We start from the raw sequence: 144,179 nt of genomic DNA, 5'->3' as shown, positions 1-144,179 counted from the left end.
GAACTGCAGAGAATGTTCAGTGAGTGTAAGTTCAGCCACCCAACCCTTTTCATCACACTTTCTCTTTAGCACTGATATTGATGTAATTAATAAAGCATAAAATATTAGCATCATAAAAATGTTAAAAAATGCCAATGCTCTTATTTATCCATTAATCTTTCTGTAGACCAGTTAATTACATTCTATTTTTTAATAGATGATCTCGTCTAAAAGAGAATTTCTCTTTTACTGAAACATTATCCTGTATCTTGTTTGTTCTGTGTAAATATATATTTCAGCAACTGACTTTTTTGTAAGTTAGACTTGCACAAAGAAATAGCAGTGTTCAGATCTGTTCTGTATTTGCATGCTAATTTACACAAGAGCCATGGAAAAGCTCCCATTTGGCCTTGAATCTAATTCATTGGTCAAAGTACATACTTCAGGGGTGTTTTTTTTTGCCATATTTCTTCCTAAACGCATACCTTAAAGTCATCATGATTCCTAATTAGATGAAATATAACAAGACATGTAATTACTTTCTTTGCATCTGTTCATACATACACATTTCCTCATCAGCCGAGATTCCATTTCTTGGCCTTTAAATGTGGAAGTTTTTTAATTAGCAATGAAATGCTCTTTTTACTTCACTTACTTTTAGTTGCTTTTTTTTAAAATATACCACTGTGCCTTTGATTTCTCATATCCATGTCCTTTTGCTTTGATTTTTGAGGCCTGGGATTTTCTGTGGTGTTTTCTAAGATAAATACCCCCTCAGGAAAAGCTGGTAAACACCGAAGCACAGTACAGAAAATGTCAAAAATAGGCAATTCTCTGTGGCTGATCTGTTTGGTTTCCTACTTATAATCAATAAGAAGAGAGTGTGCTCCATTTCCACTGTCAGTGTGAAATAGGGCAGATCCCAGAGCACATTTTCTTTATATTTAACCAAAACCTGACATTTTAATAGAGATGATTCCTAAAGGTTTTATGGACTGTACATGGGTTATTTCACTTTATCTGCCATTCCTGACAGCTTCTTTAACTTCTCTTGAAACAGGCTTAAACAGAAAACTTTCAATGTTTGTGTGTTCTCTTGCCCTTCAAGTTAAAAGAACCATGAAAAACAACAGCATCCATAACTTCTGTGCCAGTTTTGAGTGCACTCTAGCTCAAGCTTGAGTTTAAAAAGCCAGCAAATGCCCTCTTCCTCTTTATTCCTTCAGTGTCCTCTACTAGAGGAGGAAGTTGATTTTCTAGTTTAGGGATTATTATGAAATATAAAAAAGTTACCAGTCCAGAATAAAAATGGAATGTCAATTTTAAACTGAAAAAAAAAATTCTATGGCACAGGCAAAAGAATTCCTGTTTTGATTTTTAAGTATGATTTCAAATTAAGAATTAATTTAATAAACAGAAAAACAACTCAAACAAAAAATTCAAATATATAAATATTTAAAAAAGCAAAATTAGTCTTGTGAGAATTTTAGCCTATAGAAAAAGGTGATGCTTACAGCAAGTGTTTTAGGGTTGTCATGTATATAATTTGTTTGGACTTTTGTAATCCATCTTTTGTGACCTAATATAATTTACAAGGGCATTGTGGCCTATTAAGATATCCAAGTCCCCAGATGCTTTCTTGTAAAATAAAATGGGTTGCAATATCACAGCTCAGCCAGTTTCTCCAACTGAAATTTTAATTGAAAGTACAAATGAAAACACCTAAGTGCTAATCACTGCAAAGCACTGATAGACTCACTCTAAAGTGGTGCAAAGATTTCTGCTCAGGAGCACAAAGATAAATTTTATTACCACAGTGACAAGGGCTTGGATAGCCTTTGAGTCACTTCTCAGTTGGAAGATGAGAAGGAAAAAGAAGCAGCTGAGAGAGGAAAGGACAGAAAAAATAGTAGAAGAACCTGGCTACTTGCTGCAGCAGCTGATGGTGAAAATTCCTTCTGAAAGCGAGGTTTCTGCCATCATCCCCTAACTGTTCAAAGCAGGGCTCCATGCCACACCATCCACCTGCCTCCAAAGCAACATCAGCCACCAATGGACATTCCAGGACCTTGCTGCAGTCCACAGTCATTCTGTTGCTGCCAGCCCTCTCCCTTCTCAGAAAACCACATACCTTATTTCAGAGCTGGCTCTGCTCCCTCTGCTTAGGAATTGGGTGCAGGTAGACAGATAGAAAACATTAATTTCTTTAAAGAAAGCAGCTATTTGCCTCAAAGCATCAGGCTCAGTCACCTTATAAACTCAATGCTGTTGAGAGTTTTAAATGATGCTTGCCCATCCAGCCCTCACCTGCTGAAGCTGATGGCTCCATTGCCAGGATTTCAGTTCTCCATTCCCCAGCAAATGTGCTTGGCTCCACATTTCCATCTTCACTTTTCAGTGTGCATTCATATTTGTTCCCACCTGTGATAGAACTAGATTTCACTGCAAAATTCCACTGCCGTAAAGCAGAAATATTTCTCAATTTAATTCATTATCCTTTCCCTCACAGGCTTTTTCCAGATGGCCTCCAATCTGCAAGTTCATGAAAAAAAAAGCTTTACCTTTCAACCTTAAGTATACTATAGGCAAGCAGGCAGTCTCCTTTCCCTGAAAATATCAAACTCAGATATCTACTTTTCTGGCACTTTTCCTAAGTGTTACACAGGGATACTTGCTTACACTAATGATGTGTGTCAGGCACACAGAGCTGCAAGCTTTAGAGCATTTAATGCAGCAATCCTGAAAGGTTTTGTCTCGCCAACCTCTTATAATTAGATCCTGATTATTACATTTATGTAATAATGATATAAATAAATTAATAATAATCTACATAAATTTATGTAATTTATGCGTTTATGTAAAGAGTACATCACTTCTTCAGTCTTTACCACTTTATTACTAACAATTCTGTCTCTGTTTCCTTCCTGCTGCAGAAATTTATCCGACTCAGCAGAAATTGTCACATTTCTGTGACGCAGGCCATTCTATCTGTTTGGTAGGTGAACATGCTCAGACTTATGGCTCTCTATATTCCTGTGATCTCTATGAGTTGTGACCCTTAGTAAATCACGGTGATGTGCTCAGTGTTCTTGAAGACGGGATAAAAGGGCAGAGTATATCTAATCTAACTGCAGTCTAGAAGCAGGAAGAAAATGGGCACCTCCCACTGATTATATCCTCTGACCATGGCTGCCAAATACACCTATCCTTGTAAATATTTTCTATTTCTAGCACTGTTGCACACTTGGGGGTATTAGAAATAATAAAAGTGTGTGTTGGGTACAGATTCACAGAAAACACTTCAGGCACGTGGACAGTTTAAGGTGATTTCGATTGTGTACCAAAAAAAAAAAAGTCTCTTTTATTAAGAACTATGTCTTTCTGGTACATTTGTTATTCAGTGAACATTCTTGAACATTTAGTTACACACAAAAATACAAAGAGTTTAAAAGAAGCAGAAAACCAAAACACCTTTTTACTACTACTACCCATCAACCAGCTGCTTCTCCATCTGGTGCATTCTGTCTGCCTCATCACAGTCCCATATTTACCTGAGACCTGACTTTTCTGGAGTTCCTGATAACCTGTTTCTCATTGAGGACTTGTGCATGGAATTATCTCTGTATCTCCTTACACTCTACAGCTTCACAGATATGACTTTGAACATACGTGCTTGTTAACTTAAGAGTATATTAGTCTGCTTTTTTTCCTCTTATATAGATCAAACTCTAGTTCTGTGATTAAACAAAAATCCATCTGACACCCAAACCGTCAGAAACATGCAATGAAAATTGCCTTAACCATTTTTATATATGCCTCCATAGAAAAATATGGTTTCATGCAAATATAAAGAATGCATCTTGAAAGTTGCAAGAAACATTTAAAAGGCTGTGCAGTATTAGAGGTGCTGAGATGGAAACGGAGATGGAGAAATGCTTTCAGAATCTTCTGTGGCAGACACCACAGAGAATTTGGCACCTCGGACCCTTGTGACACACAAAAGCAGGACTCTGCTTCCCTACCCACCCTCCAGCACTACAACCAAAATCAGATCTGAAGAAGTGGCAAAGGAATTTTTGGCAGCAGGCTGGCCAACCTGCTGAGGCAAGATTTAAGATGCAGGATTTGAGGGCGCTCTGAATCTGAAATGGTTGCACTGGTGCTACGTTCCAACCAACTGGGGAATGAGCCAGGCCAACCAGAGCAGCAATAAATATTCCTTAGCTGCTTCCCAGGATGAGGAGCAGAAGACAACCACCTCAGGTGGATGTGTACAGTGCACACAGCCTGGGCACCAAACAGGAGGAACGAGCTCTGCACCCACTCAAAGTCACACAGTCACAGGAGCATGGTGGAACATGACAGGAGGATTGGGATGGATGGCTACAGGCTGCAAAGACACAGGGAGGAGGAGCTGGGGTCACTCTCTGTGTTAAGGAGAACTTGATTTCATAACATTCAGCAATGGCAATTCTGGAATTCCTGTTTAATGTCTCTGTATCAAGATCAGAGAGATTGTCTCTCCAAAAAGGATCTTACAGTAGGTACCTTCCACCAGTCTTGAAACCAGGATGATGATAAGGCCAACAAGGCAATATTTGGGTGTCTCAAGCAAGATTCAAGTCAACAGAGCATTGTTCCTACAGGTAACTTAAACTACACAGACTTTTGTTGGAAAAACAATACAGCAACTGTCATGATCCATCAAGTTCCTGGAATGTGGAGAGGACTGCCTCCTCATAGAGATGTCACATGTGCCAACCAGGAATGAGCCACTACTGTATTTGCTACTCACAAGCCAAGGTGCACTGCTATTTTGAACTTCCATGACACACTCACCTCTTTCCATCAAAAAGTTTGCCTCATATCTTCCTATACAAGTGTGTATTTCAGCCCCTCTTTACTCCACATGAGCAGTATCATAAGAGAGGAAACTAACTGGTGAAGTTGAATATTATATATATATTTGCTTCCTAGGACCATGCTAGTTATTCTTATAGCACCCTGACCCCAAAAATTCTCAGGAAGTTAATATAGGAAATATTTCTCAAAAATGAACCCAGAAGTTGTTTCCTTCACACTTATTTGCATCCTACATGGATTCTTTCTAATACCTTTCCAATAACCTTTGTCTATTGCAGGTTTAAATTTACATCATTTTGTATGCATTGTATTTATATTCATACTTCCTTTTCAAAAAACTACCTTATTCTCCAAGGCTTGTTACAATATTTTGAAAAATAAACAAGCTCAGATGAGTAAAATAAACATTTACTTTTGAATGCAATGATTCCAAAATTCTAATATCTGGAAGATGGTAATTTGGTAAATCAGTTCTAAAAAGATCTATTTACGTCATAATTGGTAAAGGGTATGAGAAGTGTATGATGAGTAACTGTAAAAAATAGCTAGTATTTATTTACTTCTGTAGAAGAAAATACATAGAGGCAGGGATTAAAAAAAATTTAAGGATTTAAAGCTTTAGCTTATTTAATTTATTTTTATTTATTTATTTATTTATTTATTTATTTATTTATTGCTTATTTAATTTTGTTTAAATTTTCAAGCCCCAAAGCTTTTCCAAGAGCTGGCTATCTTGTCAGCAGCACTAAAGAAACCAATGGCTTTAGTTGTTTTATGGGTTTACCTCTAACACACATGCCATTTTTTTTGATAGCAACATAAGACAAAAAAATTATCAAACTGCCAGGATTTTTGGGTTAATTGAGGAAATCATAAAAACCTGCTATTTTGACCTTTGCATTAGATTCCAGATTGTGACTCCCTTCCTACCTGACAGTCTATTACTGAATTTTTTATATTTCAGTTAATAAATTTTGTCCCATAGGTAAAAGAATTAATATTAGGCATCAAGATCTAGACAAGTCCCTCTTTCTAAAAAGGTTAAATCCTCACAATATTAAATGTCAAAGTATTTTCTCAAAATGAGCTTGAAAGCTTGGTCTTCAACCATATGAAATCAGAATAAGATCCTTATAATTTGTTTGTGCTCCCATTAAACTGACAGATAATATTGAGATGGGCACAGAGCCAGAGCATGAGGCATCTTTTTCTCTGCTTGGGAAATTGTTTTCTGCACTTTTGCACTGGTGACATCCTCAAAAGGATGCCTTGTAACCCAGCATGCCAAAGTGCAATCCTTCCACCGCAGAATGACAGTCAGGGAGGGTGACGTGTGCTATTCATCAAGGGTCAATACTGAAAATACTCACCCTGGAGGTAACAGAAATTTAGTTTCTGTTACCCAAGAAGTGAGCGATCGTGCCTAACAGCTCTTAGTGTTCTCTACCTGGTCTTATCCTCAGTGTAATTAGTTGGAAACGTTTCTGTCTTGAACAGGACCAGTGCTGGGCCCTGCAATCTCTGAATGAACCTGCTGTAAAAGATTTTCTACTTTCTTTGTCATTAGTGAGGACACACAAATATTAAACCTGAATGTTTCGCCTGAGTGATTTTGTTCAGTTCTGCTACACTGAAAATAGACGGATTACTTATCTGTGCAGTCAATCTAAAACTTGATTAGTTCTGGCCAGCAATTAGTTTTTAAGGTGGAAGAATACCTCATCATACAAATACTTCATCATACAAATACAAAGTTGAACCTTTTAGGGTCACACACTGATGGGAACTACATATCATGGGTTCTTACCCAAGAGTTTTATTCATGTAAGTTTGAAATCCTTAGAATTATTTTTTTTTTATAACTGAGATGTGCATGCATAAAGACGTTTCAAAGACTTAAAAAGAAAAATCAAAACCAAAAAAAAATGCCAAACAAAACCACCACAACAAAAAAACCAAACAAAAAAACAACCCCCCAAAAAACACACCAAAACCAAACCAAACCAAAACAACAACAAAAAAAAAAGGAAAAAAAACCACGAAAAACCAAAAAAAAACCAAAAAACAAACAACAACAACAACAACAACAAAAAAAAAAAAAAAAAAAAAAAAAAAACACACACACACACAAAAAACCAAAAAAACACAACCAAACAAAAAATCAGCAACAAAAAGAGAGTGGATGTAAATTATGTAAATGAACCCGCAGTGAGGGTTTCGTTGCCCAGCATAATACATGTTCTTCTATCAAGGACTTCTTGTAAAATGGCTGCTCCAGGCGTAAACCTGATGCAAAATACAATCCATAATCCAGCTTCCATTAGTTAGATCATTAGCAGATTTTGTAAACACTAGCTGTAAGCATATTTATGAGGTTCTTTATTCCCTTCTATTGCTTAAAAAAATAAAATAAATAAGAAAAAATAAAGATTTTATTAATATATTCCACCAATAAGCATCTTTTTAAATATATGAAATTTCTGTTCTAAAAAAAATGCAAGTATTGCAAAAACTTTTGTTAAGTTAGGCAATAACACCCTATTTACACTGTTTCTTTTTACTGAAAGCCAGGACCAAAATATTTGTGGTCTATACAACTGCTTTCAACATTTTACACTTAGCAAAATGAGGTGAGAATGTAAACAAGCAGATCTAAATTAGTATTGTGAACTTACTAGCTTGTGTATTTTGCTAGTTTGTTTGAATTTGTTGCTTTGAACTAGAATGGCATGATTTATATTGAAGAAACCCCTCAGAAATATTTTTTGTGAAGTGCTTCCAATATGGCAAAAAATACTCCCCTCCCTCTCACCCTTGTCTTAGACACATTACAATATTTTGTACCTTCTCCTCCTAATCCAGCTGATCTATTATCTTCAGGGGGCTGTATTTCTGAAAAGCTGAAAGAAACGTTCATCCATCAGCCATAGATCACAAAGTTCACATTGAATGTACACGAAATGTTTAATTTGGTGCCCTACAAAATATCACAGCTTCCTTATCACCCTGTTCCACCCTTTATCCATCCCTGTTTCTTCTCTCACTGAAATATCTGCACAAGGTTAAAGAGGCAAGGCCAAAAAGGACTAAATGGTAGACAGTCCTCTACCAAAAACTTAGAAAACAATCATTCTTATCCCCAGTTAATTCTGAAATCTGGGCAGGGGGTGAGTCCTGTAAGGGGCCTGATCTGCAGAGTGCAAATCAGTGTCACTTCACACCATCTAAGAACATGCTCTGGGATTTAGTTTGGCTAATGCCAGAGCTAAGAAAAAGCAATCCTTGATTCTTAAAACCAAGGTCGAATCAGGCAAGCAGTAAGTTACTGCTTGCTTTCTTTGTTTATCATTCACAGTGTTGTTATTTTATCTTCTATTAAGAAAGGAAAGATAAGTGCTTTAAGGTGTATCTTTCATTGCTTAAAGCATTTTATAGGTCTGTGTAGACAACAGATGTTATCATCAAAGTCAATAATAAGAAAATGTACTCTGTAAATTGTATTCCATTCTTACAATTTAAGGATTTTAGTATTTTTCTAATACCTGCAGGGATTCACAATGCAGGTATATGAAAATTAGAATTTCTTCCTATTTGGCAAACTTTTTATTATGCATGCTATAGGCAAGCTAGAAAAGATAGGCACAGCAGTGATTAGGAAGGGATATATTATTGCCACATTATAACACACAAACAAGTTTTATGTTTTTCTGCATAGTACTAGGAGCTCAAATTTATTGAGCCATACAACCTTATCATCACTCAGCTTTTAAATTAAGGCAGCATTCATTGATTCAGATCAGACATAAAGAAGTTCCCTTGTCACAACTATTTCTGATACACAGGGAAAAATTCTGATAAAGAACGAGAGTATGCAATAGGATCATTAAGAAATATTTGCATGCGTGTAAAAAGAAAAGCAAAATATGTTCATGTTTACTGCCAACCTCCTCAAAGTGACAGCTTCTTATTATCTCCTATCAGGTACTAAAAAATACTCAACAAATATGATGGAACAATGTTTGACTCCATAGGGTTTACAGATAAAATGTAAATGCAGCATTACCTAGAAGTTAGAAATACATCTATGAGAAAGGGATGCAATAATATCTTTTTTAACATGACAGGGTAAAGAGGATCATGACAGAGAGTACTTCGCTAGCTAAAAAATTCACACACTTGTCTCACTAGTAATAAGTATGTATCTTGTCTTATTTTCTAAAAGAAGCGAAAAAAAATGCCCAGGGATTAAGTTAAAAAATAGGTTAAAATATGTGATTTTAATTAATTTTCACTTTTTTTTTTGAGGCTGCAGGTTGCACATATGGGCATTCTTGTGAGCTCTGTTTGTGAAGAAAGCTTGCAGATCATGGTTACTGTGTAGATGTAGACATTCTTGGTTATACTTTCTATTTACTGGGGTCCTCATATTCAAAAGGGCAGTGAACATTTCCAGAGGTGCTGTATAGGAAAAGTACCATTGTTTGGTCCTACACTTACAATCCTCCTCCAACACCGCCTCCCCCAACCCAAACTAACAACCAAAGCCAAACAATCATTCATTTGAAACTGTTCAGAATGTTTGAAAATACCTCCAAGGTCATCAGGTCCAAGCTTTCACTAAAACCCACCATGCCAACTACACCGTATCACAAAGTGGCAATTGTACACTTGTCCTCTAAACACTTCCAGGGATGGTGACTTCACTCCACTCTCCTGTTTCAATGCTTAACCCCTCTTCCAATGAAGAGATTTTTATTAATATCCAACCTGAACCCCACCATGGCTCAGCTTGAGGCTGTTTCCCTTTGCCCTATTGCAGGTTGTCTGGGAGAAGAGGCTAATTCCCACCTCCAGCCTTGCCACAACCACCTTTCTGCCATTCTAAGTTTCTTAGAACATTCTAATCAAGATTATCAAAAGAGAAATTAGTCCCATTCTTATTCCAGAATTTTATTAAACTAAATGCTTACTTCTGCAAACTAATGTTGATAGGGGAAGTTGAATTTAAAAGCTGATTACTCCTGTTCTTTGATAAGATTATGGAGAAAGCATAGATCAGAATGATCAGAATTTAGAGACAGTGACAATGCTGGAAACATTCTATACTAAGATATTTTACCCAGGCAATGTATTTTAAAAATCACAGCCCACCAATGCTAAGATATTTCCTCATGATAAATAAATGCCTCCTAGAAAAAGAGAGAGCCCACTAAATGCAAATATTCTAGGTTTTGAATAAAAAAAAACAGAGCAATATTTTGATATTGCCTTTGTAAAATTTTGATATGAGGCTTACTGCCATTGTTTCAAATAATTCAGGTACCATATCTGTAAATGTCACATAAAATGGAACTCCAGCCAGTTTCTAAGAGGGGCTGAAATACTCTCTGGTTGAAGAAAATATGTGCATTGGGGATTTTTTTTTGCCTAGTAATTTGATTTGACATTGTGCTGGGTGCTTGCTATTATTCCTTATTTCAGCTGTCCCCAGTTTTGAGGAAGGAATTATCATCTCTGTCATTTAATGCATTGCAATTCCATAAATATGAATGGGGATAATTTAATGAATATTCTGATGCTAGGTGGATCCTAGTGGTGAAACTGAACAGAACAGAATAGGAACTTGATCAATACAACTGCAAACATTAAGAAGAAGGAAATTTCTTGACAATTACAGCACTAAGCTCTTGTAAGTTATATTTTGGTCTTGTAAAACACTCTTCATGCTATTTTAATTAATAAAACTGTTATCTACAATTTCATTAAATGAAATCTGTGTGTCTACTGTGCAACTTGAAAAATGTTCTAAGTCCCATAAATAATGGAACAACTTGAATGGAGTAAGGAAAAAAAAAACACATCAGAACTGCTCAATCTGTAATGATTTTATTAGCTCTTCTATTTCTTTTCAAAGTCAGTTCAGTTAGTTTATCCTGCATGGGAAACAGTATTTAAATTAGCTTTTCTGTCTTTGCATGACAGATGATGTGAGATGATTCTGTGAGCTTTTCAGCTTCCCAGCAGACTGGCAATCACAAAAACCAGCCACATTGCTTCTATCTTAGCAATGACGTATCTATTTCTGTAATCAACAACCATGCATTGCTTCATTTCAAAAGAGCCCTCTTCCTTAGGATTGCCTAGAGATGCCTGGTGAAGGAGTTGGAGATTGGTATTGGTATTAGTATTGGTATTTCAGCTAAAATTATCTTTTAAACTTTTTGGTGGATATAAATTGCCATTTTGCGTGATCTTGACTTAAAAATAAATATATGCCAGTCTTTTATAGAGATTTTCTAACACTAAGACACTTGCATTTCACTTGGACTCAAGCTGAGTTTTGCTGGGTTTTCCTCCAATAATCTGGAAAAAAAAATTCAAAGGGCCTCATGATCAATTATAAAATTCCAGGGCTGAGCCTAAAGCAGAGCTACTGGCAAATGCCATGTGGATTCACCTGACATTAAGGTGAACACATGCAAAAAGATGATGAGAATAAAAACACCACAAGGCTAGGTCCACCCTTTGCTAATAGTGCAGGAATCTGACTGCCTCAGGTAATACACAGCACCTGGATAACGTTATCTAGGGTACAGATTTTTTTCTATTGGACTTGATTTGACTTTTACTCCACCACATTCATTCAAAGACACTAGTGGGAATCACACCCTTGACTTTATAGGTGCCTTCCAATGCTTCTTAATATGTGGTGTTTGTTATTTTGGTGTTAATTGATGGTGTTTGTTATTAATTATGCTGTTTATTAATAATTTAATAATAATGGGGTTTATTATTTTCAACTAAACCACTGCTGATCGAGTTAGAAACAGATCTAATTTTACTTAACACATTTTTGACATGAAGAGAAAAATTATAGAATAAATCATTATAAAAATACATGATTTGAAATAAGAACTTCATCCCATTGCTCTGTGCACCTATTTAGACTCATATATTTCCCAAGTTTTGTTGGAATTTCTTTCAAACCAGTTTTAACTCTGCACTTGTGTCTTCACCTAGAGGACCTCGAATTGACAAAAAAAAAGCCAAAATGCACTAAATTCATAAGTGCTTTAAATTCTGATACAGTTCAAATACAGCAATGTCTGTATTTCCTGTCTCAAAATGTTTTCACCTTCACTGAACTTCTTACTGACAATTTTAAAGATGGGATTTAGAGAATTAAGTAAAGAATATGCCTTAAAGCCCAATTCAATTTCCTAAGCTGCACAGAATACTATCTTACTTTTCCATGAAATATCATATTATTTGTCACAGGGAGCAGAAGCCATAGGAGAAATATTTTGTTTTATTCTCAGCACAGATCATACAAACTTAATTAGAATAAATATTCTTCTTAAATTAAGTTCACAACAAGATTTGTCACGGGCAATTAAGAAAATATGTAGACAGTGTGTCTCACAGAAAATATTCGCTGAAACTAGTCTAGGTTTTATTTATTTTTGCATAATTTAGGTATCATTTAGTCTGTGTTACGTTTGTCTATAGTAACAGGAATCCAAGCTATATGAGTGTTTACTCATGGAGTCATTCATAGTTTCTCTTCACGTGGTGGATTCATCTGTTCATGTGAAGTGTTCACTCAAGATTTATATCAGATAAAATTCAGATTGGTCATTGCCAACTGTGACATGTCTTTCACATGAATTGAGTGACTCACCCTTGGCAGCAGTTTTATGGTAGCTGAAAAGGAAAACACTTCGAAGAACTTCTGGAGTTTGTGGTTTGCACAAGAAGTGCCAGTGAATATAACAGTTTGTGATCTTTCCTGAATTATTTTTATAACTTGAAGTGAATCACTGTATCACTGTAGGTGATTTAGTATACACTTGCAATAGGAATCAAGAAATAATTTTAGCTATTTTCAGTATGGCAAAAATAATTTTAACAGGAAACTTGTGTTAATAATAATATAAGATTTTGTATTTAAGATTTCTCCTGATGACAGAATTATGTTTCCCATATTTTCAAATAAGGGAAATATATTTCAAAAACCCAAACAATTGAAAAAGAATCCCAAAGGCTAACCCACTTTTATTTTAATGCCTGCCTAGCAGGTTAGGAGACAAAAAGCAGGCATGATTTTTATTTCTCCTTGCTAGATACAGTTGTGGGTTCAGAGAACTGCATGCTTTCCTTTTAGAGACATTTCAACTCTGTCAATACATAGAATTCTGAATGCAATGAAAGAATTAAAAAAAAAAAAAAAAGAGAGAGAGAGAAAAAAGAGAGAGAAAGGAAGCTGGACAGCTGTTATTTTTGGTTAAGTATATTATAGTTTATAAAGAAAGCTCCCAGAAAAGAATGCAGTGTTTATGTGCACATTCCTTACAGATGATAGTCATTAAAGAGAGTCTTTGTGGTTAACCCCTGTCAATGGGAATGTATGGATTCTGGTAGGAAAGAGAATTATATACTACCACAATTTTTAAGAAAGTTTTATTTTTAAAGTATTGACTACATGGTTATGAAAAAAAGATGTTTGAGGAGAGCACTAGGGATGTGAAGATTTGCTCTTGCTCCTCCTCAATTCTGAATAAAAAAGCCTATCTGATTTAATAGAGGAAAATCTAGTTTAGGAAATTTTATGCTAAAGGTGGACAGCATTTTCTAATTTTATATTCAATTTACAGTATATTTCTATAGCATGAACTTAGGATACTTGTTTTTTTTAATTGTGGAATAATAATCACTACTATCTCAAATAAATCATAATATTACAGAGAAAATGTTTTCCTCCTCTATTTGATGGATTGAGTTTCTGAAGAAAAAATAAGATCAAATCAGAATCACTGAATGAATGGCAGAACCGTAGAAAGAAGTCCATTTGGGGTTTTCATAAAAGATTTTAGTTTCTAGAAGTCATATAGACCTTCTGTCACTTCAATTAGGACAAACCAATATAAAACAATTTGCACTGTATTCCACATGTAACTTTATGTTGATACACCTCCCCCAGAAACCTGAACACAAACCTAATCTTAATCAGATGGTAATAAGCTTTAAAGAGAAAGAAGCTGATATATGAAGTTTAATCTCTTCTTAGGTCTTAAGAAGGACAATCAGGGCTAAGTTTCCAAAAGATATTTTAAAAAGCCATGTGCTAAACTGCAATGTGGCAGAAACAGTCTTTTTTGCAGACAAAAGGATGAGAAATACAAGTATATGAATGCACAAATCCAACTATTTTGTAGGAAAAAATAACTTGTCTCATTATAACTGAACTTGAAATTGCTTAGCAGCAGAAATCATTCAAGAGCAGAATTTCAGAAAAGGACACACCAAAAGAAAAACTGTCATTCTGCTTTTTAAAATTATTAGAATATCTCTGTAGAATCATGTAGTGTTACAGGATTCTCATGAAGTGGGTAACATTCTGAATTGTTCCTAAGTTAATCATCCCATTCTCATTGAAATCAATAGTGCCATTGAAATCAACAGTGCCAACTCTGGACAATTTAGGCAATTTTTTGGTTTTAGGTCCTTTCTTCACTGAAAGGACAGTTAAGCACTGGAATGGGCTGTCCAGGGAAGTGGTAGAGTCACCATCCCAGGAATTGTTCAAGAAACGTTCAAGTTGAAACTGGATGTGGCACTCAGTGCCATGGTCTATTTGACAAAGTGTTGATGGATCAAAGATTGGATTTGGAGATTTTGGAGGTCTTTTCCAACCTCAACGACTCTATGACTGTATTCCATGACCCCCCATCACCTAGTGCAGCATCTTTGACCTGGCTGTGGGAGGCCCTGGTTATGGGAAGTGAACTGGGATATTTTGAATACAGCGTGGCACAGCGTGGTGTAAAAACATCCTGCTGTAAACCAGCAGAGAGGGAAGTGACCAGCTGCTGGGGCTGTCACCTGCTGGTGTTCTGGAGCATGTACAGCAGATCTTTTCATTTTTGAAGATCACAGTAAGCTAAACAAACTAAATATAGGATGGGTTTCAATCCAGCTAATGCTGCACCTTGGCACATAGGGTAGACACAGGCCCAGATTCTCAGTTGTTAATAAGTGGCTATCAGCAGAGAAACATGAACTTGGAGCTGCCTTGATTGACACCTGAAATATGGTTGGATTTAGGTTGATTGCTTAGGGAGTTTTGTTTGGTTTGTGATGTTTCTCAGGTTGGTTTTGTTGGATTTTTTTTTTTTTTTGGGGGGTGGGGTGGCACATTTTTGAGTGGGGTGAGTTGTCTTTCTCATTTCTTTTCCCATAACCTGGTAATTCCATAAGTGTTTTTTTATATCTTTGGTCTGCCAATATGCCCAGCCTTCTCTTTACCCCTTCACCTATGTTTGGGCACTACATGTTGTTGCAGGATGTGAATTAACTTAATATTTAAACCTCACGAGGTAATAATCCCAGTTTACACTTCATCTAAAATCAGCGAGAGCAGGATATGTAAGACTGGAAAAAAGACTTAATGAGGACAGACTTAATAATATACAATTACACGAAGGGTTAGTGGGGGAAGTGAAGATATGAACTTGCTTTCATTGCTGTATTCAAATATAAATCGTATGCATAAGCTAAAATGATGAACACAGACATGAAAGGGGAAGGAAAAGGGGCGCATTTAAAGTTTGTTGAGACAGAAAGAGATGCCTGAAAAATTTGCATACAACACGTTCTTATTATTCTAAACAAAAAATAACTGTATTGTATCAGATTGCTCTTACATTAAATAGGAAAATGCTGAGAGATGGGGAGGAAAAGTCTAGTAAAAACATTTTTCAGTTACAAATGTAGCATTGCATTACAGTGTTGCCGCTTAAAACAAAAGAATTATTTCAGACCCTTTCTGCAGTTTCTAAAAGGCCTTTCTTTAACTGTGTTTCACCATCAGACAAATCACATCTCTTTCTTGCTAACTGGCAGACGCAATTTTATAACTGAATTAAAAAGCTACTGTGAAACAATGATCCAGAGCACTGTCTAAAAGCATTTGTTAGGACAGTCTTTCACTCTGTGGTTGTACACGCTCAGGGCACAGTTTTTGACAGGGACTATTGGAAGATTGAATTTTGACAGCTAAAGATAGTTTCAAAAACAAGAGAGAAAAAATTGAAATGTAATTTTTTTTTTTTTCAATATATCACAGTGTTTTGTAGTGGGGAAAGAGCAGCTTTTAAAATAGTAAGATGCAGATGAGGGTGTGTGCTCTTACAACCTACCCTTTTAGAAGCAGAGCAGAATGATAGCAGGGAATTTGAAAACTTATAAATTAGCTAAGAAAAGATGAAGAAATATTCCTCCCCAGAGGAAGCAGCTGATGAAAAAGGAGATATCTGTCATTTTACAGCTGAGTAGGAATTAACCAGCTCTCAGTCCCTACAACCATACTTACAGGTTAATCAGACTTGTAAGTCCTTCTCAGGTTTTGCTAACTTCTTCTATAACCAGTGTTGCTACTAAACAGAGATTTGAACTCTTGGAAGTTTTGTCTTGTTTAACTAACTTTTTATTCCATTTTTAGAGAGGGACTCGGTCTGGAAATATAAAGAATACGCCTTACATCTTTCCATGACAACACACTTTATTTATTGTTATGGAATTTCACTTTCTGAACAAAAAGGAATACACAAATATTTCTGTTCCTATACAGGTAAATATACACATATATGAAGATATATTTCTACAGTAAATATATATATATATTTATGTGTATATATTTTATCCACATAAAATGGTTCTGGTAATTGAATATCAGTTAGAAGAGGAGGAGATACAACTAAAGGTTACAAAGCAGATCACTCACTTCACTTCTCACACTGAGGAACAGCATGGTTTGATAACAACAGACAAATGGTGGAACTCTACTGGAGAACAAAGACTATAAATTGACTGGATGTTTCAAAGGTGGGCAAGGGACTGAGCAGTAATCCAGATTTGCAGTACCTGAGACTCTCACAGGTCTCAGCAGTGGGAAATGTTCCCATTTATGGTCTCAGTGGCTTTTCACACAGCTCAGATGCTGAAGAATATGAAATAGCACTAAGATGGGCTTTATATATATATATTTTTTTCTCTTCTGATGCCCCCAGACAATTCAGGACACAAAGAAGCAGGTTCCCACTCTGATTGTAGAGAGATGTTGTCTCTGAAGTTCTGCTGCCACACATTGATCTTTGCTTTGCTCACTGCAGTTGGAGATCACCATGGCACATGTGGGAGATCTTGAGCACTGAAAAGAGCGCAGATAAAAAGAATGGAAGACAGACACAGATGACACACAGCCTTTACAAAATACCCATTAAATTAAACCTTTATGCTAAAAATCTCGAATGTAAAGCCACATTATGCCACGGATTTTAGACATCTGAATATAAAGGAAAAGTTAAATAATATATATAAATATATATAAATAAGATAATCAGTTAAAAATGGGAAACAAAAAAATCCCAAACAAATAAGCAGACAAAAAAAATCCCCTATTAAACATTCATAAACAAGGTGAGACCACACTCTAAACCCTCGATTTTAAAAACCTGAGCTACAAAACAAGGGCCAAGTTTATTGGTATGTCACTTTGCTTTGAAATTAATTTTATTCTGCAGTTCAGCACAATTAAATCTTCTCCCTCAAGACATCAGTGGAAAGGAATGGGAGTTATTTGCTTTTTTTTTTTTTCCCTCCCCCCTCAATGACATTTCTTCAGTAGCAGACAGGAATTTGCCCTCTGTTTTCAGTTTGTATAACATCATACTGTGCTTAAATAACCTACAGGGTGAAATTCAACCTGATGTAGCTTCAGCTCCTTCAGGAAAATACAGCTATATTTTCCTTAGCAAGTTACTCTTCTGAGGATTGGTAGAACATCTGAAATATTGCATTTTAAGGATCAAAGGAAATGTCACCCATGGGGTACAGCGATGCTGGAAAATACAGAAGCCACAGCTCCTCACAGAGGAACAAAGTTTAAATAAAGATACAAGGAACCCAACAATGCTGGGTCACAGTACACTGAGAAAAGTCAAGCAAACACAAATGGGTCATGCTCCACTTACAGTCCTACAAACTGCACCCAGTAAACATCCTTTGAGCAGCAATAACTTCAGTCTACTTTTCTAAATGTTCAATGTATATGTTGTCTATAGACAGAGGCATGTAAACAGGGCATGGTTTTTTTAACTTGAGAACTGCTTTTTTCTTTTCTGTCTATCTATATAATTTCTATGCACTATGGAAGCTCTCTCAAGCCAAATTCAAGTATCAATGACTAGTTAGTCAAATTTCTAAAAGGGCTAAATTAATTCACACAAGTCTCAAGTACAAGCAGATAGGGCAATCTTAGAATGTAAAGATGGAAATCAAATTTAAAAAAAATAATAAAAAAAATTACAGAATATAACTTTTGGGACTTCTTATCTCAAAATAACTGCACAAGCAGCACATAATTGCTACAAAAGATTGGGGTTTTTTCACAGAAAGGGTGTATCCAATGAATGCAGCCTTGCTTTGCTTGTGTGTTATCCAATATCAAACCTAACTTCTGCAACTGTATCCTTTATTTAGAGGGACAATGTGTGGATCTGTAGCCTGAGAACAGCTGACCTAAGCAGAATGCTGTTCACAGCTCTGCTTGGTCAGTCTTCTCATATTATTCACAATAGGCATTTATGTCACATGGGGCTCTTTTTGCATCTTGCTGGATAATTTGAATTTGTTTTAAACAGGAGGATAATAATAAACAGCAGGCAGTGATTAAGAGCAAATGCTGTTGTATCTACTAGTTCTTTTAAATGTGAAAATCAGATATTTTTGAACTAATTTGTATTTTGAAGACTTAAGTTACTTGGATTCCATCTACACCTTTTTACCTGAGGAGAAGGGATATATTGTCTAGTCTTTGGGAAATATTTATTCCTATTTAGAATTAAACTGTAGATAGAAAGTACACAGATCTTAGTATTTGTACAAGAGAAGCATTCATTTTTCTAACATCCATTTTTCCCTTCAGAAATCCTGTAGTTTTTAGAATCATATTCTCAAGATACTGTGAAGCCTGTGCTTCTCAGTGAGACTCTTCACCCTTAAAGATCTTCCTTCTAATTAAACTTTATATTAACAACTGAATGCAGACAGGTTTTCCTGCTTTCAGTTATATTAAGTTAGTAATCCACTGGCTATATGCACATTAATTTACCTAGAGCTTACTGGAATTTGCCTACCTAGTTTCAATTGATACTCACATTTGCAGAGCTATGCTGAAACTCCATTCACATTCCATATATTCCTGCCTGGTGAAAAAAATAGCTGCACATGCATGTGATTGCCTCTTTGGATCCTTTTCAAAGCCTTCTTTAGGAATCTGAATACGCCCTTCTGTGGGAAAAAACTGCAGAAACAAAAAAAAAAATGGAATGAAAACTCTTTAAGACCATCCTTCCTCCCAGAAGTTTCTCAGAACCTGATTGAGGGCTTCAGATATAAGGGATCCTAAAAGAGCGGGAAGGATCAAAGCCTCCAGCATGAAAACATTTTGGTTTCACCTTTCACTGCCCCTCCTACTTACACGTAGTGGTGTAGAAAGAGTGAAGTGAGAGATAGAGGAGATGCAGCTCTGGGAAAGATGTTTCAATGGGTATTCCACCCTAGAGGAAGCCTAGCAGAAAGATTATCTAAGTTGTACTATTTCTCTGCTTTGATCCCTGCTGGGAAAACACACACCTTGCACTTTCTCAATGCCTGCTGTCCAGAGAAACTGCAAAGTATCTGCATCTGAAAAATAATTGTATGTCCTATATATGCACACATATACTCTAACATACTGAGAGCATAAATCAGCAGATACTTCTAGTGATTCATCCTCTGCCAAATCAATGAGCTGCTGGACTGAAGGTAAACGTCACCCATTGTGCATGATTAATACCTTTTGTGTTTGGCAGGATTATGTCAAAGAGTAAATGAAAAAAACTGTACATTATGCATGGATGGCACTGTAAACATCACAGGCTATATTGTGAAGGATATCTTTAAAAATTTAGTTCTGAGCCACTGAATTTTGGAAACAGCGAAAGGAGTCAAAACATTAGGTTACAAGACAATTTTCTTCAGAAAAGTAGGTTTGTTTTGTGCTTCTTTCTATACCTAGATCAAAGAAGCACGTGATGTGCCTCATGATTCTAAATAATATGATGTTTGTCCCCAAGGTGTTCCCATATCCCAAGGAAACTGGCAATATAAATCAATTGCTGTACAGGTGTAAAGTATAATAAATGGATCTTGGTGTGCCAGCTATTACAAATTATAACTCTGCATGTTTTACTGATTAGTATGAGAGCATCTGCACTGACTTGTACACGATGCTCAGGGAAGTGCATGAGCATTCTATTTGCTTATGAGCTGAATTACTGAAAAGCCTTTGCAAGAAAAGTGCTTCTCAGAGCTCACAAAGTATAAATAGCTGTGAAGAGGTCAGACATACAGCCTCTTTCCTGATGCCTAAACTGTAGGTGTCTGTGCTTTTGCATTTGGAAGGCATGAAGAAAAAAGCAAACTGTTCATCCATTGTTATTAATCATTTACAGTGAAGTAACTATCCCACATTTGTATGAGCTAAATCTAGCCAATGTGCAATTAATTAAATGTGAGGATCAAAGCTGCTTCTTCTTTCTGATGTATTATTTTTATAATATATTTTTAAATGTTCTGTCTTTTCTTTCTGTGTCATCAAACACTAGTAGAATGGTATGTGGCATGTGATCATAGATGTTCTCACTGATTCAATACAACACATGCAGAGGTTGAAGCTAAATAAGAAATTTTGTACTAATTTATTCCTTATGTAATTTACAGAAAATTCTGGTTTCTGTAAATTACAGAAAATTCAGAAGAACATATATTTATTTCTATGAATTTAGCTCATGGGTTAGAATCTTCAAGGGCATTTAAAGGACAAAAGTGCTCAGCATAAAAATTAAATAAACAACGGGATATTCATGAGATTGGGGTGGGAAGTGTGTTAGGTTTTGGTTTTGGTGGGGTAAAGTTTGTTTTAGGTTATTTTGGTTTGGGGTTTTTTTTTCCTAGATACTCCAAAACATCATTTTTATTACTTTCCCATCTTTTTTAATATCAAACAAAGGGCACATTGGTCCAAACAGTTCTCATTATGTGTTTGGAATATGATTTTTAAAAAAATCCCTTCATGGCACTTGCTTTTCAGGCCTTGGGAATGTTTGGGAGAGCAGATGATCTTGGGACTGTATGATTTAAGGACCATCCCTTTCCACCTTAGTTACTAACAGAACAATACAAGAATGGTGTTGATGGATCCATCTGGCCCAACATTCTGTAGTCTAAATGTGAACAATAGAGATGCCAAGGGAAAAACTAATTAGAATGAATTAAAATAATTCATATCAGCTAACAGGTGAGCTCAGAGGGTTGTGAACAGTGGTACAAAGTCCAGCTGGAGCCCAGTCAGGATTTATCTGAGGGGCTGATACTGGGGCCATTGCTTTTTAACATGTCCATTAATGACTGAGTCACTCTTCATGTGAGGAGAAGCTGAGAGCAGAGATGGCTCAGGGAGGATCTTATCAATGTGCAGAAATATCATGTGTGAGGGAAAGAAGGTGAGGGAGCCTAACCCCCCCCAGTGATGCCTAGTGAAAGGACAAAAGGCAGCGAGCCAACACCTGAAGTGCCCTCTGAAAACAAAAAACACTTTTTTCACTGTGAGAATTGTCAAACTGACATCAGTTGCCCAGCCAGGTCATGGAATCTCTATTTTGTGGATATTCAAAACTCAACTGCACACAGTGCTGGATGATCAGCTGTAGCTGATCCTGCCTGGCCAGGAGGGTTAGACTAGGTGATTTCACATCCCCTTCCAACTACTCAGAGACTGTCTGGGATTCTGTGACAACAGAAATGTCTTGGAAAAAATAGTAATATAAGGTAAGCACATAAAGATGTTTCTCCTGATAGCTTATCTTGGTAATTTTTTTAAGCCAGAAGTGGTGTTTTGATATTTAATAGAACAGTCAATTTTTCAGTTTCCCAGAAAATTGTTCTGGCTTTTATTCTTTCTTCCACCATGCAAACAATGACCATATAACAGTCTGAAAAGGCACTAATTTCAACCTTTTTGCAGACTCATAAGAGCCACAGATTAATTTCAGTCTAATATTTTTAACATTATCCCTCCAATCTGTAAGTAAGTTTACTGTAGAATGCAATTTACATATGTATGGATGAGTTCAACTTGCCATTTGCATTCACCTTTTGAACAAGGTAAATGTTTAACTTGCTATGGCAACTTTGGACAACAATTCCTGATATCTTAGGTAAGAGCATGCTAGAAAGGAACACAAGAAATCACACTTGCTTACTGATGCAGCCTCTTTATCTATTACATATATTTGTGTTAAGAATACTTAATACACTAGATTTCTCAAGGTCTTTTATAGTAAAGCCAAGCTTTATCAACCTGCAAAACTTGAAGGGTTTTTTTAAGCTCTTAGTTTGAGAAAATTTTCAAGGACTCTAAAATATTCCTGAGGGATTAATACAGAGTAAATCTTGAGTAGCCATATCTTGAAGAACAGGTGCTGAGAAGGCAGACAATGTTTCATTTGTTTTTTCTTCATTCTTTGCTTTTTGTGAATTATGTCACCCTTTAAGACTTCAGCCCCCAAAGCATAAACCATCAGCAATAAACAATCTTACTTCACTAAAATTACCTTCCTAAATGATGGTTGTATGCTTTTCCAAAGCATGAGAGAAAATATTTTTATTAGAAGTCATTCACCATCTTCACTCTTACAGAAAAAAGTATAGAAACATGCAGATGGTTCCAATGTTGTCTCCTATAACTGTTAATTATTATTGTTCTAATTTTGAAGTCTCAATATTTCACAACTAATAATTTAGGATATGGCCCTTAAGTGCTTGAATATCAATAGTATTCAGTGGCATTTCAGCATTGAAGTAATTGTAATATAGGACCTGGGCATGCCAATAAAAGGTCTTCTTTGTGTTTCTCTTCCTCACAGAATGAATATACAAAAACCTTCTAACCACAAAGTGCTATTACAAAAATAAACACGTTGAAGTTGTGGAGAAAACAATGGTTTCATGATATGTAAGACAGTAGTTACACAGACTTTTAGCACTGGATTTGGAGAGGCATCAATGATGTAGGATGGTTCCATGCTGAAAGGACTTCTACTAGAAGGGTAGCTTTGCTACCTATTTTACTTTCCTTCTGCAAACTAAATGAACCTAAAATTCCAATAGCATCAGATTGCATGCTACTGAGCTGCATTTATTTTATCTAATTATCCAATTAATCCAAAATTTCCATTCTTAAATCTTGCCATTTATAGTCAGATAAAAAATATACCCAAACAGTGAGTTTACCTTGCCCAGGTGACTTTCTATCCTACATGGTCCCTAAAATCATTCAGGTGTCTTGTATCATGCTCAGACAGTTGTTTCATCTGGGTTCAAGGAGCAATGAAGTGTCTTTCATGGCCCCAGATCTAGGAAAAACAATGCAATGAGAGAGAATAAAATACAGCAGCAGGAACTGGGCTGCTCAAGAAATTGAAGGTCTTCTTGTTCAGGTTGGTCACATCCACAAAAAAAAAATCTTGTCAAAGCAAACAGAACGTATCAACCCAGTTGTGACTAGAAGAGCCAAAGGAAAACTTCTCACACAGAGCAAACCATCCATGTCTCAACCCAATAGGTACATCCAGGCTGACCATTTAATCCTTATCGATAACTACTTTTCCTAGAAAGCCACTGAGCATTACAGTGGGAGCAGTAAATCCTTGTCCTCTTTTCCTGGACGTTCCCTGGAATGAGAAAAATCCATTGGCATTCTGGAATTAGTTGCACAGCTTCCCTCACTGGTGTTGTCTTCTTCTCAGCTCCTCCCCTTTAAGGAATTTCTCCACCTTGATGACAGAAACACGGAGGAAATCAGCAGGGATCTCTTTTTAGCATTTTAGGATGAGGGCCAATTGCAAATTCTATGTAATAAATTGTTGCTTTTACAAACACTTTCATACTGTCATCTGGAAATGCAATGCAGCACAACACAATGACAATTATTTCAAAGGACAGACATCCCTTGTGCAGTTTCTGGGATGGAGGGGAAATAATCAAAGACAGCAAGGGTTTGATTTTCCTAAAGAAAAATCATTCCTGACACTTGAAAAATCATGATGAAAAATGAAAAATTATTCCTCCTTATGCAAGGAGGAGCATATTTGTGTCTGTCTTTCTGGTATTGTGTCAGGATATATATTAATTAGTGAAAGGCTCATCATGGTATTAAGAAGCCAAACAAAATCTTTCTTTAATAACAGAATGAACTGCATACATAAACAAACTATGGAGGTCTCACTTAGACTAGACCATATTACATAGACCAGCTTAAAGAAATATTTCCAGGTCTTAAGCAAACAGAAAACGAAGTCAAATAAAACTCAGTGATTGGCTAACTCTTTTTGGTTTTAACAATTCACAACTAGAAATCTGATAGACATGCTCTTAATAAATAATGAAAAAAATTTTTCCTTGGGCTTGTGTGTGACATTTTTCCTGAATTTACTTTAATCCAAAACAGTAATGATTTTTTTTCTGTCGTTTAAGACCGTAGTAAACATTTTTTTGATCTTGAATTTTATTTAGGGTCCAATTCTGCAACTGGATTTTTCTCATGGAATGAGCATCGCCCAGTAATAGATACAGAATTTCTCCTTACATTCAACCAGTTAACTTTAAGAAAGGATTATTGTCTCTAGCAATCTGCAAATAGTCTGAAAAATTCAAATCCTTTATGTCCAAAGCAACACAGAGGCATGGCAGTACAGGCTTCACTCTATTGCTATTCCCCACTTATTTGCATTTTCAGCAAAAATGTTAGTCTTATGATAAAGTCTCTAGAAGCATCTCTTCATCTTCTGAAATTTTAAACATGTATAAAAGGGGTTTGGGGTTTGTTTGCATCCTAAACACACATCTACACAAACTAGATTAATTCACAACCAGATTTCTTACAGCCAGTGATGAGCTATCAAAAGGACATTATACTCAGTCTCCACTGAAATGGGCCACATTCAAACCAGTGACTTGGCTGTAAAAATTCCATTCTTGCTCCCTGGAGTATCTATCATCTCAGATAGCCTTTTTATTCTGTTATTATTTCTTTCCACTAAACTCTAAACTACTGAATGATGATCGGGAAGATACAGAAAATTTACCTTCTACATTTGATATTTCATCAAAATGCAGAAAACTCTTTCATGATCAGAGCTTTTATTCTTCTGTGCAGTGATGTTTGCAGTTAGAACCCAACTGGAATAAATACAAAACAAGAAATACAATCCACTGTGTGTGAAGATACTGTAGCAAAATATTTCAATCAAAACTGAAAAGAGAAGTGAGTGTTGCCCAATATTAAAAAAAGCACAAAATCTTCATAACACATTTTACACATACAGTTAACATAATACGAACAAGCAGGGCTCTGTCATAGCCACCAAAATTTAATAATATATCATCTTTTTTTCAATGAGCCTGCCTGATTGAAAATATTTTCATCAGACAGAAGGACAGAACTAAACAAAATTTCAATAAGTACTTTTATTTATGCAGTTAGATAGTTGTACAATCCTTGTCACCACACAGACAAAGCTGTTGAACAATGTATTTTACTGTTGAAATCAGGCAAGATGAGAAGACTTGTATGCAGCAATACAATTCCACATAATGTAGTTTCTTCCTGCTGCCTCTGGTAATGAAATAAGAAGATAGGCAGAGTATTTCGAGTAGTTCAGCAAAAAACTTATCTCCTGCCAGCACAAACATAGTTACTTACTGAATAAACAAACTTATTCCATTGCTGTGAAAGTAGCAAGTTTTTCCCAGGCTTCATTTTACTTTCATTTTGCAAAGGACTGTGAAAGCATTGTGGTAGTGATTTCATGACAAATAATCACCCAACTTCTTTTGATTCTCTGCCATGCTTCAACCCTGACAGGAAAGTACAGGTGATGATGAATTCTTGCATTTTATTTTATTTGGGTTTTCTTTGGGTCACCAATTAAAAAATGGTACTTTAAAAATGTTTCTAGCTCAACACATGCAATCCTTAGAATTGTTTCATTTGAACAGTGTTGTGATAATCTAACATATAAAAATGGAAATTATGGGCTTTACAGCACAAAAATGCTAAAAAAATCAGAATTCAGTGCATTTGCAGGAAGTTTCAAAACCAACACCTCCTGAAACAGAAAGGCCTCTTACTTATATTGAGGAAACACTTGATAAGATATTTGGCTGATTTTTTCAGTAAAAGTTCAAATGAAAGTGCAGTGGAGTGCCCTATTCCTGAACACTTATGGTGGTAACAGTAATTGGAGAGAAAACTAAGCAGGAAGAAAAGTCAATAACTTGAGAGCAGAGAAGGAGTTATCATCAAAGGCAGCCTTCCATCGTGTACTCAGGTTCCTGTTACAGTTATAAGATGATAAGTACACAGAGAAGTTGAGAGAGATAGCATTAGCAAAAATATCCTTAAAACCTGTTAAAAAGGAGGGGTGGGGGAAGAGAAAAGAGAAAATACAATGCCAAGCAATGAAAAACAGGTTTAGGCATGAGTTTTCTTCAAAATAATTTTATCAGGTTTTATTTATTTATTGTAAATGCCTTGAAAATGCCAAATTTAAAGTAATCTTTTTCCTTATTACCCTGCTTTATTACACTGCTCTTGATTAACTGAGATGGACTTTCTTATGGTTAATTAATTGTTAATAGTTAATCAGTTCCTGTTAGATAAAATACATGTTGAAGTACTCTTTATTCCAGATTTTGGGCAGCACAGCAGCGCTGTTATTTATTCTGAATATTGTGATAGATCTGGCAGAGCATTTGACTCATCAGCCTTGAATAATATATCTAATGTTGCTTCCACAGGCCTGAAAAATTCCATCTGGGCAAGATGCATATAGAGGAATGAATCACCACAAGAATTTATTACTGGTTACATCTACTTTCAAAGTACAAATAGATCTAACTATACCAGCTAGTTAAAAAATCTGCACGAAACCTGCAAAAATTCCCTGGTACAATGGTAAGCTCAAATATCTTCACTGAATCCCAGCTCTGTAGCTCACACAGACCTTTCCTGAAAGTAAAAATATTTCCTTCTCTCTCTCATGAAACTCATCTGTTGAACTCTACCCTGTCTACTTCACCAATCTACCTTCTTCTTTCTGCTCCCTATATAAGATCCTCTTGGCTAACAAGGGCATTTTTTTTTTTTGTTTTAAACTTAAAGAAACTGTTAGGGGTTGTGTTTAGGTGGCATGCAAGTTTTATTACACAGCTTCAGCTTCCAAGACACTAGCTTTATAGAGATTGTCAATATAAAATAATAGTACAGTGGAATTTTATTTTAAGGGCAATTCATGCCTGAAGGCATGCTCTATAACTCCCTGTAGGTAAGCAATGATGTTGCAATTACAAACAGAAAAGAACACAATATATTTCTTCTGACTAACACACTCATATATACTTTTGACGTGAAAATGGGATATGTTGATATTGATTCTTTGTTAGATCCTATTTTGATATATGCTTTTATTTAACAGACATTGCCCTTTATGTGATCCCATTTGCATGAGGGAATTTTTCCATACATTTGAAGTGATCCAATACTGGGCTGGATGGACACTTCTATGGTGTTCATTCTTTGGCTAATTTAAATAGTAATAAAATATCTGATGCGCCATAATGGTACTAAAGATGGTATAGAGTACTACAGATAGTATAGCTTTTTAAAATGCAGAATTTTGAAAATAAAAAAAAAAAAACAAACACAAAAGAAAGAGTGAAGAAGGCAGCAAATCATATTCTCTTTGTTTATTACGAAAGAGATACAGAAGGTTAATGCATGCTGAAAAATAAGAGAAAAAAACCGGGTTGTCAAGTCCTACTCAGTAATACAGAGCATATGAGACAGAAGATAGTTTTATATGGAATATACATATTAATCCTTTTATTTGGAAATTTTGTTTTGGCAACACAATTCCTTTGCATATATCAGAAAAGAAATTACACTGCTCTATGACAAGAATTGTGATGGAAAGCCAAGTCAGGTAGAGTGGACAGACCAAGACCCCTTTCTTACATAGAGCTGCCAAAAAGGGATAGTAAATTACCTTCAAATACAGGAAAAGTAGATTTTATTAGCTTTTAAAGTAGAGTGGTTGACTTAATGGTGCCTGGGCAAGACAGAAAACAAATAAAAAGAGTTTATAAAAGATTCTTTCTCTGCCCACCATGATCTTGCAGGAAAGGTTCTTGTTTCACATGCTGGATTAATTTCAGCTGGAGGAGCAATGCTTACAGAAGTAAAAACTGCCCCTCAGTACTCCTGAAGCCATTATTCTTTGCATGATTCACGATGGAAAACTGTGTCTCCTTTTGATAAACCACCCTTAAAGCAGAGACTCTCACCTCCTTGCTATGACACAGTGCTTCAACTTGACAGCTAAAAGGAAGGGGGACTTGTCATGCTGAGCACCTTCTGCTTGTTCCTTAAACATTCAGGCACTTCCAAAATCCAATAGCCTTTCATTGAGCTCAGATTCTTTACATTGATTTCAGTTGGATTTTGATTAATGACACAGAGAACGCCATGTAAGTAAAGGGAGAAATGGTTTTTTTTTTGCACACATACACTCTTTCTGGACCAGACAATTCAGTTTACAGTAGATAAGATATCATGTGGCATGGGAATGTCTAGTTAGGAGTCCTCTCTGAACCTAGATGAAATAATATTCCCAAATGCATTGAACTTTAGAAGCTGGATACATGTACAAGAGGCTTGATCAAAAATGAATCCTAATATTAGTAAAATGGGATAAAAACCACCAGTAAAGACCAGGAATGTTCATCCTGATGAAATCTAAGGGCTCTCAGCTGTATATCCAGATTAATTGTAGCAGAAGAATCACATGTAAGATTCCATTCTGTAGAGAAACCATTGAGCCTTAGTGATGACAGAAAACAGCTTCCTTTCTATCTATAAGCTTTTCAAAATTCTGAAGTCATCTAGGTTTTTATCTATTTGGATTTGTAAATCCTAAACCACACCTTAACCTAAGATCAATTAAATCTGGACAAATAAGCTATCTAGTCTTAAATAAGCATGAAGTTTATGGCATGGTTGATGCCAGCACAATTAAGATTTCTTTGAGACATACAGTAAACTGAAGTCGATTGGGTTCTAGACTTATGTGCTATATATTTTAATGTTATAGATTTACAAGCTGTAAGTCTAGACCTGGTGTCTTAACAAGGACCAATGACCAAAATAAGAGACATGTTGACTTGGTCTTAGTAGAGACTTATGCCTTTCCTGTTTCTTATAACCTGAAGCACTTTGAAGACATTCAGAGTATTACATTGCACCATTAATCATCCCATACCAAATTAAAACCATCCTACCAACCCAGGAACATTAGGTAAATCCATTGCTTATGCAGAGTCCAAATTTATTTCAGATGTTTATGAGTACCACAGTCACTTGGTTTCTCTACTTTTCTCCATATTTTCTCTAATTTCTAAATTTCTCTGATTTTGGATTTAGGACCAGTTTTAGAACCAAAAGGACCAGTACCTTAGTACAAAACAGAACACCAGACTTGTACAACAGTCCTTTTACATCATTCAATCCTACATAATGTTAATGTCACCAGAGCTCTTACAACTTCAATTTTGTGATCTCACATCAGCTCTGGGTTTAATGGAACCTGGGCAACTAATTCCAACTATTCAAAAGCAAGGAAGTAAAATTATTACTATTTTTAGCTCTCTGTCATATAAGCACTATTTGGACTTCAAAATTTTTTTAGCTTTGAAAGCTCTTGAAAGCTCTAAAAGAGACGAAGAACCAGCTCAAGAAAACAAGATGCTTAAGATCTAGTGGAGAACAGATTTCTTTCATCTCTTTTTGTCCTAGAAAATGCCAGCCATGTTAGCTCTGGACTGGTGAGTCTGCAAATCCCTTTCCTTACTCTAGTGTTAAGCCTGTGCTTGATAAAATAAAAAATAAAATAAAAAAACTCAGCCTACATAGCTTAAATAAGAATTTGAAAATGAATGACTGTTATAGCCTAGCCCTTTTCTGATATTTTCAAACATTTTGATTGTCTTATAATTATTTAAATCCAAACTCAGTAGTTAGTTGTGTTGTAGGCGTGAGACTCTGAACCTCTGCATTTCTGCCTTGAGCTTGGTGGATTTATAGAGCAGTCCAAGGTAACATCCAATGGAGAAGCAAACTTGGCCTGCCTTGCTGAGCCAGATAACACCAAAATTCCTGAAGAACTCCACCATTTTTCTTCCCCAGGGAATACTGAGGACGAGTGGGATGTTCACTTTTGTTTGGGATGAAGTAGCACAGGCCATTACCCTAAATCCTATCCAGACCTTTAATCAAAACACCACTACTGTCCATAGCAGTGCAGTTGGTTCTGTTCCAGTCACCACTATGGCACACAGTAGAATAAATGTCATAAAAGCAAACTTGCATTATGTGATTTTTAAAGTTATTTATGAAGATAGATCGGTGAAGAAAAGTGTGATGTTCAAAAGTGGCTTGTTCCTGAGGTGATTTTAAATTTGTTCCTCAAAAGTTGACATACACAGAGGTAATTTGTAAGGCCAAAATGTTGAAAATATGAGGCTGCCTAGCTCACTTCTGTTTAAAGAGTATTTTTCTTCTTCTTGCTGTTAAAAAAAAAAAAAAATAAAAATCATTCTGTAACACTCTGTAGCTGTCTCTGCCAATTTAAAGGCTCAGAAAATTACTATTGGAATATTTGGATGTCCTCACCCTACTAGCACCTGAACAACTAGAACCTAGAAACGTAAAATTACCTTTCAAGTTTAATTTTTTTCCTATGTAACACTGCTTCAGGTTTTCTTTACTAGTGCATATGTGTGTTTTTGACACATATCCACAAATAGTTGTAGCTCGTAGGTTTAATGATTGAGTTGCCTCAGTAAACTCCTCTTCAGGTTCACAGGGCACACAATAGATTGTCAAATGCCTGAGATTGTTTAGCATTTCATTATACCAAAGCTGATATATGATTATTATTTTGACATTGCTGCCTTGGAAATCTTGAATAGCACTGTGAAAGAATACCTAATCAAACAGTCAGTGATATTTTACGCAGTAATAATTCTCTAGGGTAAAAGAAAGTCAATAAAAATAATTAAATATGAGAAGTTAAATATCCTTGCTCAAATTCTGTCAGATTAAGAGATGTGTGCTAAGGCAATCCTAAAGATTTTCAAGGGATTGAAAAAGTTTGGTTTAGGTAAGAAAATGTCAGCACTCTCTCCAATGAAAATTTTTATAAAAATTGTATTTCATTGAAATTGCCCCCTTTCCTTACTGTAAATGGCAGAGGTGGGGAAGGGCAGGGAAATAGACATTTGTAGTTCAAGCCAAGTTTTCAAAGAATAGACAAGAATTAGTTTTTATTGCCCAAGTCTGCATTTGCTAGACAGGAAACAAACTAGAGTGGTAAAGAAGTATATACACCATTGACTGCAGGCCAGGGAAAGGATAATTACGGAGTTTTGGAAAGTTGCTTTGTTTTGCTTTCCAAAGACTACAACTAATTGAGGTCTGGGGAGTTCTTCTTAAGACCAGATAGGAAAAGGAGAACAACCAGAACAGAAGTGTTACCAAACAGCCTCTTTTCCCTGTATAAAAGCAGTTCAGAGAGAGTACAGGTTATGTGCTGGCCTTTTGTACTGAACAGAATTTAGTTCTTACTGTAAAACCAATCAGGTCACCTCCTATTTAACTGACAGAGAACTCACTGGAAACTGTGTCTGACCTCTTTACTGAAAAGATGTATTTGCCCTCTGTCACAGACAATCAATGTTTATGGCCCCTTTATTGCCCCTGAGTCACAGGCTGCTATTATGTTCAAAAGTCCTTTTTTTTTTTTTTTTGAAGCTGCACTTTGTGTAGCAATAGCAACTGGTTTACCCACATAGAGACCAAGAGTTATCCTCACCTTTGCCATCTCTGAGCCAGTGCAATTCAAAGAGCCAGGTTTGATCTTCAAACTTTTACGCAGCTGAAGTCGTAACAATTTGAAATTATCTTCTCTTTAACAAAATGGGAGCTGAGAAATCAGTCCAAAGTGCTTCAGATAGCATTCCCCAGGTGCCTGCCTTGGGCTGGGAGCAGGAAAATTTCTCAGGAGGACACTTGAGTTTGGTATTTACTTCCGATCTCACCCAGTTAACTTTCAGCTCCTCTTTGTTAAATACACAGCAAACAAGAGTTGAAATCTGTGAGGCTAGGTTTTGAGATAAATTAGTGACAAGTGCTAGTGCCATAAGACCTTAGAAGAAGATGGTAACAGTTATGATTATGATTTTTGTGGATATATGATTTCTGTTTCAGTGTTTGGGAAATTCCTAAGCTGAAGGATTCATGTTTCTCTTGAAAGAAAAGAGTCAACTCCAGATAACTTTTTTTTTTTTAATTATTATTTTTTTATTGACAGCTGAGCTGAAACTTGCTTCATCTTAGGCAATTTGATAAGGACAGACATATGCTAAAAAATGACAGGGAGAACCAAACATATTTCGCTACAACTATTATAAGATTGGAAGATTTCAGCAACATGGATGGTGCCCTAGATACCCAAGTGTGATTTCTCTTTTTTACCTTTCCTATAGGTTAGCAGAATATATGAATTTTCTTTGGAATAACATATCACAAAGAGATCCTTTTACATTATAGTGAAAGTAAATAATAATTGTAACAGCTTTCTTGAAACTACTTCCAAGAAAAAAAAAATTAAAGAGCAGAGAAAACACAAAATGAAAATGGAATATTCAGTAAGTGTCAACATTGTTTAAGATGTCAGAAACTTGTTTTAGAAGGCAAACCTATCTATATTAAGCAGACTTATGAACACCCTTGCCTGGACATCGTGGCTCCAACACTTTACTGGTACTAGGCACCATTACCCACTGTTGGAGAAGGACGGCATATCCCTTTATTCTCCTTCTAAAGCACTTACTGTCAGCACAGACTCTTGTCCTGGGTCGACAAAACCAGGACACATGTCTAATAGGAGATCCAAATCAGAAGCATCTAATTCTTTTTTTTATTATCTTTACCAGATACTTTTCAGAGATGTTCCTGTCCAGCTTACAGGAGGCTATTGCAATTCTACCACTTCTCCAGGCATTAAGAATTAAAGTTTAGACAAAAGTTTAAGCACTCTGTGGTCCTGACTTTTCATTACTTAACTCAGCAACGAACCACAACATGGTAATGGATCTGAAAAGTAGGAAATTTCATTCTCTAGGGAGTAGAAGTGTGGTTTACATTTGTTTCTATGCTTTAGCTATAATGGCTGACAGTGTTTCCCTTTTAGTCCTTTTCTGGAATGCTATTTTCAATGCAGTTTATTTTATGCAACTCACTTTGAAGCATTTTTCACACAAGAAAGTCATTTGGCCCAGTGGCATTTGGATGAAGACTCAGTATAATTCCATTTAGGGTCTTCAGAAAAAACGATGAGATGCTAAATAAATCAGTCAGCTGTGTCTGTTTTGGAAACCTATAAGGACAGAGAATTTTGACATTAAACTTTCCAGAGGTTTGCTCAAAGTGAACATTCCTAGACAGATATGGCATGTATGCACGATTTGGAAATGTACTTAATATTCATATACTGCAGTTAGTATCTGCTCTTCCTATCCTAGAATCCTCATTTGGCTGATAGATTTTAGTGGTGTATCTCATAGGAAATAATGACCCAATGACTTCAGAAGTCAATGTGACTTTTGGAAGAAGGCTATGACTTTAAGGTCCCTAGGGACAAATTGTTTCATAAAAGAGTATTTTACCTTGTGAGAACCTCAGAGTGCTTTACAAATTTACTGTCTCACTGTGTCTCTCAGGCAAATAACTTTTGAAGCATTTTCTGTAGTTTTCCCATAATTTTATAAATCACACCATTCAGGACCTCCTTTCAGCTGACCCCTGCCACTAGGCAGTGCGACAACTCCTCAACTTTGTCGAAGGAGAGTAATTGGTTAGGGCTGACTTTAGATGAGGGAGAACCACATTCTAAATACATCTTGCTTGCTTGCCATGTAGTATTTCGGAGAAAGAGCTGCCATTCTGCAGGTTTTTTGCTGTGCTTTGAGAAATACACCTCCCTTGAAGAAAAGGAGAGGAGAGGAGAGGAGAGGAGAGGAGAGGAGAGGAGAGGAGAGGAGAGGAGAGGAGAGGAGAGGAGAGGAGAGGAGAGGAGAGGAGAGGAGAGGAGAGGAGAGGAGAGGAGAGGAGAGGAGAGGAGAGGAGAGGAGAGGAGAGGAGAGGAGAGGAGAGGAGAGGAGAGGAGAGGAGAGGAGAGGAGAGGAGAGGAGAGGAGAGGAGAGGAGAGGAGAGGAGAGGAGAGGAGAGGAGAGGAGAGGAGAGGAGAGGAGAGGAGAGGAGAGGAGAGGAGAGGAGAGGAGAGGAGAGGAGAGGAGAGGAGAGGAGAGGAGAGGAGAGGAGAGGAGAGGAGAGGAGAGGAGAGGAGAGGAGAGGCTATTCTTGACTTAACGTGGCCGGGAGAAATTGGGAGATTGCCGTGCTCAGCCCACTCGGAGCCTCCCGGTGAAGCTGGTGGCACCGAGCAGGAGCCGCCAGGCGCTGCCGAGCCGGGCGCGTTTCGGCGGCGGAGCCACCGGGGCATCCAAACGGTGCCGGGCTCAGCACCTCACCTGCGGAGAGCCCGGGGGAACCGTGCCGAGCCGTGCCGAGCCGTGCCGGAGCCCGGAGCCCCTCGCCGCTCTCTCCGCCGCCTGCAGCAGCGAAGCCAGGGCTGGGGGTGGTGCTGCCGTGAGCAGGGTCCGAGGGGGACGGACAGAGAGTGCGAAAGAAGACGGAGGGAGAGGGAGAGGGAGGGAAGGAGGCAGGGAGGAGGCGGGGAAGGAGAGCGGGAGGGAAGGAGTCGGCAATCCAGCACAGCGTCCCCACTCTCACTCTCTGCGCTGCTGGAACTCCTCAACTCTGCCCGTTCTTTGCCTGGACATGTCTTAAGAAAGTTGGATCTCCTGCCTCTCGCCTTTATTCTGCTTCTTTTTTTTTTTTTTTTTTTTTTTTTTTTTTTTTAATCTTTTTCTTTAAATTTTTTTTTCTTCTTCTATTTTTCCTGGCCCCTCGGTGAAGTTGGGAGCGGCGGATGGGTCGGAGCCGCCGTGGCGCGCTGTGGCCGTGGGGCCGGGCGCCGCGCTGGCTGCGCGCCGGGGCCGCGCTGAGCCGCGGGGCCACCGCGGGGCTCAGCCTCTAGAGCCGTGCCAGCACCGGCCGCTGCTCGAGCTTTCGCCAAAGGACAAAAAAAAAAATAAGAAAGAAAGCGTGAGGAGATGAACCGAGCTGGAGCGGACTTTGTGAGAAGAGCGCCGAGTCCAGCTGGTCTGGTGAGTTCTTTGTTTAATGAGTTTATTATCAGCAGGGTGCTGAGAGGGATGACTCCCTTGAGAGTTGTAGTGCTCTAATTTGTTGCGTTAGTGAAAACACTAGGACGTTCGATTCAACGCGTGGTTTTTAACTGTGTGGACTGTGTATGTTTATGTAGACATGAATACGTGTATGTATACCCGCACATCGACTCTACGCGTACCTGGAGCCGAAGGTACCCCAAGCTTTACCGCCCCCTTCACGGGGACAGCGAGGCTCAAGTTTCCCGACCCGAAGCTCTGCAGCCGGAGCCGGGCTCGTCACCGCGGGGCCACGGGCTCGGTGGTGTTCCCTTCGGCGGAGCCGGGGCTGGAGCGGGGCTGGAGCCGGAGCCGGGGCTGGAGCCGGGGCTGGAGCGGGGGCTGGAGCCGGAGCCGGGGCTGGAGCGGGGCTGGAGCCGGAGCGGGGCTGGAGCGGGGCTGGAGCCGGAGCCGGGGCTGAAGCGGGGCTGGAGCGGGGCTGGAGCCGGGGCTGGAGCGGGGCTGGAGCCGGGGCTGGAGCCGGGGCTGGAGCGGGGCCGGAGCCGGAGCGGGGCTGGAGCCGGGGCTGGAGCGGGGCTGGAGCGGGGCCGGAGCCGGAGCGGGGCTGGAGCGGGGCTGGGGCCGGAGCCGGAGCGGGGCTGGAGCCAGGTTTGGAGCGGGGCTGGGGCCGGAGCCGGAGCGGGGCTGGAGCTGGGGCTGGAGCCGGGGCCGGAGCCGGGGCCGGGGCTGGAGCGGGGCTGGAACCGGAGCCAGAGCCGGAGCCGGAGCCGGGGCTGGAGCGGGGCTGGAGCTGGGGCTGGAGCGGAGCCGGAGCCGGGGCTGGAGCCGGGGCTGGAGCCGGAGCCGGGGCGGGGCCGGAGCCGGAACCGGAGCGGGGCTGGAGCCGGAGCGGGGCTGGAGCCGGAGCGGGGCTGGAGCGGGGCTGGAACCGGGGCTAGAGCCGGAGCCAGAGCGGGGCTGGAGCTGGAGCCGGGGCCGGGGCTGGAGCGGAGCCGGGGCTGGAGCCGGGGCCGGAGCTGGGCTGGAGCCGGGGCTGGAGCCAGGTTTGGAGCGGGGCTGGAGCCGGGGCCGGAGCCGGAGCCGGGGCTGGAGCGGGGCTGGAACCGGAGCCAGAGCCGGAGCCGGAGCGGTATCCCCCGGCCGTGCGCTGTGGCGCGGCGCCCCCTGCCCGTCCGCCGCGGAACTGCGCTGCCGCCGCCGCGGGGCAGCCGGGGCCGGGGGCTGTGGGTTGGTGACGCTGAAAGACCAGCGCTTTCCGACGGGGCTGGTTCCTTCTGAGCTCCAGCCCTGGGCGTGTGAGGCTGTGGTTGAAGAGGGGGGTCTCTCCGCCGCCGGCTATATTTATTTATGTGGCTAATAAAAGACGTGGCGGGGCTAATGCGTGGTAAATGCGCCCCCGCTGGCGGCTCCTGCTTGCAACCCGGCATCGTCGCGAGTCCGCTGGGACAGGATTCCCCAGGCAAACACTTAATGCTTATTAAGTGCGATCACTTATTAATGAGCGGGAAATCCTTCAAGGACCGCTTCGGAGTATCAGTCTTTAACAGAGGGCTGACAAAGTGACAGATATCCCTTCAGCGTGAATCCGGGAGGGCGCTTTTCCTCTCGAGGGTACGGAGAGGCAGCCCACCCCCTCTCCTGCGCTCCCCGGGCTGTATACCCGGCTCCGCATTCCCTCTCACTGCCGCTGCCCTTCCCGACGCCGGAGCAGGGCGCCGTTCCTTCCAGCGGTGCCAGGGAACCGCGGGAGACGCCAGCGGCTTTTGGCTTCTGCCGAGACCTCCCTCCTCCGCCCGGCCCTTTAGCGGCGACTCGCCCTGCCCAGCCCAGCCCAAGTGGGGAGGCGTGAGCCCCAGCCCGCCGGCGCCGGCCGGGGGTGGCAGCCCGGGGGTGGCAGCCCGGGGGTGGCAGCGGTCGCTCCTGGGTGCCACCGGAGCGGCCGGGCACCGCGGGACTTGTCCCTTCCACCCGCTCTTCCTCGGACGGCAGAAGACCGCGTGTACCCGCGGCTGTGACGCTCTCCCTTGCCGTCCCCTTAAGACATCCCCGGCAGCATCTTTCCGAAGTTTCTCGCCATACCGCGAAGTCGCCCGCATCCTCGGCGCCCGTCGTGCGGGAGCGGGGCGAACGCGGCGGAGGTGAGGGGATCCTCCCAACCTCGGCGCACCGGGAGGAGCAGCCTGCGGCTGTGTTCGCCCTTCCCCCGCCGCTGTGCTCCACGGGCAGGGCTGCGGGAGCCGCCGCTCCGGCCGCAGAAACGAGTTCCGGAGGGGCGGCCGCGCAGCGCCGCGGAGGAATCCGGTGGCGGGGGCCGCAGGGGGCGGGGAGGCAGCGGCGAGGCGCGCTGCTGGCCGGGGAAGAAAGGGGAGAACGGGAGAAAGGGGAGAAAGGGGAGAAAGGGGCAGCGGCGCGGCTGGCACCGTGCGGGGCTGGCCCCCGGCCCCGGTCCTCACCCCGCAGAGAGCCGCGCACAGAGGTGAGCGCTGGGCCGCCCCAAACTTTGGGAGAACTTTTGGCGGCGGGGGGAGGACGGGCGGCCAGGACCACTGGGGAAGTTGAGGACTCCGAGGAGAGGCCGGGACGGGGGCGAGCGGCCGCCGCGTGTGCTGCGGGCGGCCCCTTCCTCATTCCCCTCCATCCCCCTCCTCATTCCCCTCCATCCCCCTCCTCATTCCCCTCCATCCCCCTCCTCATTCCCCTCCATCCCCCTTCCTCATTCCCCTCCATCCCCCTCCTCATTCCCCTCCATCCCCCTCATTCCCCGCCGTCCCCTTCCCGATTCCCCGCCGTCCCCTCCTCACTCCCCGTCGTCCCCTTCTTCATTCCCCGCCGTCCCCTTCCCGATTCCCCGCCGTCCCCTCCTCGTTCCCCGCCGTCCCCTCCTCGTTCCCCGCCGGGGCCCTGGGCTGTAGCCGCGGAGATCCATCCGGACTTTAGCGGGCACGTTCCGCCTCAGTGGGGCAGAGGAAAAGAGCTGGCGCTGCCGCTTTTCCCTGAGGGAAGGCGTCTGATGGGGCCATGGCGAACTTGATTCCCGGGTGAGCCGGCAGGGGCGGCTCGCGGCGGGGGAGAAGTACCTTAGGGTGAAGTTCTTCCTTTGTTCGCACTTCCACACCGCGTCCCTCCTTGGTTCCTGGCCGGATTGCTCGGGAAGGTTAAGGGCAGTGCCCGCCAGGAGCCGAGGTCTGGCAGCGGCTCCCCGGCACGACCCGGCTCGACTCATCAGTCGGCTGCTTTCATTCTTCTTTAGTTAAAGCACAACAAAGTGATATTTGAAATATACCCTTTTTAATCTCGCTCGTCAGCCGTGTTTTACCGCTGATAGTATCCCCCTGTTGTAAACTTTTTTATTTTTTATTTATTTTTTTTTTGGAAGCGCCTTACGAAGTTAAAGAAATGCTGCCTTCTAGCAGCAGGTTTTCCTGCGGTTTAAATTCTTGCATACAAGTTGTTTCTGGGGAGTGGCGTAGGAAAGACTACCTGTTTTCTTTCGCCACCTCTGCTGTCTCTTTGTGAAAGAAAAAAAGTTGTATAATAGATGTGTATTTCCCGTTTGCTTTTCTAACCGTCTGGAAATAATTCAGCTGTTTAGTGAGTAAATAGCTTGCGTGCTGTAAACTATTTGTCAAGTTTTTTGTTTTATTCACTGCGAAATCTTGAAATCTCTTAGGGGGCTGAAAGGTGAGCTTTAGTAGTCATCCCAGAAGAAGGATAGTCTTTTTTTTTTTTTCCTTTTATTTTTTTAATTAAACATGCTGAAGAACTTTGTATGGCTGAGTTAACTCTGCTATCGGTTCAAGTAAACACATGTAAAATAGCTTTAAACTCACAAAAATTCCTTGTTTTTTTTTTTTTTTTTTTTTTTAAGTTTAAAACTGAATTCAAAATCAGTAGAACTATTTTTGTTACTACAAATTTTAGGGTGCTATACTGTATTTCAGACTCATATTTGAAGCAGAGATTGGAGGTCTGCTTTTCCTTGCACACCTGATGAGTTCATATTAGATACACTAGTAAGTTACTGCCTACAGATAAAGAGTTAAAATTCCCCATGTGAATTTCTCAAAAACATAAAGTATCTCATGAGATTAACTCATGGTGTGGGGAATACAAACAAAACTTACTGGACTTTAGTCACAAGTTGAAACTGTTATGTTAATCTCTTCGACAATGTACATTTCTTGAATAACTTTCCAGCTTTACTAAAGTAACACTACCATACACTCTCATCATGTGTTAATTTTCTGAATACCGAACCACCTTCCCTTTCTGAAAAGGCAAAAGACACTGTTAATTTGTTTGACTGGAAAGTTAAGCATGTTGAAACAGCTAAACCTGGTAATTCTTTTTTTCCCCATCAGACTACATAAGGAATTGTTTTTAAACAGTTAAAAGGGGAGGTGTAACCACAATTAGTGCAGCTTGCAAAGTCACACGATGGGCTGTTACACTAGAAATCCTGTCATGACTTTTCAGTCTCACAGTGCACTCCTGTCAGGCAGCATCACTTGGGTGTGCTGATCAAAACCGACCTTTAAGGTAAATAGTTAATGTTTTGCTTGGCAGGTAGGTTATTCTGGACCTAACTGTTGGAGATTGCATGCAGAAAAAGAATAGCAATGAGACTAAGACTTGCTGGGGTATATGGCCCTGACTAAGGTCCTTTTTCTGCCTCTGACTTGTGTTGGTGGGAGAGTAAATATCTCAGAGTGTGCTCCCCATAGATATATAGATATATAGATATATAGCTATATAGATATATAGATATATAGCTATATAGATATATAGATATATAGATATATGGCAAGTTGGTTCAGTGTGTCTATGATAAATAAGATAACTTTGCTTTGGTCTTGTTTTTTTTGCTTCCTTGGCATTGAAATTGCTGCTTACTAAGTTCTATATTTTATGCTTAAAACTTCTAAATCTCAAACTATAAACTTTGAAATCTAAATACTGTAAGTTTCCTGCTAGAAGAAATGTGTTTTTTTGTTTTTTTTTTTTTTGTATGACTGCTATCTTGTCCAGTCATCTTAATTTATAAGTTATCAATTTTAGCTCCCAAATTATACTTAGATCATTAATGTGAAGACAGTTCACATTTCTGTGTTGCATTAATAATTTTTCCATGTACAAATTATTGTACATGGAGTAGTATTTTGTACATTATTGTACATTGAGTAGTAAAACTGTCTTGCATATCCCAGTGCCGAATTTGCATATAAATAAAAATCACCTGGATAAGCATATAAATAAAACTAATCTGATTAATAATTTCCAGGTAGGAAATCAAAGTTTGTTTGAAAGTAGCTTTTCAGAATAATAAGGTGTGCACTTCTTAGGAATTTAGGGCTGTGGTGTTTTTTTATTAAGCAAATGGTTGCCTTATGTATTGAACATGGATACAGAAAATCCTAAACTGGTCATGTTCCAAAGATAATAAAAATTTAGGAGGTTCAAAGTATAGCCTTGGGCTAAAATGTTTCTGAAATTCAGTCGTTTTGGTGCGCTGTAATGAGCCATCTCAGTTTATATCTAACACATTATCACTTTTTCTTAATGCTTTCATGCTTTCTCTTAGTAGTTAATGGTCTTTATAACAAATTGCTTAATACTTTAGGTATTTTCCGAGGATATACTATATTGATTTTTGGATAATCTCAGTTGTGGTTTTTTTTTTTTATTATTATATTTTATTTTCTAGTAGCTGTGTAAATTATGACAGGATGGAAAGAGTGTCATGTAAAAGAAGTTGCTAACTTGTTTTTTTATCTGACCTGGTGTTAACTGTTCAGTTGAGAGATATTTGTACATTCTTGATTGTGACTCAGCAGGTCCAAGGGGGTTACTGCTGTGGAGTGGAATCTCTGACTGGTGCTTTCATTGTTGTTTGTAATGAGCTGCCTGTTGCTGGGTCTGAGCTGACTTGTTAGAGGACTGCAGAAAAAAACTGCTCAAGGTATTATGGCACAGAACAATATTTATGGTAATAGTGAAGCCTACACACGTGTGTAACTTTGAGTATTAGTGAGAAGTTTGGATATCTTAATGCTGTTTAGTGCATTTTAAGTGTGATACACCTCCTGTCTAATGTGCCTTGGATGTGACAAGCAAATGATAAAAGATACAATATTTTACTATAAATCCACTGCTTCACCCATTGCCAAACGTGGGCATAGGCAGTGAGTTAGCAGGTACTACAACATCAGAGGTAAAACTGGGTTTTGGACTTTGGTATAAATTAAAAATAATCATAATGATAAGTCCTGGTGTAACTGAGGGAGAAAAGAAGGAAGCATCTGATCAGATCAGCATTAAATTTGATCACTGAGTAATAGGTCATTGGTAATGGATGGCTTCCAATTTCCAGCAGGAGGGAGGAGAAGCTGGGTTTGCTTTTAAAACATTTTAATGTTTTAAAAATCTTCTTAAAATTGCCTTTTAGGCCAGTCTGGTGGCATCTTAAAATTTTCCGAGTTTTGGAATTAGTGATATCAGATATTTTGGAATTAGTGATATTGCAAAGATTTGGCTGTGTGTAAGTTTGTTTGTTTGCTTTGGTTTGAAGTAAATATTTGTTAATTTGGCAGTATGCTGGGACATAAAGCCCTGGAGACCCAAGTGTCTCTGTATTCCCAGGATTTGTCATAGCCTGGGAAGGAAAGCAGATAGGGGAGGAAGAAGATTGTTAAGCCATTGAAATGGTGACTGTTCCAACCTCACTCTTATGCCCTCCCAACCTTTTCTTCCATCAGTGTTAAGACCTTGTAAGTATTGGCTCCAGCTAGTGACTGACTTCAAAGAGATTTAATGCTTTTTATTAGATGAGTAGTCTTTTTTTTTTTTTGTTTGCTATGTTTATAGCTTTAATTGTGCAACTTAATTGCCAGATTTGGAAGGCAGAGACACTTTTCTCCTTCCAAAAGGGTATTCCTTTTCATTACTCTTCTGCAATACTTCTATCATTTGTGTGAATCTGAGTCTTAAATTCCTGTCAAAATCATTGACTTAGTAATATCTGTGACTGAATTCCTTCTGAGGTTTTGAAGTCGACTGTTGACATAAGTAGATTAATTTGTCCTGATGTTTGCCAGTGGGCAGAGTCAGTCCATGGAAGTCAGCCAGTGTGACCTTTCACATACCTACCTGAGCAGGTGGGAAGTAGGGAAGAGAGAAATTATTGTAAGGGAAAATGCAAGTGGAGGAAGGAGACAACATGTGATATTATTTTAGTGGAGATGAACAGAAATAGCATGAAGATAGACACTTAAGGAGAGATTTACAGCCAAAGAATAGGATAAGGGCAAACTAGGGCTAAAATGTGGGGAGAAAAAGGTCAGGAACAATAAAAGAACAGCAGAGTGAGTAATTAGTTTGATTTGCATAGCAGACGGGCCAGGGAAGAAAACTCAGAAGGAGAGGGAAGGGAAAAAAAATAAGGATTAAACAAGGAAAGGAGAAAGAATTGAACGTGTACTACTTAATCAAAGTAATCAAGACAATGTTAGCTTGCTTTCTGCTTGCTGGAGAGAAATTTTGTCCCCAAGACCTTGTTGAAAGCTTGGGCTTGTTGAGGAGCCTTCTGAAGCTTTGATTTGTTATATGTGAGACTTGAAGGAGTAAAGATGGTTGCTGTAAACCCACATGAAGAAGGTGGTGCCAGATGTCTTGTTCCTGTGGTTTCTGCCTTTCTTCCTATTGCAGTCTTGCCTAGATTTAGGTAGCAGAAATGTTATGCTGACTTCAAAAGGCAAATCCTGTAAAGGATTGCCTCTATGACTGCCTTGCCTATTCCAGGCTCTTTGTCATTTCTGGAGTGTGTTGGAGAACCCTGACTGAACTGTTCCTCCAGTAATTTTGACAGATTCTTGTTCTCGTAGCTCTCAATACTGATTTGTTGCAGATCTGTTCTGAGAGAGGAATAAAGGACTAAGTCTTATTCTTTATGGGCTTTACACCTTAGTTGTGCTTGATATTGTTTTGGGGTTTTTTTTTGTTCTTTTGTGAGAAGGATTACTGTCACAAGGGTAGTCAGAGCTGGAGGGAATACAATACAGAATTATTCTCTGTTTACAATATTTGTAATTCTTGGGACAGGTGTACATAGGATCTTGTAAAGAATTAATGGTAATATCAAGCCAGCTCTTGCAGTTACTTCCACATAATTGGACATCAGTAATTTTACAGTCCAAATGGAATGAGGGAGGAGAATTTTGTACTAGACATCATTGTCATGTATGAAGTAGAGAACTGGAGTGAATGTACACTACTTCAGATTAGTTCAGACCTAGTTTTTTTGCTCACAGAGGACAGCATTGACATATTTCTTCTAGCGTGTTGCTTAATGGGAATGTTCATTCAAACTTAACTCTCTCTTCCTCTTGCGTTAGTAATTCCTAGACTTTTGCTGTAATGGATTATTGGCTTTTTGTAGCTTTTAATTTATCTGTGTTTCTATTAGTGCAAGAACTTTTGACACTTTCTGCCAGAAAAGGATGTAGTCTAAATGTGTAACATACAGTTTACTTTTAAGTATGAATTCTGAAGCATCAATGTCTATTTGATAACACATTTGAACAATCATGAGTCTTACCATATCTCTTTGTCCTTTCAGGGTTTCTTTTTAATTGCTGCCATGGGAAGATACTTGACTATGCTGTTGCTGCTGATGCTGCTGGTGCAGCATTTTGGAAACTGTGAAGGAAATCAAAGGCCACATCATGCTCCATCAATGCAATTTACACAAGCACAGTATAATGCCACTGTGTATGAGAACTCTGCAGCCAAGACTTACGTTGGGCATCCGGTGAAAATGGGCATTTACCTTACAGATCCACTGTGGGACTTGAGATACAAAATTATTTCTGGTGACAGTGAGAACTTGTTCAAAGCTGAAGAGTATGTTCTTGGGAACTTTTGCTTTTTGAGAATACGGACCAAGGGAGGAAACACAGCTATCCTTAACAGGGAGGTGAAGGACCATTATATGCTGACTGTGAAAGCAGTTGAGAAAAATACAAACGCTGAAACGCGCACCAAGGTCAGGATACAGGTACTGGATACAAATGACTTGAGGCCTTTGTTTTCTCCAACATCTTACAGTGTTTCTTTGCCTGAAAACACAGCAATAAGGACCAGCATCGCAAGAGTCAGCGCAACAGATGCAGATATAGGAACAAATGGAGAGTTCTACTACAGCTTTAAAGAAAGAACAGATATGTTTGCTATACATCCAACTAGTGGAGTGGTAGTTCTGACTGGTAGACTTGACTACTCAGACACCAAGCGTTATGAGATGGAAATTCTTGCAGTGGACCGTGGGCTGAAGTTGTACGGTAGCAGTGGCATAAGCAGTATGGCAAAACTCACTGTTCATGTAGAGCAGGCAAATGAACATGCCCCTGTTATTACAGCTATTCCATTGACTCCATCAGAATCGGACACAGATCCAACCTATGCGATTGTAACCGTAGAGGACAGTGACCAGGGTTCAAATGGGGAAATAGCATCATTAAATATTGTGGCGGGAGACGCGCTTCAACAGTTCAAAACAGTGAGGTCTGTTCCAGGTGGCAAAGAGTACAGAATAAAAGCCATTGGTCCCATTGACTGGGAGAGTCACCCTTTTGGATACAACCTTACCCTTCAAGCTAAAGACAAAGGGGATCCCCCACAATTTTCTTCTGTAAAAGTTGTTCATGTGACATCGCCACAGTTCAAGTCTGGTCCTGTCAGGTTTGAAAAAGAGATATATAGGGCTGAAGTAAGTGAGTTTGCTCCTCCAAACACACCTGTGATAATGGTGAAAGCTGTGCCTAGTTACCCACATTTAAAATATGTATTTAAAAACACACCAGGAAAAGTAAAATTCAGTTTAAACACTCACACTGGTCTTATTACCACGTTAGAACCCATAAAAGCACAATACGCATCCCATTTTGAGCTTGAAGTTGTGACAAGTGACAGAAGAGCTTCTGCAAAAGTATTGATTAAGGTACTAGGCATGAATAGCAATCCTCCTGAATTTACTCAGACATCCTATAAAGCCTCCTTTGATGAGAACGTGCCAATAGGCACAAGTGTCATGAGAGTAAGTGCAAAAGACCCTGATGAAGGAGAAAATGGTTATGTGACCTACAGCATTGCAAACCTAAATCCTTTGCCTTTTGTGATTAACCATTTCAGTGGGATTATTAGTACCTCAGAAGACTTGGATTATGAATTGATGCCAAGGGTTTACAATTTAAGGATTCGAGCCTCTGATTGGGGTATACCGTATCGCCGAGAGGTTGAAGTTCCTGTTACTATTATTTTAAATAACTTGAATGACAATATACCTCTGTTTGAGAAAATAAATTGTGAGGGAATAATCCCCAGGGATCTTGGTGTTGGAGAACAAATAACAACTGTGTCTGCCATTGATGCTGATGAGCTCCAGTTGGTGAGATATCAAATTGAATCGGGAAACGAACTGGATTTATTTAGCCTAAACCCAAATTCTGGAGTGCTTTCTCTCAAACAGTCACTAATAGATGGCCTAGGTGCTAAAATATCTTTTTACAGTTTGAAAATTACAGCTACAGATGGAGAGAACTTTGCAAAACCACTGTACATCAACATAACCGTAGCTAGTAGTCGCAAACCAGTCCACTTGCAATGTGAAGAAACCGGTGTTGCCAAAATGCTGGCAGAGAAACTCTTACAGGCAAATAAGTTGCACAATCGTGGAGAAGTTGAGGATGTTTTCCTTGATACTCACTCTGTGAATTTGCATGCACCTCAGTTTAGAAGTAGCCTCCCCAGAAGCATTGAGATAAGAGAAGACCAACCTGTGGGCTCCAGCATAATATCTGTGAATGCTACCGATCTTGATACTGGCTTCAATGGAAAGCTAGTGTATGTCATTTCTGCAGGTAATGAGGACAGTAGTTTCATTGTTGATATGGAAAGAGGGGTGCTGAAAATTCTGTCTCCCCTTGACCGAGAACTAAAAGATAAATACACCCTCAATATTACTGTCTATGATCTTGGAATACCGCAGAAGTCTGCCTGGACCCTTTTAGATATAAAAATTTTGGATGCTAATGACAACCCACCGGAGTTCCTCCAAGGCAGCTATTTTATTGAAGTAAGTGAAGACAAAGAGCCCAACAGTGCAATAATTCAAATTGGAGCTACCGATAAAGATTTGGGGGCTAATGGAGAAGTGAAATACTCTCTTCTTACAGACACAGACAAGTTTACTATTGATTCTGTGACAGGAGTTGTGGAAGTCGTAGGGGTCCTGGATCGGGAACAACAGCACGTTTATTTGTTGAAAATTGAGGCTAGGGACCAACCTACCGAAGAACCTCAGTTATTTTCAACAGTCGTTTTGAAAGTGGCTGTAGAAGATGTCAATGATAATCCTCCCAAGTTTATTCCTTCCAATTACCACGTGAAAATTCGAGAAGATCTTCCTGAGGGCACCATTATTACGTGGCTGGAAGCCCACGATCCTGATTTGGGCCAGTCAAGTCAAGTACGGTACAGTCTTTTGGACAGTGGAGATGGCACCTTTGACATTGACAAAATAAGCGGCGCAATACGCATCGTACAAAGGCTGGATTATGAAAAGAAACAACTTTATAACTTGACCGTGCGGGCCAAGGACAAAGGAAAACCCGTTTCATTGTCCTCCACGTGTTACGTTGGGGTTGAGATAGTTGATGTGAATGAAAACTTGCACCCGCCACGGTTCTCCGTGTTTGCAGATAAAGGCTTCGTAAAAGAAGATGCTCCTATTGGCTCCTCAGTGATGACAGTATCTGCTTATGATGAAGATGCAGGACGAGATGGGGAGATCAGATATTCCATCAGAGATGGGTCGGGTATAGGAGTTTTCCGAATAGACGAAGAAAAAGGTAAAGTGGCTTTCTTCTGTTGTTTTGATACAGTAAATAAAATTAAATGCCGGGAAAGACAGAAGCAGCATTATCACAGTTGACGGAGGTGTTCTTGTTAGATGTCACCAGCAATGCATTTAGTTGTGTCTGCTGCCTAAGTGAAATGATTTTTATACATTTGATAACTAATTTCTCTCTAATATTCCCACTTCTATCCAGCCATGCTTAAGTTTTAAAATGTATGCCCCCCAGAAAAAGTAAGAATATTCTTGATATAAAAGAGACATTTGCCTCGTGTGAGCACACACACACTCTGTCTTGTGGCCAGTGGGACTGTCATACTTCTCAGTCTTAAGTGACATTATCTTTTGTTCCTTTTGCTGGAGGTGTGCATGCATGTGATACTGCCACATGTGCTGTTTTTGTTAGTTACTTTCAGAGTTTACAGGTGCCCACCTAGAATTCAGTAAACAGTGCCTTCTTCATCAGAAGGCTTCTGCCAAAGAAAGCATTGATGCACCCCAAGAAAAACCACATGTGACTCAAGCAGACTGAACTCTTGACTTATTTCATAAATAAAGCATACGTTGATGGGCAGCGTGAGAATTTTGGCAGTGTCATGTTTTCAGAAGAAATGTAATTTTATTTTCAGTAAAATTCTAGTGCTGACTTAACATTTTGGTTGGATGTCTATGTCGCTATCAGTTGATGTCTTTGATAAAGAAAGAGCATTGGTATTTTGCAATTACCTAAGCATCTTGAAATAAATTGAGGAGGAATCTGGTGCAAAATTTGTTTAGAGGTTACATGTAGGTAAATGATTACATACGTGATTGATGTCTTAAAGAAAAAAAGTTTGTAACTGAGGATAAAAGGTGGGAATTATGTCTGATTAATCCAGTAGTCATTCAGTGTTTTCTCTGTGCTTCCCACAATTGTGAATGTGGGTAATAGACACTCATGGAGCCACTTGACTCTTTAGGGTTTGGGTGAACAAACTGTTCCTGACTATTTTTTCTTCTATAGAAAGTCAGTTCTTAAATTACATGGTTTGTGGCTAAAGAACCAGTTCTACAGGTTGAGATGTAACAGTGCTTCCCTTAGCTTTGCTTTTAACAAAGCACATAGTTAAGATAGTGAAACAGATTTTCCAAAAGGAGAGAATTGAATACTTTCTTTCCAAGATGTAGTTTCACTTTTGGCCATTTGGCACATGTGTCCAGAATATTAATTTGTCTATCATTATGCCTTTTTTTTTTTTTTTTTTTTTTTTTTAACCTAAGTATATTGAAGTTCACTGTGTGTTATGGTATTTTAGAAGTGTCTTTAGTAGTCCTATAGAATGAGTCTGAGTTTGGCAGTTTATTTTCTGAGTGAGAGGTAGCAGTAAGTGAGGATGAACCTGATCATGGGTATGTGGACAGGTATGTGTCTTTTTGTGTACTCCATGGCACAATTAGTTGTCTGCCTGTGTTGCCTCTCTACTCTTTTGGGCACAGAACTAGTTTACCTGACTAACGAATTGGTGTGAGTTTAACTGAGTTGCTTTTTATCAGCTGGGTTTACAAAGTTGGCAGAGCTTGGGGCAATGCCAGCTTCTATTTAATAATATTGTCCAGAACAGTGGCTCTGTATTTTCAAGGCAGGGTAGAGGCATTGTCTGTACTCATATCTGGTGTCTAGTGTTTGCAATTCTTCAGGATGAAAGTAGAAGGATTTGGTGGGAATGGGGTGGTGGCAAAGAGGGGTTGCTAGTTTTAAATCTTACTGAAAAAATTCCACTTATGATGCTGGTGTGGGGAAGAAAGTGTTTATTTCAGCTTGGTTGTTGTGGATTTTTCCATTGAATGGTGATCTTAAAGAACTCATGAAAGGACATTGAGTAGGTACAAACTTGACAATGTAGCTTAAATTTTGGGATGATGTTTTATTTCGGTAAAAAACCATCAGAATTGTTCTTGAAGGCACTCTTTATACTGCATTGTCTGAATATTTGTCATATTTTTCAAAATGGACTGGCCTTGATACAGGGAGCAGACTGATTATAAGCCAACAAAGCACACCAAGGAATTTGTGGAATAAGAGATTTGTCAAGCAACTTTGCTAACCTTTTCAGCTTGCTGAAAGGTTTTTCTGACTTTACCCCTGAGCTACATGCCTCATCCTGCTGTCTTTGAAGAGCACCATACTACACTGTCAGTTCAAAGACAGATAAATCACATTTAAGAACTTATTTCAAGTCACCGCTTGACAATTCAGTGGCTCACAGTGGCTCTTGTATCCCTTGCTTACAAGAAATTAAGGACAACCATCATATTGTCAGGTAGACTAGATGATGATGGAAGCATTGAATAGCTACTTCCATGCACTGATTTTTTTTTTTTTATTTTATTTTGTTGACTTTTAGGTTGTCTTTCCCATGTTGTTTGTTTTAATTTTACAGTTCAAAAGGTAGGAAATGGCATTAGTGTTTGATATTTGTACCTGTAATTCTGGTATGTTCACAAGTGAATTTAATATATCTTTACCATGACACCTTGAATTCTGTTTTCCAAGACTTGACCTTTATTTTTGGTCAACAGGTTGTATTCTCTGCAGTTATGCCCTGACCATTAGCAGTGAATCACTTCACAGGGAGCACTAAACACCAATATTTCCAAACTCAGGAGCTGCTTTGATTACTTATTCCCTGACTGCTCTGATGCTTTTCAAGTAGACACAGAAAAAAGATATGTTAGGGGTAAATTTGCTAGTCAGTCATATTTTAGCTTTTTCAGTATTCTTAAGCCTGCAAAGGCAATAATGGTCAGAAAAGAACAAAATGATAAAAGTCTAGAAAATTCCAAGTTTCTGTCGCACCTATATCACTGTTTGGTTTTTTGTAATGTAAGAAATAAGGCACACACAGTTAACAGGGTTTAAAGTATTTCTCCTTTCCTAAGCTATAAGGAAGTGTTTTTCACATGAAGTGTAATAAAGTCATGAAACCCATTTCCTCAGGAAGTTCTAGAGATTGAAAGTATGACTAAAGAAAATAAATTATACTAATGAGATTATTTGGAGTTGCAGCCTCATGCTATCTTCAGCTCATAAACTGTTGACTGGAAGCCAAGGGGGTAAGGGAGAGAGATCAGAGGTCTCTCAATATATGATTCAGAAGTACAACAGTGCATTGTGCCTGATATTGTTCAGAAACAAAATTTAAATTGCATGATAAATGAAGACTTTGGGATGTTATATGAGAGGAAGAACGTTAAAACAAGGTTATTTTGCTGTGAATTTATATAACAAAGCCGTTTGTTTGTCCTTTAGGTACGTGTTCAGGAGAACTTGGAGTTTAAGATGGCTTTTTATTTGTGAGCAGAACAGAAGGCTGTAAATTGAGTTGATCAATTGGCTATATAAATTGCCTGCTAAAGCAGCAGTAAAATATTTTCTCAAAGAGTTTGATAAGGAGTTGAGCACATTGGTGTGTATTAATAATAGAAGGCAGTTTGTTGATGCAGATCTCAGTGTGCCACAAGAAAAACCCATGCACCATCTAAATCCCATTAGCACAGAACAGTAAGAGTGAGATAAATCATGTCAATACCATGCTGCTACTTCGATTGGGAAAAACTAAAGAATTACAGAAGCAATTGCTGGAGCAGAACCTAAAGCAGAAGCTCTATAGGACCAAGGAATACTGAAACTTCCTTGTCCCAGTTTTTATTCCACCAGACAAGGAGGGAAAAAGAATAATGTCTTCCTGTTTACCTTTTGGTTTTCAGATACAAGGATGGAGCCTTTCCATTGAGTATTTGCACTCCTCAGAGGTTTACTGAAAAGTGGAAGCTCCAATTTGTAAAAATAGTGTTGGGAAGGGCTCATAATAATTCTTCCAGTTGTACAGGCAGTGTCACCCCTTGGGCTGGCTGGGACACTGTCATGGGAGCACCAGCATTGGTGAGCAAGCATCCACACTGATTTTCAGCTGTAAAAAATGAGACTGAGAAAAACTCATAGCAGTTTCCTGGCCTTCTCCTAAGAATTTTTTTTCCAAGCAGATTGCTCTTTTCCTTGACGTATCAGAACTTCTAGCTTAGTATTGAGAGCTGTTTTAATCTTGTTTCAAGGTTGTTTTCTTATTGTTTGGTTTTCTTTCTGGTGCTCAAAATTTAGATAGCTAAGGGGAGCCAGCAGACTCTGGATGTGTAGATGCCATGGGTCATTTAGCTTAAGAAAGGTCTCACTGAAATGTTTAGGGAAGATGGGAGCCCATGCTGGAAACTGATGTTCAGAAGTGAAGGAAGGTTTAATGTTATAAATTTCTCATTTAAGTAATAAATTCCGTGGTGTCTGTTATAAATAACCAGTTGAGTGGTTGCATTTACAATCCTTGTACATGCAGATTCTGGGTGTTTCATGTACACCCTGCGCAGTAATATTTCAAGTCACAGTGAATTTTATAAACTGATTATCAGAAACTTAGCAACTAGTTCAACTTGCAAGGTAACCAGCAGGTGTTTTCTAAATTTCTGCAGTTGAGGATATTTTGCAGCATGTTCCAGAATGGTGTCAAAGATGATGTGACAGTCTGAACCTCATACATGATAACCTTATTGCTTGTGTTTAGTGTAGTTATTTGTTACCAGGAATTTTACTGCTCTTTCATTACCCTGAACTTGAGTTATTCGGCCATAAGTGTTATAGAGGAACAGGAATTCTGCTTTAACGATGCAGGCAAAATTGAAGGCGATTAAACTAATTTGCTGCCTTAAAAGGAGGCATGACTGGGGTTTACTAAAAGATCTGTCTGACCTGGGATGTTGTCTCCAGGCAGGGCACGGAGGTGATACTTTCTTCTAATACTTTCGCAGCCTCTGGTTATTTTGTATTTGGGGAGTTTTCAAGTCACATGGTTTGGAACATTCACCTGCTTATCTTTTTTGTGTAGTCTTCCCTTGGAACCATGTAACTTTCAAGTGTAACCTTGCTACTGTGATAAAGAAAAATGAATTGTTTTGGTAAAGAATATTAAAGGAGAAAGTAAAAAAAAAAAAAAAGCTGGGCAAATGGAAGAAAATCAGTTTTGTTGCACTTATCTGTGTGTGCACAAAATAGTGTCAATAAAGCTCAATGGCTATAGGATGCTGTTTTTAATATTATCAGAACTATTTCCAGCTGGGAAGACATTCATTAAGGAGAATGAGTAGGATTTTAACTGTGTAAAGCAAAGTACTGAATTATACTCATTAAAGGAACAGAGAGCATGGCTAACATGTGATAAGTATGTTAACATTGCTTTGTAGTGTTCATATAAATCCATTTAATACGGGATATCATTAACATTTATGCATAAGGGGTAGTTCAGGTTCCATCTCTGCTGTGCTCTTTGGCTTTTGAGCTTTTCAAAGACTGGCATTAACAAAGTTTAAATGCTGTGGTCATCAGTGGAGCAGAGCACATGAGCACCCACAAGTTCAAATGCTTGGGAATGTTTTCTGTTTGTTTGTTGTAAAGATACAGTTGTAAAATGCTTGGAGATAAGGGAAGCGTTTTTAATCAAAACTGAGATTGGTATGATTTGGTTTTAGGTTAGTTATAGTTGAGCAACCGTGTAAATACAGGATTTTCTTCACACTCTTTCAATCTTTGTAGTTGCTCTGTCTCTATACTTTGTTACTCTAATTGTATAAGTCCTGGATATAAACTTCAGCATATGCAAAAACTTACTCTATCTCAGTTTCAATTAAAAAAACAAAAAAAAACAAAAAAAAAAACAACACCCAAAAAAACCCACAAAAAACCCACCAACAAACAAACAAAAACCCCCAAAACAAACCAAACAAAGAAACAAAAAAACCCAACAAAAAAACCCCCCAAAAACAAACAAAAAAACCAACAACAAAAAACCAAAAAAAACCCACAAAAAAACAAAAAAAAACCCAAAAAAAACAAAAAGGGGGGGAAAAAGGCGCCAGGAAGTTACTAATAATTTCCATTCTTCTACTGTACAAATTCCATATTATATGTTGGCTTAGGGTTTATTCTGAGTCTTTGAAGGTCTGTCAGATCGTGGTCACTGAAAACCACGGACAGAAAAATATGTTGAGCAAATCTTACTGTAAGAAAGCTATGAAACATTAAATTAAAAATTGTAATTGGTCAGGTGATGTTGATACTAGGGAAAGAATATTCTAGGTGCATTTAATAGGATTGACTAATTCTTTGAGTATCTTCACATCACAGACTTCAGTTTGTATACGAATGTTGTGACAGTGGCATTTCCTGCTTGGCTTCTGTCCACAGCTGCAGTCTCATTGGCACAGACGTTTTGCAGTCAAAATTCCTTATAATTGACCACTTAAAAGTGAGAAGTTACTAGGAGAAAGACCTTCATAGAGTGGGGTCTTCTGATAGCATTTTATTCCTGCAAAGCACAGTACTTCTTCTTCCCGCTACATTTGAAGAGAGAGAAGGATTAAGAAGTTCTCTATTTCTGCAAAATACTAAGTGGCTGCAGCTTTTTGCACAATAAAGTTTTCCCCTAGCTAGTCATGAGTGAAACTCAGAGCACAGACTAATCTCCCAGATATCTAATTAGCTTTTTAGGCAATTTTTTTTCATACTATGCTGCATTCTGTATGGCTGCATTGCATTGTGCTGAAGGTAATGATTTTCCCATGTAGCTACAGCAGTTAAATTTATTCAGTAGCTGAGGCTATGTGTCCTAGAGTAAGAATTTAGATTATTTTGAGGCAGTTTGAAGAAAACCCACAAAACCAACCCAAACTAAAAAAAAAAAAAACAACCCAAGAAACCAAACTCCAAACCTAAAACAACAAAAAACAACCTGAACAACCCTCAACATGCAAAACAGCTAAAACAAAAAAAACCCCAAAAACCCACAGAATTATTACGAGGTTCTGTAAACTCCAAGTTAAATTCTTAAGCTTATAAATGTTAATTTGGAAGGTTAATTGGTTAAATGGGGATTGCATCAGCGCTTCAGTTTGCAATTAAAAGAAAACCTAATTCTCATGTATGCTGGAGATTTGAATGACATTTTAGTCAACAGATGGGAATTTTTTCTTAATCAAAGGGCTTATGAAGATTATTTTTGGATTCTGGAGTTGCTGGTTAGTTGTCACACTGACATCTGGAACAGAATTTCAGGTGAACACTTGGAACTTGAACACAAACATTTAAACTTATTTCTTTAGAAAACAGGACAAGGGAGGATCTATTCAGTTGAATGCTGTGTAATTCAAGCTCTTGAAAGATTAAAAAAGCTCTTGAAAGAAGTAACACTCTCTGAGTCTGAAAGTGCATATTTTTGTGTGTATCTCCATAAAATTGTATGTTGGGTTGGTGGGGTTTTTTGTGTTTTGAGAAATTTTGAGAACGTATCTGTTCTCAAAGTTTTAGTTTATCTGTGCTAAATGATAAAAAACCCCATGAGTTAGTTTAGGTCAGAGATGCAGAAATAGTCTTTGGCCTTCTCTGTGGGAATAGTTTTGTAAAAATAACACTACTTACAAAAAGAAGACAAGGCAAGTAAGGATTACTTTAATAGCTATTTGCTCTGGAAAGATATTTTAATGCTGATGCATGTTAAGGATTTTTTCTAGTGCTATATTTTCTTTTTTGTCTGGTCATTCTCTCCCTTTGGTGTTGAATTGAGAAAGATAAAATTTAAGAAAGTTGTTCTCATGAGCAGCATGAGAACAACTTCACTGACTCTAGACCAGGTCTCCACTTTTCAACTCTCCTGCTGACACTTTGGTGAATCCTTTGCAGAAGAGTCCTTATCAAACTTCTCCAGGACCACCAGAAAAAAATGCTTTGTTGTGACAACAAATAATCAAGCCACTTATGGTACTGTGCCCATCCAAACACTATGACCTGTTTCTTAAAGCATTTATCCCATGTTTTTATGACCTCTGTTTCCTACCCCAATTTTCTGTGGTAAGTCAGGCATGCTATATCTGGAGCAGAGCTGAAATTGTAGCTTAGTCTGCAAGATGGGAGAGACAACTGGATCTGTGTGGGACACTTAAATTGAGGAGGCATGCTTGTGGTCGGTAATTACAGATACTAAAAAACTTGGGTGGACTATTTCTAAAATGGGGGTATTATTTAGTGCTTTCTAATTAAGGATAACCCAGTGGGTTTGCCATGTGTTCAGGGGGATGTTGAAAAGTGAGTGAAGCTGAAGCAGGAGATGATCTGTATGGATTCTTTTTGGTTTTATGGATTTCTCTTCAGTGGCATTAAGGCAAACTTGTGCCATTGTGCAAGAAAAAATTAGTTACGTTAAAAGGAAAAAAAAAACTAACTGTGCCTAAATTGTGTAGTCTTTTGAGTTCGAAAACATTTGCTTAAAATGTCATGCAACTAAAGTGTATTTTCCGCCAATTTGTTTTGGTTTTAAAAAAGAGGCATTTGGCACATAGATTCTCTTTTATGAGACAGTACAGTTATAACACCAGCTTACTGAGAATGACTTTTGTACTATTAGATCTCTTATAGTATTGGGAGAAATCTAAAAACTTTTCTTTTAAGAGTGTAGACCAAATTTAATATGATTTGTGTCTGATTAAAGAAATAAAACAGCCAACAATCTTTTGGGCTAAGGGCAAGGCCTGAATTTGTTGCTATCCATAGAAATCAGAAAGTATTTTACTAGGAGATGACTAAATTGAGGTGTCAGGCAACCATGGTACCAGCAATCCATCAAGGTATCTCACACCCAAAAGTTAGTTAAGTGCATGTTAGTACTCCAGAGAGGTTACCTGGTTAATTTGTCAGGAACCATCTGCTTTGGACTGGAGTTTGCAGCTGTACTGACTGTGTTTATGTTCATTCTAAGGTCTAGAACTAATGGTGCCCCTGGGTTAAACTGTGAGATGATGCATTTTTGTTTCTTTTTTAGGTGCATCAAACTAAAGCCTGGCATTTGGAACTAATGCTGAGTTTCAGTTTGGCAGAGGTTAAGGAGAGCCTGGGTTTGGACCAAGGTCCTGAGCAGCCTGGAGCTAGGGAATTACTTTTCTTTCTTAGGCTTGAAGAAAACCATGTAATTTGCATTTGTGATGGTGGCAACTCCCAAAGTGCTATTAGGTTGTTAATGCAGCTTTTAGAATTTGTCTTTGGAAAAAAAGCTGAATTAGTTTTAGGCAAACATATTCATCTTATGTGTTCTGTTGGCAGGGCCATCTTCCAAAGTGGTTTTAGTTTTCTTAGGTATCCTACTGAGTAAAACATCACCTTAGCTGCCAAGGAGGGATCCCATACAAAGGCTGAGGCTCCCCTCCTCTACTGCAGGCATGCTGCAAGTAAGGGATTGTTCCCTTGTGAAAGGTGTTGATTGGGTTACAGCTTGGTTTGATGAAAACAGAGCTGCCTGGGGGCTGTGTCTCTGTAGGAGATGAACTGGGGCTGAGCCCCATGTGGTCCCCAAGATTACCTTATAAACAGCAATCAGTTCAGGCAGCAGAAGAGATATTAAGGGCCTATTAACTTGCTTGGGTCTCTCTTTGACTTGAAAAGTACTTTTAAGCAGAGGAATAATAAAAGGGAAGGGTTGCCAAAAGCTATGGAAGGTGCATCTTGCTGTATCACTGTTGGGACATCTGTTGAATTGAGGATTTATTTCCTCAACTAAGCATCTGCTGAGCTTTTGAAGTACATATTAAGGTTAAAGGAGGGGAGCTTGAAATGATTGCGTAATGTTTATTCTTTTCTTTGAAGGTTTTAGACTTTAATCGTTCAGCATTTGGACATATTTAACAAAGGACAAACCTACACGAGCATTTGGCAAACTTCCAGAATTTATTACATGCTTTTAGTTGCAGCTTTAGAACTTGGATTTAAAAATATTTTGAGCTTTGCTGAAGCTGGGTTTTGCAGGTCCATTTCTTAATCTGTATATCATTCTAAGTGTATCTGTGACTTGATTATACTGGATATCTGAATGTGACCAAAAATGGATTCTCAATTCATCACTCTCCATGTGACTCCAAAATAAAAAATCTCCTATCATTCCAGTGCCATCAGAGAGGGATTTTTGGAAAAAACAAACGTGTCCAAAGAATCTAGAAATGGGTGCAACAAATCATTTCTGTGTTCAGAAATGAGCTTTCCCCGAGCTCCTCCTGTTCTATCCATGATTCTGATCACTGCTTCTTTTTAATTTAAAATTATTTATGAACGAGGATAATCAATATGTTCATGGTTCTTATTAAGTAGTTGCATAGTTTGGATTGGCATTAGGGTTAAAGAGCAAACTGGTGAATTAGTGGATATAAATTGACTTGACCTAGCAGTAGTGATGGTCATTAATAGTTCATTTGGCTCAGAGTTCTGTGTCTTTGCAGACTTGTCAATGTGGTATTGCTGATAACAGAACTGAGTATCTGCCTGTAGGTTGGGAAAGTTACACATGGAAAATACAGTAATTGCATTGTTTCCTTCACTAATTTCTACCTAGAATAATCCTCTCTGACAAGAATCATTTCCAAAATCTGCATATATCTAAAATCAACAATTTGGGGTGTTTATATAAAGGACAATCTTTTGTTTTGCTGATGCAAAAGGCCTGATACCATCTCTGTGCACCAGGAAGTGAAAATTACTGATTTTGGTTTTGAAGTTGCTGATCATAGAGTGCTTGTTTCATGTTTTGTGTAGGATTTAAGGATGAAAAGGTTATTATATTACAAATTTCAAAGTGCAAGATGCATAATTATGGAATAGCCTTCTGATTTTAGTGTTACTGGTAATGTACATGAGCATTACAGAATTGATCCAGTCAAGTGGGTAAAAAATGAAGATACTGGTCACATAATATGCTGAAAGTGAATAGAGTGAATGAATAATATGGTAAAAATGAATAGACTTCTTCTGTGTGTTGCCTGTAGTCCTGCTTGTATTTGTGAGACAGAGGGAGTTTGGTAGTTCAGCTTGAAAGACTCCCAGTGTAAAGAAGTTTATGATGAAATTATGGATTATGGAATTATTAATGTGATCTTTAATGCTGGTATGCTGTCCCCTCTATTTCTCCAAAGCTGTGAGAGTGGCATGTATAGCTCTTTCATGAGGAATACATCTCCATTCTACAGGGGGTTTATATTTATGGGTTTTTTAATCCTCCTCCCCACTTTGCCTGTAGATTTGCCATGACAGGGTATATCCTGTCTCTATGAAAATTAGAGATTGCTGTCTAATGATAAGGGTTTAATCTGCAACGAATCAGACATGTGGAAACTTCTGTCTGTGGAATTTTCTGTTTGATCTGAGAGGAATGCCCTTGCTGTGCCCTTCCTGTAATGAAAGCAAGGTAGAATGAATCAAAGTGATTCTAGATAAGATTGGAATGTGTGCATTGGTTATGCCTCTGTTATATTTGCTGTTGCAATTCTGGCCATATGTATTATTTTAGTATTTGAGATATTAGCAGCATAGTTCATCTTCTTAAAAAATATCTCTTTCTGTTTTGGCTAAAAGTGCAATTTTTTTGTTGATGAAATTCGAGTTAATTACTTAGGTTTGAACACAAAGTCTTGCTTGCAGCAGCTAACACTGTCAGCAAGATAGTGAATGATATACAGCATCTTTTTCTTACTGTAAATAATCTTACAGTATTCACTTCATCCTCTGTTTTAAAGGTTTTGTTGGTGTGCCATTGTGAGAAATAGCTAACAGTTTCTCTCCCTTTTTATTTCAATACCAGTTAATGATTAACAAATGTGCAGCTGCCTGTGCAAGGAATGTTACTTACTTTGGGAGGGGGGAAGGAAAGACGATTATTTCTTCCCATAACAAATGTGGTGTGATAGTTCACTTTGAAGGTAATTTAAATATTATGGGATCGATTTCAGCAGATTGATCAGAAATGGGAAAATGACCTGTGCCTTTCTTTGTGCTATGTGCTTTCTACCTGTCCTATTAGTTAGTACAGTAATATTTTGGGTTCCCTTTTTATTTAAAACTACTTTAGACAGTAGTTTTAAATTAAAAAAAATACGTAGGAAGAAATGGCAATTTGTTAATAAGTGGATTACTTGTGTATTGATATAAGCAAAACATGGCTCAAAAAAAAAAAAAAAAGAAAAAAAAAAAAGGTGATAAAATCTAAGCAGTTCATAGTCCAAACTCTTTTACACCATTCCTAATCAGATTTCTGAATGGGACCTTCTCTAAAGTCCAGAAACCAACAGATTAGGAACTGTGCTGGTAAATATAAAAACAAAAACTATCAGGGAACTTGAGCTTTTCAGTTTGCTTTTTGCTTGTTTCAGAATGTTCCTACGGAATGGTGAAATTTTGGACTGAAATTTTGGACTGACTTGAATATTCACAGTTAAGGTGAAGGAGGAAAGTGTGAGAAGGTTCAAAAATTGTTAGTGGAAAAATGAGTTGTGAAGTTGTCATTGGCTCAAATGACACATCAGTTTTAATGTGTGTTGTTTAATAAGAAGGGAGTGACAATTAGAGTGAGAGCAAGATTACTGCTGATTATTGGAGTAAATATTTGAGTGAGTATTTATCCAGCGTGTGATGATGGGAGGAAATGGAATAAGGAATACATGCCATTCAGTGTCTGCAATTCCAGGGATGATAAAAAAATGCTTTGGAAACTGAGTCATTCAGTCTAGTCCAACACAAGAAGGGCCAGCATTTGAGAGTGTCTTTTTGACAACAGCTTTGAGAGGAGATTTGAGATGATCTCCTGGTGCAACTCAGTCTAGTTGTTGTGTATTCTGTGAATTTCTTAAACAAGGAAGAAAATCCTCAGTGGTTAGGAGCAAAATGCATTTTTTGCCTAAATGGTCTACTACTTACCTACAAAATCATTTACAGAGTGTTCTAGTGTTGACAGAGTTGATCTGCTTCTGTTATGGCTTTAGGAGCAACCATTGCTTTATGAACCATTATTCATAACACTCGTTTTCTGTGATATTGTTATGAAGGGTGCAGTTATCTTCAGCAAAAAATGTTTCTTTGGAGAATAATTAAGAGCCCTTTCAGTGGAAATTCTGTCAGAGAGACACTGTGGTCTCTGTTCAGCCAAATGCTTGCAGGTTCAGCTAGTAAGCAATAAAGTGGATTAAATTTATAGATTTTAATACCTTTTAACTGTAAATTGCATTCATTTCTACTACCTTTAGTAATTTTTTATTCTGGAGAGTGTTGATTAAAACTGTGTGTGCAGTTACCCGTTATTTATGTGAGAAAGACTGAAACCATTTCCCAACAAGCATCCAAAGCCCTGTAAATAAGTATACTTGACATCTGGTAGGCAATCTCTAGTTTCCTAGTTACAAGGTTTCTTTTTAGATGATAGGCATTGATTCTTCAGTGTGCTCTTACAATTTTCTTACAAATGGAGGATTTCTCATTTGCTTGATATAGTAACTTTAACCAGAGAGAGAGAGAGTAAACATAATTTTATGGTACCAAAACTCCTTGCCTTCATGATTCCCCTAGCTTTAAATTTTTACTCAAAACCAAACGAGTTCAGAAATGTTTCTCTGTATGGCCTTGTGTTTAATTTGGTTCATATGCAAAAGCAAATAAGGCAAATAAAAAAAGTAGTTTAACAGGTACTGATCAATGTATAATCCCCTCTGGAAACAAGAGCAGAAATAAAGCCTGAATAAATAAATGGATACTTTGTAAGTTAATAAATCTGACTTTGTCAGAACAAGGATGAAAATGTCTTTTGATGTCCCTGGATCCCAGATGCTTTAATTTCACGACTTTGTCAAGTTGCTTTGTTCTCCTAGCATTAGCATGCCCAGAGGTACATCAGATCTTCTTTGTACCCAGAAATCAGCTTGGGAGCAGCATTTTTGTTGGCAGTAATTAACTGCTATTGTGTGTATAGCTACCTGGTGCAGTAACATGAACAGCAGCAACAGCCTGATTTCCAGTATTCCTCACCATGCTACTTGCCTTTTGATAAATATCAGTCTCTTTTCTTGCTTGGAGTTTGTCTGGAAACTATCATTGCTAACCAGCAGTTCCTGCAACTGAAAATAACTTGGATACTGGAAGCTTGAAGCAAAATTTCAGCAGTCCAAACCACAGTCATGCATAAATAACACAGACATGTGCTAAGCAAGTTTTTTGTCCTGGGTTAGTCATGAGCCAGAGTTGCTGTGGATCACAGCTGTAACTACTTCTTACTGGAGGATAGAGCTGCTCTCTTGGACTTGCTGGGCCTTCAGTGTTTTGCAGAAGTAATGAGCTAATCTGCAGTTTCAAATTGCCACCAAAAAGGGAATCTGAGAGAAAATGCAGTGTGTGCAGGGAAAGTATTCTTAGGATATATGGAACAATTTTCCTTGTTTAAGAGGGTCGTTAAACGCTGTGATCTACAGACAAAACCTGTAATCTGTAAAGTTTAATAGTTTCAAAAAGTATACTTGTTGCAGAGCTGTCCAGGTTTTAATAGTTTGCAGAGGTCTAAACAGCTAGATCCTTCTGGATCAACAAACCAGTTTCTGAACAATTAAATGTGTTGCTCTTGTGCATAATTGGCTTCCCATGCGTCTCATTATTTTCCTTGTAGACTCTTCTTCTGCCTAAGGGGGACCTAGGTTAATCTGTCAACTCCAGTTAGTTTTGAAATTCCTGGGGCCATTTGCAGAGGAATTTCCCCTTCAGAGGCTCCCCATTTCCCAGCTAAATTATTAGAGTTACAACACTCCTTGTCAACAATTCCTTAGTCGGAAGAAGACTGATGGAGGGATTTTGCAGTTGCTGGTGAAGTCAGAGTTCTAAAGAGCATATAATTGTTCATCTGTATATTTAAGAAATTCTTATAAACTTCAACAAAGAATATAAAAATTCATCCTTTCCATTTCTCATGCAGAGGCAAGTACACATTCTTTATAAAAAAATTGATTAAATAATTTCCTTCTTTGTCCTTGAGGTTCATGAGTAAACAAACACTGAACCTGTAAAAGCCTTTTCTTGTTTGGGAATCACCTACATTTTACTAGGAATTTTCTTGGTCATGAAAACTTAGCTTAAAATAGCTGAACAATATTATCCCAAAGAGATTTTCTTTAATGTAGTTTCATATTCTAATTTTATAATACTGGGTAACTGAGTTTCTTGGGACATAGAAACTGGTTGTGTCTCTATCTGAAGACAAAAACCTGTCCTGGATAAGGGATGGGTGGCCAGAGCAATGACTTGCCTCAGATCCTACAAACCTTTCTCGTGTAATGCAGTAAGAGAAGCTGCTTTTGCTTGGCCCACAACCTGCTGGCAGTTTGTTCTGCTTTCTGCAGTGTTTTATAAACCTGCTGTAATGTTGATGCTGCGATGGTGTTGACTGCTGTGTAGTGCAGTCATGTTTTTTTCTCACCTAGCTCTCTGTCAAATCATGAATGACTGCTGATGTTCACAGCAAAGCGTGCTTTACTTGCCCTCTCTTCAAGCAAACACAGATCCTGTGTGGTTGTATTACAATAATTTTTGCTATTGACATAGGAGTTAACATTACATTTCCCTAATATGGGCTCATCAGGGGGTTTTTATGTCTCTCCATATCGAGCTTTAGCAACATGATACTGTTCTTCTGTCGAGCAATTATATTGCCTGTCCACAAGCTTGACATCCAAGCTGCCTAGCTGACAGAAATAAGCTGGAACTATTAAAATAACCATAAACGAGGCTGACAATGGGAGCTGTCTGCCATTGTCCCAAAAGAGTTTTTGAACTGGAAGTAATCAGTGGAGTTCTAAGGCAGCGCCATCACGGATCTTCTAATTGCAAAAAATTCCCCCTCGCCAAGCCCCCAACTTCCTGAAAGGAAGTTCACAATCTTTGTGGACCTTAGGAGGTTTATTGCTTGTAGCCCAGACTATCACTAATTGTGATAGTAACAAATCACAATTTCTGGGTGCCATATTTTATGAAGACGATTTTAGGAACATACGTGCACACTGTTTTTCTTTATAAATGGTCTGAACAGTGTGTTTTGACTTGGTTTTTTTGTAGAAATATCCAGAAACTTGCAGGAACTAGAAGTTAAAATGTTACTGCATCTAATTATTTAAAATTCTCTTGTTTTGCCCTATTTTTTAGTTCTTCTTTACCCATTTGACTGCTACATTTTAAATCCGCTTTATCAATGTTTTAAAATACAGTCTGGTTTTGACATAGAGCTTTAACTATGCACATCTTTAGATCTTTATACTATCTCTAGATGCTTATTTAAGGGATAGCTACATTTAACTGTTGAGCATTCTGTGTTTCTTTACATCTGTCTGCCTGGTTTATAAGCTGTCCATAGCAGAGGGCAGCATTGACCCTTCCTCTCCCTCCACTTGAACGCAGTTCAAGTTACTGCTGTTTGTTCACTGCACAAAGTGATGCTAAAGCTGTTCTGTGTTTTGTGTCAAGGTTTGGATTTGATCACATGCTGAGGCTCTTTGGATGCCAAGTTTTCATTCCCAAAAAATATTTTAGAAGGGCAGCCTTGATACCTTCTGTGAGCTTGGCAAAGTGAGACAGGTTTCAGTGAACACTGATATTGTCTGATTGTTTCACTGACTACTCTTGCTGTTGTTCCATTAGTGTCATAGAAATTCTTTAATTTCAAGTACAATAGTTTTTAATGAAACTTGAGGGGCTCTGAGAGCTTCTGGTAATATCACATGTATTTAAGATACTGCTACAAAACTGGATTTGGCTTTTGTTTGGCTACGTCTAGTCAGTTCAGTGAAGTTGAATTTGAGATGTAAAACATCATTTTATTACAATTGAGGTTTTTCTTTGTTCCATTTGTAGTTTTGTAGTTTTGGTTTGGTGTGGGTTTTTTTTTTTTTTTGTTTTGTTTTGTTTTTTTTTTTTTTTTTTTTTTTTTTTTTTTAAAATTTTAAATCTACTCTGCTGGTGATGATTTCTCTACTCTTTAAGGATGGGTTCTGTGTGCCTTGCAGTGACAGTCTTCCCTTCCACCTCCCAGAACTTGCAATAACTGGTCCCTGGAAAGAAGGAAAGCAGTGGTGGACTCTACATGTTCAAGTTCTTTTTACTGCTGCAGTTCCATCAGCTTCCTGATATTGATACTGATTTTATTTGAAACTTTCCAGGCCTTAATTTGTTAGAAAATGAGCAATTTGTCTTTGAAACAGCAACAGGAGTTGCTTTCCATCTTAACAGTTCCAGCTAAGCATGATTTCTCAGCTGGTATTACACAAGACACAACCTGAAATGTGTTTAGTTTTCTATGTCAAAGAGCTATAAACAAAATTTAATTACATTTTCCAGAATCTGCCCTTATACATGCTGATAAAAGATTTCTTGTTCAAATATGACACTTTCAGCTTATTATAAGTTTTTTTTTTTGTAGCTTTTCTTCAGAGAAATTTTTCTGTGCATTCTCTGAAGCTGAAATTGTGAAGTTTAGGTTTTTCATTGCCTTTACTTACAAAGAAGAAATTTGTTTATGATAAAGAAGAAGTGTTATATCTATATAAAAATGAATTAAAACCACTGTATAGTAACTTACTGAATATTTAAAGAAAATATGTAATATCTGTAAAATATATGTGACAGGCGTTAACTTAGAACAAACATTTATATTGATAATACTGTTTATATTGTATGTTATACAATATATAATATATATTGTTATACAATATATAATATTATCTTGGGGTACATGAGAAAATCTTAGGTTGGTTGTTTTGTTGTTGGGGGTTTTTTCCCCTCCCCAACATTAAAATGCAATGAACCAGGATGCATGTAAAAAGTAAAGCACCAAATTATCAAAAAAAAAAAAATAAATCAGAATGCGTTAACTTTGCAGTTCAGCTTGGGCAAAACAGAAGAATTTCTGAGTGGTTGAAAAGGAAAAAAAATAAACTTTTTCATGAGTTTTGCACATTCCTATTCTTCAGACGTGTTTGCAAGTGAGTCACCTCACTTTGAGGTATGGAAAGCACAGTATGGATGGTTTGTTGCCAGGTTACAGTCTTTCTGTCCTCACCTAATTAATGCTCCTGCAGAAGAGAAGAGTGAAAAGCAGTGAACATCTCGTGTGATTCAAAGGCACCCAATAGTTGCTAACACTTTCTGCTCTTCTCCAGGGCTGCAAGCAAGGATTATTTATATTCTGAAACAGTACAGTTTAGTCTGCGTGAATCTTCACATATAAAAAGTCTGATACGAGTAGCTTGAATTGTCAGTGATAAGCTTTCAATTGCTATGGAGCTGAAGCACAAATCATATTTCTCTGGGTGGCTTTTTGCACTTTGTTCCATAGAGGTGGAACCACCTAATGCTTCCCGTTCAAAGTGCGCGCACAATAAAAGTAAGAAGTTTTTCCAGCTCAGCTTATTTGTCAAAAATAATACTTTTCCTAAAAGAAGAGATTGTATATACTTTGAAAAAGTTCACACTGCCTGCCACAGGTCTTTAATATTTCAAGAGTTAGAGTGCAGTGCCTCTCTTGGCATTCTGCTGTGTTTATAGAGTGGATGAGCTGACATTTCACTTTTGCAAGAGAAATCTCATTCCATTCCTTCATGAGCAGGAGATTGTTTCATGGAGTTCCCAGGAAGGAGATTTTGGTCTTTTCAGCTGATATTTTATGGACTGAAAAAAAAAAAAATCAGTGCTTAAGAATAGTTGGTTTGTGTGAAATTAGGGCTGATGTGATATTCTGCTTTGTTTTGGTTTTACTAAGTGGTTATTTATTACACTTGAGTGATCAAATACTATTAAAACTTGTTGACATTAGTATTGGATGATATTTTAGAGGCATGGTAGGCTTAAGGTTTAGTTGTCTCTTCCACAGTGATGCTGTGTTACAGTAGCACAGTGGCCTCAGGGAAAGAATAACTTTTTTTCTTTGGAGTTCAAGAGGTTAGATGTTTCAAAACCTTCAAATTCTAAAACACTTTGTGGTATGTAGGGTTGTGACTGCTGCTTCAAGGCATTTCCCAATGTCAGATTATAGCTGTGACCAGAAGTTTCAGAAGTTATCAGGAGGAAGTTGAGAAGTGAACAGAAACACAGATGGAGGGTTTTTTTTTTTTTTTTAATTGCTGTAAAAGTGGAAAGAATTTGAGCTATGACACTGGCCACAATTAGTATTAAAAATGGGTGTAGCACTAGTAAACAGTGCACTCTTGTCTATTGTAGTCTGTTTTATCTGATGTGGGTAGATACCATAACTATTAATAATGCACTTTTTTCCCAAATCACCTTCTTTTCTTCTTAGCATTTCTGACAGGAACCAGAAAGTGGAGGGAATAAAAAAAAACCAAGTGAAAACCCCTTGTGTGTAACACACAGGAGCAGCACACAGGGCTGCACTTGCCAACTGTCCTGATTTGACTGTACCAGAAGTTACTCAAGGGGAAAAGGAGGGTAAAAGAGTGGAGATGTGTTTTTCTTCAAGGCCTCTGGGGTCTGCTGAGAAGCAGACAAAAGCACTGCATCTTTCTCTGTGCCAGATGCTCTTTCCTGGGTTTTTGAGGAGTGGGAGACTGGGGTTTTTGGTTTTTTTTTTTTTTTTTTTTTTTTTTTTTTTTTTTTTTTTTGTTGTTGTTTGTTTTTTTTTTTTTTTTTTTTGTTTGTAATTCTAACTTTTCTGCTCTAGCCTCTGTATTTTTATAGCTCAGGAAAATGCCAGTCACATCGTGGTAGGTAATAATGTAAGAAAATAATTTAGGAAAAGTAGAGCATATAAGAAGAGATGAATCGGAAGCAATTTGTGTTCATCTGTGTTTGATCTGGATATGTTTGAAGAGCTGCACTGTTGTTAACAAAGGATTGGCTAGATAGAATATTTGCTATTTTAAATAAAATGTGCTGCACGAAAAAATTAGAAGTTGAAAATACCAGCTTTATAAAATGACTTTGTTTTTCTGGCCTCTTGTGGCTGTGCAGTTGTGGAGATTTTGGTAACAACCTGAAAACTGTCTGTTCTGAATTGTATAACATTAGAAGCCCAAGTATGAAAGTATTATATTAAATAAGACTTTCCTTAGGAAGGCAGCCAAACCAGTACCAAATGAGGCTGATGTGACTCTTTCTTTGTTTAAACAACAACTTAAGCAAAATTTCACAAAATATAAAGCAGAAATTTTGCCAGAAAGAACTGGCCAGTAAATCTCTGGGAGCTGGGATCCTTTAGACCCTTGTTCCCATAATAACTTCAGGAAAATACAAATGTTGCCTATCATGAGGTGGCAGAGATTCACGTGATAAACTTCAGTATGTGCTGAGCAATTTTATTTGTGATTTAAAAGAGGCCTTAGTGATGGTTTACCCTGCAGTGAGTTGCTGTTTATTTAGAATTCAGGACAGTTGCAGTCTGGGTTGGTGTGCTGGCACTCTAGTGCCAATGAGGACAGCACATCTCTGTGTTCCCAACAGGCTGAATCCACTGCCTTGGAGAACTTTGGTTTGAATTGGTTGGTCGTTGAAAGTCATCTTTGATCAAAACTTTTATTTGTGCAATTCATAAAGCGTTGCTTTTCCCCTAGCCCCCAAAAATGGCTTTTAAAGCAGCTGAAGAAGCTTTTTTGATTTACCCAACTTATTAGAAGTTAGATTAATTGAGTTTGTAATCAGATTTCAAGCATCGTGTTCCAGGCCAGGGATTTCTTAGTTTGTTTCAAATGCTATTCCTGGGGCAAATTCTGCTAAACTGCATTTTCATGCTTTGCTGGGAAATGATTGCAGGTTTTGATTTCCATTATGGAATCATTAATATTGTTAATTAGAGTTCTTATGGATAAGCACACTTAAGAAGGATCATCCCTGGGAATTGGGAGTATTATAGTTGGAGCATTTGTTAATTAGATAAAATTGGCATGTGTAAGAGCGTCAGATTTGAGGTGTGTTTTATGCTGATTTTTGTTTTTAGGAGTGACTTTGGTTGTAGTGGTTTGTTTTGTGGGATATAAACAGAGGGAAGTGTTGGTTCCTGTTGAGAGTGGGGTTACTATTTTGACTTTTTCCTCAGTTGCTGTATTCATAAACCATCCTATTCCTCCACATTAAATTCTGTCCAAATTATATTCTACAGTAGTCACTTAGGACTTTTGCCTTCCTTTAATGAAATCGATAGAAAAGTCCTTCTGCATCAAGTGGGAACAATATCTAGTCTAAAATTTCAGACATCTGAATATTGTAAACTCAGCTCCAATGTCCTCTTGCAGATGACTGAGAAACATTTCATCAGAGCTCTTTTGTGCTCCCCTCTGGTGGTTAGGGACTGAATTTAAATTTCTTTTTATCCTGACCACCTGAAAGGCTTCAAGATTGCACAGCCAGTCAAGTGAAAAATGCTTTTTAAATCCTCACTTCACCTTGTGTTTTGAATAACAATGTTTGCAAGTCTTTGGGATTAACATACATGCAAAAGATTCATTAGCAGATTTCTCGATTTGCCTTGCTACATAAAAAGCAAATGGTTTGTAAAAGTCAAAATTAGCCAACTGCCTTAGCATAGGGGATGGATGGGAAATCTGCTGATTAAAGATACTCTGTGAATGGGAGAAGAGTAAGAAGAGAGATGGAGCTTTTACAGCATTGAAGATAAAATGGAGGCACTTAAAGTGTATTCTTTAAATGTGCCTTGCACCACTTGAAGAAAAAAGGAAAAAAATCTTTCTAGGAGCGAAAACACTTTGTTGAAATTGATGTGATCAATACCTTACTGATGCTTAATGGATCTAGGTGTTTGCAAGGTTAAAACAAATTATCTCTTATTGGATTGTTTTATTATTTCTGTTTGATAGAGGAGTTCCAATCAGTTTTTTTCTCTGTTACCTTGAGAACCACTGGAACTAGAAACCAGTGAATTTATAAACTCCACAGTGCTGAATTCTGGCTTTCAGGCACCATATGGTCTAATATGTAAAATAGGGTACTGTAGTCAACTTTTGCAAAAGCAGAAAACTGGGACAAGGACCAATGATACTTAAAAGATTGGTTCTAGACTGATTTGGTAGGAGAATGATTGTTATCATTGCTAAAAAAAGTAAACAGTCAATTTTTTTGAGCTTATATTCCTTAGAAGGTGTACTGGGCCACTGAAGTTTTCCTGCAATTTTATTCATTATTGTTCCACAGAAATTAAAAATTAAGCTGTTAGTGTTCTCATAGGCAAAATCAGGAAGGATTTAGTGTTAAACTTGCAGAATCAGGAGCAATTCTAGAGTAATGACAATAGGATGGTGTTTTGTAATTACTGCTATAAGATCAGATAGTTGAGGGGGCAGAGAAAAAAACTGAAGCACTCCATACAGTTACGTGTGTTTAGTTTTGATTGCATTTTGTGACATAAAAGCTGATGTAGAACCAGAAGAAATTCAGGTTTTGATTGCCTGAGCCTGCCCCTACCTCTAGATGTGTGCTGCTCCCTTTTATTGCTGGGTTCAAACATCAGGAGAAAAGCTGAGTCAGATTGATAGTCCAGTCATCCCTTCCCTTGCTGTTGCCTGCGGCTTTGAGCCATGAGGACAGCCAGCTGAGGTGGCCTCTCCTCCACAGCCCTCAGTATGTGAAGGCTGAAAGGAAAATTCTGTTCTCCATCTTCCTGTTCCTTTTTGCATAATTTTGACTACGGAGGAATGTTATTTTGAGTCTTCATTTTCAATATTGTCAAAATAATTCACTTACGTACAATGCTTGTCTTTAATAATCCTGGAATTGTAGAATAGTTTAGGTTGGAAAGGACCTTAAAGTTCATCTAGTTCCAACTTTGAGCCCATGGGCAGAGACACCTTTCACTAGACCAGATTTTTTAAAGACCTCACCAAGCTGGCTTTGGATACTGCCAGGGGTAGAACATCCACGAGTACAAGTTTCCCACCTTGCATACTCATACCTGTCTACTGTTTCTGTTTTAAATTATGTCCTTTGTAACTTAAAAAAAAAAAAAAAAATTCAGGAATTAACCTGTTGATTAAACAGTTAGGTAGATGGTTTTGCATAGCTGACTGATGATAAAATTGTTTTCCTGGATGCTTTCTCTTTCAGATTGGAATTATAAAGGCCACATAAAGAAAAAAAATATTCACCCTAAAATTCAGGTTCCATTGAGTGAGAAACATAAGAGAAATGGAAAAACAATGAAATTCCCTGTTACTTAGGCTGATGTGTGCTTAGAGTGCCCCTGGAGGAAATCAGGACCTTCTAAAAGCCAGAGCTGTCCTATTGGGGAATCTGTGTTACATGATGCATCCAGTGGTCAGATCATCAGACAGATTCTAAACCTTTTATTGAACACTCTGCAAAGTCTATGTAAATACACAGAAGTAGCATTATATATGCAGATCTAATCTGAAAATAAAAATCAACCAAAATACAAAGTTGCCCATGTGCACTGTATCATCCTGAAAGTTTTTCCACGTATTTCTTTTTGAGATACTATTAGTGGGTGTGGTACTTTTTTACCTCTTCATCCTTTGTGACAGATGTGATTTAAGGGAATGGACATTTGAGAACTGACACACTACAAAAGCAAAATAGGTTTAGTCATCCTTTAGCTTGAGGAGGGGCTTTGGTGACTAGGGAGGTAGAATTTGTAGACTCTAGGTGAGCAGATTGCAGGAAGTGAGCTGCGTTTCCACCAGAGTCTTTTTTTATCTTTCTTTGAAATCAGTCAAGGCTGTGTTAAAATTAATCTGCCGCTTCTGATGCAGCTACTGTTTAGAAAGTGGGATGTGTAAGATGAAAACAGTTGCTCTTTTCAGCAGGAATCACCAGCAATAAAGCAGCATTGCTGGAACCCTTGCTAGAAGAGGATTAATACAATCCAGTCTTCTCTTTGCTAGGACATGAAGGGTTTACAGAACTCTCCAAAGCATACATAAAATCTAGCCAGATTTAAGATTTAATGCTTATATGCTACATGCAGCATTTAGATTTAGAAGGGAGACCACAGTGAGTAACAAATTTGTTTTTTCTCAGGCAAGTCTCCTGTCTGAGGTAGAGTCATGCAAAAAAGTGTGCCATGAGCTACAAAGCAGAATTTTGGTAACTGAGTGCTCAAGGCTTTGTCCATTTTTAAGAGCAAATTTATGCAGAAACTATTCAGGTAATCAGTGCACAAATCTGGTGATTACTGGACAGTATTACCTTTTTGTTTTAATAGTAAAACTGTCTTCAAACAAAATATAAATGCTGAGGCAGAGAGACTGGTGGAAATGCAAAATATCAGTATTAATGAACACCTGAACTTAGTTGTTGATGATGTTCTTCTGCAAAAAAAATTAAAAAGGAAATTATAAAGCCAGTAGTTTACTTTTAGGAAAACTTTTATAGACTGCATGTAATGTATGTATACCTTAAAATTGCAGTGCCCCTCTTTTTTATCCCAGTCCTGTAGTTTTTGGCACTATATTCAATCAATTTTCACACTGACATCTGGTGGTAGTTCTGGAATGCTATATATGTGAATTTGCAGGTCTGAGCATCAGTTTCAATCCCTTCCAGCCCTTCTGAACTGATCTTACTGGCATCTTAAAATTTTAAACTGCCATGATCAGACCTTTAGGCATCTTCTCAGCAGGCAAAGAAAATTATGAATAAATAACTAATTCCTTAATATTTTGCGCAGTCAGTGTAATGTATTTTAAAAAGTGGCTGTAGTGTGTGAAGGACACAACACGTGGAGTTAATTCCTTTCCACAAAGAACTCCTGTGAAAACAGTGACATATTTTTATTGAGGTCCTGTTTTACTGGTGGTGTGTACATGTAAGTATAGACCCAGATGTGTCTGTGTGAGGTAAATGAGCTCAGTAGAAGTGCCACATGATGCATTCTCACATTATGTGGCTCTATCCAGAGTTCAGAACTGGCTGTCCTGGTGATGGTTTGACTCATCTTGGATCCAGTCCCAATTAGTCCTGGTGTGTGAGTGTATAACAAATAGTAAAAGCCATGACAAAGCCCTTCAAAATTTTCACTGAAATGGTTGCAAGGAATTACTCTCTTCCTCATCCTGACATGCATCAGGTTGATTTTAAGTTCTGTTAAATTATGTGACTGGATCAGGAAAAGGAAAGTGTGAAGTTTTTTGTGCCATGGCTCCATGACTATTTAATATTCATCCCTCATGGCTTACACCCTTTTGACACATGCATAATACAGCTGTACCTGTAAACTTATTATAAAAATAAAAGTTGTATTTCTTGTGTAAATTCTTTAGTCAGTTCTGGCTCAGCAGACAACTTTTTATTAAGTTCATGAGTTGTATACTGGTTCCTTATTTGGTAATTAATTTTATATTTGTTAGATTGAGCAAATTTTTGCTGCTGTTTTTGCTGCCTTCCATTTCTAGAATAATGACAACCATTGCTTAGTCCTAATGCTGCAAGGGTTAGCTTTGGTTTGACTTCTATTTTCTTTTTTTGTGGCATGTCTGTGTGAACATAAATCAGCACATTAAGAAAGTTCAGTCAAATAATTCATTTCAACACAGTGATAAAAATGTTTCACATTTATCTAGTTCTTCATTAAATGAATAATTTTAAGGACCTCAAGAGTTTGGCATCTAAACCACATAGTTTAATATGGTATAAATTTTACTGTAATAGGTAAAGAGGGTCATTCAAGTCCCAGAAGATTGTGAATTACATATTTGATTTAATCTTTTAGGCAAAACCAATTTTATGAATGGTGCTGATGTATTTCAAAAGATACTGGAAAGGAGATCAAGTAGTATGTTATTTAAATATGTGATGCATGATGGCTGAAAACCGTTACAGTAATTTTATTTTTTGTAACTTCCGATTAGCCTCAATATGTTTGTGTATGCGTATTAGCTCACACTGTAGAATCAGTGTGGGTTATTTTGAACTTGTATTCATTTTGATTTATTAACTTGATTAAACTTGTTGCTTACTGTATTTTGACACGTTTCTGCATACTTAGTGAGCATTTTCTATTTAATTTTTTCCTATCAAACAGGGATTATTGAGACTGCAGATCACCTGGATCGTGAGACCACTTCCCATTATTGGCTGACTGTTTATGCAACAGACCAAGGCGTGGTGCCTTTGTCATCCTTCATCGAAATCTACATCGAAGTTGGGGATGTCAATGACAACGCTCCTCAGACCACAGAACCAGTTTATTACCCAGAGGTCATGGAAAACTCACCTAAAGATGTGTCTGTCATTCAGATCGAGGCGTTTGATCCAGATTTGAGCTCAAGTGAAAAATTAACCTACAGGATTACAAGTGGAAATCCACAGGGATTCTTCTCAATAAACCCCAAAACTGGTAAGTGCAATACAGTGTTTTATTTCAATAAATTAATGAATTATTGCATAAAAATAAATCATACTTACTTCTTACTTGCATCTTACAGTCATCTTACTTGCATAAGAAGAAATCAAAATCTTTGGTTTGACATTGAAAGCATGTTTTCACAAAAGCTGGAGTTAAGCTAATGTCTTGGGCTCTGTTAATATTAGTAAGTTATACAAATATGTAGAAAATGATGTGAGAGTGAAGCACTTGGTTCAAAGTACTTTACATCCACATCAGGCATGTTTTGAGAAGACTGACTTCTCAACAGCTCTTATCTAGACTGCTCAACATCTGTGCATTTTTATATTTTATAAACCCCATATTTTAGTTTAGCTTCATCCAAGTTGTTTAGTTGTCTGCAAAGTGTCATGCATGATTTTTTTGTCAGGCTTTTTAAAAATTTTTTTGAGGGGTGAGGGTCATATTAGTCTAAGCAAAATAAGCCATTTATTACCTGCAGACTCACTTGTCCCACAGTCAGAAGATACTTTCTTTGTAATTAACTACTGCTGCTGCTAGAAATACATAATCTGGAGGATTATTTTCAGGTATGGTTTGTATGCAATGACAAGAAAGAGTCGAAGTTGACTGGTTATTTGGAAAGCTTCAGGAGAAAACGTTGAGGTTTTGACAGGGGAGAACAAACACAAGAACCAGGAAACCTTTTAGAAACTGAAATGCAGATACTGAAAGGTGTGTAGGACAGACAGATGGGAAGCAAAATAATCTTAACTGAAGCTAACCCAGTAATTTTGAAAATAAATTAACAGTTGCCTACCATCCCTTCCATCTCAATGTGGGGAAAATAATACATATAATGTGGAGAAAATATTACTTATAATGCTGGATGTTTTTCCCACAGTTTATGCCTAGAGAAGAGCTTGGGGTTTATTTGCCACATTGTGTCCAGCTTAGCTTTTTATGTATTGTGTTTAGGTATTATTTCAAAGTAAAAATTAGGAGAGAGGCTTCTGATTCACTCAACCAGATTTTTTTATTTTTTTTTCTCACTATTCAGAGAGTTTAGATTAGAGGTCCTGCAAAGGTGTAGTGAGTGACTTTAATCTATTACAAACCCAGTAAGTACAAGGGAGCAATAGAAGCTTTATTAATTTAGCTCTTGCCCATTCATGGAAGCAATTTCAGGAGACTTCAAGGAGCAAAAATGGAGTGAAAAAAAAATACATTTTGAAGGCTACGGCCTTCATTTAGTTTTGTAGTTATTTCACCTCAGGGTATGAAAGACTTGTGTGCTTTATCAATTGCAATTGCAGTGTCAGCAAAGCTCTTGAGTGCAAACACAGGTATGTGATTTGGGTTATTTCTGCCAATAACTTCTCTGTCAGCATGTACTGCATCAGTGAAAACACTGCCAAGAGAGACATATGAAATACCTATAGCAACAGAAGATATTTAGTATGGTTAAAGCCTTCATTCAAATACTATATTTACAAAATGTTGGTTTTGGGGAAAAGGGAACCTGACAAGTAAAACAAGAAAAATTCAACCACAGTCTTCTAAAGTGAATGCAGAAGGTGTTTGCATGCTTTATTTCGATTTGGTTTATTCTATGTCTGTGTTTTCTCTCATTTTACATGATGTAAAAGGAAAAGTCTGCTTTTTTATCTACTTCCTTGCCCTTCCTGATTTTGAAAAGTACTTTTGCCTGCCACTGATATTTTTTGTCTCAATATAATACTGATAAAATGGGAATAAAATTGCCTGTGAGTTGAGTGGAAAAAAAGTGAGTGACTGCAGTATTCAGATTGCAAAGGAACAGAAATTCTACCTCCATTCATTTCATCATTACTGTATAATTGGCCAGTTATTGTTGGTTATTGTTTCCTTAAATATTCTTGCAGGTCACTTTCTCTTCCTCTTTCTTCTGTTCTTTTCCTCCTTTTCCTGCCCCCATCACCAGGTGGCATTTTCCAAACTGTGCTTTGAAAAAAAAAGACACTTCTGTGCCTCCCTGGCCGAAGTTTTTGGCATAAAGAAATATCTTTATTCCTATTTAATAGGTGTTAGAATTAGGGCACTGGCAGATTGTGACTTGTCTTTGGCCAGAGTTTGCAGTTTTCCATGTCAGTAGCTTACTGTGATCTCATTTATGGGAGAAAGGGACCTTGAGAGAGAGAGCGCAACACACTAGATGGTGAAGTGATAAGGAGCACTTAATAGAAAAGGCATAAAGATTTTCTGTCGAGACTTTCTTACCTGCCTTTATTGCAGCACACATGAAGTAGAAGCAAGCAGTGCAAGCTGCAGTCCTCCTCAGCTTGGTGTTAAAGGGAAAAAAGGCAAAATTTCAGCTGGAAATAATAAAATCATTTTATTCCAGAACACAAGCACTGGGAATAAAAGAATCGCCCTCTGATTTACGTTCAGTAGAAGAAAATAATTTTTTTTCCCTCAATATAGTTAAAGGCTCAGGCTTAGGAATTCAGCTATCCTGTGCCATTCATACCACTCTTCACTGGTGTCTGGTGCTGTTAAAATCATGATGCTAGATAGACATGCTTCTGGACTGACACATTAAACATAGTGAAAGGGAAAAGGTGGGCAGAGAAGAGAAGGGAAACTTCTGCACTCAGATAATCCAATGGGTATTAAAAAGCTAACTCTCTATATATTTGTCTTCCCATAAAATAGGGCACTGAATTTCTCGTGCTCTAATGGGCCATACTGCCTCTCCTGTATATGGCCAGATGAAACTGTTGGTCTGCAGTGGACACTGACATAGTGGTCAAGTTTTGACTGAGGTTCATCAGTTCTCAAGTCTCTCTTCTGTCTATTAGATGTCGAATATATTTAATCTGAATAGATGTTATTTGGTATGAAAGTGTTTTCAACAGAATTGACATGTTATGGAGTTGAAAAAAAAACACGTAAAAAGAAATTGGTTATTGTTTTAGTTGTAACACAGTGTGTTTTATCTTCCCTAATCAATTAAAAGAGGGCTCAACTGAAGAGAGCATTTGACTAGAATTGGAGAGATCAAGTCCTGTCTTGTTTGCTTATGTGTGTATATCATCCTTGTTGTACCTTGTGAAGTTACCACGCTGTAAAATGTTTGTCCAAGGAAGAGAAACTTTCCCCAGGGCCCCAAGTTTCCCCCCAAACCTTGGGGAAGTTGGGGCTGGAATGTGAATCAAGTATTTTTAACTCTATCCTGTTGTAACATTGAAAGTGATGGTGTGAGTTAAGGATGCTGTGCATCCCCAAAGGTGAGTCAGCTGTAATGGCATTCACTCAAGTCAACTAAAAGCTCTCTTAAGATTCTTAAAATAGGTGGTGAATGTTAAAAACATGTTTCAGGTGGTAATTGTGTTATTATCTCTTCTGCTGGTCGAGGATCCATTGTTTCCTTGCTCTTTGTAACATGTAATGCTGTGGTGTTGTGGTCCATGGCCAGGATTCCCACACACAGCAGTAATACAGGTTATAAATAGAGACAACCTACATGTAACCTGTATCAAGTGAGGCACTGCATTCTGTTCTCCTGATGTAGCTAATGCATTTCTAGAATTCTGTGGACTCCAGATTAAGATGTCTGCGTCTTAACGCAATAATCCTGAATTTTTAGAAACACACTGGCATGGATCTTTGTAGGATATATTAATCTTTCACAAAAAGAAGATACTTCTTTTCATGACAAGAACTGTTGACTGACTGATCTGTTTCTCAGAAATGCTACTGGCTTTAGTATCTGCATGCTTTTGCTGCAATCTGTTTCCAAGTATGGCCTTCAGTAAATCTTTACTGGCACTTAAAAATGGCTTTTATATTTCAAATAATTAAAAAATAACTTAAGGAAGCTCTACTAAGTTTTTCTTTGCATGCTATTTCACTTCTTGGAACAGGATATATAACACAGTACATTACAGGACATTTTGTAATCTTTTCCCATATACTTGGTCTTTCATGAAAGCAAATGAAATAACATTTTATTTGTCTTTGGGGTTTCCATATAATAAAAAGTGAACTGTCCAGGTAGAATAAAAATAGTTATCATTATATTATTTGCCAGAAAGAATGAGAATAAAGACCTAATTCCTAATTTACATGCTCAATCTGAACACAACTGTAGACAAACATGCCAATTATGACTACTACTTTATATAACTTCTTGCAGCATAACTTGTAATTAAATACAGAAGTAATAGACAAAGAGAAAGATTTACAACTGGTGTTAAGTAAATCTCAGCACTTCACACCAGAGCTATTGCACTGAGTTCTGAGAAGATTTGTATGTTTAGCAGTGCTCATGTACAGCAAAAGATTACACAGCAGTAAATAAATTGTGCTTTACAGCTCAAAATACATATACAATGATTTTATAAGCACATGTAATACATGTGGTGTGTATAACAGTAGTTTAGTACTTTTTCTTGATCCTTGCAGGTGTGGTTCATTTGCTTGTGAGCTCTTTAGGTACTTGCAGAATGGAAAATTTCATGTATCATAGATGTAAACTCCACAGTTGTATTAACAGAATACAACTGATTATTTTAATGTTTGGAATAAAATACTCAATGTTTCTGTTACATGTTCACGGTCATATTGAGTAGGGAAATTTAAATTTTTCCTCATCTTCGTGTCTTTCATATTACAATATCTCAATTTGCTTTTTGCTTTTGAGATGTATTGGAAGGATGACACTTGATAGCAGGATTGCTTTCTTAGAGAAAGTGGAACAGGTAATTAGTGTGGCATCTACGAGTGATAGCTGATGATACCATTGTATATAAGTGTACCTTTATGAGTTGATGAGTTATTATTTTATAATGTCTAATCTATTTGGATTTAGAAATTATATGTTTAGAAATTGATCTGTTAGTGCCTATTCAGAAGAGTTATTGTATTCATTTTACTAAAAGCTTTCAATCAAAGCATGTAATTTCTTTCTATCTCAGGAGGGTAGGGCATGCATCAAATATGAGCTTTCTGTTGCACCCAGTAAGAATTGTAAGGGTGGTTTGCAAACTAGCTCCCCAATGTAAAATGTGTGATTACAGTTCCCTACAATGAAATTGTCAACCAAACTCTTTCCCTGTCATTGTTCCCTGTTTTGTATTTTTCTTCTAGCTTTACTTTTTAAATTGTGGGATGGGAAACATGCATGTGAAATTAGAAGAAAGGTATGAATTTTTAAATTAGTAACTCAGCAAGTCACGTGTAAAACATGGAAACTGAAGAGCTAGGGAGAACTTCCTTAATTGCTCAGCAGCTAGAGACATTAGACTGAACTCTCTAAAAAAAAAGCTCACTGAATTCTGTGTCATTGTCCTTATGGATGAAATAGTTTTGCTATGCCATGTTTTTTTGAATATTGCTGCTGCTCAGTGTTACAGGCTCTGTATGATGAATATCTCAAAGGTTGCTGAGTTAAGGTGTCTGAAAGAAGGGTACACTGCTTTGTGAGTGGCAGCAAGCACACTAGAAGGGCAAAATCTGCATTTGCATGGAGAAAGGAGTTTCAGCTCTCCTTAGCAAGAAAATGGAATCCTAACCAGGTATCCATAGAGGGCTCTTGTACACTTTTTGTGTTACCTTGTGCATATATTCAGTCTAGAAATAATTTCTGACCTTTTGCACAATTGGTATGCTTCTTTACACTTCCCCAGGACCTCTGTTGCATTTGTTGTGCCAAGCAGATTTGGCTTGGGCAGGGAATCAGGGCTGGGAAGCAAAAACTACTTTCTTGAGAAGTCATGCCTTACCTCAGAAATTTAAAACAGCAATAACAAATGAGGATGGGAGGTACCTAATATTGCTCCATGTAACAATTTTCATTTAGATTGGCAGGGATGCTGATTGCAAAGGTCAATACTTTCTATGCTTTTAATGAAACTTGGTGTGGAAGAGAGGCATACTTCTGGAAACTAGACTTGGGCTCACAACCTGGACAGGAGGATGCCAGAATTAATTTTGTTGTTAATTTTCCCATACTTAGGTCTTGCACGTATAAAATAGAAATAATTGCGTGACCTAATTACTTGGGAGTGTTGTAAAGATATATTAATTTACATATGAAGTGGCTTTGGTATTATTATGAGAGTGTTATGGACAAACCTTTGAGGAAATTAGTAATCCTGTGGTGTAGGAGGTAGTCCATTTAGATAAGGATATTAATTGGGGAATTCAGCAGAAGTTTTGAGTAATTGCCTGTTTCAGACCCTAACTGTATCCTGTGCATTTTACACAGTGTCTGTCTGTCTCTCTGTTTGATTTGGAGACCAAAGTGAAATGAGAAATGGGTACAGCTGCAAACAACTTCCACGAGTTTCCGATAACACTGGAGAATTACTCAGTGAGGAAATGAAGGGTCAGTGACCACAGGGTAGTACTGGCTTCATTTTAACAAAGGAAATCTTTGTTGTTTAACTACTTGTGGTTTCTAATCCAGATTGATGTAACATTTTAGGAACTTGGATAAAACTAGTGTTAGTATATTGCACACTTACGTGATTTAAAATTAAATGAAGATCAAAATGCTGAACTTTTTTCTGTGTCACTTCTGTAGCTGGTAAGCAATGCCAGGCTCATTTTTTGTTCAGAGTTAATTACTGAAGGCATTTGAGCTTTGAATTGGTGTGGCTTTTGAAGGCAAGACTATTTTCACAAAGTAAGCAATGAGGTAACAAAAATTTATAGGGTTCTGTTGACAGTAAGATCAAAGTTCATTCTAGAGGAAATGTAGCACCACTTATTAGTTTCCTTCAAATAGCTGTGTGTGAGTTTTGTTGTTCAATTTTTCACTCAAAATTATTTTAACTATTTGTTGTTATTTATTAAACACCATATTTTGGGATTTTATCTTGTACTGCTTTTGACTTATACTTCTGTGTGTTATCTTTTGTATGACAGAAACTACCAAATGAATATGAATGACAGTGAAACTGAACTTGCCCTAAATGCTTTCAAGCACTGAGAATGCAGTGCATTTAATGTAGTTAAATGTAGTCTAATGTAGTTAGAGAAAGCATTTTAATGTAGTTATTTGAGTGTTTGTTTTTATTTAAATAGTCCTTTTCATTATTTCCCAAATAATTTTACTGCTAGAAAAATTACTGCAGAAGAAGTTAATACCACTGACTTAGTAAATCCAGACTAAAAATAATGTAGTCAGTGACTAATTGGAATATACAGTTTGCTTTTAGTTTGATATATCTATGGAAATTTCTACAATTATATGATCAATAAACACTGATTTTACACTCCATTTGAAATCTAGTAGAAGCTGAAGCTCTGCAGTGTTTGTTGTATTGGATGGCTTAGCTGTTTATGTAAATTATTTTTTTCTTACTTATGCTGTACATAAATAATCTTTGGTGGGTTGCTTGTCTTGGTTTCATGCTCGGATCACAGATATGATTAATGAGTATTCTGCTCAGCAAATTCCAGCATGCTGTTAAAATAGTTCAGGTAAGTGACTCAACTTCAGATGTGCACCTTGTCCTTATACTTTATGGTAGTAGTTAAATTGCCTGGTTACAGATAAACATGGTGCCTGGTGGTATGAAATATTAGCCATAGGGTGAAGTAACCTACTTTTTGATCCTACATCCAAAGCTGTCTTGTCTTGGTAACAAGCAACAATCTAATAAACACTGAGCTGCACTTGATGATCCTTGAGTGTCTCTTCCAAAATGTCAGCGTTTTCTGTGATATTACTGTACTTCAATAAATATGCTGTGATATTACTGTACTTCAATAAATATGCTGTGCACACACACCCTTCTGAGCAGGGTGTTCCCCCTTGTTTGGTGCACTCCTGACGTGGGCAGGACTGAGATCTCAGTTATTGCTTGACTTTTCATGGAGTGCTATTCAAACTATTCATCTGGGGCAAATGTGCCAGGAGTGTTTTGGTGGATGAAGTCCAGAGCATATCCTCTAGTGTTTGAAACAGAAATAAGGAAATACCTAAGTAAAAAGAAAAGGGGATCTGAAGAGCAAATACACCTTAATGTATTTCAGATTTTTCCATCTGGGGTTTACTTAGGTGTCTGTACACTGTGGGAGTGTCCCGTTGGCTTTTGCTTGAATGGCTGTACATGGGGATTGAAGGCACCAAACTGTGAAAGACTGCACTAGTTGAGTGCCATCATGCTATACCTGACAAAAAGGGAGCAGTGACTTCAGCACAGTGTACTGCTGTAGACTTCAATTTTTTCCTAAAGCTAGGGTATTTTAACTCATTTGTGTAATAAACCTCATCAGGAAGTTTGCATATGAAGTGGGGAATAAAGTCCTTTAGCTCCAAAAAAGTGCATTTAAACTACCCAAAAAAGTCTCCTAGCCACAGGCTGTGAGATCTGTTAGGAAGAATGAATCTTTGTTATGCCTAAACAACTGCATAGCAAAAAAAAAAAGGTGAAATTCAAGAGGCAGAGAGAACAAACAAGCAACAGCAGAGCTAATGAAGAGAGTACATGGCTAGCAGAATTGAAAGGGGAGCTCAGACTCTAAATTCTTCTTGAAAAGTGGTACCATTTTTTATTTTGAGGCCTTTATTGAAAGAGCAGTAATGATTACTTTTAGATGGTGTTCTTGAGCAGAAGAGGCATTTGCAGCCATTTAAGGTGCTTGTAAATGATATTCCTGATTTATCTTGGGACTGTATATTTACAACCATATTTCAGCATTAGAAAATTACTGGTGAACAATCCTGTTGCTGGTTTCGATGAGAGTTATTAAAGTGCTTAGAAGAAGGAAGAGTTTAGGAATGAAAAGCAAATGAAATTTCTAAGGAATTATCTTTAAGGCTGTGTAAACCAAAGTTCAGTTCCTTTATGATATACTTGCTCCAGTATGATAACTTGTTAGCATTATCTTGTTTGTTTTTTTTTTAACTCAGCAGACTGCCTTCATGGTGATGTAGGACAGTGGTGATATATTAAACTTTCTAGCTTGTAATAGTCATCATTTGGCATTACATGACTTACAAGATAGAGTTTATTTTAACTTACGAAGAAAATGAGTTTTGACTGCAGTCTTGCCAAAAAGCTTATCTGAACATCTTTAGAAAGAAAATGTGGGCCTTTTCTGATGGTCATTGTAAATTAGGTGTAAAACACGCTTAACTTGAAATCAGTTGAAAGAGGACTGAAAAAAAAGTAATCTTTATGTCACTGATCCTCAGTGAAAGAATAATCACGGATTATTGTTTTATCAGTACTTTTGTTCATATTCTGGGAAGTGCTGAGATATCGGTAGACATTTAAAATTATGTCATAAGAGATCTTTAGACAGTGAGACTTGACCCTCACTGTATTATGGGAGATGTCTAAGACATGACTGGAGCACACCTAGTACTTCTGTGAGGAGGAAACTGCTGATTCCTGTGAACTTCCCAGTCTGTCATTCCAAAGATATATTCCTCTGTCTGGAGGGGTAAACTGTCTTGAAGGATACAATACACCAAGGAAGATTAGTAGGAAACCCTGCCTTGAAGTGAGACAGGATCTCTATCCCTTAAAGAGAAATAATTGATCTTCAGCCTACAGAATATTTGCTGTAATTTGCTCAGTGCTTTTGGGCTGTGTTATTCAGTAGTTAATGTGATTGCCATTACAGCCATATGTGGATTTAAAATCCATACTTCCTTCAAGTCTTAGACTGATTTACGTATTAAGACCTTGTAAACGGATCTGAAGCTATAAGAACATGTTAAAAATAAAGGCATTCACTAGTAATTAGTGAAGTCCCTTTAACATTCGCTAGTAATCTGTTGGTTTTGGGGTTGAAGTGGGGGAATGAGAGCTAAAATAATAATTGATTAAGTCGCAGTAATCATGACTGGGAGTTAAAGTGATAATTGGCTGATTCAGTCCAGAGAAACCGTTTTTACTGGTTCATTATGGTTTGCATTGATCACAAAAACCACACTGACCCAATATGACCTCCCTCATATTTAGTGTATGGCTTGTATCTGTATCATTCAGCACTGAATGGAAATTGTTGCTGATGTGCCAGTCTTCAGAAAGAGATAATATGATGTAGATGGGAACTGATGTGAAATAAATCCCTGCTAATATCTGATCTCTGGTGCTGATTTCTGTTCCAAAAGTAGCAGTTTCATTTACATTTGCGTAATTGTATACTGGAGTTGCATTTTTGTATGTTTGTTTTGCTATTATTTAAAACAGAAATCTGAGGTAAGTTTTCTCTGAATGCAGTTGTAATCCTCTTGGGTGTTGGGTAGACCTCAAATAGACACCTCAGAATGTAAACTCAAATTAGGAATGAAGGGAGAATACAATTGTATTTTCTACTAGTGCAGGTTTTTTGGTTTGGTTTGGTTGGTTTGTTACAGATGTTCACAGTTTGTTTCAGTTGATTCTAGTATGTCTTCAGCTAGTGAGGCAGAAGAGCTCTGATTTATCCAAAAGCTCTCTAAACTATTAAGCTGCTGTTGTGAAAATATTTCTGATGAGGCAAGTTGTTTAATCTTACTAAATACAAAAATTGCACCAATTCACTAGAGGTATCATTTCCTCGTCATTATCTCAGAAATGGTTCTTATAAACCTGCATTTCTGAAGAATGCTTGACCCATCTTGCCATAGTGACATTGATTTCAGGTGGAATAATAGTCAGTGATGTGAATTACTGGAGCTTATTGTTCCTGTTGGTTTTGGGAGAGGGGGGGCTGATAAAAGGAGGCAGACAGAAAAGGAAAATGCAAGAATATAACTACAAAACAATGCTCTGAATCAGTTTGGCTTTGAAATGGAATGTTTTGTCACAGTGACCTGTTCCTCACTCATGCCATGGTTTCATTTGGCAATGGACACATTCTCCCCACCTCATAACAGAGATTTCAAAACTAAATGTTTTATACTTCTTCAGAGCTTCTTTGAAATCTTTTACTTGCCACTTCTTTGGGGATGTGATGTGTGCATAAGTGTGGTCATGCACTTATTTTTGGAGAGGGAGTGGCACAGCAAGGATATATACCAAGTGTTACAGAAAAGAGAAGGAATTCAATCTAAAGAAACTTAAGATCAGAGAGGAATGGTGGCTTTTGTTGCAGGGAGCTGACTTGTGTAGGTCCAAAGATTCTCCCCAAGCCTCTTAACAGGCAGCCACAGTGCAGAGGAGCACTTGACCTTATTACCACAGCCATAGTTCAGGAGAGCTCATCAACAATGGGCAAAAATCTGTTGGAGCAGCATTAAACATTCTGGAGTATAGAAAAACCTGGCCAAACCAGAAAAAATGCAGTGATTGCAATAATCAAGCCTTTTATAGTCTTAAGCTGGAGTGAAAGGCTTCACTGAAGCTAAATTTGCACTCAGGAAAGTGTCTAGCAGTAAAGAGTTAAATAAAAAGAATGTCATGCATGTGTATGTGATTCTAAATCCAGAAGTGTTACATTTCCTTTGTTGGCATTAGTTTCTGCTGAATATACAGGATATATATGGTGAAGACTAAGCCCTTCTGTTATTGGTCTGAAGTGTTTTAACAGAAGTGTGGCATGCTTGGCTGAAAAGACTGGAGGTTTTAACAGATCAAAGCGTGTGTATTTTGTACTTGCTGGATATTTTTCTGCTTACCCATTTGAGTTGTTCATTAATAATTGAGTTCATTAACAGGAATTTTATCTTATAGAATAAGACTTCCTTTAAGAATCACGAGTGTGTAAAGTAGTGGTACATGGTAGAATTTTGTTTTGAGGGCTTAAAGCAAAACCTTTTGAATGGTTTTTTTGGTTGATATTTTTCCCTCCAAGAATTAATTGCCATCTTTAGCAGTGCTCCAGTTTTCATGGCTCTTGATGAAAAATAAAATGGACAGGAAGCTATTGAAGAGTGCCATTTTTCTCATCTCATGTAATTCTCTACTTGCTGCTGCTGTGAGAGATGGAGTCATCTTATAGTGAGGGGATGTGGACTAACTATTGAATATTCAGGGAAATGGAAGCATCATGAGGTATTTCTGCTAGGATTGCTTTATTTTTCCTGGCTTTTTTTACGATTTTCCCCATCTCCAACCCAGCTGTTCAAAGTCAGCTCCTTTAGTGGCTATGCTGCAATCTACCCTTTTCTCTTGTAACTGTGCTGAGCCTTGAGATTAATGCTTCATGGAGAGGCTTGTGCTGGATTTTAACAGAGACACTCAGTAGAAAGAGGTTTTTAGGAGATCTTGTGTTTTCCCAAGTCACCTGCAAGTGCCTTTGCTGGAAGGAGGCAGATGAGGCAGTGGCTGTACCACTGGTGCACTTCCAGTTCCCAGTTCTGTTCTGTTTCCTAAGAGCCTGTGAAAAGGAAATGCCCAGAATTAGGCAGGAGAGTAAAGCTTTTTAGAATATGTAACAATAAATATTTCCAGCAGTCATTGTTCACAGCTCTGTAATACCCATGTGAAAATATTACCTCAGGAAGGTTAATGGAGAACTCTCACATCATTTTCTCTTTCTTCTCCTGCCCCTTTCTAAATTCACAGTAATAGTGCACCTATTTTTTTCCTTGTTGTTTGTTTGGGGTTTTTGTATGTTTTAATTTTACCCCTTTCTTTGTAAGTTGTGACAATTATTTCATAATACCAAAAGATGTATCCTGACAATGGCAATCTTCTATGTGCTGCAAAAGCATAAAAATGTAAAGCAGGAGAAGTTGACATATCTTTGTCTAGAATACTGGATAAATAATGGATTTAATATGATGGCAAACAAAACTGCTGGAAAAACAAGGGCAGATTTGACCATAATTGAAACAGCTGTTATTTGTACTATCTGTTTTTTGGAGAATAGTTGTTTGAACATTTGACAGCCATAATATTGCCTTATATAGGTTTTGTTCATATTATTATTTAGTACAGGCTGTCTATTTTGTTGGTCTAAGTCGACTACAGCTGGTTTTGTCAGAAGCACTGAGTAGCCATGCACCTGTGATATGCAGTCCTGTTTCTCTTGGCCTTTCTCTTCTAAGTGAAATTGAAGTCTTTATTGCTTTTCTTACATACTCTACTTTTTATCAGCTGAGAGATAAAATTGAAGGCTTTTTTTATTGTAGCAGGCCAGCTTTGAAAACTTTTTAAGTGGATTTTAATTTTCCTTAGATAAGGTCGTATTAAAATTACTGTAGTTTTTACTATTACTATTTTTTTAATTCCTTAATTAAAAAATGACTGTGTAGTTAGAAAATGGAACATGAAGTATGCCGCCTGTATTTTGATCTCTATTTCATCCTTCATTGGGTAATTGCTTCCTTGTTTTCCAGTTCAGCAATTAAGGATGAGGATGAGTGCTTTCCTTTCACTACCAAAACCTGGGATGGTTGGATAAAATGCCTTCTGACATTGCAGTATCCTCTGTGTTGCTGCTTATGGGATGCTTTGATCAGTAGTTGCTTAAACTGAGCAGATCCAAACCTTGGTGTTTGCTTCATGAGAGACCAGGCTGGGTCTAGCAAGGTTCAGCAGCACAGGCTCAGCCCCACGTGAACACAGCAGTTTTATTTTTGGGGCCAACTTGGACCTGAAAAATGGTTAATGGCTTTTGTGCAGCAAAGGAACTGAATTCTCTTGTGGCTGCAGCTGTTAACTCACACAATAGCAAATCATTCCACTGTATAACTGAGAGTTGACCAAGTTTTCTTTTCATGAAACTCAATAGTTAAAATTCTGAACTGTTAGGGAGAATTAATTCAAATAAGATCCTTCTGTATTAGATTTCACTTTTTGTTACCTCTTACTCTTTGACTTCCTTCATTTAAAACAAAACCCATCATGCCTTCCTAATCTTGGATCAGGAGTGTATCAAGCTCTTGTGACAAGATATAACATCATGCATCAAAAACTTGTGGTTCTCTGCTATTGTCAACAGCAACTGTTTGACCACTTGTCATTGTGAAATCAAGCCAACACAGACAAATTGGTCTGTTTTTCCACTATTACTGCATCTCTTCAGGTTATCCTTCTTTTGCCTTTATCACTAATATTGTGAATAGGTGTTTCTCCAGAAGGGATTGGTAATTATTTCAAATGATGTCCATCATAATTTGAAATTTTCACCCTGTAAAAAAGGTGTATGAATGCCCTCTGAAAACAAGATTTCATGTGAGAGAATTGCATTCATTACTCTGTCAGAAACATAACACACACAGATGTGTTGGAACACTGAACTGTGTTTGTCTTGAGTGTTAGAACAGCTTAGTTTTCAGATTGCAAAGAATATTTTCACAGCTTTTAAGGATTGGAAACCCCTCACCCCTTCCTTTAGTAAAAGCATAAATTCTGCAAAAATGGAAGTGGCCACCTAAGAAGAAATTGATGCTGAGGATATCAGTAACTGCTGATTTAACCTAACCTTCATTCAGATTATTTTCTTGATGGATCTGATTAATTATTCTCCTATTTTACAGGGCTAATTACAACCACATCCAGAAAACTTGATCGAGAGCAGCAGGGAGAGCACATACTGGAGGTAAATAATTTATTTAGATTGCTGAAAAGAGGTGACTGTAAGTTCATTGCTCTTTTTACAGAGAATTAAGTTTTCCAGGCTCGATTTCTATATGAAGAATTTTTAAAAAAAGGATTTCAGAAGTAAAATTTCCTTCTCTGTTCGTTATGTTGCAATGCAGATAACCAGGTACTTTACAAAAACAATGTTTGGGGCTTTTTTGCTTAAAGAAGAGTAAAGGTACAGGTTGAATGACTTTTTTTTTTTTTTATATCTCAAACCAAAGATTTACATTCAAATGGTTCAAAGGCATGATTGTTAAAAGGAATGATTCCTCTTTTTATATTTGTGTGTAATTATTGGAATAGCTGTTTTAGCCTAACTTGCTGAGCATAGGCTTGTGGAAAAGAAGTGCAGAATGTTTTTAAAATACAGAGGATACAAAATGATGGGGTGTGAGTAGCCCTATTTCCTGCATCACATGTTTACCAGTCACATCAGTTGCAAGATGTGCATTATAGTCCCTTTCAAAAGCATGAAACTTGTGAAATAAAGCTTTTATTTAACTATTTATTTTATTGAATTAATTGCCTGGTGATTGTAGGTTTTTTTTAGAGCTTTTCTCATTCTCTGTCAAACAACCTGAAAGGAAAACACATAGAGAGCTTTAAGTTTCAGTGTTGTCAAGCAGTGTGATGGCATGGTACTTCCCCTGTAGGGAAGAATTCATATTCACAGTGATCCTGATGTCCTAAGATTTATCTGGAACGTTTACTGTGCCTCTTGTCCTGGATGACAGATAAAGGACTGCAATGAGAGTTGACCAAATTAATGTTAAAGACAGAGGAGCAGCTCTAGACTTACTCAAACCTTGTGAAATCCTTAGACAGGTGTTCCAATAGGAGTGCAGTGACTGCAGAGATGTGGAGATGAATGTATTTATTCCTTGATAAACTATCCTTTTCCATAATTGCAGTATATGTGCAGTCTTCCTGGGCCTTTTGTGTCCCTTTGGTGCATTGTGAGCTGGATAATGCAGCTGTTGGACCAATATTTTTATCATTATTTTCTGTATCAGCTTTGAAAAGAACCTTTTGTACCTAAGTAGCAGTGGGGCAGAATTTCCTCTGCAGTGTGGTTCTACAAGTGATAGTTACAAAATTAATGAAATGGCAGATCTGATTTAGTTCTAGACAAAGAATCCCCATAAATTTTAAAGTAATTGTATAATTCTCTTTTTAAATTACCTCCTCAAATCTGGTTGTCTCAGTTTCCCAAAGCACTTCATGTCCATTATATTGCATTTCTTGACCACTGCTATGTATATTGGTTTTGAAATTGGTAAATCATGATTTTTCTTCTCTATGTATTATACTGGGTTTTTTATTAGATTTATACTGTAAATAAAATGAGCTATGGATCGTTTTCTGATCCTGAGGCCATCAGAAACCCATGTGGCTTTGATTGCTTACACCTTATCCCTGGAACAGGGTGGACACATCCAAGTTGCCTGTTGAAAATCGTGTCTGAATTGTGTGAATTCTCAGGCTGCAGCTAAGCAACGTGTGTGTGCCACTTGTTCTGAACCAAAACTTATGCCAGAGATCATACTCACAGTGTAATGTTATGGGCAGTTGTCTGCTAGAGCAGTCATGCTAATGTAAGCTTCACTTTATAACCTTAAGCTAACATGTACAGGACTCAGAAAGTTTATTTTTAGGATTACAGTGTCACATAATGGCACATAAATCCTCCTGCTTTCGTCATTGTGTATAAAATAGCAGTTTAAGCTCGTTGCTCTTTAGTTTGGAACATTGTTTATTGCTGGTGCAATTCATAATAATTCTTTTTTTTTTTCGTTTTGAATCCCAACTGGTTGTTAAAGTTTTAGTTAAAAGTCTGTGAAGTATCTGACAGAAAAACTCTTAACTACAGAGAGGTACTGACAGACAGCCTGGCCTAAAGCAGCAGTTTTCCCATGTGTTAGTTTTATATTTACAGCTCTGATAATAGGTTGGAAAGAAACCCAGAAATGCACAGAATGGTGGACAGTATTATCACCCAAATGTTGAGTATCTGGCTAGTTAATAGAGCATTGAGATGTTGACCAGATGGGTTGGTGGGTTTATTCCTTTTTGCTGTTAAATTTGATCTTGGATTGCACTTCTGCTGACATAATAGCAGCTAATATGCCCTATTTTTTTATTCACAATTTGTGTTTTTGAGTTCCAAGTCACACTTTCTTATGGAGTTGTTTTAGATTAGCTTCATGTTGTTCCCTCATATTTTAATATACTCTTGGTTATGTCAGTAATGCCTTCAAAACCAATGTTGCATTAAAATCAAACAGATACTTCTCAAATTTGCCTTTGTTATTTGCTTGGTTCAGTTGCAATGCTAATTTTATGTTAATGGACATGTTATCCCATATCCCTTGTAATTTCCTCATTTGGGATATGCTTGGGTTTTCTCACTGGGTGTGGTTGGGATTTTTTGGTGAACTGAGAGATAATGTGGTGGTGCTCCATTACAAGTACTAAAGAAAGCAGATATTCATATATGTGGAAATCATATCACCTATTAGAGATGAGCATGAATATTTGCATTTCATGTTGCATTTCTTGTGTCCAAATATGAAGAAAATAGCTGAATATACTTTTGAATGTCTTCTGTAAATACATAATAGCTTTAGGCAATTGCTTTAACTGAATTTAGGGGACGACTGAACAGTTGTTTAGGGAATTTTAGGAAAATCTCCTTTAGGGAGGAGCGTTGTTGGAAGATCCATGTTTGAGCTCTAACTTTACCCTTGTGAATAAAAACAGGTGACTGTAACAGACAACGGGACTCCTGCAAAATCAACGATTGCACGGGTGATTGTGAAGGTCTTAGATGAGAATGACAACAAGCCTCAATTCTTGCAAAAATTCTACAAAATCCGGCTTCCAGAGCGCGGCAAGCCCGAGCGAGAGAGAGCTGCCAGGAGAGAGCCCATCTATCGAGTGATTGCTGCAGATAAAGATGAAGGCCCCAATGCAGAGATCTCCTACAGCATTGAAGATGGTGATGAACATGGCAAATTCTTTATCGAACCAAAAACTGGAGTGGTTTCATCAAAGAAATTTTCCGCAGCGAGAGACTACGATATCCTTTCAGTGAGTGAAAATCTTGTAGATCATGAATATGTAAGAGTGTTCTTTTATCTGTTCATTTTTTAGTCAGTGGCTGGCAGGTGAGTGACTGCAGTATCTGAAGGAAGAAAGCTCCAACAAATCCAGAAGTACTGTTTTGTGTGTTTGTTTGTGGGTTTTATTAAAGGATGATTTGAGATGTTTGTGTTGTGTATTAAGAAGTGCTGTTCTTTCCCAGAGCTTGACAGATAATTTATGTCACGAGGGAACATAAACAATCAGTTTGACTCACCTTCAGGAAAAAAAAGCAAAATAAAACTGAATTTATGGCAACATTTTGCGCTGCTATCAGGTGCTGCATACTTTTTCTCCATTTGCTGTCCAGATAATGAAGGGCAAGTGGCACTTTGAGAGACACTTAACCTTTTTGGAAATATCTCACACGAGCAAACACGCTTGGAGCTTATTACTGCTTTCTGTTTATGTGACATAATGATTTATGTGATCCTGTAGCCTAAAAGACGTGTCTGTTTCACAGATTAAAGCTGTAGATAATGGTCGGCCACAAAAATCTTCGACGACACGGCTTCACATAGAGTGGATTCCAAAGCCTGTCCCACCCACAGAGCCTATTTATTTTGAGGAATCATTTTTTTCTTTTACGGTGATGGAAAGTGACCCAGTTGCTCACATGATTGGTGTAATAGCTGTTGAACCTCTTGGAACACCACTTTGGTTTGACATAACGGGTAAGGATGCCTTAAGGGCCTTTATTATTAGAAACAAATGCATGGTGTCTGAGATACTGGAGGGCTCATTGCAGCTTGGTTTTAATCACTCTTCCAAATAATGCAAGGTTTTGACGTTCTTTAAATGCAGATGTGGATTTTATAAGGCAAATTATTTAATTTTTATCGACGCCGCTGTGTATCAGAGATTAAAGCTAAGTTGCAAAGTATCTGCTGTGTTGCAGTTTTAAAATTGATTTATGAATATTGTGTCACTGGAATGAAAACTGATGAAGTCAATCTCATAGACTGGATGATAGGAAAGGAAACAAGATGCTAGTTTTCTGCAGATCAGGGTAGTGTGCTCCAAAAGAGATTTTACAGTTCACAGGGATTTCTTCTCCTCTGGGCTGCCTCTCAGTTTGCTGTCCTGTGATTCAGTACTAAAAGGAAAGCTTGCAATGTTCCTAACCCCAGCAATCTTCTTCCTGTGCATATTCTTTCTACTAAATCCTATCTTAACCTCTGCCATTGAAAGGGGATTTCTAACCAGTAACATGACTATATGTTGATGTCATGGTAACAGAATTAATAGTGCTTTTTTTGAAGTTTAGACTTAGTCACTAGTCTTCTGAGCACTAGTAATACACAGAGTGTTCACTGCATAGCTGATAGTAAAACCAACTTCTGTTGTGTGTTGAGTGTGTTAGAATCAAGGAGAATGGCATAGCTTTGTTCTAGGAGAGGTGCCTTGTAGCAAACTGCTTCAAGGATTAAGTAAACTCTTTCTGTCACTTTATCAGATTTTTGATAGATTTGTTACTCAATAATAATAAATAGTGCGATTTTTCTACTACATTCACGAGATAAGGATCTTTTTCATCTTGGTTCCTACTGAAATCTTTAGCCGTGATTATGATGTTAAGTTGCTGGGAAGAGCATATTTTAAATTATTTCTCAATAATTTAAGTATTTTAAACATCTGTTTTGGTTGTATGCATTTCCTGAGGTTTACTGAGAAGGGCAGCAGTTAAAAATAAAGTTTATGAAAGTGATACAAGTGGCAGGAATATATAAACGCCAAATCGTTATTTTCAGAAAATTTTCAAGAACATGTAAACAGAGACAATTCTTCCCTAAAATCGTGCTTTGTGCATGAATAACAGCTGTGATGATAATTATAATCATTGCTAATGCATTAAATACTTAAATAGAATTTTTGAATGGTTCTTTCAAATGTATTCCTTTAAAAAAAAGTTCCTGACTGAATAGATTGTAATCGAATAAAAAGTGTTGGTGTTTAGACAAATCTAGGGGTTACAGATCTGTAGAACTCTCTAGAGGAGCTAAAAAATTGAGGATGCTTTATTGCATTCTCATTGGAGCACAGTTCTGCATTAGAGGTGTTCTGGAACTGAGCTCTTTCACTGTTCTCCCAAACACACCCAGTAGAAAAGCAGAAAGTATAAAAATGAGTGAGCAGGAAAAATGAGACGGTATCACACATTCCAATTCAAATTAGGGTTATCCAGTCAATAGCAAACAAATATCTGTACACTAAAATGAGTCCATTAAATGAAAGGTTAAGAAAGTGACATTGCCAGAGATGAAAGAGAGTAGATAGAATAGGCCTCAAGAGTTTTTTTGAGTCTGAACACAGTACAGCAGTGATGTTTTCTGGGGCCTTTTATTAGCAAAATTTGTTAATTAGATTGGCAATGTGCTTTTCTATTGTTCTTAGCATGCTTCAACTGCTGTGCACTCTGAACAGTGTGTACATCTGAATAGAATTCTGATTGAGAGTGTTATTTTGATCTGCTCTTTCTAAGTATGCTGCACAGTTTGGACATTTACATAGTTTTATTGTATGCCTAAAGCAGCAAATGAATGATCTTTTCCTGCTCTTTTTAGAAAGATACATAAAGAGAACTTCAGTGGGGAAAAGAGCATTACTTGTCCAAGCTTTGTAAAATAAACCATTTCATTTGGACGGTTTTCTTAGTAAAAGTGTTTTGGAAAATTTGATATTGTGATCATGTTGTGAAGTTATGGGTTACTCTTACAGGTGGTCACTTTACTGCCCTCTTTGACTGTTTCTAATAGCATGAATGAATTTGATTGACAGCTTTCCTTTGTGTTCTGTGCTTGCTTTCCATGCTTTCTTTCTTTTTGGCTGAGCCAGGAGACAAGCTTGCTAGTGAAGTATTTTACATCTTACAGATGGCTTGTGACCTGAACTGTACAGCAGAAGGTATCTGCTGAGATCACATAATTTATTACCAGATTATGAGATCTGAAATGAAAGCGTACATTTATAAACTATTTATTTTATTAACCCTTCGGAAATCAAAGTGCTCACGGTTGCATTTGTGACAGGTTCGTTTTTGTTTTGTTTTGTCATCATTACATTTATACAGCATCAATTCTGAGCATCCAGTTTTGGCTTTGGCCAAAACTGTTGCTGTTACACTTTCAAGTGTACTAGATGCAGAAGTTTGGGTTGAGTTCTGCTTCAGCGGATCACCAGATATCACTACTGCTAAAAATATAGGCAAGACCCTGGTGATTTTCTTGATAAGGGAGGGAAAAATGTTGGTTAGAGAGCTTGTCCTTGTGTCAGGAAAACTGATTGTACCAATTCGTGCTCATTCGCTTTACTCTTCCCTTAAAGTGTCGAGAACTTCATTGAGACATCTGAGGAAATGGTTTTGCCTGCCAGCTATGAAAGGAAAAGCTAGATTCAGCTTCTAAAGCTGACATACTGCACAAAGCCCATTAAAAATAATTCATGTACATCTGTTAAGAAAAGAAAAAAGCTGCTGCCTTCCATGATGTCCAGTTTCTATCCATTTGAGTGATTCAGAAACTGCTGCTGGGTCAGTAAAGAGGAATTGGCTTTCAATTGAATTGGAAAAATGATGCCATGTTGGTAATTATCAAATATCTCAAATCCAGTGAAGCAGAATCCAGCCCATCTTTCCTAAACTGATATGTTTGTCACGCAGTGGAACCTTCTAAAGGTGAAATCCTTTTCACATGTGAATGGGGGCTCATTTCAGTATTTACTGTTTTTTTCTTGGACTGAGTTCAAATTTGCAACCTTTGGAACTTCACCCTCTCACTTCTGACATTGGCTTTTCATAAAAGGCATTTAGTGATTTGCAAAGCTTAGCATGTATAATCTTGTTAAAGAAAAAAAAAAGGCACTCAGATGGTATCTGAATGCTATCTGCTATCCTTTTAAAATATAATTAGAAAAACACATGCCCATAATTAGAAGAAATTGGTTTGCAATATCTAGCGCTGGCTTGACCAAAATAAAAATTGATTCTTCCCATTTTAGGCAGTTTATTGAGAGGTCTGAAGCAATTGCAGTTAAATGGCAGTATTCATCATCACTAATAGTATTTGGACTTAATGGACACTGCATTCTCAGGACAGCCTGCTCCGGGTGGGCAGCAGGATGATCAATTAAATGTTTAAGCAACTGAGTGTAGCTATTGATCTACACAGTTATTTAACTATATTTCAAAGAGTAATTTGAAAATTTCACAAGGGAAATTAAGATAATTTGCTTCAGAAAAGGAGCTTGGCCGTATTTAAACATTGGGCATTTAAACGTTTAGTGCTGCTCTGAATCCTGCCTATCTCCATGAGGTAGTGAACGCTTTAGATACTCAGCATTAAGATGAGAATCCTTTGGAGGTACTGCAGCTTTTTCAGCCTTATCTATAGTCATATATGAAGATAATAATATGTACTGTGCTCCAAAAGACAAAAATTGACTCTGTGTCTGACTTGGGATTTTAACGTATTTTGATAAAAAGTACGTTTTTCACTTATTAGCTGACAATCTGCCCAAAAACAACTGTTGCATTTGATGCAATAATTCTCAATATCCTGCTATATGGAATCATAGAATTCCATGGATTTTTTTTTAAATAAAGAATCTTGCTAATAACAATGTCCCAGCTGACTTTCCACGAGCCAGGCAAGTCAGCTTTGTCCAAAACGCCTCAGTTTTAAATATCAATTAGTGAATATCATATGGTTACCAGGAAAAAAACCTAAAGTATTTAAACTAAATGTGTGTATATGTATATATAGCTCCACCTTCATTAAGCATTGGAAGACAGAACATGCTCATACATGAAAACAACGAAGCAAAAATGCATTATATTAACTTCTCCCTCTCACAATTTCCTGAACAAGGTGGCAACTATGACAGTCGATTTGATGTGGACAAGGGCACAGGAACTATCATTGTTGCAAGACCTCTTGATGCAGAGCAGAAATCAAATTACAACTTGACAGTCGAAGCAACAGATGGAACCAGATCTATCAGCACTCAGGTAATGAACATTCTGATGAAGCACTTAAAAAAAAGAGTATGTAGCTGGAGAGTGGGGAAGGTGTTGGGTTTTCTTTTTAGCATTTTTTTAATCCTAGACAATCAACATGGTTTATTTAAATTAGGGACTTTGTCTAATACAGAAGTAAATTAGGGACTTCTTCTAAAATAGAAGTAAAACCGATAGAACCAGATCTATCAGCACTCAGATGATGAATATTCTGATGAAGCACTTAAAAAAAAGAGTACGTAGCTGGAGGGTGGGGAAGGTGTTGGGTTTTCTTTTTACCATTTTTTTTTAATCTTAGACAATCAACATGGTTTATTTAAATTAAGGACTTTGTCTAAAATAGAAGTAAATTCTGATATTCACAGAGCCACTTTGTTTGGTGGCTTAGGTATAAGGTGGTGTTTTATTTTACTGTAGTCTGAACCAGCAGCTTTTATGTTATAACATGTTCCTACAGCTAAATAAATGAAAACAGAAACTAAGCCCCTCTGCATGCATGACTTTCTCACAAGAAAAGGATTAATACTACTCATCTGAATTACTCCTCTTTACAAGCTCCCCCAAAATCACCACATAAATTGATTACTGTACTTGAAATTTAAAGACAATCCTTTTAAAATAGTGTGGTTCCCCTTCCCCTGGAAGATCTGTGGATGACCAGTTGTGCAATGTCCAAGTCATGTTTTATATGAAACTGAGCTGCTTTTTCTGCACAGTGTACATACAGAAACAAGGTTTAGATTATAACATCTCTTTGTGTTGTCCCAAATACTTTATTTAGTTTTGGTGGAAGCAGAGATTGTTTAGCAATCTCCAAAAAGCAGCAGCCTCAGACAAACCAATGTTTTAAAATTACCTTTTTACTGAGGCTCTGTGATGATGGCAGTTCTTTTCAATTGGACTAATTGCACTTAACAGTGCAGAAGCCTTTTGTGACAGTACTGGAGATAATTCATAGTAAAGTACCTTATGATGTATATCCCAGCTGGTTTTCCCATCTAGTTTCTTTCCCCAGCCCAGAACCTGAATATATTTGAAAGTTACAGTTTAGCTGAGGTTGGTGTAAATAGAGCCATTGTTATAGAGAAGCTTCTCTTTTATTCCAAATAGAAAGGAAAGGTTTTATTTATCAATTAAAGACTATTGGACTTGGACAGTGATGTGTCTGTATTATCTACCCCTATCATTGACCTGCCCTTCAGGCACTCAAAGAGCAGTAAGTGGGTTGCTGCTGTCTTTTCTGTACGCAGAGATCTGTGCTACAAATGCAGTTTCATCTTGTTCAGCTTCTGTGCAGTGCATATGTTTTTCTGTTATCTTTTCTAATGTCTTATATGTCGTCTTCTGCTTTTGGCAAGAGGAAAAGATGTTTCTTGTCAATGTTCAGGATTTTAAACAGAACCTTTATTTCACTGACTGCAAGTCTGGAGGCTTGATAGGTCAAATAGAGTAAATTTGATAGTAGAAGGTGATCAAGTTTAGCAGTTTCCTTTGAGAAGTGCCTTTTCCTTTAAAGGTGACAATTGTGAGTGATTTTTCTAACCATGAACCTTCAAAGACAGCAACATGTTTCCCAGTAGGAACTTGCTGCAATCATAGCTGTAGTGCCATTGCCTCTGGTGCTGATAACCATCATAAAAGGTTTGGAGAATCCTGCTGTAAACTTATAAAATTTGCCTACTTGTAGTAAAAATGTTGAGCAGATTCACTTCTAGAGATTACAGAATGCTGGATAGAAGGCAGGAATTACTTAAGACAAAAAACAGAAGAAACACAAATTCAGCTAAAAGTCAAAAAGACAGCAAGAGGCTTTTTCATAAACATTTCTCCCCCCCCCCACCTCAAAAATGCATTTAAAAATGCCATCATACACTGTGTTGGGGTAGCCTGGGGACCAGGAAAGGATTAATATGGGGCCTTGGTGAATGCAGGTAGCCTATCCAGTGCTGCTGCTTGCACAGCTGAACTTATGCAGATGTCCTGAGCTGTCACAGTTGAACCATAATTGCTTTGTCTTTTAGAGCAACCAAGAATTGGAAGGTCAAAAAATTGCTTTAACGCACACTCCTTCTCTTCCTCCGAGTTATTTGATTCATTTAGCTCTTCTTGGGAATGCACAGTGTAGCTTTTGTTCAAATTCTTTAAATTAATTTTTCACTTCAGCATTTTATAAAGCTAAGTGAACATTACAAACATTTTCCCCACAGCACTGTTCTCCAGAACTGGAGTAGTAGTCTCAAGTTTGTCATTTCTGTGATTGCTTTTTCTGTGATTGTTTTTTCACATCTTTCCCTTCCTCTCTCAGTTAGGCTTGGCAGGACCAGAGATGGTGGTTTCTGTTACAAACAGGCACAAAGAGTTCCTTTGTGTTGTTTTCCTTTTGCCAGGCTGGTGGGATGAGCACAAGTCACACTATTGCTGTTGGAGTGTCCCTGGGGTGGATTAGATTGAGGAGTGTGCACTCCTTCAAACTCTGCAGCAGTTGGTGCATCATCCCGATTTTAATTGATTCTTTTATCTCCCCCAAACTTCAGGCCCACCCAAATGCACTAATCTGTTAAAATAACTCTCAGGACTATCCCTCAAAAGATGCATTTCAGATCAGGCTTCAGTTGAGGGGTAAAAAAATGTTGATGCAAAATCAAAACTGAAGGTGTGATTTATGGCTGCCAGTGTGTAAACTCCATTACTCACTGCTGAAATACTGATGATTAAAGTTTAAATGCTGATGTGGCACTGGATTCTTCTAAGAGCTGATAAACAGTTAAAATGGAGTGACAGGCAAAAGAAATTCTGAAAATTCTGAGTGCATACCTGAGGAGCAACAATACAGAGCTTTTAGCCTACAAAGTAATTGCTATAAACACTGGATATACAGTAAACAATTTAACAGATCTTGATTAACAGCAGAGTAAGTAATTTTACATTTAAATTGAGAAAGGAAATGGCATTTGCAAGAAATTGGGGAGGGGCACAAGAAATGAAAATTGTACTGTGTAAAAGTAGTGTATTGAATCTGGCTTTAAACTGGAAGGCATTTGCTGGCCTTGGGCCATTAACATCTGTAGAGCATTTGACTCTTTTAAATAGTCAATTATTCAGTGAAATAGTTTTTATTTAAAAAAAGACTTCAGTTAAATAGCTTTTTTGAAAAATAAGGCAATAGTAGGCGTGGAGACTTATTAGAATTTTGCATGCATCTAAATGCCAAATGCATGAGGCAAAGCAAGGACAAACAAATTCCAGGCCTACAGTAGTGGAGTTTGACATGATGTTAGAAATTACTAGTGTCACACTTGGAAGGATTATGATTTAAAATAAAAAATAAAAATAAAAATACAGAAACAAAGTAACTAAATTCTACAAGTGAGTGTACCTAGGTACTGAAACAGAAAATGTTATTCACCTGCTGTAAGTGTGATAAATGAACTATTAAATTGATTTTTGGGGAAAATATAAACTATCTTGTTTCTAGCTGTAGCCATTGCATTCATTGGTGTGTATATCAATTTTTTTCATTGAAAGTAATGCTTCAGGTGGTTAACAGCTAATTGCAGCATTTTACCTATTGCTTTGCTATTGCAAAAGAATTGATCTTGCTTTATGCAAAATTTATATGGATATGATACTTTGTGAATGAAGTATAGAATAATCTTCATTTACTACATTTTTGCATGCATTTTTGCTTGTGATTACACTGCTCTACAGAAACATTTAGAACTGGAATGAAGTTATATTATCACTGGATTATACAGCTTATATTTATGAAAATTATTATAAACATGTCAATGTAACTATAATGTAGTTATGGGACAGGAGTAGATTTTAAACTCCACATAAAACCAGTAAGTGAAAAATGATATTAAAGCAATCTAAGGGAACATTATATTTAAATATTGCACATTGAGTGTTATATGTCACTGGCACATATCTCCTCTCAGAAGCAATCAATACATCCCTATGCAAATTTAGGTTTCACCTGCCTGATTATTAATAGATTTGAAGTCCTTCCTCAAAGTAATCCTGGGCTGCTTTGTTCTCTGTATAACCAGTGTGCATTGCTCTCTCTCACTGGGATGTGTGGGCAGAAGCCTATGCATATTTTTACAAAATGAGTAAAGTTTCTTTAGTTCCAGAACATTTTGTTTGAAAGATAATGTTATGATCTGCTGATTTCAAGCTTTTCTTGACATCATCTTGACATATTGCATTTCTTTCATGTGCAACTCCTTTCTCAAGAGATAATATTAACATATTTCATTTGAATTGAATCTTATAGTTCCATTGAGAAATGTTCAATAGATAGTTTTATTTTATGCTACATGTTATGTTTAGAATAACATAAGTTCTTCATGTATTTTGTTCTCAGACACACTAAACCATATTTTTTTTTCTATAAGTCTTTAAAGCTGCACTTAAAATTATTTCTGCAAATGCTTTCCATTTAATTTCAAGGTCTTGACAGTTTACATGAAATTTTGGTCCTCTTACCTTTAAAAGGTAATTGCACATCTAGCAGCTGTCACTTAGCCTCAGTAAGAATTCCTGAATTGAAAACAGGATTTCCTTAGTGGACTTATTTTATAATTATTTAATAGTTTACTTTGGAAAGAGCCTCTGGAGTTCTAGTTAAAACTCCTGGTCAAGGCAGAGCAAACTGCAAAGGTGATCCAGTTTTTCAGTGACTCATCAGGTTCTAACTGCCTGGGGTGTCTGGGCACAACACCTCTTCCTCAGACTGGCTTTTGTACTGGTGGTTAACAGCTCTGCTTGAAGAAAATTTCCTCTTACTGGAGCTTGTGAGTGTCACCTCCTGTCCTTTTACTGTTCATCTCTGAGAAGAGTCTGGCTCTCTTTCCTGTCCCCTCCTGTGAACAGGCTGCTTTTCAATCCCCACTGATTTTAATGACCTCTCATTGGATTTATTTTGTCAAGGTCTCTCCTGTACTTCAGGGCTTTTAAAATTGTAGTGGATCTACATTCCCACCAGTGAGTGTCAAACAGAAGGGGGTAATTCCTTCCCCCTGCCCTTATTAAAGCAGCCAGTGTGCAGAGTTAGACAAGTTAGCAAAAGGGAACCCATCAGGTCACATTGTGGTTGTCCACCAGAATTTGTCCAGGGGCACAATGTAATAACACCACTGAGAGAAAAATGAATCCTGGAGTAGGTAGATAAAACACTTTTTCACTTGAGTTTAAGGTAAACATTGGATTTTTCATACATTTTAAAATGATTGCAGTAATATATGAAGCTGTGTATTTGTAGTTGTGTTTACCAGTGTGGAGAAAAACTGCAGCCTGAGCAACTAATATGACAAGTAATGGAATACCTGAGCTAACCATTTATGGTGACTGAGTCACCACGTTTATTTCTTAGCAGTATTTTTTTAATAATTCATATTTAATAATGCTATACATTTTGAGGAGCAAACTCCTTATCTGTTTAGCCCAACAGTACTTTTTAGGGGATGTCTCCTGATGTATCATTTTAATTACTTTGCTGGCTATTTCCAGAGTTGATGCTAAATCCTGATCAATGACTCACTTTTCAGTTAAGCTGGTTCCATATATCTGTGGTCAGTCCTGCAGTTACTGATGTTTGTTTTACAGTCATTACATTCCTGGAATTGAACTTAGCAGTTTGCATGGTTGGTTTTTTTGGTTTGGTTTGGGGTTTTTTTTTTGGTGCTCCATTCTAGAAATGCTGTTTTTTTCTTTATTTGTTTTGTGTACTACCAGCAGCATAGGTGGCCATGTCTTCTGCTCCAAAGATTCACTTAACAGAATTACTCAGTAGTTGTATACCTTCTCACTCCCAATTTTAACCTAAGTTTCTGTGTTTCCCCATTTGGGAGTGGAAATAGACATAAACTTGAATACCAATTTTAATTTAAATTCATTGCATTTAACACCATTGCAATTTCACTTTGTTTTTTTTTCCTGAGTCTGACCTTAATAATTTTTTGGGGTGGAAATTTGGTAAAAATTGGTGATGAGTTCATTTTGAAAGCACAGTATCTCTCAATGAGGTGTTGTAATTGTATATGGCCTTTAAAACTTCCATTTATGCAAAAATTATTTTATAGTTTGATTTGTATTGAATGTTAGGGTTTTATGCTTTTTTAAATTTTGTTTAATTGTTTGTTCATCTTCATTTGGTATAATTTTTAATTTTCCTGAGCACCATTGTTCAGTGAGCAGCTGTTTTTACTCAAATGTTTTGTGAGTGTATTAGACCCTTTTGTCTAACTGCTTCCAAGAGGCATTAAAATGTATTTTATTTATATAAAATTTAAAAAGAGACTAACAGCCGTGCTTGTGTTGCTTTATTGCATCCTGTCTAACCATGAAAATGTAAAAAGATAACATTTGTAACATAATACATATTCTTGCTTTTCATTTTCCAACTGAATTTTTTAGTTAATGTATTTAAAAACTTGTCCTAATATGTATCCTGGGTCACGTACCATTAATATTTCTCCCCACTGAAAGTCAATATTTATTCTAGCTCTTTGTTTCTTTTTTTTTATCTCTTTCTAATCCGTGACAAAACCAAACTTCTTAGTCTCCATAGCAACATCTTGCAAGGGATTTTATCAGTGTGCCAAATTCAGTTTTAGAGTAAGATGCTAGTTTTGCTAAGTTCACATTTCCTCTTCATGTACCAAGAGGTATGGCATTTCCTAATTATTTGCCACCACCAAGATTCATCTAATTTAGTTTCTATTGCATGCAGTTTGGTACCTTGTCTAAATTACATCTGTAGACTCCACCAGTTACCAATGGAAAGCAGTAAGTGTCTTCAAAGAGCAATTTAACCCACTTACAATATTTTAAGTACCTGTTTTAAAAACCTGTTTATATCTAGCCCTTGAAAAATGTATACAAAGCACCTCACCCTTGGATGGATAAAAGCATGGCTGCAGCACGTTAAGAAGTTGAATTTAGCTGTCTGCTTGCCAACTCCTTGTCATTATTGTTACTTGTCTGATGTTATCACTCTTGGAGGGATGGGATGGTGGCTGTCTGTCTTCCCCTTTTTATACAAAACATTGGTGCTGTGGAAAGCAAGTGGAGGTGCAGGGATCTTGTGTGGTTCCAGTGAGCAATATTATACAAAGACACCATTTGAAGCATCTGATTTAATTTAACTATAACTTCAGAGGGGTCATGTTGGTGACCAGTGAGCTGTGCTGAAATTGTGTGACGTTGCTGGAGAATACTGAACAATACCACCTGCAGTTTTCCAAAATAATGCACTTTTGTGGCAGTTCCACCACTTTTCTATACTTGCCTAGGTTTTGTAGATGTGGGGGGCTGAAAGAGAACTGGTTTTATGTGATGGCAAGGAGAAGTATTATGCATGCACCACCTTGAAAAAATATTAGTTAAAATTGTAAATTTGCATTCCAAAACAGGATTTTTTTACCCACTGTAGGATCCATATCGTATATTTTTATTTTTAATTCAAAAATTAACAAGGATTTTTTTTTTTTTGGTCTTGGTTTGGGCAAAAATCATTCTCTTTAAGATGTTTATCTAAGATGTTTCTGGTTGTACAGATTTCTGGTTTGACTTTGGGGAAGGTGAGGCAGATTTGGCTTTAATGACATACTTCTTCCCTACAAGTCTTGGATCTCTCCTCCTCCCCAGCAACATAAAATTGTCTTGAGATGGTATTACTTCATATTATGGTCTGATTTTTAATGAAGTATCCTCCTTTCATTTCTTTTTTACCAATATCATCAATGCATTCCTCTTCCTATTGTATCATTTCAGGTGTACATCAAAGTTATAGACACAAATAATCACAGACCTCAGTTTTCTTCATCAAAATATGAGTTGTTATACCTGAGGATACCTTACCAGAGACAGAAATTCTGCAGTCAGTGCCACAGACAGAGATGAGAAGAATAAACTGATTATACTATGCAGGGCAGCACTGACCCCATTAGTCTTAAAAAATTTCGTCTGGACCCTGCAACTGGCTCCCTTTATACCTCAGAAAAACTGGATCATGAGACCATGAACCAGCACATTCTCACAATAATGGTAAGTACACGTGAGGTTTCTTCTGTTGGGAAGGACAAAAAGATACTTTTTCATGTCCATTTAGGCCCCATGATTCAAACATTTATTCCTATGTTTAATTTTTTACGCACCCTGCAACTGCTTGCACTTTGATTACTGCTGAAATCAGGTGAGCTGCTGAAATAACAGTGCTAATTACTAGTGATGTACAGTGCTAAATTACTAGTGATGTGCTGACTGCTGCAGGTTCGTGTAGGTGAATCCACGATGGCTGGGACAAGGATTCTGCCAGCCTGGATATTCTAGGACAGTGTGGGTTATTGCAGGGGTAAAAGGCCTTGCCTTCAGCCACCAGCCTGGGCTGGAGGGGAGTCAAAGAGAGAGGGAGAGACCAGAACAGCAGGGCTGAGAGCTGAGAGAGGAAAGGGAGAGATCAAAGGGCAGGGGGAGAGAGCAGGAGGAGAGCGAGAGCAGGGGGAAGAGGGAAGGGGGAGAGTTAAGAGGTAAGAGAAGAGGTAAAAGAGTTAATAGAGTACAATCGAGGAGCAGGAGAGGTAGAGTAGTGGAAGGAGAGGAGGAAGAGGTAAAGAGGGAGAGAGTTAAGAGAGTGAGGTCCTTGTTACAATACATTATATCTCCCTTTTGTGATGAAATCTTCTAATTACGGTGACCAACCAACACAGAACCAAAATCCTATAGAATCCACATACAAGCCTATAAGAACTACTATATACCATACTGTGTTATATTTTAAACTCTAAAAACTACTCTTTAGACTTCTGTTTTGCTACATTGACCTTTGGATCCCTCAGCCAGCAGAAAGGGATTGTTCAATCAAAAGGGATTCTCCTTCCGCTAGACCATTGTTTTCAGGTTCTATAGTAACTAAGACTCGCATCCTACAACTCAAGTCAGCTTTCATTTCTATTTCGATATAGGTTTTCATATTTTCAGAATCTTTTGCTAAGCAATCATATTTGTAAGGTTTCCCTGATTCCATCTTCCCCAACAGTGTCGAGATCAGGACGTTCCTGTGAGCGCAACTACGCCAGAGTCATCATTATGTCAGCGACACAAAGTGATCATGCCCCATGGTTCACCAGCCCTTCCTACGAGGGACGAGTCTATGAGTCAGCAGCTGTTGGGTCAGCAGTGCTCAGGTTACAGCACTGGATAAGACAAAGGGAAAATGCAGAAATCGTGTACTCTATTGAATCAGGTATATTCGCTTCCTTACGTTTTTCAGTCCGGTGAACTCGCTGATGAGTTTTCGACTGTAGCTGGGTAAAAACACATCTCTGAAAAGAAGGGGCAGTGCACGTTCATGTGCCAGTATTCTGAGAGATGTATCCAAGATATACAGCCCTCAGAGTGTTTAAAAGAAAACTACAAATATTCATCTCTACCTTTAGCTCTTTGTTATCCTCTAGATACTTTGGCGTATTTTAGTAGTAGAGGGAAGAAAAAGCCATCTTGAAACATTCAAAAGGAGTACCTTTCTTTAGAAATTACAGAAATTATTTCATTCAGGTCTAAAAATGCGTTCTATTTTGATATTGTAAGTACTTGCTTTTTTGTGTCATAGGCAAAGCATGGACTTGATGAAAAGAGCCTGAGAAAAGTGCTTTTGTGTTTATATAGTGCAGAAGTAAGGAGCGCAAAAATAACTTAAATATGCATGTACCTAAATAGTCCCAGCTTTCAAGGTAAACTTTCTGATAGATGCAGCAAAGAATGGGATGCCTTGCATACTTCCCTCTGGCTGATTTTAGTAGTGAGACTGCTATTCTATCTTACTAAAATATTTGAGAAATTCCTTATGAGTTGGTCAATTTGGCATTAAGACTCCTTCCAGATTGTAGGTCAGGAAAGAACTGCTCCTTTTTTTAACCTTAGAGTATCTTTCTGAACTTGCCTACAACAATGTGATTCAAATAGTGGAAAATTTTTAATTTTAGAAATCAGAATGACATTGATGGAGTTCACTTACCAGACAGAAGTGGGTTTTGGTTCAATCCATTGAATCTGATTAATACAAGTTGGCCATTATCAAAGTCCTGAGTTTTGTAGACACCATGACTAGTGAAAGTTATTTAAATTCATTTCTTACGTGAAGCACTACTTTCAAGATAAAAAATAATTTAAAGTAACAACCCAGTAACAAGCATAAGAGACTGTATATTAAAGAGAACACCAACAGGCAAAAGTTACTCAGTTACTGTTCCATGCAAATTGATATATGCAGATTTTTTTTTAATTTGCATAAAATTCTGTGTAGAGGATTGGAATTTTCTACTATAAATATTTTCTTTTTCTTCCCCAAAGTGCTGTTTTCATGCAGCATAAAAGCCTAAAGCATACTTTAACACCATTTTTAAAACAAAGCTGTGATTGTGATACTCCGACAAGAATGAATGTTTTTGAGTGTCTCATAAGTTGCTTAAATTACATGAGATTTTTTCTCTCGTTTCTAAAAATATGATATTTACTAGCAGGACACCAACATCCATGAATTTTTCTTTTGCCTTTCCCATTTTGTTAGTGCTTGTTTTATGAATGCCAAACAATGGCAAAGAAAAAAAATGTGTGCCTGCAGTCTGGAATAAAGTACCAGGCTGTTCTCTTCCTTTCTTCTAGTTTTTTGTAGGGAGTAATGTAAGACCTGTAAGGGTTTATTTTATAGGATTGTGGTCTACTGGGAGGTTAAATCATTATAATTGATATTTTAAGCAAATGGAAGGAACAGTTCCTTAAATGCTTGTAATGGCTGCTTAGATTTGTAATGGGATATTCTAAGAATGCCACTGTGTTTAGAGTCTCCTCTAAAAACCCAAAAATACCCAACCAAAAAAAAACTTTCACAAAAAAACCCAAACAAAACCAAAAACCTCCTTCTTGCCTACTTGTGTGCAGAACTCAGAAGTTCTTAATGATTTTTTATGCTGAGATCATGGCTTTAGTAATGTCAATTTTTTAGGGAACTAAAAATGTTAAATTTTAGCATATTCAATACATCAGCAGAGTCTTGCAGTGTAGTTCAGCTATATATTTCAAAATTCTGAGGCAAACAGTGTTATACTAAAGCGGGTTCTTAGCAGGCATTATTTTTCTTCCATTCTATCACTGGGAATAACTTGTCTATGTATCAGTAGGAAGTTAAGAGAGGTTAACTATTTGTCCAATGCAAAAAGTTTGTTTTTGAAGCAGTAACTGAAGTAATGCTTGTATAAACAATTAAGATTCACAAGGATTTGTTACAACCCTTCTTTTTTCTTATCCAAAGCATACCAGTGTTTTAGATTATAAAAATGTAACTTTTATTCCACTAATATTAACTTCTGAATTCCTTTCAGCTACAGGTTGATATTTACATTTTGCTAAAAGAAAATGTTTTGCATTTATTTTCAAGGCTTGGATGGCTTTGCTAACTATATTTTATGCAATATTTCCACAAGTAAAGTTAGAATTACTGCCAGCTCTTGATTACAGAAAACTTTCCAGAGAGACTACAAATGTTTATTAAGCAAAACAAAGTAACTTTTGTAGTCTCTGTGTTCCATCTATGTCTCTTTAAGTATAGAGCTAAATAAGCAGTCATCCCTTAAATTCTGTATGCCTCTTTCTTAATTTCTTTTTCTCTCTTCACAGGGAATATTGGAAATTCCTTCTTTATTGATCCCATTTTGGGTATGATATAAAATTGCCAAGGAATTGGATCGTAGTAACCAGGAAGAATACAACCTGATGGTAAAAGCTACAGATAAAGGACATCCTCCAATGAGTGAAGTGACCTCTGTGCACATATTTGTTACGGTTTCTGATAATGCCTCACCAAAATTCACGGCCAAAGAATATTCTGCAGAAATCAGTGTAAAGTGCCAATGTTGGCAGTTTTGTTGGAATGGTTGCAGCATACAGTCAGTCTTCTGTAGTTTATGAAATAAAAGATGGTAATACAGATGATGCCTTTGCTATCAACCCCAACTCAGGTGTCATCGTTACTCAGAGATACTTGATTTTGAAACTTTGCCTTCTTATGTTCTAACTGTGCAAGGAACACACATGGCTGGCTTGTCCAGTAACACAACAGTTTTGGTTCATCTTCGGGATGAGAATGAACAATGCACCAATTTTCATGCAGGCTGAATATACAGGACTCATCAGTGAATCAGCTTCAATTAACAGTGTGGTTTTGACTGACAAGAATATCCCGTTAGTAATTCGAGCTACAGATGCTGACAAAGAATCTAACGCTTTGCTTGTTTATCAGATTGTTGAACCATCTGTCCGCCAGTATTTGCCATTGATTCTAGCACTGGTGCCATTCGGACAGTAATGAGTCTGGACTATGAGGAGACAAATATTTTCCACTTTTCAGTGCAAGTCCATGACACGGGGATACCACGTCTGTATGCGGAATATGCAGCTAATGTTACTATTTATGTGATTGACATCAATGATTGCCCTCCTGTGTTTTCAAGGGAGCTATATGAGACATCCATTCTGGTTCCAACTTATAAAGGCGTGAAAGTCATCAGCGGTAAATGCCACTGATGCAGATTCAGGCGTCTTTTCCCAATTAATTTATTCCATTATTGAAGGCAACATTGGAGAAAAATTTTCAATAGACCCTAAGACTGGAGATGTACAGTACAAAACACGACTCAGTTAAGAAGCAGATATGAATTGACCGTGAGAGCATCTGATGGCAGATTTGCAAGCACTGCATCTGTAAAAATTAATGTGAAAGAAAGCAAAGCAAGCCAGCTGAAGTTCACACAGAGTTCTTACTCTGCAACGGTGCAGGAGAATTCCACAGAGGCAAAAACAATAGCTGTGTTGTTACTGCTATAGGGAATCAAATAAATAGGCCTTTGTTTACCATATTCTAAATCCAGACAGCAGATTTAAAATAAGCCAGACTTCAGGAGTCCTTTCAACAACGGGAATACCATTTGATCGCGAACAGCAGAATCTTTTGATGTGCTCGTGGAAGTGACAGAGGAAAATAAACCATCAGTTGTTGCACACATTGTAGTTAAAGTCACAGTAGAAGATGTAAATGATAATGCTCCGTTTTTGTCAGTCTTCCATATTATGCTGTTGTTAAAGTAGACTCTGAAGTAGGCCACGTTATTCAACGTGTGACAGCAGTAGATAAAGATGCAGGCAAAAATGGAGAGGTGCATTACTAGCTCAAAGAACATCACGAACATTTCCAAATTGATCCCACTGGCGAAATCTCCCTGAAGAAGTTGTTTGAACCAGACACGCTAAATAAGGAATATCTGGTAACAGTAGTGGCAAAAGATGGAGGAGACCCTGCATTTTCAGCTGAAGTTAGAGTCCCAATTACAGTTATGAGTAAAGCGATGCCAGTGTTTGAAAAGCCTTTCTACAGTGCAGAGATACCAGAAACATTCAGCTCCACAGTCCTGTGGTACATGTACAAGCAATCAGCCCTGAAGGACTCAGGTGTTCTACAGCAATCACGGCTGGAGATCCCTTCAATCAGTTCACTATCAACTTCAATACTGGAGTTATAAATGTTGTTGCCCCTCTTGACTTTGAGTCTCATCCAGCCTACAAACTGAGTGTCCGAGCCACTGACTTCCCTGAATGGGGCACATGCTGATGTGTTTGTAGACATAATAGTGGAAAGACATCAATGATAATCCTCCTGTGTTACAGAGCAGTCTTACATTGCAACTCTTTCTGAAGCATCTGTTGTTGGAACGTCTGTTGCTCAAGTGAGCGCCACAGATGCCGATTCTGGAACCAACAGGGGGATTTCCTATCACTTGGTTGAAGATAATAGTGGAAGTCATGACTACTTCCACATAGATAGCAGCACTGGGCTTATTCTTACAGCAAGAACTTTGGACTATGAACAAATGAGCAACACAAGTTACTAATTAGGGCCGTAGATGGTGGCATGCTGCCCTTGAGCAGTGATACTGTTGTAACTGTGGATGTAACTGATCTCAATGATAACCCCCCTCTTTTTAGCCAATTGCTTTATGAAGCTAAAATTAGTGAACTGGCTCCTCGAGGACATTTTGTGACATGTGTGCAAGCCTCAGATGCAGATAGTTCAGATGTTGACAAGCTGGAGTACTCCATTCTGACAGGCAACGATCAGAAGAATTTTGTGATTGACAGTAAAACTGGCATTATCACCATCTCAAACCTACGCAGACAGACACTGAGATCACATTATAATCTTAATGTGTCGGTTTCTGATGGTGTCTTCAGAAGCTCAGCCCAAGTCCATATAACTGTGATCAGTGCCAACATGCACAGTCCTGTCTTCAGCCAGAATGAGTATGAGGTTGAACTAGCTGAAAATGCTCCTTTGCATACTTTGGTTACTGAAGTTAAAGCGACAGATGAGGACTCTGGTACCTATGGCCATATCACTTACCACATTGTAAATGACTTTGCCAAAGACAGATTTTATACAAACGAGAGAGGGCAGATATTTACCTCTGAAGAGCTTGGACCGGGAAACCACAAGCAGAAAAAGTAATTGCCATCAGTTTAAATGGCCAAAGATTCAGGAGGGAAGTTGCTTTCTGTACTGTTAATGTAATTCTTACAGATGACAATGATAATGCGCCTCAATTCCGAGCAACAGAGTATGAGGTGAATATTGGGTCTGATGTTCCGCGGGGTACCTCGGTCATCAAAGTCTGGGCTTCTGATGCTGATGAAGGTACAAATGCAGACATCACATATTCTATTGAAGCAGAGTCCGAAAATGTAGAAGAAAATTTAGAAATTGATTCATTGTCTGGTGTAATTACTACAAAAGAAAGCTTAATTGGTTTGGAAAATGAGTTTCTTACTTTCCTCGTTAGAGCAATTGATGGTGGAACCCCCCAAAAAGAGTCAGTTGTTCCTGTCTATGCCAGAATACTCCACCAGAAGTGCCTCCTCCAAAATTTCAGAACCATTTTATTCTTATACTGTTTCTGAGGACATTCCAATTGGAACTGTGATAGATGTTATCAAAGCAGAGCATAATCAGACTTTAGTATATAATCTGATTAAAGGGAACACTCCTGAAAGCAACAGAGATGATTTTTTTGTCATTGACCGACAAACTGGAGAGTTGAAACTTGAGAAGAACCTTGATCATGAAACAACAAAGTGGTACCAGTTCTCAGTTCAAGCACAGTACACAAGTGAAGATTATAATGTTGTCTCCTCAGTAGAGGTAAGCATTCAGGTAAAAGATGCGAATGATAACAAACCCATTTTGGAGTCCAACCCATATGAAGCATTCACTGTAGAAAACACACCAGCTGGAACGAGAGTCATACAGGTTAAAGGAACTGACTTAGATTCAGGACTCAATGGGCAGGTTACTTACAGCTTGGATCCCTCTCAAGAACTAGAAATTTTGGATTCTTTTGCCATAACATGGAAACTGGCTGGATTACCACTCTAAAAGAACTGGATCATGAAAAACAAGACAAATACAAAATCACGGTGGTTGCATCCGACCGGGGTGAAAAAATTCAACTGTCTTCCATGGCTGTGGTTGAAGTGACTGTCACAGATGTGAATGACAATCCTCCACGGTTCACTGCAGAGATTTACAAAGGAACAGTCAGTGAGGATGACCCTCCTGGTGGGGTGATTGCCATCCTGAGTACAACAGATGCTGATACAGAAGAAACCAATAGACAAGTCTTTTATTATATCACAGGTAAATATTGGGTAATGTCAGAATAGCCATCTGAGTAGTGCTGGGAGATAGGAGATACAGCTTAATCTTTGAAAAAATTGGAAAGCATTTGAAACCATAGAGCTGCAAAGAGCGAATGTGTGTGTTTTAATATGAATATTAAAACTTCAGTGGAAAAATGAGTTTTAGTTGGCTTTGTTTCACGTGTGCCTTGCTTAAAATGCCTTTCTCTGTATTATTTATACAATTGAATTTGATTAAAAAACTATACATAGATTAGTGATGTAAAGAAATGAAAGAAATTTTACAAAATAATAGACTTACTTTTCAGTGGAGTATTGTTCTTATTTAGCATATGTCATGATAGGATGTTTTTCTATAATGCTACATGAATCTCTACATTAGTTTTTATGGATCTGTTGGCCACAGTTGAATTGGTTGTGTGAACATCTAACAATTCTGCCTGGGAAATGAAGCTGTTTCCTCATAAAGCCAGAAAATGGCTGCTTGTTTGCAATTTTTTTTATTATTATTTTTAAGCTCTACCTTAATTTTGAGAGAGTAACAGTAGAAATCTCCATCCTTAAATATTTTTTATTTTTTTGTATTTCAGGAGGTGATCCTTTGGGACAGTTTGCTATTGAAAATATACAGAACGAATGGAAGGTCTATGTCAAAAAGCCTCTGACAGGGAAGAAAAGGATCATTATCTTCTAAATATTACAGCTACTGATGGGACCTTTGCAGCTAAAGCTGTGGTGGAGGTTAAAGTCCTAGATGCTAATGATAATAGCCCTGTTTGTGAAAAGGTAGGCAGAGTCTTGTATCTTCCATTACCAGCTGCTTTCATACATAGAATTTACATTTTCTCTAAAATTGCTTCTCAGGAGACTGACGAAATAGCTATTCCTTTAAGCCAGTAACAAAATTTGGACTATTAAAATAGAATGCTGTCAAATAAAAGACACTTCACAGACAGATCTTTTAAAAATCTGAAGACAATTCATTAATAATCAGTGGGTATTTGAGAGATATAAGGAGAATTGTAGTAAATCGCTCCTGTGTTAATGCTTTTCCAAAAAGAAGCCTGTAAAGCTGCAGCCATCATCATTTATATCCTTTATTTTATGAAAGAAGCAAAGTTTTAAAGAAAGATTAATCCCATTGCTTAGTTGAAATGTGTGTGTATTTCCTGGCGTAAAAGAGTTGAAAAGAATGGAACATTACCCTGCAATTGCAGTCAACAGCACCAAAAATCTCTAACCCATAAATGTTTTCTGCTTACGAAGCTGTCTACCTGATCAGATTTTACAGTCTGCAAAAATGAACATGAAAAACAAGGAATAGAAAAAACTCAAGAAGATAGCCCTGAAAGATGTTTTATTGCCTCTTTTGGACTTTTCATAGTTGAACACAGATTAGAAATTACCAGGTTGAAATCTTCCCTTGTACTAGGAAAAACAAGTATACAGTGAACATAGGGTTCCTTTTCATGTTTCTGTTGGTTACTTCTGTGTAAATGGTTGCAGTTATGCACACTGGCAAGTCAGTATTTTCTTTTTTTTTTCCTTTATTTTCCCCTTTGTTAATTTTGTGTTACAAGACTTAGTACTTCTAATGTAGTGCACATTCCTGACATGGTTGAGCTGTAAGAGTGCTTAGTGCCATAAAATTCTGAATCCTTTTTCTTAATTTGATCTACAAGCTTTTGTGTCATTAAAAGAGTAGATATCAATTTTTTTATAAACTGAGACAGACCTAGAAAAGATGATCCACCAAAAGACATAAAAATAAATAAGCAAAAATTTTTAACTCCTATTTTGGGAACACATTCCATTACCAGTTTATCAGGTACAAGTGTTTTGAGTTCTGAGCAATGCAGTTATGTTCAAAAGTCCCTATAGCTGCAGTATTAAATAATAATAATAATAATAATAAGTGTGATGTGATTCATTAGAAAGCCATACTCTTTTCTCTTAATTTTCAGTTATTTAATCATCTGGTTCACACTGTATGTTACCAACATTCAAACAGAATATTATTTTCTCTTTTGTTCCTTCTTCCCCTCCCCTTTCCAAGCTCTGCTTACTTTGGATGTTCAGTTTTTCACTGTAACTTTGAAATCTTGCAGACTTCATATGCTGATTCAGTTCCTGAAGATGCCCTTCCTGGCAAACTGATAATGCAGGTGTCTGCTACAGATGCAGATATTCGTTCCAATGCAGAAATTACTTACACTCTGCATGGCACAGGAGCAGAAAATTCAGACTCAGCCCAGACACAGGTAAAATACTTTTTACACTATACAAGAATCCAGTCACTTCATTTTATAAAATGTTTTGCTGTTACATTCACACATAAATGTCAGTCGTTAAAATTTCCACTTAGGGATGGTTATTGTACAATGGTTTAAAATGTGAGTTTCTACTGCACAATAATAATATATATTGAATAAAGTCGGGCAAAAGGCAAGTATTTAATATATGAGGAACTAAAGTGTAAACAGGGTAATTGCCCTGAAGCCAGAAACTTCCATGCTGAAGTGACTGGAATAAAAGTATGCCATTAATTTTGCTCTTTTTTTATATTCACTGTAGTAGTAGCAATAATGGTTTGTAACTGAATATATCTTCATTCAGATTCTCTTTGCCATCTTTTGTTTTGGAAAATTAAACGGGATGAGGTTGGATGAAGCAACAAATTTCCTTTCCATAGCAAACACCAGAAGTGCCCCAGTTTTACTGGAATGAGATTAAGTCAAATTTATAAATGAGATTAACTTTTAACTTGCTTCACTTTGATCTTCATGGCTTTTGTGTGTTTTGTATTACAATATAGGTCACAGTTGTTGCCAAAATCCTGTACTGTGCAGGCTGCAGTAGACAGGCAGTAGGAAGGTAAACAGTGTAGAAAAAATGAAATAAGATGAATGAAAAAATGAGAAGAGATTAGAAACTTCCAGTGACAAATGAGAAGGACCTTACTTCATGTGTTTGGGAGGTTGTTTTTGGCTTTGAATGTCACCTGTTGTGACGTGCTACTGTGTTGTAACAGAATTTGAGAATTGGTAGGACTAGAATATTCACAAAGAATGTTTCACAATACTTTTTTGAACTGTTTATAAGAAGACTGTGGACTACACATAGTAGTATCCTCTCATGTTTTCTGTCACTTTAGAAAGAAAGTATGTGTTAGAGTAAAGATCTTATAGTGAATAGCTCTGTTTATTCATGGAATATTAGAGGAGGAAATACCAATAGCTATGGAAGTAATACAACTAAACAGCCCAGGAAAACCAGGCATGCATTTAACCTTGCATTTTTTAAAAGCCAGAATTCTAATATTTTCATTTTCTTTCACAAACACACATGGATTTTGTCTGTATACATATTCTCTCTCTGCACTATCAGAGAGTTTAGCTAATTTCTGTTCAAAGAGCATTAGAAAAAAAAAATAAAGGGTTTTAGTTCTTAATCTTTGCAAGCTGAAAAGGCAGGTCACTTTTATGCTTTCCCAAAGTGGAGTTCATTTATGCAATCCAGCTGTTCACTTAGCCACTGATGCAATCACTGTGAAGAAGAAAATTGTTGTTTAGCTTTTCTGATTTTAGGGGGAAACATGTTAGGGGTACTTAAGCCTTGCAACTTGCATCCACTTATGTGTTATGCTGTTTATAGGTGAACTGAGAACATTGATGGCACTCGATCGTGAGCAGCAAGCAGTTTATCATCTTCTAGTGAAAGCCACAGATGGAGGGAGGAAGATTCTGCCAAGCAAACATCATCCTAACTCTGGAAGATGTGAATGATAATGCCCCAGAGTTTACAAGTGATACTTACTCCATTACAGGTTTGAAAACACAGAGCCTAAAAACCCTTCTGACAAGAGTGCAGGCAGCAGATGCAGATGCAGGTATGCATTTCCTTGACTGATACTTTTGTCCTCAGACTTACAGTATTAGTTCTGTAGTTTTATCCTGAGAAGTGTCAAGTATTTCAGTAGAGCTGACAGATGTCTGATGGACTCCTGAGAGATATATTTGGTCTACTAAATCATTTAACCACCTGACTTGCACGTGGGAGTAGCTTGGAAGACACTCCTATAGTGTCTTTGCAAAAAAGCAGAGAGAGAGGAGAAACAAAATGTAGGGTATTTTAATGTCATAAGTATTATTGTTGTGTTTGATTAGGTTCATCCTTTCACTCCTGAGGTAAGTAGTAGTGCTGTCAAGCATATCTGTTCATGTAAATGGGCATTCATGGATTTTTGAATGTGTGCTTCTCAGGACAGCCATCCATGATCAAACCATCAGGAAAACCCTGATTAGCTGTAGCTTTATGTATTGCTGTTAAGATTTCTACTGTCTCTTTGTCTTCATTGTTCAGTTACAGATATTTAAGTGAACATGAAACTGAAAATGGCGTTAGAAAGAGTTTGTTAGTAAGGCTTTGTTGTAAGGAACACAACACAAAAGTGTTTTTAAAAGTGTGTGATTTTCACATCTTGTCAATTTCTTAATCAAATAGTGTTAATGAATGGTTGCTTCAGTCTCCTAAACAACTGCCCTGCTTTGTTAAAAAGCTAGATTGCTCATTTGGAAGGTAACAGACAGATGATTTTATACTTCACTAGTCTTCGAGGCTCAGGCAGACCAAAATCCTTGCTCCTAAAATCTATAAGGTTTTTGTTGCTTTATAAAGAGATGTTGCTAGAAATTATGCTCCTGTTAATTTTGAGGCATGATTCTAAATAAACATACTGGTTTTGAGTCTAGTTAATTGATGCAGCCTGACTCACCTATATCCTTCTCTGTTACTACAAGCTTGCTAAGCAGATTCTGTTCTTACAAAGTTATAATTACATTTATATTACAATTGTTTCATATTAACTAGTGCTGTAACTGAAGCAGAACCATGGTTCATGTTTTCTGTATGACAGAAAACCAGTGCAGTGAAGTGTTAGCTTAAATTTTTTTTTTGAAGAAATTCTCCCCTTCACAGGAGACTTTTTACTCCTTCTGAAATTTACTTTTAACATGAATGATAATATTTGCATGCACGTCTTATTTCTGTGGCTATCAGATGAATTATTCCCTTGTTACGTACTTTAAGGGCTGCTTCATACTTGAAAATTGTTTTCAAAATGCAGGGTTGAACCGCAGAATCCATTATGCACTGGTGAACTCTGCAGAGGGGCAGTTCTCCATTGATGAATTCTCTGGAATCATCCGTTTGGAGAAGCCTTTGGATCGGGAATTACAAGCTGTCTATACATTAACCTTGAAGGCTACAGATGAAGGTTTACCTCGAAGACTGTCTTCCACAAGTAGTCTGGTTGTTTCTGTTTTGGATATTAATGACAACCCACCCGTGTTTTGAGCACAGGGAGTATAGTGCAAGTGTATCAGAGGACATTTTGGTTGGCACTGAAGTTCTCCAGATCTATGCTGCAAGCAGAGACATTGAAGCCAATGCTGAAATCACATACTCAATAGTCAGTGGGAACGAACATGGGAAATTCAGCATCGATTCAACAACAGGTAAGAGGTTATTACAGCTCTGAATGTACGTTAGGCCAAGCAAGCACAATGCCATACTCATTTCCCCTCCATAGTTCAACCAGGTAATGTACAATTTATATGCATCATCCTGGCTGTAAAGTTGCTGCTGCTGTCTTTCACCCATTTTGCAGCGTGCTTACTAGAGGAGTGCAGTAAAATGTAGAATAGGAGCTATATTTGTCGCTTCTATTATTAGATTATTACTTGGATTAGATTCATTCATCTGGCAAGAGTAAGGGTTTCCTAACTGGAAATTCCCCCCACTCTGGGGGCAGGCAGGTGGAAAGGCATAGATCTGTAATGAGGGACATAATAGTCTTTCCACAGAAAGTGTATGATCAGAAGGATGGCCAGGCTTGGCAAAAAGAAGGATTAGAAATAACATTGGTTGGGAAGATTCCGTCATTGGTCCACAAAGGCAGTACTCCTAGAGAACTTTGATATGGCATTAAAGAGAGCTTGGAATAGGAATATTATGTTCAACCATTATATCCAGCATGACGTGTATGATTTTAGGCTTGTATGATAGCATTGAATCTCAGGGACTATTTAGGTTATGTTGAGAATTTTTCACTATTAAAGACAATTCTTTGTTAAAAATCAATAAACACCTCAATTTTGGTTTTGTTTACTTTTGTAGTTCTTTTTCTAGAGCTAGTTTCTGGTAAAGTTGTTTGGGCTTTGGGTTCTTTTGTTGTTTTTTTTTAAATAAAATTTCTACCCCGAAAGTTAATTCTAAGTTGAATTAGAACTGTTAGTAGTTAAATAATTAGTGGTTAATTCTACTAGGACAGTGTAAATTATAATTCTACTTATTCCAGTGGACATGCTGGTATTAAGGTATATAAGTAGTTTGCCAGGTAAACTTCCCATATTTGAAAGGAGTAAAATGGTTCCAGAAAAACTCATCCAGCAAATCGAGTGTGTATGCTAGGGACTGCACTAGTCAGTTACTGACTTTTAACTAGTCAGTTAAAAGCTCATATTAAAAAATGCAAGCCAAGTTGTTTTAAGCTGTGAACCTTTCTGTTAATGGTAGGAACTTTGCATATTTTTACTCACATGTGTAAAGCATAATCATTTCACTCAGTAGCTCTAACTTTACAGTGACAAATCAAACCCTGAAGAAGCTGTATATTTGCCAGGTCAAAATAAATATTTCCAACACAGATAATACACAGCAGCAGAGTTTGATTGAAGCTTTTTTTTTTTTTCTTCTTCTTCTTCCTAGGAGCCATTTTTATCATTGAGAGTTTGGATTATGAAAGCTCTCATGAGTACTACTTGACAGTGGAAGCCACAGACGGAGGCACGCCTTCGTTAAGTGATGTTGTAACAGTGAATATTAATGTCACGGATATCAATGACAATTCTCCAGTGTTTAGCCAAGACACTTACACTGCAGTAATCAGTGAATATCTATGCTTGAGCAATCAGTTATTACAGTACGTATTGGGGTTTTTTTACCTTGAAATAGTCTGTTGTGGTGATCATGCTTTCAGTTTTGAAGGAAGAAGGATTGATTTGAAGATCAACATCAGTGAATAAATGTTTGCCACTGAGTGAGTTGAAAATTTACTTTGAAAAAGTTTCAGAGTAGGGACTTCAGCTGCTGTGGGCAAGTAGATAATATTTGTCAAATGTTTATGTTCTCCTCGTGAGACCGTGACTTAACTTTCAGAAGAAATTCAGGAAATTAAGGAAAGGAAAATAAGGAAATATCCTATTGAGATGGCATTTCTGTGAACTATGAAATTTGTTAGACCAATAGAGCTGATCTTTAGGCTTAGTTAATCTGGAAGGTGCTAGAGTCTATTTCAGCCTGTTTTAAATGAGACTGTAATGTCCCTTAGGTTATGGCAGATGATGCTGATGGACCTTCCAACAACCACATTCATTACACAATTATAGATGGCAATCAAGGAAATCCTTTACAATTGACCCTACCAGGGGTGAAATAAAAGTGACTAAGCTTCTAGACAGAGAAAAGGTGAGTTTTCTGTGTTTTTATGGGATTAATTTACCTATACATAATTGATGAGCACCATTTTTTTACTCTATTTGTAAAGCATCATGTCATGTTCCAAAATTAATATACTATAATAAAGTGCAGCTTCTGTTTATATCAGTACTTTTGGGAGGAAGAGAAAGGATTAAGTATATGAAGGAAAGCTTTGCTGAGAGTTGTGCTAAAATAATTCCTCCATAAAACAAAATCTGAGTTTGTTATTTGTTTCCTCTTCAGTAAATGTTTTAATTTTTTTTTAATTAATTTTTTAGATTTCAGGATATACCTTGACAGTTCAAGCTTCAGATAATGGAAGCCCACCTAAGCTTAACACAACTACAGTTACATTGATGTTTCTGATGTAAATGATAATCCTCCAGTGTTCTCAAAAGGAAACTATAGTGTTATCATCCAGGTAAATACTAGTGAAGTAATTAAATCAATAATGTTATCAGACTGCGAATTTGTGATTTAAATTTTCTGTATTTTTAATTAAGGTCGCCAGTGAGATTATTTATCAAACAAGTGTTGAGGGTTATAAAATTCTTGTTTGCACGTTATGTAGAGACCTACATTGCAATTGTCAGAATTACAGAATGGGTGAGGTTGGAAGGGGCCACAGTGGGTCGTCTGCTGCAGCCTCTCTGCTCAGGCAGGGTCATCCCAGAGCACAAGGCACAGGATTGAGTCCAGACAGTTCTGAAATATTGACAGTGAGGGAGACTGCAATGACCTCTCTGGGTTATTTTTCAGATTCCTTATGTGTGTACATGTATATATATATATTATACATTCCATTTATGCATAGAACAGTCTTAGAATCATACAAGGATGCTAAAATACATTAAAATTCTGCCATTTCTTTTTAGTCTTCGGAGTTACTGCTTAGAAAAATATCCTTTAGGTACCTGTTTCTGTGAAGCTAGTGTTCTGCACCATGGCACATAGGTTAAGCCTCAATTCCCATTGGGCTCCTCTGGGATCAGCAGCAGTTAGAGCAAGAGTGGAATTTCACTTGGCTGCATACCAATCCTTTGACTAATTTTACACTGTAGGATGGTAACAGTGGGCCACATTCTCAAGTGTGTGGTTCAGAAAACTGCTAAAGCAAAGGCAGCAGGTCAGCATCTGTACTTCTTGTCTTCCTAAATGCAATAGGAAATGATTGGAAGTCAACAAAGGAATTGCATGAAAATGCTTGTAGATTAGTAATGTAAATGAGCTCAATCCCTTGTGTCCTGCTGTTGTTTCCTGGCCTGGTACAGTAGATCAGTGAGGATCAGACAATGTTGCCTGATGCACTGTGCCATCCTAACACACCACTTGTGTTTGAGACAAGTGTGCATCATTTTTAAAGGCAGCTTTCTGAAATAGGGCAAAGCGAATAGATACAGTATACACACAGGATGCAAATAAGATGTCCTGGATCTTGCTTTTAAAAAAAAAAAAAAAAAAAACAAACAAAACACCCCACCCAAACAACAACAACAAAAAGAAAAAAAAAAAAAGGAAAAAAAACCCCACAAGATTCATATTTATGTGCTAGCAAATGTACCTCCTTTCCCCAATTACAGTCTTTCTTGAAATAAATGTTAATTAATATCTCTGTTAAACTGCAGACTATGTACCCAACGTCTGTTTTGTATCCCTTACCCAATTAAAAAGGAAGACCCCTTGTTTTATAGTTCATTCATATTCAATAGTTCATTCTGCCCTCCTTGAAGGTAGCAGAGAAAAAGGAGGAGTTGCCCAAGAATGCATCGTGTGCATTTCCTCATGTATTGGAGATGTTATATTTGGATGCAGTAGAAAATGTGCTTAGCTCTTAGGAAAATCTAATTACTTTGGATGTCCAACTGTAAATATTTGTATTTTAAAGCAATGATCTTTGTTTTGCTGAAAAGGGAGAAAGCTTCAGCTTTTGCAGTATCTGATATCTAAGTTGGCTTATTCTCTCAGAAACAGAGAATTGTTATCAGGAGTTTTTACACCAGTGAAAGGGATGGCATTTTGTTATCATTGTACTTTAAAATAATGTTTCTACTTTTCTTGCTTTACAAATTATTATGTCTATATAAAAATCTGGCTGATACATTAGAGCACAGGTATTCTGGGAGAAGTGTTATAAGTGTTACATAAAGTTGTATGTATGTGTAAGATACATGATAGCCAATATATGTGAAATGTCTGTGAAAACCTCTGACATCCATGTGATGCAAATTTGAAGGGGTTTTATGACGCAAATTTTAAAACCTGAATTTCATATTTTAACTGGATGGTGGCTGTAGCAGCCACAGCTGTACTCAGAACTCGAATTAGAGGTCCAAGGGGTCAGATGAAGGAGGATATTTTTCTAGTCCTCCCAACAAAGGCATTAGATTATTCTTAACAGGTGTTTTCTCTAAATTTCAAGTCTTTGTTGACTTGGTAATTGGGCTACAGTAATATTAATTCAGACCAGAAGTGGAAAATGTAAAGTGCCAAGGCTGAACTACCTTCAAAAATACAATACAAAGTTTAAAAAACTGCCTTTTTCCTTCTACTGTTTTTGAGTCTTATTCTCAGAAGTAGTAGTTTCCCTGAAGCAATATTGTCATTCTGATTTCTCTTGTACTGATTAACTGGTTTGACAGTAATTTTTTGAGGTTTCTGTTGGAAGGAAGAAATCAGCATCAGACCATATCCTTGGTTATGACAAAACTTATATATTATCTACAGGAAAATAAGCCTATTGGCTTCAGTGTGCTGCAGCTAGTGGTGACAGACAGGGATTCTTCTCACAATGGGCCTCCTTTCCTCTTCACCATCCTGACTGGAAACGAGGAGAGAACTTTGAGATCACCCCACAGGGAGTTCTGACCACAAGCGCCGCCCTGAACCGCAAAGTGAGAGATCACTATTTGCTTCATGTTAAGGTAGGATTGTTTTTGCCACGTTCCTCTTGCTGTTTTTGCATTGTGAGTATTTAATTAACTTTGCCTACTCGTGTTCATTCCACCATATGTGTTTTCTGTTAGGAGATCCTCACATGCCATTTGAGGCACGTCTCACGAGGTGACATTAAGTCTGTTGGTTTAAATGCTGCACAGATGCAATGATAAGTTCAGTTAAACTTACAGTAGAAGTAAGGTGTAAGTGAAATGTTCACTGGGGGAGTGGTCTTGATAAGGCCTTTGCCTTCAGGTTGGAATGTTGAAAAAACTAGCAGGGACAGGCCCCTTGAGCCACTCACTGTTGGCTGCAGAATTCCTCTTGCCACTATCGTTCTGACCCTTGAAGCTGTGTGCTAGACTAAAGCCACATGATGAAAACAGGGATATTGTGCAACACAGCAGGAATGAAAATTCCTCCTGTAGTGCCACATTCTTTTTTCGGTGGCAGTTGAAAACATCTAAGTTTGGACGTTTTTTCATGGTATTTTCAGTAGACGTTTTTTCATTGCGTTGAAACTTGCAGTAGTTTGAGATCTCAGTACCCTGTAATGGAAACCCCAACATAAAACTAAAAAAATGACCCTGAAATGCTATTACATATGCTACATTTGCCATTGTTGTGCAAAAAGACCAGACCATGTCCAAAGTTAGGTTAACCTAGCTAAGTTCTCTTAAATACTTCTGTATCCTAGCTTAAGAAAAGTTCAAACCAATTGCTTTAATCTTTTCTTGTCCTTTTAAATTCAGCTGTAAATTAAGCAGCTAGGAAAAGAGGGCTTAAAATTAGTAGGCTAAAAATAGACGGCCTTAATTCTTAAACTTCATTTCCAGATTCAGGTTTTAAGAAAAATTCTTACGTTCATTTTCATGTGAGGAATTTCTTTCAATCTCCAAATTATTCTTACACATATTATTGCAGATAATTTATGAGTAAACACGCACTTGCAAAACTTTAGAGCAGTGCTGTTTACAACAGCATATGCTAAATTCTGTCCACACTGGGATAATTGTGACATATTTATACAAAGTCTGTTTTCTTTGGGAAAAGAAGAAAAAATTCACACAGATACTGTGACTTGCTGTTTGAGTCACTGAAGTGTTAGTAACCAGAAGCCATCAGTAGAAGGACAGATACAGTTTCATTTAAATGTAGTTTAGTTTAGGGTTTTAGAATTGGGATGAAAATGGGGGCAGGTATATCTGTTATGTAGATATTATGGATATAGATAAATGGCTCTGTTAGCCAGTTTTTCCTCAGTAGTAATGTGCCAATTACCCAAAAGTCACCTCTATGTTTATGGATGTTGTTCCTATATGTGGAATCAGTGTACTGCATCCATATGTTTTACTTCGAATCTTCTCTAAGCATTAACTAATTTCAATTTATTTTGCTTTTAAAATGTATTCTTATACATTCATGTGCAGGCAGTTATGTTTGTTGTGTATAGACTGTCACACTGACTGTCACATTTCATGATTGAGCTGCACCTTTGGCCCTGCCTTATGTGCCTGACTTTCTTAAGTGTGAGATGCCTGTCTTAACATCTTCCTCTGGGTGGAATCTGCAATTCTTTCATTTCTAAGCCACTTTCTGGTCCCTAGTCTGCTTGTAAACAGCCTGTCAGCACTTCAGCTATCTTGTCTTCAGCACAGCAGCTGAAAAGGGCCTTTTTATTACTGAATTAATATGGGCTATTTGAATGGCATCCAGTAGCTAAACAAGTGTCTTCAAACAAATACACTCACTTAGAACAAAGACTTCTCAGAGATTGTAAACCATTAAAGCAGACTGTATTAATGTGCCTCTTTTTGTGTGCTTTAGTACCCAATCTCAGTATTTTGGACCTGTCCAATCTCTTGATTTCCAAATTCTTGGCTGGATTCTTAAAATATATCACTGTCTTTTAATTGCCATTTGTCATTTTACACTTTGCTAGCTTTTTTCAATAGACATACTGATATTATTGCTATTATCTTAAATCCATGGGTATGAAGGCATCCAAGACTAAAACTATCATTCTCTATCATAAGACTCCAGTTCCAATGATACACAAAAAAACTATAGGCATGGCTGTTGAGGCAAAAATATTCTTCCTCTGTTCCTTTAAAATAATATTTTTCATAGGAAGGCATTTTCTCAATTTTGCTTTATGTTTAATATCTGCATTTTGATCTTGCAAAACACAAGTTAATGGATGTGTATGATCTCTTGATACCCATTTTCAGTTTTTTTAATGACCTTAGGTAAAAACCTTTCAGTTTTTAATGACCTTTTTCACCTTAGTTGCTTTCTGAATGGATTGCTGAGGTAGTGATGTTTTTAATTTACAGGCATACTTTCATTTGAAAGGATTCATAACCAAAAGAAAAAAACACTAAAACCACACAAACCTTCCCCATGTGCACTCTGTGTACCTCCAAAAGACTTGACTTTTGTCATTTTAATAGAAATAAGGATTTTTTTTTTTCCCCAATGGTCACCTTATATGGGCATGCCACTTGTTTGCTTGTCCTCCCTCCAAAGGAAATAGATTATCCATTAACAAATGTCTCACAGCGTTAGTGTGCGAAATCTTCAGCTATGAGTCATGCAGTCCTTTGTGCCTCACTGTGAAGTCTTCAGTTCAAAACCACAGCACATTTTTAAATATCTGCTCTATTGAAAAAGCATTTCTCTTGGGGCTCTTCTTTCCTACTTGCTGTCCATTTGTTATAATTTTGCTTGTCTGTTTGTTTGGAGCCTTTCCTTGTTTCCCATGGGCATTTCTTCTGTAGCTAAACTGCCTGCCTTGTCCTGTTTCCAGGCAGAGATCTAGGCAAAACAAAACTTTGCCAACTTGAGCTAAAGCTCTCGTTATTTATTTGGGTAACTGGAGGGCAAGTTTCTGGCCATGCCTGTCTTTTGGAGTTAACAGAAACAGATGAAGACACGTCGTTCTGTGAGACACGCATTACCTTTTAAAAAAGCCTCCTTTATGTGCCCATCCACAGATAATCCTGTGCCTGGAGTTACTCCTCTTTTGCTTAAATTTGTATAAAAAAATCCAAAGGAGCCTCTCTGCATAGATCTTCAAAGTGTACTCTGTAAAATTATTGCAAAATCTTTTAAACAATGCAGGATATCTTCTACTTTCTTAGTCCTGTATATCCCCTCTGCACCTTCACATGTCACCAGTTCTTCTTTAACTGTTTCTTCAGTGTCACTTTCAGTAACTGGGAGAGAGTTCTGGAAAAAAGGTAGATGAGAAACAAGGGGTGAGAAACAAAAGGAAAAAAGTGAACCCAAGGGAATGTTTTTTACTCACTTTTCCACTCTTCTTTTTACTGCCTTCATACAACAACAGTGTATGTCTTTGTCCAAAATGGAGAACAGGGTGTTCAAAAAGGCTTTAAAATTTAATTAAGCTGATACAGTTAAATATAGTTAATTAACTGTCTGTAGCAAATAGCACTGCAGGTACCTGCCTCTTCTTTCCCCTCTCTGTGACCAAAAATCATGAAAGACAACATAATTAATTGTAACTTTCTGCGTGCATTTTTTTTCCTTTTGAAGTAGTGTTTGGCACAGTGCATTTAGCTTGTCTTCCAGACCACCTCCTAACTGTAGTGAAGCATGTTGTACATTTCTATTGCATGACTCATTTCAAATTTGTAATGTGTTCCTGTGCTTGATATAAAAAAGCTTCAAGCACCATCTGCTGTCCGAAATCAGCTACTGTGCATTTCCTCTGTATTTGCTACCAGTGTTAATAGCTTCTGGGCATTTGCAGGTAATAAGAGCACTGTGGGCTTTTAATCTGGGGAGAAGTGAAAATGTATTTCTGTGCCTACTTGTATAAGCTTTTTAAATTTTCAGTGTTCACTTTTATGTTAGGAATTGTGTTATAGAATTTAGGTAAAGCTATTTTCCTATAGGACTTTTCAGTGGGGATTTTTGGTACAAAAATACAGCTCCGCTGTATACAGTATAAATATCTATAGTAGAATTTGAGATAAAGCAAAAATTTAGATCTGTCCTCATCTTTCCTTTAGGTGGCAGATAATGGAAAACCACCGTTGTCATCTTTGACTTACATTGATATCAGAGTTATTGAGGAAAGCATTTATTCTCCAGCAATACTGCCTCTGGAAATCTTTATCACAGCCTTTGGGGAAGAATATTCAGGTGGTGTCATTGGAAAAATTCATGCAACTGATCAAGACGTTTATGATACCTTGACGTACAGTCTGGACCCCAAAATGGAATCCCTGTTCTCTGTCTCCAGTACTGGCGGCAAACTAATAGCACATAAAAGGTTAGATGTAGGACAGTACCTCCTAAATGTCACGGTCACAGATGGAAAATTTACAACTGCAGCCGATATCAGTGTGCACATCAGACAGATCACACAAGATGTGTTGAACCACAGCATCGCGATACGCTTCGCAAACCTGTCCCCTGAGGAGTTCATTGGTGATTACTGGCGCAATTTCCAGAGAGCACTAAGAAACATCTTGGGCGTGAGGAGAAATGACATCCAGATTGTTAGTTTGCAGCCTTCTGATCCTCCTTCTAATCTGGACGTCCTCCTGAATATTGAAAAGTCTGGTAGCTCTCACCACCCCATGAGAGTTTTGCTCCACAAGATAAACTCTTCTGTGCCTGACCTAGAGGAGATTTTAGGTGTCCGGATAATTGATGTGTTTCATAAGCTCTGTGCAGGCCTAGATTGTCCTTTGAAATTTTGTGAAGAAAAAATAACAGTGGATGAGAACATCATGTCAACCCACAGCACAGCCAGGTTGAGTTTTGTCACTCCCCGTCATCACAGAGCAGCAGTTTGTCTTTGCAAAGGTAAGAACAATAAGGAAAACGCTATCATTGAAAAGATTGTTCTGGTTTTGAAAAGCAGTAATCCACAGATGGAAATTTTTATTACAGAACAAGATTAGGAACATTCTGTAACTCTCTCCATAATAATTGCCTCATTTTATTCATAGTAAAGAGTAATTCTTTCTTATCTCATTACCTCATTTCTAGAGTTTACCTAATACAAGCTTATGGGAGCAGATATTTATGTTTTTTATAGCTACACCTTAATTTTCCATTTTATGAAATAATTTAATTCCTTTTGTTACTGCCTATCCTATATTGGTGGCCATTTTCAGTCTTGTGTGCACAAAGGTAAGTTCCTGCAGAGTACCTGGATACTTCTTTGTTTCTGCTCAGAGGACTAGCCCACACAGTTTCCAAACTTGTTTGGGAATGAGTGTAATCTGAGCAATAAATATTCATTAAAATATATGTAAGTACAAAGATTTCTTACAGTAGACTAATTTATCTTTATCTCTGAGGAAAAAAAAAACATTGGTTTTTAAAATCAAGACTGAACCTTGCTGGGTGAACTTGCACATATTAAGTAAATATTTAAAGCCCATTCCTTTTCTGCCTCAAATACAGACGTGCTTTTCTCTGCTCTCCCCAACCTACCCTGTCCATGTGTAATATCTGCATATTGTGTTTTGTGGTGGGTGATTCTGGTGGTAAGCCTTAAACCACAACACCAGTTTCACCTACTGAATTGAGTAATCAAGATAAGGATGAGCATCAGCCACACTCTTTGTCTAGTCTGTGCCAGTCGTGCCCCATAACTGGTATTCACTTCTTGTCTGATTGTTAGGAATATCATTTTGGGGTACTTTCAGCTACTATATTTAAGAGTCCCTTTTCACAAAATACAGAAAAGAAATAATGGATTTGGTTTTGCAGAAGGGAAATGCCCCCTGGTGAACAGTGTGTGTGAAGGAAACCCATGTCCTGAAGGTACTGAATGTTTGGGAGATCCAAAGGAAGGAAAATACACCTGTGTTTGCCAAGACAGCAAAGCTGGACAATGTCCTGGTAAGGAACTAACTCTAAAAAACTCTGTGTAAAAATATATTACTTTCCAAATATAAATTCGATTCCGGTCCTGTGCTAACACTTTTTATGCTTTTCTGTGTTCCTAAGCATCAGCTGGCTCTGCTGTGACATTTACTGGGAGCAGCTATGTGAAATACCGTCTCATAGAAAATGAGAACAAAGAGGAAATGAAGCTGACAATGAGGCTTAGAACTTACTCTGCTCATGCAGTTGTTATGTATGCTCGAGGAACAGACTACAGTATCTTAGAGGTATATTAAAATCTCCTAGTGCATATTTCCTCTTTCTTCCTACCATCTTCTTACTATTTTTGTGTCAGATTAAAAGATCGAGTCTTAAAATCTCTGTAGAATTGTTATAATTGAAGATTGCCTTAAAGGTAGGGTGTGTTACACATCCAGGTGACAAACCTGTACAGAATTTTTTAAATGTGTAAACAAACAAAGCTTCCTGAATCATATATTTTAAACAACTTTATATTTATTTGCTCTAAAATACTCGAGTCCATACAGGAAAAGTTACTCAAAGCACAAGATGAAAGGTACTGAAGTATTGTAATATTTTGATTATGATCTATGACCGCTTTACTAGAGGAACAAAATGTACAAAGTGTACATCTCAATTAAAGAAAATATATAGAATAGATCACAGTTGCTGTGACTGGAAAACGGTGTTATTAAACTGCTTTTTATGAACACCACAATCATCCTGTCTCTCCAGCAAACATAAACTTTTATAGGCATCAATATTTTATACTCTTTAAGCGTGCTGACCATTTATGGATGTTGTGGCTTTCCTCTGTAGATCCATCATGGAAGACTGCAGTATAAATTTGATTGTGGCAGTGGACCTGGGATTGTCTCTGTTCAGAGCACTCAGATAAACGATGGCCAGTGGCATTCCATATCTCTTGAAGTGGATGGAAACTATGCACGACTTGTTCTGGACAGGGTGCACACTGCCTCTGGTACTGCCCCTGGTACTCTTAGAACACTAAACCTAGACAATCATGTGTTTTTTGGTGGTCACATTCGTCAGCAAGGTACAAGACATGGAAGAAGCCCTCAGGTTAGCAATGGTTTCAGAGGCTGTATGGATTCCATTGTACTAAATGGACAAGAGCTGCCCCTGAACAGCAAGCCACGAAACTATGCACACATGGAAGAATCTGTAGATGTCACTCCTGGGTGCTTACTGACTGCCACAGATGGCTGTTCAAGCAGCCCGTGTCAGAATGGAGGCATCTGCAACGCACTGTCAAATGGAGGTAAGCTGCTCTTCAGTCTTCTGCTTTTGGTGTTCAAAATTGCTTTTAAACTTCTTTGTTTTGAAGGACAAAACAACTCTGTGCATAGTTCTTGGTTTCCCAGAGTTGTAGAAGGTCAGTTGTTGTGTAGGTAGGAAGGCTGTGTATGCCTTCTAGATTCAAGTCCTTGGGGTATGAAGTAGACAAAGTCCATCTGGCAAAGTAGGGCTTTAATCTTCAGTGTTGAGATCCAAGGTCCATCCTCTTAACTGCCTCTTCTGGAATCTTTCTTTAAAAATTCTGTAATCATTGAGACAACCTGTGTTTTGTGAGAGAAATGGAAATTATCCTTCAGTCATGTGTAAGGAAACTTGTACTTTTACAGTTTGCTTCATCTTTCGATGAAAACATTTCTATTTTTTCCTATCCTTTCTCTCTTGTAGCAGGTTGGTGGGTAGGGACGAATTTATCTTAAATCTGTAGGTGGGCAGGGAGGATTTTATCTTCAATCCAGTAAAGCCATGTGCATCTTTCAAAAAGGCTTGTATTTGATTTCAGGTTACTACTGCAAGTGTGCACCTTTGTTTATGGGAACTCACTGCGATGTAAGTGTCAACCCCTGTGCTTCCAACCCCTGCCTTTATGGTGGGACTTGCATCCCAGTCAGTGATGATTTTATCTGCCAGTGCCGAGGACAATACACAGGTCAAAGGTATGTTTCTATGCCACATTGTACCATGAACCCCTTAGAAAACAGGATATAGATGTAACACTTCTTCTTTTTCCTTTTTTTATCTGTTTCCTACTTAAAGCTCAGACTTTGAGGGGGGCTGGAGTTAACAGCCCCTGTGTTACACCTCTGAATCCCACATTATAAGCTTGCTTGTAGTAAGGTAACGTTCAGCTGGTTTTGTTTGGTTTGCCTTTGCAGATGCCAGCTGGGTCCATATTGCAAAGACAATCCCTGCAAAAACAGTGGCAAGTGTATTGACAGTTTGGATGGACCTGTTTGTGAGTGTGAAGCAGGCTTTCGTGGAGAAAGGTAGGTAGTGTTCCACATGTATTGAATTTTACTAGTGTTAATTAACAGATTAACTCTTCAAACTGCTTGCAATCTGGGATGTTGATAAAACAGCAAAATGCATGTAAGTCTGCAGTACCTTATAATAAATATATTGAAAATTGTTGAGAGCAAGACTGCAAGAAAGACTAGTGATGTGAACTAAGCATCACTGCTGTGCTCTGTTTCTGATAGGTGCCTGGCTGATGTCGACGAATGCGTAGAAAACCCGTGTCTCAATGGTGCCCTTTGTGAGAACACCTATGGCTCGTATCACTGCAACTGTAGTCGTGGATTTGGAGGCAAACACTGCACAGACATTGTTCTTAATAAATACGTTTCAACATCCTGGAACATCAGCTTAGCCGAAGTGATTGGGATTATTGTTTTCATCGCGGGAATCTTCTTGTTAGTTGTGATTTTTGTTGTTTGCCGCAAAGTGGTGGGCAGGAAGAAGAAGCACCAGCCAGAACCTGAAGACAAGCAGCTGGGAGCTACGACAGCCTTCTTGCAAAGACCGTGTTTCGATGCAAAATTGAATAAGAACATCTATTCTGACATCCCACCACAGGTTCCTGTTCGTCCCATCTCGTACACTCCGAGCATCCCGAGCGACTCCAGGAACAATCTGGACAGGAATTCCTTTGAAGGGTCTGCTATCCCTGAGCACCCCGAGTTTAGTACTTTTAACCCAGATTCTGTGCATGGTCACCGGAAAGCTGTAGCTGTTTGCAGTGTTGCACCAAATTTGCCACCTCCACCTCCCTCCAACTCACCTTCAGACAGTGATTCCATACAGAAACCCAGCTGGGATTTTGACTATGACAGTAAGAGATGTTCTTATTTTTTTACTTTCCTGTTAAATGTGTGTGCTGGCACAATTTTAATGTAGTACAATTATGAGTCTCTGTGTATACCTCTTAGAGTAAAAAATTATGACTTTACTGGGTTTTGTCTCTGATCAGCCTTTGTGCTCTACTAAGTTTTGTGAAAATGTGCAGATCTCAGCTTTAAATTGTGTTGATTCTTTAATCTAGAATCTATTCATTGTCTCACTTGAAACTTTTTCTTTCAGCTAAAGTAGTAGATCTTGACCCCTGCCTTTCTAAGAAGCCTCTGGATGAAAAGAGCTCCCATCCCTACAGTGCTAGAGAAAGCATGTCTGAGGTCCAGTCTCTCAGCTCCTTCCAGTCTGAATCATGTGATGACAATGGTACGTAAAATGCAATCATTCTCTACCACTGCTGATGTTCATTTGTTCTGTCTTTGCATCAGTATCTCTTTAGTAACAGTAAGATTTACATATATTGAATATATATTAAATAGTAGCTTATTTAATATATATTTGTATTTACTTATGTTAATACCCAGATCTGGTAATTTTTTTAAAAAATATTTTACCTATCTACACCAACTGTTAATTATTTTACCTTAAAATGATATATAATTATTCTGCTGTTAGAATATTACAGAGAAAATGCAGCTCAAGTTGCTCGGAACCTTGTGTTTAAAATGTATTAGAATTTGGTAAACTCTTCTAGATAATCCTTAGTTACTATCACCCTATGCAAGAATACAGTGAATTTTAAAAATGGCCTTACACTTTGCTGTTCAGCTCTCAGTAAAAAGCTTTCTGGTGTTACAGTTTCATTTGTTTCCTTCTCTTTTTCTTGCTGCGACCTCAGCTCCCATATGGATCAGATCAGTTCTGAGTGAGAGCAGAGTTTAAGGGACTTGCTTGTAAGTTTGATTACTTTAGTAATGAAGGAAACTGCACAAAAAGGAATTTTGCTATAATAGAACACTATATTTGGCTTTCACCATGATTGAAATGAATTCATCCAAACATTTCATACATTGAAAAAAGCCAATATAAAAGTATAAATACTTCGATCCCACCTCAAGTCCATCAAAATATAATCAGCATACATATTTGTGGGTTTGATTATTACCAATTGGATGTCTTTTCCATCGTGATGACAGATGCTTTTATAGTTGATATGAATGCATCTGTGTGTTCAGAAACATGTCATACTGATTGGACAAAGCCACAATTGTCTCATAACTTAATTTTATAAGTTAAGGTGTGCTTTGACTCTTTATTCCACTTTCTGCTTTTGTCTCTGCCTGGTAAAAAAGAACTTGAAATTCCTTTAGCTTAGGAATAAAGAACATTCTGCTTCTTAGTGAAGTAGAGTGATTTGTTATTAACAGCATGAAAAAACCCTCTCTGGTTTAATGATTGGTGAAAGTAAAATGCTATGCTTACAGTCTTCATCATTTTCTCAGTAGACCTGATACCAACTTCCAGCTCTTTTTCCTGTGGTTTTACGTGTCGTGTTGTACATGTTGTCCCCTCCTCACCATCTCATATGTTTAGCATATCCTTTTTCCAATTTCCTGTCATGTTTTAATTGCTCATTTTGATTACTCATCACTCTAAGAGAAATAGCTGTAGCATCATAGATGTTGTTCCTTCCCTCCATTTTGGTAGATTCAGAATTTATTAGCTTGATACTTAATCCCTGAGCTGTGCAAACAAGTTGCATGTGCTTACTTCATTTTACCCTGTAAGAATAAATCCTTCTTCATTCGAAAACTATCTTGAGGGAAAGAGAAGACACAAAAAATACATTCATTAAAGTTGTTGGTTTTTTTGCTGGTTTGGTTTTTTTTAATAAGCATGTAACAGCCTGAATTTGATATTCCTACTGTGATATCCCTATTTCATACAAAATTGAAGTAGATCAGTAACAGAAATTTCCAGTAGGTATTTTTCATATTCTGTCCTTCAAGTTCATTTCAGGGAAAATTTCTTTCCCATCTTTCCTTGGTAGGGAGGCAACGTAGTTTACATTATTAAAGGAGGAGTCTAATGCAATAATCCTTAATTCACCCAACACAAGCCTTTAGAAAAGTCTCATTTGTTGCTGTGTAGAAACAATATTACGCAAATGAATATATTTGGGCAACATTTCAAAAATTCTAACACAACTTAAGCAGCCTTGTGCTCATGCAAAATGTACTTCATGAGTAGTTACAGGTACTTTTGTGTGTTTAGCAAGAACAAAATTGAGCTTAGATATGTGTTCTATGTATTCCATGTAACTACTCTCTAGATTAAGAGTAAATATATATGTACACCAATAATCTTGCTGTATAAAACAGTAACGAAGTGCAATTTCAGTGTGTTGATGGGGATTTTTATGTGTATCTGTCTGCTGTTTGAAGTGATACTAACTCTAGGTTTGTTTTAATTTGCTCCTTTTATACCTTTTACAAGCTTCCGTAGTGACTGTAATACACCTTGTCAATGCTGTTGTTGACTCGGTGGAAAAAGAAGGTATATACATGTTTTCATATTTATTTACTGCTTTGGCAGCATAATGCACGTTTGTCTTCTTATATTGTCTTCTAGTAATGTAGTCCTAGCCAGAGGCAATTTATTATTTACTTTGTGATAAGTTATAGCAAAAAATATATTTATATTGGATGTCTGTTAATTTTTTTTTGCATATGCTGTAGATGTGAACAGGTTTCAAAGTGTGTTTTCTTGGGGGAAAAAAAAAGGATTGGCATAAAAAGATCTTGGTGCTTACTCTCTTCTGAAAGTATTCATACTAAAGCTGCCAGCAGAATTGAGACAACATCAAAGGCAAACCCATGCAGCACTGGAGATGAAACAGCAGCAGCCTCCGCTTCCTTTTTTTCTCCCACCCACACCTGTTGATACCTTGTCCAGCTGAGCAGAATCAAAATGGTCTGGTATCAGGACTCATTTCCTTGGTATTCAGATCAGGCTGTCTCTTAAGTAGAAAAAAAAATATTTTTGTCTGCAGCTGAGATACATAGCCATAGACATCCTCCTCAGTTTAAGTAGGTTGTTACTCCTTACAAGGAGTACCTAAAATACATGTTTGGGTATGCGTACACACGCACATATTTGTGTGTGTGTGTAGTGTGTATTTGGGACTTAGAAGGAGGCATTTTCAATGATACTTTATTTCATTTCTGCTAACATTTAAGAACTAACCACTCTGGGAAACATAAACGCTTTACAAAATAATGGTAGTAATAAAAGTGCCAGTGAGTCTATACAAATGCTAACTATTGTTTTAATTGACTAAATGGTACTTTAAGTTCTTGTAAAAGGCAAATTATTCACTCCATGACCATGAGTTTGCAGAGGTTTCTTCTGAAATGACATCCAGCCTATGCTTCCTATTTCTAGATACAGACTAGGAAACATAATGTTTTTCACTAACTCCTGCTTAAAATGAAGCCATTGTAAGAACATAAAATTGATTATAGTACCTAAAGTTTCACTTTTGTTTATCTGAAGTACACTCTTTTTAATTTACACAGACAGACTAAAGAAAGTAGACAGATGCAAGGGCTTCCAATTACCTGAGAGTATTTCATTAATGAGAGTGCCATTTCATTAATATGTACCTGTAGACAATAGTCAGTGCAGAAAAATTGCAATGCACAGTATTTGGGAATGGGAGAATTACAAGACTAAAAGAGGCCAGATCTACAAGGGAAATATTTAATAACTGAGTCAGATTTTCTCTTAAGATTTCAGTTGGTAGAATCTAAAAATTATAGAGGTAGTTCTCAAGTCAAAGATAAAAGTATTGCTTGGTGTTTTAGTATCACCATTAGATAAATGCAGTCATAGAGAGATTAAATATGTCCTACTCAGCTGCTTCTTAACATTTGAAAGTTTCTGCTCTTAATAAGCATTTCTTTATTCAAAACATCTTAGGTTAAGAGTTGTGCTTTTGAGCACCCTCAGGAGGGTGTCAGTTCAAGCAGCAGAGATCCTTGCTCAAGCCTGCAGCAAGGCCCTGTTCTGGGACAGGTTGTCCTTGCTTTCAGTCTCCCCAAGTGTTTCTGTCCAGGCATCCTGGAAGCATGAGCTGTTGCTAATCTCATCATAGGACAGTTTCAGGCCTGTATTATCTGACTGTTCCTCAGGTTGTAGCTTGATGCAAATCACCAATGCTGAGTGCAAGAGAAAATGCAGGTCCAGTCTAGCAGATTGTCACATAAAGATGGACACATCTGGTTCTAGTTTGTGTTTCTGTCATTTATGTTAAAGGGTCTTTGCCTCAGAAGAAGAGGAAAACCAAGATTTCTCCATTTCTTGGTAAAAATGCTCTAAATCATAAAGCCTATTGGCTTTCCCAATTTCCCAGGGAAAATAAAGAATGTTGTCTTCCAAGCAGACTAGTGGTCAGAACCTTCTGGAGTTGAGACCAGAGATGTTTTAGGAGTCTCAGAGCTCAGACTGACATCTCCATTAGTCTGAACAGTATTTTTCTTGTCTGGGCTAGGCAAGCTTAAAAAAACAGGAACTTCTCTCTAAAGAGGCACCTCTGTCCCTTGCAGTCTTCCAACAGATGAAAATATGAATTCTTAGGAGAAGATTCTGCTATTAGAATAGGCATTACTCATCCTTAGAGACTTTAATAGGGAATATAGATTCCTGAAGAGAGAAAGGTTTAATATTTGTCAGGTAACACAGGGCAGTTCTCTGCTGAGCATGAGTTGTTGGAATTGCTGTACAAAGGGAGGCAGGTTTCCCAGTGCTTTGTGCATGGAAGCCAGACCCTAAAGTAAGAGTTACCTTGATACTCAAGAGATGCTTCAGAGTGTAAGTGCCAATAGATGGAGCTCTGTATCAAAACACAAGGGTAGATAAAAGGAAAGAAAAAAAATCAGATCGAGTCCTGTTACCCTGTGTAGAAGTCCTTGAATATACCGATACAAGGATTTCAGTAAACTCTCCAGACTGCAGATTTCACCACAAGACAGTTATGTCCCAGATGGGCTGTACATTCATTCTGTAGCTGTCCTACAGTTCAAGTCTTAACAAATAAGGAGCCTAGGACAGAATTTTTTTTAAAAAGCCAGCTTTAGTATTGCTAATTAAACTGGACAAAAGCAGTGTGACTATCATAGCTACTAGTCATTTTTTTGTTTTCATATTGGTTCTGCTATTTGATTCCTAACTACAGGTGTTTTTTTCCTTTTTCATTCTTACTCTGCCACCTAAAGAATCTTTTGCTGTTCCTGACCTCAGCAATTCAAGAGGTGACTCCTGCATGCAGTTCATTGATGTTCACCCAAATATTTCTGTTCATATTTGGTTTTAACACAGACTTACTATCAGTTGCTTGCTGTGCATTTGTCTGCAGTGGTTTCTCTTTACTAGATTTGCACTACATTACAACAGTGTATTTTTTTTTATTGGTGTTCAGATGAGAGGAATTACTGGTTTTTAGTTAGTTTAGGCTTCCGTCAATTTGTGCAGCAGACAAATACAAACTTATTCAAAGGGAACTTGCAAGAGAGGATCAAGTCCAGTCATTTTTGCATGATTATGCCTGATTTTCCTGTGTTGTTCTTGTAGTTGAATGTGGAATGTCTTTACTAATCACAAAAGATTTTTATCAGAGGTGTTGCTGTAGAGCTAACAGCATTTTGCAAAACTAACTTTATAATTTGCTTGAGTGGCAAAGTCACTTGAAATGCTCTGAGCACTTTACCAAATAAAAATTGCTTCCTTCATGTCAGAAAGTCATGGGTTATATATGCTAATTATATTCTTAAGAAAAATAGGCCATTGTTACCACCCTAACTAATTACTCAGCAACAATTAAGTATTTGGCTCCACCAGGCAGAGTTTTCTTTGCTATCCACAGAACAACTATGTATTGGGACAGCACATTCCAGAGGTGGCTGCAGCTCTCTAGGTGTGATGTCTGAGACAACATAGAGGTTCAAGTGTGAACGATGCACTATCTCATGCATGGCATAACGTAAAGTTGTGTTGAATGTCTTCTGTGCAACCAGGGCAAACTGCTGATTAACAAGTAGTGTTCTAATCATGATGATTGCATTGTCTTAATACGTGTGTTGGTTTCTCAGTTTAGACTAACTTGAATACAAGGTAGTAATACTATTTTTTTTAATGAACTTTTCAGGTTATCACTGGGACACATCAGATTGGATGCCGAGTGTTCAGTTGCCAGGTATCCAAGAGTATCCAAATTACGAAGTGGTTGAGGAGTCAGCTCCCCTCTACACAGATCCAAATGCCATCGATACAGACTATTACCCTGGTGGTTACGACATCGAGAGCGATTTTCCACCTCCACCTGACGACTTCCCTGCACCTGATGAGCTTCCGCCGTTACCACCCGAATACAGCGACCAGTTTGAGTCAATACAGCCACCCAGAGACATGCCAGCCGTCGGTAGCTTGGGTTCTTCTGCAAGGAGCAGGCAGAGATTTAACCTTAACCAGTACCTTCCCCATCACTACCCTGCAGACATGTCAGAAGCCCAGAGCACGCCCGGCGGCGGCGGCAGCTACCGGGAGCCGTACGCTCCGTACTCCCTGGGCTTCAGCCAGGACTTTGAAGCACCCACTGTAGACAACATGTCCATGTCTGTGTACGCTTCCACAGCCTCCTGCTCGGATGTGTCGGCGTGCTGTGAGATGGAGTCTGAAGTCATGATGAGTGACTACGAGAGTGGAGATGATGGTCACTTTGAAGATGTGAAAATTCCTCCGCTTGATTCCCAGCAACATACAGAAGTCTGACATACTCAACAAAAGTGCCTGGACTCTTTAACAAACTTTATGAAATCTAGAAAAATTTTCAAGAGTTCTTTTCTTTTTTTTTTTTTTTTTTCCAGCCACGGTGAATGCTTTTGTTTCAGTGAGCTAAACTGGCATGGCAGCATTGGATCATGCAATTCATTTCGCTAAATGAACCTCTTTCCATTTCCTGATCTACTGTAATTGGAAAGTTCCACGATTTCCATTGGCTGTGCCATTTCTGAACATCCTTTATGTACTTACATTGTTTTATGTTTAAAAAAAAATCACATACCACTTCTCCATGTTAGCATGATGCTTATATTTATATAGTTCTAATGCAATTAATTTTCTCCTACTTTTTGTAAATTTTATGTACAGTTTTGATTTTAATAGTTTTAACTAGATTTTGTAGATATTTTGTGAATTTGTTTTCCACTGAAACTAGTGGTGTTAGTGTGCCATTCAAAATGAGCACCCTGACTTATTATAATCAGGGCATCACTGTATGTAGTCCCCTGAAAACTAAAGGTTTGACATTTCATTGTAAAACATTCAACATAATCACACAATTTCAACTGTACATACATTAGGTCTGATATTTTTCTGGGTCAGCTATATGGAAATGTCTTAAATGGGTTGCTGTATTTTAGAACTGTAAACATTTTTTTTTCCCTTCTTGGAAAGTGTGTTGGGGACCCTCTGCATACCAGTTTAGAACCAAAACCACCATGACACAGTTTTTATAGTGTCTGTATATTTGTGATCCAATGGTCTTGTAAAGGTTTTTACTGAAAATTACCATTAGCCAGTCTTTCTTACTGACAATAAATTATTAATAAAATACTTTAGCTTTGCTCTGTGTATCTCTATTATATAATATACCATTGACAAAGCATTCAGTGCAGCATTTTTTTTAAGTCTGTATATGTTTTGTACTGTATTAAGTTACTTGCTCCAAGCAACTGGTTTTCCTCTCCTCCGAAATCAGCCTGCAGCTGTGTTAGAGATGCTCACGAGATGGCAGTGTGTGTCTGCTTAATGGTGTTTTTCAAAGTAATCGGGCCAGTCTGAATAAAGATTGATGGGTATCAAACTGCAGCAGCCTTCTCGGTAGTTTGCATTTTTCTTTAAACACGTAATATCAGCTCTTTAAATTGCTGACTCTTTTTTATCTCGCAAAAATGTATAAAAAAAAAAAATTCCCAAGATCTTTAAAGTGGTTTCTTCTCTTCTTTATCACCTGGATACTTACTTTCATGACTGGTTACCCCTTGGTTGTGCCACCTGCATGCTGAAATGGCCATTCCATTGTCTGACTTTGTGCTAAACAGCTGGTGGTTTCCTGCAATTGTATTTCAATCATAGTTTCTTACATTAAGTTTGCACTAGAACTTTACCTTGAAGAAGTAAAGGTGGAATACAGTTTTCCTGTGTATGATCCAGCTGATTTTCTGACTAGAGAAGAACAAAGCTTTTCTCTAGCATAAATTTGGCCTGATGGTAAGCTAAAGGAATAATGTAGCTGTCTTCTTCCTCTTGCTCGAGGGATGCTTTTTAAGTTCAGAACAGATTTCTTGGCACATTAGTGAATTTTTAATATAGCCTGGAATTCTTTCAGCTCCACCTCCATTTTGTTCCTACTGTCAAAAAAGTTCTGTAGCCTAGAAGTATACAATATTAGATTCTCTCTGTCCTGAGAGCTAAGTCTCAGCCTTCTACCATCTAGGGGAACAGGGTGCTGCATTTGGAGTGCTATTTATATACAAAATGGAACAACTCCCAGCTTGGCAGCTGTATAATGGAAATGGGGTGGATTACAGGACACAGCCAGGCGCTGACATTCCTGTGTTAGCTTGCCCAGATGCAGGTTAAGAATCTCATGCCTTATGTAAAAAGACTAAAATATCAATAGGTTTAAAGCCACATTCTGGCACTGCACTGCAATATTCACCCTGATAACCAAGAGCTTTTCTATGTCAGACTGTTGAAGTTTTATTAATTAGAAATTTTAGAAGAATCTTACAGAACTGAGCAGAGGGTGTCACACACTGGTAGTTCACATCACCGTGTGAGGCCCATGTTGAGGGAGGAAGGTTAAGCCTAGAGGAAGTTCTGCTCAAGATTGCTTAATATCTGCTACTCAGTAGGAATGAGTCTAAGGAATCAGCAAGAGGAAGATGCTGCACAAATTTGCGTCTTTCTCAGTTGATAAGGATTTCCAGAAAAGACAAAATCCTGCCCTACAAATGCATTTTTCTAAAGTTGCTCATTTACAGAAGAGAGGCCTGAGGACAGATTTTTTGAAAGTGAGAGGTCTGAAGGACAGGAATATCAACTTTTAAATACACTTTTATGTGTAGTACTGTGAGCTGAAGGCTAACCTAGAACATCCAACTGAAAAGGAACAATGCCTCATTTATTCTACAGCGAAATTCCATGTGGGTGTAAGAACATTTTGTTGAAAGTATCAATATATGTACACACACATATATATGTGTATGTATTTTTTATTTTTTTTTTACCTCTTCACAAGGACTGTGCTGCTAGGCAACATGCAACACCAAGGTTATACTTCACAGCAGAAAACAAGGCTGCATCATAACACTTAGGGAAATAGCAGGCATTTTCAACTTCACAGCTTTCAACAGCCTTGCTGTTGGTTTGTAAAGCAAGAACACATTGGACAAATGCTCCCTTTGTGGGGAGCTCTTATTGCCTAATTCAGGTCCAGTAAGTGCAATTAAACCTATTTTCCCCCACAGAGCTACAGCAATTCACCAGATGAAGCTGGTGACATTTTAAACCCAATTAAAAATGATACAGCAAAGCATTGCTGCTCAACTCAACAGCAGTCCAGCACTTGTAGGCCAGCACAAAATCATTGGCCATGTGATTTATTTTACAAGCCAAACATTTTAAAATAAGGAATTTCAGTGAAGTCACACATTCACTATTTCAATGTTCAGCTGGCCTCAGGTCGCAGCAAGAGGTTTATGTTGAGATGTAGTTTGATGTGTTTCAATTTGTGCCCATTCCCTCTTGCCATGCCAAAGCGCACCCACTGAGAAGAGCCTGTCTCTGTCTTTATATCTTCACATCAGGTATTTATAAACATCAAGTTCCCCACTGGACCTTCTCTTTTCCCCAGATTGATCAGCCTCAGTTCTCTCAGGCTCTCATATGAAAGCAGCCTCAGTCTCTTAATCATCTTACTGGCCCTTTGCTGAACTATAGTTAAGCCCCCATGGAAATTTTTTTTCCTGTTTTAAAATACTTATGAGACAGTAGAATTTAAAGGGTTTTTTGAGCAGATTTAAGTCAAGCTCATTGCTGCTTTGTCTCTTCTGTGTTTTGAGTGAATGAAATACCACTTAGCCTTGAAGCAGAGAACAAACTGCGATTCTACCTGATTAGGAGTAATTGAGGCAGAAACAACAAAAGAGAACCCTATGAAACTTTTTCTCTTCAGTATTTAACACACCTGGTGTGAGAACTCCAGGATGCAGGTATATATGCTCAATAGAAGGAACATGAGCAGAGTACCAGATTTGGGCCCCTTTTGCAAGGATATTTACTCAGATTGTTTTTCCACTCTTCCCTGTTCTACCCATGGTCTTCATGAAACAAGTTTCCCAAGAAACCACATCTAAGCAGAGTTCTTGCACTGCCCAAGGGATACAAATCTGAATCCTCTCAAGCAAAAGAAGGTATGAAATCTGTCTCTAACTGCAAGCTCCATTTTGGAGTAGAGTGGTAAGAAGAAATGCACTACTTCCACCTTGAATCTACCTGTAAAGCCCTTGAGGGAAGGAAGACAGCTGCAGGAATTAGTGTGTTGTATTGAAGGGGTCACAACTGACACCTGTCTGCAGACAGACCAGTGCTGAGTAAGTGTGGTTCACCAAGCGTCTTGCCTGACTCCTGACTCAGCTTTGCCCCTGGAGAAGCCATGCTGATTGCCCTGAATCACCTCCCTCTGCCTTCAGCACAGCTCCTGGCACGATCTGTTCCGTGACCTTCCTGGACAGAGAGGTGAGGCTGACAGGCTGGTGATTCCCAGGATCCTTCTTTCTATCCCTTCTAAAGATGGGCATTATTGTTTCCCTTTTTCCACTCACCTGAGACTTCACCTGACTGCCATGACTTTTCAGATATCATGGAGAGTGCCTTGGCAACTGCATCAGCCAATTCCCTCAGGACTCTGGGATGTACCTCACTGGGTCCCACAGCCTCATGTACAGTCAGACTCCTCAGAAGGTCATGAAGGTCTTTACTTCCAGTTGGAGGGGCTCTGCTCCTCCAGTCTCCATCCTACTGCCCGTCCTCCTGAGAGGTGGAGGAGAAGAGGGTTCTTGAATACTGAGGCAAAAAAGCTCTTGAGTAATTCAGCCTTTTCTTCATCCTTCTGTGCTGGAATGACTACATCAATGGACAAGGCAAGAGCTACAGATGTCATTTATCTGGACTTATGTAAAGCCTTGGGGTCCCCCCAAACATTTTTCTCTCTACATTGGAGAGGTGGATTTGAGGCTGTTAGGTGAATAAGGAATTGGTTGGATGCTCACATCTAATGGTCAACAACTCAGTCATGGTGGGCATCAGAAGCAGTGTCCCTCAGAGGTCTGTACTGGGACCAGTGCTATTTAATATCTAAGTTACAAATAATAATGGAATACTTAACATTTAATGATACTTACTATTTAAATATTTTTGGTTTTTTCCACAATATTATTAATTTAATATTATTATGAGATAGATGAAGGGACCAAGTGGACTCTCAGCAAACTTCCAGATACTCCCAAGCTGAGTGGTGCTGTTGATCAGAGGGATGGAGCACGTGTTCTATGACAAAAGGCTGAAAGAGTTGGGATTGTTTAACCTGTAAAAGAAGAGTTTGGAGTGATCTAATTGTGGCCTTTCAGCTCTTGAAGGGGACCTACAAGAAAGATGGAGAGAGACTATTTACAAGAACCTGTATTGACTGGACAAGAGGGAATGACTTCAAACTGAGTGTAGGTTTAGATGAATTATTAGAAAACCCTTTTTTTTTTCTACCGTGAGGATGATAACAGGCTGAAATGGGTTGCCCCAAGAAGTTTTGGATGCCCCATGTCTGGATGTGTTCAAAGCCAGACTGGATGGGTCTCTGAGCAACCTGGTACAGAGTAAAGTGTCCCAGCCCATGGCAAGGGCTTGTAACTAGATGATCTTTTAGGTGTCTTCCAATCAAAACTATTCTGTGATTCTGTGATTCACAAGCACTGTCTGGATCACAGCTCTGCACACATCAGCTGTGAACATCCCCACCACAGGCTCCACACAAGGAGTGTACACATTTCACTGAAAGCTCTGCCCACACTCCACACACATCAGACAACCAAGAGCTGAGTGCCTCAGTTTCTTTTCATACCTCTTGCTAATTTTTTACCCTTAAATGGCTTTCAAGCCCACACAAGCCTTTATAAAAATACTAAATAGGTGAAGTCCCCATTAAACCAAGCATGCTGAAGCAGACAATTTTTGGCAGCATTACTCATTCTTCCACAGCTGCACTGGGGGAGAATAAAAATCAGAGAAGCATAGTGCAATATCCAGTGCAGTTGCAAAGCAGGAAAATGGGGTCTTTGCTTTGATCTTACAGGAAAAAAAGTTTAAGAGAAAGGTAATTGCAATTATTTTCCCTCATGTAAGGAGGAAACTTGCTTATAATCAAAAGGTTATTAATTACCAATGCCAATATCCATTGCTAAACCCAGTAACACACATCTAACACTTCACACACAAACAAGTTAGGCACTAGAAGTAATCACTCAGGAGTCAAGGCTATCAGTAAGAACATGACCTTAGAACAAGAGCAAACAGTCTCATTTAGTATTATCAAAGCTGAGCCTTATGCCTTTCTAGACTTTTTGCTGCAGATGGTCATTTCACAGTTTCTTATATTCTTATATGCTTTGAGT

General features: G+C 37.9%; 1 protein-coding gene across 1 annotated transcript; it reads left to right on the top strand.

Moving 5' to 3' along the window:
* The first annotated feature begins 35,261 nt into the window (after positions 1-35,261).
* Positions 35,262-139,312, top strand: FAT1 (FAT atypical cadherin 1). The gene is given in 58 exon segments (XM_066316915.1): positions 35,262-35,349; positions 43,985-47,273; positions 73,195-73,509; positions 87,911-87,972; positions 90,777-91,106; positions 91,621-91,831; positions 96,023-96,162; positions 103,951-104,011; positions 104,014-104,055; positions 104,058-104,090; positions 104,093-104,223; positions 105,215-105,236; positions 105,239-105,421; positions 107,851-107,897; positions 107,899-108,075; positions 108,077-108,209; positions 108,212-108,321; positions 108,323-108,497; positions 108,500-108,741; positions 108,743-108,842; positions 108,845-109,038; positions 109,041-109,077; positions 109,080-109,169; positions 109,172-109,276; positions 109,279-109,614; positions 109,617-109,813; positions 109,815-109,862; positions 109,864-109,885; positions 109,888-110,094; positions 110,097-110,768; positions 110,771-111,140; positions 111,142-111,620; positions 111,623-111,916; positions 112,509-112,577; positions 112,580-112,704; positions 114,027-114,150; positions 114,153-114,179; positions 115,573-115,649; positions 115,651-115,807; positions 117,044-117,267; positions 117,269-117,434; positions 118,687-118,869; positions 118,872-118,900; positions 119,309-119,384; positions 119,387-119,445; positions 119,736-119,805; positions 119,808-119,878; positions 122,182-122,287; positions 122,290-122,378; positions 126,429-127,230; positions 128,146-128,277; positions 128,386-128,549; positions 129,103-129,565; positions 130,103-130,256; positions 130,476-130,586; positions 130,800-131,431; positions 131,680-131,817; positions 137,597-139,312. Coding segments are annotated over 58 exon segments (13,779 nt in total). The 5' UTR covers positions 35,262-35,295; the 3' UTR covers positions 138,220-139,312.
* Positions 139,313-144,179: the final 4,867 nt, after the last annotated feature.

This window comes from Sylvia atricapilla, chromosome 4 (genome assembly GCF_009819655.1).
Source record: "Sylvia atricapilla isolate bSylAtr1 chromosome 4, bSylAtr1.pri, whole genome shotgun sequence".
NCBI classification, from domain to species: Eukaryota; Metazoa; Chordata; class Aves; order Passeriformes; family Sylviidae; genus Sylvia; species Sylvia atricapilla.
The sequence above is the reverse complement of the archived record's forward strand: the minus strand, read 5'-3'. Positions and strand labels throughout refer to the sequence as shown.